Consider the following 142,736-nt stretch of genomic DNA (forward strand, 5'->3'; position numbering starts at 1 on the left):
CGGGGATACGCCAAGCACCTGCTCACTTTTCTTCTCCGACTGGCGCGGCAAAAAAGTCGACTGGGACCAACCAACCGGGGATGCACGCTCGGCAGAGACCAGGAAACATCCGGAGAAAAGTAAGGTAGGGCGCACAAGTCAAACCACGATATCGGGACCATACCCTATACACCTGCAGAAATAGTACTCTGCAGCCTTCCCGACACAAATAGTGTTGTAGGCACCGACATTTCTTTCTATAGTATTGTGAGCGCCATTAACTCCCATACGGTAAGGCACCCCCCACATGTCTCTAGGCATCGACAGTGTTGTGAGCGCCGGGATTTACCGTACCGAATTAACATAGTGAACTCCCTCACATGCCTCTGGGCGTCAACAGTCTGTGCAGGTACCGACATCTGCCATACCTGAAGAAGGCGACGCAACCTCCCACATGCATCTGACATTCTACAGTGACATCAACAGTATTGTGGGCGCCTACAATCATCTTGTACCCGCCGGCGTGGGCAACAAGGTTTAGAAACAAACGTACTCTCTCCCACTCACTTATAAAGCCATCCCCTTCATCTATAAAAGGGGATGCGCTCCCTCCAACATGAGATAGTTGATTCAAGTTCATTACAGTCCCTTTAGATTCATTAGATCGACCAAGTTCACTAGTCCACAACCATAGAACTGCCAGGTTCAAACCTCAAGCACAAGCTTGAACACTTAGCTCGTAGCGGAGCTCCTGTCACTCTCGGCCCTTCTGACCGGACCTCTTGTACACCCCATCTGTCTCCCTCTTGTTTGTTACCCCACTGCAGACTTCGAGCACCTAGGCTCAGGAATAAAGTCACCGACTGACTCAAACTGGATATAGGGCATGTTGCCTGAACTAGTATAAACCCTGTGTCATTGAGTGCTAGGCCACCTCCAATCACAACGTACGACAAAACTACAAATATTTACGTGTTGGTCACTTTCTGCACCGACAGTTGGCGTCGTTCGTGGGGAAGACGTTGTACGTTCAACACTTTTTGGTACTCGGATGGCCCACTTTTCCGCCACCTTCGCCATGGCGGGCTCTGGCGACACAATTCGCTTTGGCTAACTAGAGTTTCCCACGCTCCCACCTGTTGGGACGTGGGTTCCACCCATCTTCGAGCCATCCTAGGCATTCCTCTTCGGAAGCCTGGACTTCGTCGCCGATCGGCTCAGCGTACTACACCTCCACGAGGAGGCTCATGTCCCGACACTTGTCGGAGGGGTGCCCTCCATCAACTTCGGGATGCACGACTTCGACGACGCGGCATCTGCGCTCCATTTTAAGCAAACTCTCTACTCAAACCCTGTTGGAGTAATGTACATGTTGTTATTTACTTACTATTCTCTATCTTTCGCCGATTATCCAGAGGAACCCCGCTGTCACCGACACGACCGCCATATGACCGGTTCCCCTATGGCCTCATGTCTTCCACAGACGCATACGCCCGGGGGCTCCGAAGGATGCTAGCGCCGCCCCCTCTTGTATCCGAATTCATGGGAATGGCGAGCTATGCTCCCACCTATTTCCTCGACCTCATGGATGACGATGGCGAGAGTGACGGCTCCAGCATCGATGACATGGCGTCTAGCCACCGTCCGTCCTAGGAGTGCGCTATGGCGGACGCTCTGGGACACCTACCGGCGGAAGCAGAGTCCTCACAGACTCACACCTCACTAGACTCTTGTGCGGAGACCCCCAATCTCACACGAGAGCACGGCGAGGCACTACGACAATAGTGGCTGCATCAGCCACCGACTGCGCCAACGCGCTCGGTGCACCACACTGCGCCCCGCGCGCATAGACTAGCGAGCGACGCTCGGGGTCATGCCCATTAGGTCCAGCGCAACACCATGGATAGGGGGAGCGATCCCCCACAGTTCGCTCAGGCCAGTCAGAACATCGCTGCCACAGCAATGCTTCTGCGTGGCCTATCTGAGCCGAACGACCCTCATGAACAGGCAATCCACCGGAACCTCCGGGCACTAGTGGAGACAGCCACCGTGCAACAAGCAGAGAGCTCCGTATCGTGACTCCAACTCACGACCTCACTCCCCACCAGGGGAATGGGGACGCAATAGATGGGTCGCACCACCCGATCACCACGACAACCGCCGAGCTCGACACAGGTGGCCGCATTGGCACCTCATCTTGACTTGACAACCACTCTGTACCGACCGCCTATCTACACGCGGCTCAGGCCGAACCGAGACACACGCAGCAATAACCGGAGTCCCAGCCCTGATGGCCTAGGACCATGGACCTTTGCCCAAAACCTCCAGCAAGCGCCGCTCCCGCCGCGCTCCAACGGAGGCTGAGGCAAAGGTAAGGCCAAGCGCTAGGATTAGGATGAGGGCCCCTCCATGCAGAGGGGAAAAAGAACAGAAAGGATCGTCGCCGATCGGCCAACTCCGCGTTGGTCGCCACGGCTGATCACACGGGCACGCAGCCCTAGCAGGACCCTCTGGGCCACTTCCACAAGCTCATGGAGAGCCCATGCACCAACCACAACTACCCCGTCAAACACCTCTACAAGGATTGCCAGCTCCTCAAGCGCCTTCTGCGGTAGGCTGGCAGGCCAAAGGAAGAAAAAGGCGAAGAAGCAGCAACCGAGAAAGGGGGCGTAGCGGGCAAGGATCTAGACGACTGAAAGTTGAAGTGATCTGACCGGACGCCTACCGACTGAAGGACAACAATGACGATATTCTCTCCAAATGCTTGGAACAGCTATGTCATTTTTCTTCCCCTAAGTTTCAGTCTTACCATTATTTACTTAGCGTATGCTCCTATAAAAGCACCCGACCCAAACACTTTTTTCCCCGGGGCGCTCGGGGGCTCCACTAGGGTACACTACTACCTCTCTATTTTGTTTACTATCATATGGTGAAATTCCTTCCATCCCGACCATAAGGGTAGTTCGTTCCTTTAATTTGCCTTGAGTAGCTTTGCTTTAAAACATTCCGACCGATCGCACCCCGCCTTTTCCTACGGTTACGAGCAGCTAAGCCTCACGGGCCATGCCTCGGGCTCCCAAGGTTGCAGCCTACGGGAGAAATGGGCAGGTAGGAGAAAGAAAGAATAAAAAATAAAATTATGCTAAGGGAAAACTAAGGAACAAAAGGGGAACAAGCTTCCTCGAACGGAGTGACTCTGTCATAGAAAACAAAACCGATTGTAGTCATTAAGCACATAGGAACATTTACACATAGGCTCCCCCATGAACTTAAACTTTTTATGTTCACTAAACTACTTATATTTTACAAGCTATTGGACCGGCTCGGCGGCATCTGCTGTTGGTGCGACCGACGAAGGCACGGGCTGCTCACTTCCCGGATGCACGACATTCGGCTCGGTCGAAGCCGGGGCGACGTCCACCTCTGACCCAGGCTTCGTGCCATCCGTAGGCTAGGCAACGTCCTCCCCATGCATGCTTCTGGCCATGTCTTCATGACGGACGTCCATCACCCATTGAGTAGAGATTTGCTCTGCCACCGACCTGGCGTGCGGCAGCAAGCTCTCCTCGATCGGTTGGATGTCCTCCGTGCTCAAGCCTTCAGCATACCCACTGTAGATAGTAGCAAAGTCTAGGTTCGGGTGGGGCATCGCCACCAAAGTCAACACCCCCGACTCTCCATAGAACAAGCCACTTGTGATAAGGTCCCGGACCGCATCCAAAACCTCCACGAGCTGGACAGCAGGCGCGCTGGTACTTGGCACCAACCCAAAGACCTCTGAGACGACAAGCTGGGCAACGCTGCGGATCTGGTCAAGTTCCCCCTCAAGAGCACGTTGCTCTTCACGGGACTTGGCCAGCTCCTCTGCATTCTGGCTGAAAGTCGCCTTGACTGCCTCTAGGTCCTGCTCCAGCGACTTCACCTTTCTGCCCAGCTCTGAAAGAAGGGCGACAAGCTCAGAAATAGGCTGAAGGAAGAAACCAACATGACGAGAAACAGAAAGGGTATGTACCAACGCAGAAGTTCTCAAAGATAGAGAGTTCCCCTGCCTGTCGAGCCGCCTACGCGCACAGCCAGGCGTTCGCCTCCTCCGTCCCCATCACCAGGCCTCGAAGCGCGAGCACTTCCCGGTCTGCTTTCGACCGGGCCTTCCGCTCCAACTCTAGGGCCTTCCGCTCTGACTCCAGGGCTTTCCACGCCAACTCCAGGGCATTTCGCTCCGATGCCAAGGCGCCTCGCTCCAACTCAAGGGTCTCTAGGGACTTCTGGAGCGCCACCTCGATGTCTGCCAGGGATGTCCACAACTCCGCCTTGGTCTCCGCCTGGTAGGCCTTCACCGCTTCAAGCCCCCGCTCAGCAGTGGTAAGCGAACTCTAGCTGACGCTCAAGCTCAGCCATCTGGGCGTGCTCCATTCGGAGGAAGCGGGACTTGCGGGATGACATCCCCTTCAGACTCTATGAAAAACAAGCATGCTAAGGCAACCAACAAAAGATTCAGATGTCAAAGACAAGTACGCGAAACTCACCTCCATGGTAAGCTGCAGGTCAACCTCGACTAACTACTGAGTGGACTTAACCCACTCCTGCGCATCTCCGAGCTTCGCGGATAGGTTGGTGAGCTCGGACACCATGGCATGTCCTTGCTCCCCAAGGATGTCCTAGAGCTAACACTCCTGGGAATCCCGAAGGACGAACCGCACCTTCGCTGGGTCCTTAGGGCAGGGCCACTATAGGTCACCCTCTAGTAGCCCACCGGAGGGCCTAGCCTCTGACTGGACCACCGCCAGCTCCCGTGATGACACCGACAGCTCCACCTCATCATCGGACAGGATGTCCACCACCTCGGTTGTGTGGACCGCCACCGGGCGTTCTGACTCCGTCCCGGCCGTGTTTTCCCCCGGTGCCTTTGGCTCCGACCATGAGGGTGAGCTGTGCAGCCCTCCACCCGGCGAGGCAGGGAGCTCGGTCTCCCTCTCCTCTTTCGCCGTAGTCGGTGGTGGAGGGGCCACGAGGGTTACTTCCGACGCAACCCCCGCTGTCAGCACTAGGATCACCGCCAATACCGATGCTGCTGCCACCACCGTATCAGCAATCAACCCGGGGGGCTCCACCCCCGGAAGGGAAGGGCTCGCCGCCACCACCCTGTTCCCCCCACCACTTGCCACAACGCACTGCAGGGTGGGCCTCCAAGTCTCCTGCATGGGAGTTGGGGCGATGCTCAACCTGTCATCGCTTGGCCACTGACAGAAAGTGCAGGTAAGTCCCATTCCAAAAAGACTCAACAACAAAAGATCGAAAAGAAACAAAGAAAAACGTACCGGGAAGTGAGCGGCATGACTCTGAAGGGGAGACCCGACATTGACAGGCCTACAGGGCAAGGACCGCTCCCAGGCTGCAACCCGCGCCCCCTCACTTCAGCCAGGGGCGGAGTCATCCCAACCGGCTCCTGCCCAGCCTGTGGGTCGCCATGACCCTCGGCTCGGGACTCCCCGACCAGAGCAGCGGGCGGGGCATCCTCCGGCTACGAGTCGCGTGATGCGCGGGTGCCAGTCTGCTCCTCGGACCGCCCGGCTTGCTCGACCGTGTCCATGGCAGGCGGGGCTTCCCCGGCTATGAGTCACGCGTTGGCACTGGTCTCGGCGACGCACAAGTACCAGTCCACTCCTCGGACCACCCAGCTTGCTCGGTCGCGTCCACCACAGGCGACGATAGGACCGGCGATGCCGCCAGAGGGCGCGGTGACCGTGTTCGCTTTGGCTCCCATTTGCCGACGGTGTCTGCACTCGCCGCACGCTTCCTCAGTGCGGGAACCACCGTGCACCGCACGGTCTCCTGCTCATCACCAGCGGACGTCGTCGTAGGGTCGTGACGCACCGCCGAGGTCACAATGACCTCCCGGCTTTCCTCCTCCTCAGAGAAAACTATGTCATCCACCTCCGTGGGATCCTCCGACTCAATGTCGCTCTTTCTTTTCTCGGCCTTCACGCGTCGGGCGACCTCCTTCTCCTTCTTGTACTTCTGCTGAGCCGCCTTGGCTTTCTTATTCTTCCTGGCATCCACCGCCTCCTTCTGGGTGGCCTACCAAGCCACGCCCTCCATCCCCTTCGGAAGGTGCGGCCGAGACTTGTTAGAATCAAGCCCCTGTGCACAGGTGACTCAAAATAAAAAAGTAGGAAAGCGAAGGGGAAAGGAACACAGAGTAAAAAGGGAAGCGCACCATTCTGGACACCATCGAGGCATTAAGAGGTATGGGCTTTCCCTCGACCTTCTCTCTGGGCTTCAGCTGCAGCACCCGGCCGAGGTGACTCTAGACCTCGTCGTCCAGCAGCTCTTTCGGTAACGCACGGTCCGGGTCCGACGGACCATTGTATTTCCACATTAGCTGCATCCTCTCCGCCAACGGTGCAACCCGGCGGCGGTAGAGAGTGTGGAACACCCGCACCCCATCAAGGCCACGCCACACGAGCTTCTGAAGCTCCTCCTCGATGACCCCCACCTTATGCTTCTCCTTATGGGCACAACCCCATGACCAATTGTCCTGCTTCTCTGGCCTCCTGTCGGTGAACGACGGGAATAGCGCCTCTAATGGATTCTTGATGTAAAACCACTCCCCATGTCACCCCTGGTTGGAGTCGCAGGGGATGTACGCGGGATACGAGCCTCCCGCGCTCGGTTTCCTCTACAGGGCAAAACCCCCTACCGGTGCGACCTCGGACAAATTCATTGCCGCTAGAGCTCTCCCAGAGAATAGCCATCGACAGAAGTCCACATGCGGCTCCGTCCCAAGGAAATCCTCACAGACGGTGACGAAGCTGGCGATGTGCAGCACCCCCGTCGGATTAAGGTGCTATAGCTCCAGACCCCACTCATTGAGGAGCCCACGCAGGAACTAGTGCGCGGGGTATCCTAACCCGCGCTCGTGGAAGGTGAGAAAGGAAACCACCTCGTCGGGCCGAGGTTGCGAGAACTCCTCCCTCCCGGGAGCCCTCCAGTGCGCCAGCTCCTTCGGCGGCAGAAACCCCTTCGTGATGAAGCCCTTCAACACTGACTCCCTCATGGTGGATGACCTCCAGTCCGACATTTCACTCCGGGGTCGCAAAAGGATTTATGAGTTTTTCTCTTCTCCCTCACTCTCTCCCTTTTTCTTTCCTAGTAACCACCGCGGCTCTCAAGAACGCTCTCGGCAAGGAGGAAAAGGGAAGGAGGTGGCAGATGAGGAATAGGCAAAAGAACGGGGCGAAAACCTTCTCCTACTTAAGGAAAATGGAACAACAGTTAGGGAAGGGCGCGCCGATCGGGGAAGGTGAAATGGCAGAGCAAAAAACTCTCTCTCTTTCCCATTTAATGCAGATGAGACATACCCTGACCGATGAGACGCTACCCAACAGATGAGACATGCCCTGCCCGACAGAACGACTTCTGATCAGATGAGACGTGGCCTGGGCATGGCCCACCACTACTGCACGACCAACAACTACCGCACGCCAGGCACAAGAACCAAAGCGCCACCGCACGTGGGTGGCTCTCCTCTTCCCCAGGCCAGACCTGGAAAAACCCAAAAATGGGATCTCCGCCGGGAGAGACCATCGGGCCCCCTGAGTCGATCGAATTGCTCAGGATAAACACCGAGAGACAGGTAAGGAGCAAAGGGACGCCCCAAATAGGCCATGCTGACTCTATCACAAACGACGAGCATGGGTCCCGGTCGGATATTTCCGACTGGAGCTCTCCAAACCCCGTCACTCAAGTCATCAAGGTAACACTGTCAACCCCCTCTGTTTCTTTATAAATCATTTCATACATCCATATGCGCATTCATTCCATATGCCCGTGCCTCCTAGATGATTTGGGCCCTGAACCACCCGAGGGCTCGGGAACTAAACATCGCACATGTAGCGAAATGCATCACAACGCTCTACGTTGCGTCACGAAGCGGCAGTTGCCTCATTCAATATGAGCAACAACAGAGCTAGGGGAGAAAAACGTTGATGAGCCCTGTGCGGCCCTCGCCAGTCTGGCAGACAGGGTCATCTCAACCTTCTCGTTTGATCCTGAACCTCTTGCTAAGCCCATAGAATCTCCATCGAGGGGAGGCCGTTAGGCCACCCAGGTCGGTCTCCGGAACGACCCAGGCATCTACTGGGTTGCAGGTAAAGGAGTAGTGGAATGTCACAAGAGGGCTATGCCGACCCCGTCATGAACGATGGACCCGGATTCCACTCGATCATACCCGTTAGCGAACTCACCGAGCGCGTCACTCGAGCCCGAGCGATTGGGACAAGCGACAAAACTCAGCCCCTCCGGTTGCAAGGAACAGAGGACGGGGTAACAGACACAACTCACACCGACCCCTACTAAGGCCCAATAGGGCTCGAGGGCTCAAGACACAAAAACACCATCAGGATCTACGAGCTCTGGCTCGCCTGATCCCAAACTAACTAACTGCCTCAGTTGCGCAGGCCGCACCGAGGCCAGGGTCCATGACTCTGACTCGCCCGATCCCACGGCGCGCACCGATGTTAGGGTCCACAAGCACTGTCTCGTCCGATCCCTAAAAACTAACTGCCTCACCCTATCCCACGGCGCGCACCGATGCCAGGATCTGCGAGCTTCGTCTCATCCGATCCCAAACAACTAAACCGCCTCGGCTGCACAATGACGCCTTGGTTGACAAACTCTGTCTCAACTGAAAAACACGCACAAACACGCCCGCTAGCAAACACCCCCTAGCCAGTTCTGCTCGAACCGCCCGGGGGCTCGAGGGCTACACCCGCGAGTGCGCTCACGCGCACCCACCGACAAAACAAAAACCTCCCACGCTGGCGATACAAAAAAACCCATACGGTTTTGCCCGAACCACCCAGGGGCTCGAGGGCTACACCTGCGGGTACGCTCGCGCGCACCCGCCGTCAAGACAAAAATCCCACAAACAATTTCACCCGAATCACCCGGGGGCTCGGAGGCTCCTGTCGGGTTCATAAACCCAGGGTCCCTCGCGGACCTGCTTCCTCGCGAAGGCTTGGCCCAAGCAGATAGCACGCAACTTATGGGACGGCCCAAATACCTGAGCGACAGGCCGGGGGAGTGATCCAATCTCTGACCAGAAGGCCCGGCCAAGGAGGAACAATGCTCGTTTTCGACTCTGGCCCGCCTCTCCGACCGGAGCGCTCGCTTCGGTCTCTCCGACCGGAAGGCCTGGCCGAAAGCACTGCTTCCAACTCCGACCCCGCGCTCTCCGATCGGGGATATGCTAAGCACCTGCTCACTGCTCTTCTACAACTGGCATGACCAAAAAAGCTGACTGGGACCAACCAACCGGGGACGCCCGCTCGGCAGAAACCAGGAAACATCCGGAGAAAAGTAAGGCAGGGCGCACAAGTCAAACCACGATACCGGGACCATACCCTTTACACCTGCAGAAACAGTACTCTGCAGCCTCCCCGACATTTCTTCCTATAGTATTGTGGGCGCCATTAACTCCCATACGGTAAGGCACCCCCACATGCCTCTGGGCATCGACAGTGTTGTGGGCGCCGGGATTTACCGTACCGAGTGAACATGGTGAAATCCCTCACATGCCTCTAGGCGTCAACAGACTGTGCAGGTACCGACATCTGCCATACCTAAAGAAGGCGACGCAATCTCCCACATGCATCTGACATTCTACAGTGACATCAACATTATTGTGGGCATCTACAATCATCTTGTACCCGCCGGTGTGGGCAACAAGGCTTAGAAACAAACGTACTCTCTCCCTCTCACTTGTAAAGCCACCCCCTTCATCTATAAAAGGGGATGCGCTCCCTCCAACATGAGATAGTTGATTCAAGTTCATTCCAGTCCCTTTAGATTAATTAGATCGACCAAGTTCACTAGTCCACAACCATAGAACCGCCAGGTTCGAACCTCAAACACACGTTTGAACACTTAGCTCGTAGCGGAGCTCCTGTCGCTCTCGGCCCTTCCGACCGGAGTCCGACCGGACCTCTCGTACACCCCATCTTTCTCCCTCTCATTTGTAACCCCACTGCAGACTTCGAGCACCTGGGCTCAGGAACAAAGTCACCGACCAACTCAAACTGGACGTAGGGCACGTTGCCTGAACCAGTATAAACCATGTGTCATTGAATGCTAGGCCACCTCCGATCACAACGTACGGCAAAACTACAAATATTTACGTGTTGGTCACTCCAAGAGTACCCAAAACCGATATTTGGCAAGATTGAAAAAAAGTCATCTCCAACAACTCTTAAAACCCACCACCTAATCTTTTGGCACTTGAAAAAAAAACCACCCCACGCGCAGAAAATACGCGGAGTCAGACTTGCACAAGCGTGTATCCTCCTCGCGGTAGGGTTCCCCGCGCTGCCTCCTCCGCCACGCACAGAATCCACGCCTTCTTCTCCTTCTCCTTCACCGTGTGACCACCCATGGGGCTCAGACACCACTTCGAGAAGGCCATCGACATGGGCACCTTCGCGCAGATGCTTGACATCACCGTCAAGGACTGGCCCGTGGAGGAGGCGCTCGGCTATGCCCAGCTCGCGCTCAAGTGCGCAGAGATGCGGCAGAGGGACCGGTCGGACCTTGCCACCGCCATACTGCTGGAGCTCAACCGGTTAAGGAACCTCGGCCACGCAAGAGTTTTTTTAAGATACTCTTGGAGATGCTCTAATAGGATTTGGTACATGCTTGAGTAGGACTCTAAATCTATTTGGAGTACAATTGTGATCCTAAACCAATGTATCTTTAGGACTTCATCTTTGTTCATAATTTTTACATATATACACTTCTATAACAGTCCTTCTCAGTCGCGAGGAAGAGAAGCAGACGATTGTTTTTGAGGTGTTGTGCTTCCACCATCTTCTTCACTTTTCCATCATTAACTGCGTCTCTAATGAATAGTCTGTCACCTAGAGTGGTGTCTCCGTCCTCTTTTGGTGCCGTCCCTTTGTGAGAAGTATAGATATGTACGATTAGGAATAGATTTACGTAAAGATATAATAAGTTTAGAAATAATATTGTACTCCAAGTAGATTTAGAATCCTACTTAACTATATACCAAGTTTTATTTTTTAATACATATAACAAGTTCTATTAGGACATATATCAGTCGAACTATATATATTATAATAGACACGTAGCGGTATAGAACAACATCCTGTAATCTTGGCTTGCTATGATACAACGACGCATACTGTAATCTGTCACTTCACTAATCAATGTGGTCTCGGACGCATAGAGCTCCATGGATATTTCTCCAGGTTACTCAGCCACCGCCTTCCTGCTTTTTTACTCCACCTGACATCCAAACCTACTCTCTACGACCCTAAATATTTGTTGTTGCTACGATTTACATGCTAATAAATTTGACTAGATTTATAAAAAATATTAGCAACATTTATATCTTTAAATAAAATTATTATGAAAATAGATTCAATAATCTATCTAATGATAATAATTATGTATCATAAATAATAACATTTTTATATATATTTAGTCAAAATTATTTCTTTGAAAGTGAAAACGACCGTTAAAAACATTTTTATATATATTTAGTCAAAATTATTTCTTTGCCGAGTGTTATTGTTTGACACTCGGCAAACCTGGTCTTTGCCGAGTGTTATTCTTTGCCGAGTGTTCGGCATTCGGCAAACCACATTTTTGTCGAGTGCCATTTGTTTGCCGAGTGCTTTCTCTCTGGCACTCGACAAACAGCCTCTTTACCGAGTGCCTGATAAAAAACACTCGGTAAAGTCTAGGACACTCGACAAAGAAGCCGTCTCCAGTAATGATTACGCAGGTGATTATACTCAATCTACAGACAATACGTATACAAGCAATTCTATAATTCATTCTAACATAATCCTTCCACTCAACAGCGCAAGACGGCGAGGTCACTTCCCGTCCACGAGGTATGCCATCTACACAATCCCTTTCAATGTTCATCTCATTGCACAGGATAGAACCACACAGCCGCTACACGCTCACAGTCAACACTAGCCTGTTATTTTTTTTTCCGAAGGGAAGGGGGCTTATACTTGACACAGTACATCCCTAAATTACACATGAAAAAATCTGAAATAAAAATACATAATGTTCTATCCAGATTCTTCCATCGTCTTCTTCCCCAATGGCTTCGCTCGAACGTCGGAGCCAAAGTGCAGTTCTTATGCTGAATCCAACGATCAACCACAAAACATTGGACATGTTGTAAGATCCAATGCTTCGGAACCAGTCCAAAACGCATCTAAATCGCTGAAAGAATATCGGCAGTTGCATCGTCGAGTACGATATAGGTTGTAGAATCATCACCTGGAGACCTTGAATTCCTCTCTGCGACCACCGACGATGAGATCGATGACACGGAGTCGCTGTGTCCTCGTAGGAAGCTCCTAGAAGCACCCCTCCCCTTACAAATAAAGGCCACAAATTGGCCACCTGCCGATGAAATCGGCGCCTGCAACGGCGATCTCGTCATGGCAATCACCGAAGTCATCGCAGGAAACATGATGCCGACCGAAAATTATCAAATTTCGCCAGAAGATTTATTAGACCAAACTCTAATCAACTAGATAGAAAAACTGTAAGAAAAAAGATGGGTCCCTCCCCTTCTTGTCTTCGGCAGACGCACCCGAGAGAAAGACGGAGAGGGGCCCGAGCTGTAACGGTGGTGGACTGAGGAAAGGTGGTGGCAGCGGCGGCTCTGTAGGAGGCGACGGCAGCTCTGTAGTACTAGATTTTTATGTTAGGCTATTGGATATGAGTTAACACTAGCATGTTATTTATGCCCATTTCCTTTATTTTTTTCCTTTAAAAAAATATTCTACAGCTGCACACTCCAGTAGTTCACATACACAGTGCTTACAGCATACAAATGAAAACAACAAGTTGATTCTTTCTGCTTTCCTTACATCTAATGATTCCTTGCATGGTCACCCTAATCATGCACCAAAACAAAGGTCAGACTCCAAAACCCCGCAAACCAAAAACATTATTTTTCTCAACTCATTAACCTAACATGATTCCATTTTCTCCCCAGGTTTCTTCATCTGCTGCACATGACCTCCTCCCATGCGATTACAGCCATCGAGAATGCACAACCACAACCACCTATCCTACCTGCTAGAGCACCGCTAGCTCTAGCATCTGTGTAATATATGAAAATTGTACATATCTTACCTGCTCAAACACCACCAGCTCTAGCATCTGCCCACACTTATGTAATATATGCACGTACCTACCTTAGCTATGTAAATGACCAGCAACCTATCCCCGTATGTATGTACTTTGCACGTATTGTAAATATCCATGCATCAATGTATCTAATCTATGTAAATGCCAACCACCTATACCATGTGAGCCATTCATGAATAAACCAAGCTATGATCCTTTGCCCTCGCGCGCAAGGGCGCGCGCCCTTTACTAGTTAACATTGAAATATGACCACTAGTTCATGCAAGACAAAATGCAGAGATCAGAGTGTCCGAGGAATATTTTTACTTTTACACCCGGCTGGCTATCGGCGCGGCAATACAGTGAACCCTTGAAAGAGACAACCAGACAAAGCACACATCACAAAACAAGCGGTACCATCCAGTGCAAAGCTTCCTAGGAATAGTAAGGAATCAAGGTTACACCAATACGGTGCATATAGTACACAAAAACACACAAGAGAAAATTCATAGCGCACAGCCACAAAGTCGCCTTTTTCATTACTTGCACTCTTTTTTTTTCTGGAAGAAACTTTTTTCGCACTGGCCATGGTAAAAAGATTCACACTAGTCAGTTTTTTTTTTATATTTGTTTGGATCTTGTTATTTGTTACCTCTGTTGCTAAGGCTAATAGTGGATAGTTCAGTGCGTGGGGTATGCAGCGGCTGTGAAGTGAATTCTCTCCATCATATATAAAATCGGGTGCATTTTTTCTATGTATGTAACGGTGGATTTATTACTAATTAGAATAATTAGCAAACATGTCCGTGCGTTGCAACAGGAGAAAAAAAAGATATCACAAAAATGTTACATATCCATTTATATTTTATTCTTTCCATAAAATTTAAAGTTTATAATTCATTATTAACTCTCTTGGTGCCTATTGTTTGTCCAGTCTGGACCTTCTTCTTCATTAATACAGTCGACAACTCTCCTGCCCGATTTATTTCAAAACAATGTAGAGTCAAGCCCAATTATTAGATTATAGAAAGAGACAAAGATTAGGAGACGTGGATGAATTAGCATGGCGCGCACTATATGGTGGTTTGGACCTGCCGTGTACAAGAGGTTATCACAAGTGGAGACATCTTCTTCATTAATACATACAATTGACGGCTCTCCTGCCCAGTTTATTTCAAAACAATGTAGAGTCAAGCCTAATTATTAGATTATAGAAAGAGTCAGTGCAGAGAGATTAGGAGACGTGGGTGAATTAGCATGGCGCGCACTGTATGGTGGTTTGGACCTGCCGTGTACAAGAGGTTATCACTAGTGGAGACACTGTTTGTTTTTCCAAAATAAATTAAAAATTCGGGTATTTAGGGCATAATCAGTTGCAAAAAGGTCACCTGAAGCTCTGGAAGTGTTCCAACCATGGCGGTGAACTCAAGGTGTAAAACCACCAAGGAGAACAATTTTCCAAGAGATTCCGAATCATTAATTGTAGCTGAGGTCGAGATGTCGGAGCTTGCTTCGGTGGTGTTTGGATCCAGTGACTAAAATTTAGGAGGTGTGTCGAGAGAATGTTGCATGGGGTGTTCGGATACTAATAAAAAAACAAATTACATAATCCATCAGTACTCCACGAGACGAATTTTTTAAGCCTAATTAATCCGTCATTAGCACACGTTTACTGTAGCACCACATTGTCAAATCATGGACTAATTAGACTTAAACGATTCGTCTCGCAAATTAGTCGCAAACTATGTAATTAATTTCGTAATTAGTCTATATTTAACACTCCATGCATGTATCCAAACATTTGATGGGACAACGACTAAAATTTAGGAGTTGCAACCAAACACCACCTTAATCCTGCTAGACCTGGAACATCTCACGTAAGAGAAAACCAAAGCACGCATATATATATGTTCCATTTGTCACGTAAAAGAAAAACAAAGCACTCATGTAGAAGTATATGCGCGTTCGTACCATCCCAGCTCTGGAAAGTGGCGTAGTTCATCGAGAAATCGAGGAACTGAAGCTCAGGGAACGCCGAGAATGAAGGCCGTCGAGTTGAAGCCCGCCCGGCACAGTGTCCGTTTTGAGGCGGGCCACCGCCGAGGGAGGAGGAGAGTTGGAGCTGGGACACGACGCGTCGCGTGCGTGTCGTTGCTGCACTCGACGCCCTCCCCAGGAGCAACAGTCGTGGTCTCTCTCTAGCCACCACGACAGGGACATATATCCCAGCGATGGCGTCTGTCGTGCCAAGCAGCGAGGCGCTGATTTCCAGCAGCGCAGTCCTCTCCTCCGTGGAGCAGCCATTGGACACGCGAGACACGAGCAGGAGCACGCACATCCATAGCCACAGGTCACTAGAGATGGATGGATCCCACCTGAAAACGGCAGCGGCAGCATCTCAATTCTCAGAGCTTGCTTTGTTTTCCTACTAATCAGCAAATTAATCCCATGGAAAGCGGCCGTACGATGAACAAGAAGTGATCGACGTGCGTGGTGAATGGTGAAAGTTTGGCATTTATTTATTTATTTATTTATATAGTCGACTCTGGACTGTTTGAAGTCATGTTGACATATTTTTCTTAGACTAGATGAGTACCCGTGCGTTGCAACGGGTGCAACATAAATTGAATGAGATATCTGTTAGCCAAGTCAAAATAAAAAATATATCAATTCAATTTTTCGCGTGTGTTATACCATGAAAATGTCTAGAAACACATTCATTATCGTAATGAATCTGAAATAAAAGCTAGGCTTGGAGCTTTTTGTCTGAAAGTTACAACAAACATCAGTTGCCTCAAAGGCTGAAAATTTATTGCTAAGCATCGAATTGAATTTATCCGTGCTCTGCCTTACCCAAAACATGTATTCTCGGACTTACAATATCCTAGCCTGCATGAGGCATGGAAACAATTCATTTTTTGGGAAAAAATTATTTGTTGTCAACACGCAACGCGAAGGACGACGAACGAGATTTTGGATCACGATCATGATCATTGCGTGGTGATATTCTAATAAATTTCTTTCTCTTCCCATAATTCTCTTTCTGTTTTATTCCATTTTATTTATTTGCCTTCCAGTGTCTCCATGCGGTGATTATTTGCCTTCCGTGTGTGGGTGATTGACGTTGATTTTTTCCCTGTGTGTGTGATTGACGGGGATTTTTTTATGCCGGATAGTCATGGATCGCACGAGTGTTTTGGTCCTGCCGGGTAGATGTTGACAATCCGTATATTTTAGTTGTAGAGAAAACATGTATTCTAAAAGATTATCATACAAAGGAAATTTTATTTGCTTATGCAATAAATAATTATACCTCTTTTCAGTCTTCTTTGCAGTAAATAAAACCTAATAAAATCGAATACCTTATATTCATTCTAAAATTCAGAAGCTTTGATGGCCTTTCTATTTGATTCTATTCAATAAGTTTGATGAATAGAAAAAATGGGGTACTCGCCTTCTATTCTTTGTCGAAGGAAAGCATAACCTAAGTTCTTTGACTAACCCATCTTCGTTTGTGATCTGTGATAGCTGACCGGAGGCGTGGTTGTGGATAGGGATGCACATAGATGGCATTAGGATTTGATTATTGTTTTTTCCCCTGTGATTTGTCCGATTTTCCTTGAAAGGAAAAAATACCGTAGATCTTGGAGCGTTGGGGTGCACGCAATCGACAACAACGTCCTGCCGGTGGATGTTAACATTTCCCTTATTATTGATTTTTTTCGTGATCTGTGCTTTCTGGATTTGCCGAAAACATAAGAATACCGCGGTTGCATGTTGGAGCGGGGTGCACGTGCATGCATCCATGCATGGAAAGACCCGAAGGAACATGTGAGGGAGGAGTGCGGGATAGAGCCGGGCAGAGCAGCCATGCAGGGGTTGGGGGAATTTTCTTTTCTACGTCGGGTAGTCATGGATCGGAAGGAGATTTTTTTTATGCCGGATAGTCATGGATCACATGAGTGTTTTGGTCCTGCCGGATAGATGTTGACAATCCGTATGTTTTATTTGTAGAGATAGAGATAGAGATATACAAGTCTAATTTAGGATAAAACTATAATATTCTTTACTCCCTCCATCTCATAAATAATTTAATTTACTGCATGCGGTCATCAAAACTACAAGTAGAGTAATTTATTTAATATACATAATTTTTGGCAATAAAAAATTGAACATCAGAAAGTATTTCTAATCAATCACAAATCCAACCTAACCACTTTTGTACTCAAAATATTATGGAAAATAATTGAAACGGCTTGACATGTCCTTAGGTTGTTGTTATGTTCATTATATAGTCCGATTGATATATGTCCTAAGAGCATCTCCAAGAGTACCCAAAACCGATATTTGGCAAGATTGAAAAAAAATCATCTCCAACAACTCTCATAACCCAACACCTAATCTTTTGGCACTTGAAAAAAACCACCCCACGCGCAGAAAAATACGCAGAGTCAGACTTGCACAAGCGTGTATCCTCCTCGCGCAAGGTTCCCCGCGCCGCCTCCTCCGCCACGCACAGAATCCGCGCCTTCTTCTCCTTCTCCTTCTCCTTCTCCTTCACCGCGTGACCACCTATGGGGCTCAGACACCACTTCGAGAAGGCCATCGACGTGGGCACCTTCACGCAGATGCTTGACATCACCGTCAAGGACTGGCCTGATGAGGAGGCGCTCGGCTATGCCCAGCTCGCGCTCAAGTGCACAGAGATGCGGCGGAGGGACCGGTCGGACCTTGCCACCGTCATACTGCTGGAGCTCAACCAGTTAAGGAACCTCGGCCGCGCAAGAGTTTTTTTAGATACTCTTGGAGATGCTCTAATAGGATTTGGTACATACTTGAGTAGGACTCTAAATCTATTTGGAGTACAATTGTGATCCTAAACCAATGTATCTTTAGGACTTTATCTTTGTTCATAATTTTTACATATATATACTTCTATAACAGTCCCTCTCAGTCGCGAGGAAGAGAAGCAGACGATTGTTTTTGAGGTGTTGTGCTTCCACCATCTTCTTCGCTTTTCCATCATTAACTGCGTCTCTAATGAATAGTCTGTCACCTAGAGTGGTGTCTCCGTCCTCTTTTGGTGCCGTCCCTTTGTGAGAAGTATAGATATGTACGATTAGGAATATATTTACGAAAAGATATAATAAGTTTAGAAATAATATTGTACTCCAAGTAGATTTAGAATCCTACTTAACTATATACCAAGTTTTATTTTTTAATACATACAACAAGTTCTATTAGGACATATATCAGTCGAACTATATATATTATAATAGACACGTAGCGGTATAGAACAACATCCTGTAATCTTGGCTTGCTATGATACAACGACGCATACTGTAATCTGTCACTTCACTAATCAATGTGGTCTCGGACGCATAGAGCTCCATGGATATTTCTCCAGGTTACTCAGCCACCGCCTTCCTGCTTTTTTACTCCACCTGACATCCAAACCTACTCTCTACGACCCTAAATATTTGTTGTTGCTACGATTTACATGCTAATAAATTTGACTAGATTTATAAAAAATATTAGCAACATTTGTATCTTTAAATAAAATTATTATGAAAATAGATTCAACAATCTATCTAAAGATAATAATTATGTATTATAAATAATAACATTTTTATATATATTTAGTCAAAATTATTTCTTTGAAAGTGAAAACGACCGTTAAAAAGAGAGGGAGGGAGTACATAGTTTGATGATACAACCAGCCAACATCGAAGCGTTGGGCCTGCCTGTAACGACCTTCGCGCCGTGGAGGCTACGCTTGTGCAGTTGTGCTCAATGGAATCGCACTCAATTGCTTTTGTAGCAGTTAAGGAATGATCCTGTCAAGGGACCTGGTCAGGGCCGTCAGGCACCTCTACTTTTCACGTCTCAATTAAGTCCACGTCATTATAGAGGACGCGTCTACTTGGACTTGACCTACCTTGAAAAACCTTATGGCTTACGCCGCTCTTCTAGCACGGTGGATATCTTTAGCTCTCCTTGTGGCTTCTATTTTTTCCTTGTTCCTTTTTCTTGTGGTTATTATCGTGCTCCGTCCTTGTAGATATTTTATAATGTAGCTGCTTTATTACATTACTACAGAAAAACTCTATAGAGACAGCTGGAATTACCTCTACAGAGACGGCTAGCCCATCTCAATTCTCAAAGCGCATGCATGCAAGCTTTTGTTTTCCTAAGAGCATCTCCAGCAGTACTACCTAAAACACACTACCTATTTCTCTATTTGGGTAGCCACCCATTTTCATACTACCTATATATTTTGCTCCCAACTCCAACAGTACTACCTAAAACAGGCTACCTAAACTAATCCTAGCACATAATGACATGTGGGTCCCACGTGTTATCCTCTTCGTTGCTCTTCTCGCCACAGCAGGACACGCGTCGGGGAGGAGGCCGCGCGCCGGAGATGGGAGCGCCAGTCACCTGGGGAGGCCACGCCGCCGGGGATGGTCCGGCGATGGGGAGAGCCGTGCGCCGGGGAGATTTGCCGAGGAGAGCCGCGCACGGAGGATATCGAGCTCGCACCGCCAGTGGAGAGCAGAGCCGTCTAGGGGGCGGCGCCGGTCAGGAACAGGGTCATTAAAAGGCCATAAATGGCTAGAGGGTGGTGAATGGCCTCTAAAAATTCTCTACAAAATACTAGAGCAAAAGGTTAGATAACTAAATGGTGTAAATGTTTTTTTCTCTAGCTCTACTAAGTGTTGCAAGCTACCTATACACGTTCCAAATATAGATAAATATTCAGTATCAATGTTAGCTTTTTTATTTTCCAGTACCGCCTCTTTTTCACGTAACAGTTGACAAATTGCAGTCCATGCCTTCATTGACATCACTATCAGTACCGTACCGCACCTTCCTGTATACACAGACGATTAAATTTATTTGTCGGCTAACTAGCGACTTACACTAATCCGTCGTTGCCGATGAAAAAAATGCAGGACATTTACAACCACAGCTACCTACCAACTCAACAAAATGGCCAACTACCGTTACCCAAACCTGACAATAATCAACGAATCAGATCTCCACAGCATGAGTCCCAATGTGTTTGACAATGCAATAGTTGCAGAAGTTCCATTTGCAGCCACAGATGCAGTCAGCCATCAAAACCTAAGAGATGCAATCCAACAACAGTTCCAGAAGGACATCCCCATACAAAATATATCGCAATATGGTGCAGACTACTTTATACAAGTACACTCATCAGCTGCAACTATCCATATGCTTACAAAAGGTTTTGTCCATGTTTCTACCTACACACTTACACTCATGTCATGGACCCCTGGCTATGGCTCCATAACAGTGCCTCTACACACCCAGCTCAATTCCGATCCTATCAACCACGACGTACTTAGCCGTTCACGCGTGCTGCCACACAACCAACGCCTCACCATTGAAATCGCTGGGATGCCACCACACTTATGTTGTGACTTAGCAATACGCCGTCTATTCTGCAGAATTTGCACCATCCGTGACATAACCTTTACGCCTGCAACGCTTACATATTGGGTCTCCGGCTACGGACCAGAATTGCTTGTGCCCAGCATCGCCTATGTAGGTGTCAAGAAGGCTACCCAGAACGGTGATTTCCTCAACATTTGGCCGCTATGGTACGAGACAACTACATCAGACATGGTTGGCTTCGAGACCCAACCAGATCATCCAGCAACCACGTCTCAACGCCGAGGTAAAACCTTTCAGAACAACACAACCATTAAAAAGCACAGCAGGCCTGTTTTAAAGAATTTCCGTCCCAACATCAACAGGATGCTCAGAACTTGATACCGCACACCGAGAAGAGGTCCGCCAGCAATATTCACTACCGGAGGCGGCTTCTTTGCCGAGTGGCAAAGGCCAATATACACTCAACAAAGTCTTTGCTGAGTGCTACACTCAGCAAAGGGCGCTCAATAAATAGTTTATCGGCAAAGACCTCTTTACCGAGTGCACTTTATCGGGCACTCGGCAAAGGCTTTGCCGAGTGCCAATCCGACACTCGACAAAGAAAAGTGGCCGTGACGGCGAGTGCCACCGTGATGACGGCTTTGCCGAGTGTCAAGGTCAAGCACTCGACAAAGGTACCCGATTTGTCGAGCACCATTGGCTTAGACACTCGGCAAAGGCGGCCACTTGACCGAGTGTCGCCGACAAGACACTCGGCAAAGTGGAGACCTTTGCCGAGTGCCTGGACCGTGGCACTCGGCAAATCTGTAATGTTTGCCGAGTGCAATGGCCATTGCACTCGGCAAAGTGACTGAAAACAACCTTTTTAATTTGTTTTTTACATCCCATCCAAACAAACAGAAGATATATATAACAAACATCACCAACATCACATATATATCATCAATATCACATATATATCACCAACACCACATATATATATATATATATATATATATATATATATATATATATATATATATATATATATATATATATATATATATATATATATATCACAAACGTCACATATATATCACAAACGTCACATGTCTCACAATATATCACAAATAAGTTCACAAGCAATCCAAGTGCTCCATCATCGTCAACCACAATTGCAAATAGAAGTATCATTAACAACCACAAGTATCATCACTGATTTGGTGAAGGATTCACTGAAGCATGAGGATCGTTCGATGCCGCCGATTGATTCTACACAAAGGAGAAGAGATTGCATATGTGAGACAAGATAAATATATACCATAGATGAATAAAATTTTCATACTCCACTAGGTTTGACCGTAAGCATGAACATACAAACTAAAACATTTATACTCACAGGAGTAGAATAGTGAGGAGGTGGATGTGGAGGTGGAGCGAATAGCGAAGGTGGCGGAGCTACACCCGTAGCGGCGCCAAGACTTTGCATGTACTGAAAAATCTCCGCCATCCTCCGCTGCTCGGCCTCCCGCTCAACCTCCACCCTCTCCATCTTCGCCTGCATCTGCTCCCATATCCTCCTCTCTTGTTCCAGCTGGGCCTATAATATATTCACCCCAATGTTACAATAATGCAAAGGAAAGGTATGAAAAAACCAATGAACGACGAATACACCAGGAATAACCTCGAGTGCCTCCACCCAGTGGTGTGAAGTGTTCTGTCGAGGTCGTATGGCCGGGCTCCTGCTCGTGCTGCTTGCTCGAATCTGGGAGAGACTGGGAGTAGCAGCCGAGTCGATTGCGCCGTCGCCAATCCAGTACCGCCCATGCTTCTTGCCTCCTCCCACCCTCATGATGACTTCTCCATCAAGGTCCTCGGTGCTTGGATCGTACTCTGACCCATGGACCTCCCTTGCCTCGATTTTGCATTTATTTCTACATTTCTTTCAAAGAACCTTTAGACATCTCTCGATTGGATAGCACCAACGGCCCTGCACGGGCCCCCCCCCCATTCATGCCTCATATGGGAGGTGCAAAATCAAATGCTGCATCGGATTGAAGAAGCCAGGTGGAAAGATCTTCTCCAACTTACAGAGCAACACAGGTGCCATTCTTTCCAAGTCAGCAATCATGGTCCGAGATAACTCCTTGGCACAAAGTTGGCGAAAGAAATAGCTCAACTCTGCCAGCACAAGCCAGACATGCTCAGGGACATAGCCTTGAACCATCGCCAGAAGAAGCCGCTCAATCCATATGTGGTAGTCATGACTTTTCATCCCTAAGACTCGTATAGCAGATAAGTTCACTCCCCTCCTCAGATTAGCTACATGTCCATCAGGGAACATTAACGTTTGCATCCATTCTAGTACTTTCCTCCTTTGGAGCTTGCTCAAGACAAAATCAGCCATAGGCCTTCTCCATGTCTTGTCGCGACTAGGAGGCTTCATATGTTGGTTTGGTCTATCGCATAACATTGCCAGATCCACTCTAGCCTTAACGTTGTCCTTTGACTTGTCAAGAATGTCCATGATTGTTGCCCAAAGTGCCTCGATGACATTCTTTTCAGTGTGCATTACATCAATGTTGTGTGGAAGGAGAAGGTCATCAAAATAGGGGAGCCGAGTCAAGCCTGACTTATGAGTCCACATATGTTGCTCTCCATATCCCACAAAACCACCTTCTGGATTGACCACGAGACCATCTATCTATTCACGACCCATGGCACTAGTTATTATCAGTGGTGCAGGGTCTATCACTATGACACCTTTCATAAAGTTCTTGATGTCTCATCTGAATGCATGGTCAAGAGGGAGGAATTGCCGATGTTTGTCGAATGATGAATACTTACCACCCTTCCGCAACCAAATGAACCTTAGACCTTCCTTGCATACTGGACATGGTTCCTATGAACACACCAGGCGCAGAATATCCCATACGCTAGGAAGCCATGCAGGGAGTAGTGGTACCAAACATGCATTTTGAAGTTTTTCTTTGTAGATCGATTGTATGTCCATACCCCTTCCTCCCAAGCACGGACCAATTCATCAATCATAGGCTCCATGAACACACCCATATTATTTCCTGGGTGTCCAGGAATTATCAATGACAAGAATACATTCTATCATTGAAAGCATACGCCGGGGGGGGAGATTGAGGGGGATAACGAACATGGGCCAACATGTGTATGGGGCAGCCGTCATTCCATAAGGATTGAACCCATCTATTGCTAGTGCAACACATACATTACGAGCCTCTTTAGCTTTCTCATGATGAATGCCATCAAAGTGGGTCCAAGCTTCACCATCGGATGCATGTATCATCCTGTCAGGATTGTATCGTTTGCCATTTTTGTGCCATATCATCTATTTCACAGATTCCTCGGTCATGTATAGCCGTTGGATTCTCAGTATGAATGCAAGGTGCCATAGGATTGTCACGAGAATGTCAAGCTGCCTCTTCTGGCCATCACCGGAATCTACCTCCAGGAACCTAGAGGATTTACACTTTGGATAGTACTTTGCTTCCACGTATTCTTTCCTAAATAGGACGCACCCCTTCGGGCAAGCATGTATCTGCTCATACGGCATCTTAAGTGCATGAAGGAGTTTCTGTGACTCGCGCATGCTCTTTGGTAGAAGGTGACCCTCCAGAAGCAGGCTGCCAATAATTGTCAACATACCATCGAAGGCAGCTCGACTCAGGCTATACTAGGACTTTAACGCCATTATGCGTCCAATGGCATCTAGTTGAGAAACCTTTGTCTGGCCATGAAGGAGTTTCTGTGTCACAGTAAACATGTCGTAGAATGCCTTTGTGGTTGCCTCTGGCTCCTCCGTACTTCCTTTAGCAAATTGTGCCTCGTGATAGTCATTTAACATGTCTGCTACCCCGACATCAGCATCATAATCCTCGACGCGTGGTCTCACCACCTCCTCTCTCATACGATCGGCTTCACCATGGTAGACCCACCGGGTATAGTCTGCCGTAAATCCATTCTTCTAAAGATGTTCCCCCATGACCTTCTTCGTTTGTCTTTTCCTGTTTGCACATTTGCTGCAGGGATAGCAAATTTTACTCGCTCCTTTAGCAGCCACGCCAAATGCCCGTTCCAAGAAAGCATCGGTCTTGTCGATCCATTCATTGGTGACCTGACCCTAACTTGCACGGCTCGTGTACATCCACTCATGGTCCTCCATCCTCTAACATATATAGCGACGAGTAATACAAACATCAATTGCATCTACACGACGTTCCTACTATCTAATAGGTGAGGATAGGTCCTAATCCCACGCGAGGATGCGTATGTGGGGTTAGTTTCCATGCTCTACTCCTATCCGAGATAGAATTTCGGCAGCATCTCCTCGTTGTTCTCCAAATACACGTCCTGCCAGGGAGATGATGCCGAAACTCTGTCTCGGATCGGAGCAGACCATGGAAACTAACCCCACCAACGCATCCGCGGGCTGTCCAAAAAACGTGGACAATTCGAAATAGATATGGTTTTAGATATGGAAATATCTGCATATTTTCAACCATATCTCTTTCGAACGGGAGACGCCTAACTGGGTTACGTGATCTACGACCATGATACGGAAAGAGGGGTTATACCTAGGGTGGCGGTGGAGTTAGGCTAGTGGGGCCATGGTGGGTCAGTGCAGTGGCGAGGAGACGCGGTGCAGGCAGACCTGCAGCGGCGAGGAAGGCAATCGGGGTCGCCGAGGTACTCTGGCTCTGCTCCGACGGGCTCTTCTCTACAAAAAAAGAAATATAAAACTGTCAATACAAAATTTCAGCAGCACCTCCCCTGCACGGTGAGGTTTTCAAAACCTACAAGAAAACCAATGGCACGATGGCTAACATGCACATATATATGAACGGCACGATGGCTGACATGCACAAGATTATATCCAACCACATATATATAACAATGTCACAACCACTCCTATGACTACCACCACTTCTACTCTACCACTACTACTACCTCAACTACTAGTAATACTACGACGACGACGATGGTAGGGCATACCTAGTGGGCGTCGTAGGGCGGCGGTGGTGAAGGGGCCAAGGCGCCGGTGGACATGGCGATGGCTGAGGAAGCGCTGGGGACGGCGCAGGAACGGGCGGGGGCGGCGGCGGCACGGGCATGGCCGACGCTGGCACGGGCGGGGGCAGCGGCGGGGCTAGCGCCTCCTTCTTCTTCCTCCTTCCTCCTTCCTCCTCCTCTCCTCCTCCTCTCTTTCTCCTCCGCCTCCGACGGCGCGGCGTGGGGGGTGGTGCGGGCAGGGGTGGCGGCGGTGGAGCTAGCGTGGAGGCACGGGTCGGGGCTGGGGCAGCGGCGCCGGCGGCGCTGGCGCATGCATGCGGTGTGTGGGCCAGCTAGGCCAGGAGGTTAAATCCCTCTTTGTCGAGTGCCCCCGATCTGGCACTCAACAAAGTTTTTTTATTTTTTTTAATTCTTTGCCGAGTGCCGCCTGGCTAGGCACTCGGCAAAGAGGGGTTTTTAATTTTTTTTTAAAAATCTTTGTCGAGTGCCATAGGTCCTGACACTCGGCAAAGAGACTCCTTTGCCGAGTGTCTTCTCCTGACACTCGGCAAAGAGGCTCCTTTACTGAGTGTCATTTTTTGACACTCGGTAAACCATATTTTTTCACTTTTGACCTCCAAACTTTTTCTACAGTCCTCAAACAATACCTGGTACTCCATGTTCCAATGTGGCACATTTCTCAGACTTTTTCTATATTTATTTAATTTATTTCATTTAATTGAATTTTCTTGGATAATTCAAATTATAACTGCTAGTCATTCGAATAATGAAAAAAATGAATGGAAAAATGATATTCATGTTATTTAGTATAATGTGAGGCCATATCTAGGAACATACCACCAATTTCGAACATCTTGTTCACGAAACATGACCACGAATTTACGGTCGAGTTGTTTTTAAATTCTATAAAAAGCAAACGAAGTCCAAAAATCATAAAACTTGTCAAGATGTCAAGATATCATATGTGGAGGGTGTGATAAAAAATTGAGGAGGTTTCACGCAAGTTGTCACATACGATGCTTTCAAACCGAAGTCGTCCTTAATGTCTATTTTCTCGGACCTATGGGTGATCATGATCCATCCGATTTTATTCGTCAAGAAACCAACCAGATCCCTTTTAAATAGTCTGTAGTGGATTCATCCTCCTGGAATAGAACTCCCTTCAGAAACTGGCCCAAAGCGCCTAAGGGATGGAGAAATTGGTTTCATAGGATATCCGAGAAAAGGGGTGGAGATTGGGAGCTTTATGATCTGAATCAATGCTTGACACTCTCGTTGTCTGACATCGAGAGGAATGATTCACTCTTGATCTCTGCTTCTTATTTCTGGTCCAACACTCTGAATACTTTTATTTTTTGTCACGGTCCAATGACCATCACCCTGGCCGATGTTTACATGTTGACCAGCCTTAGAGTCACCGGATCCGTGTAGCCTTATGAGTACTTAAGTGCTGGCTCCAAGAGATTAGTTAAAATAGCAGACTGTGCAGGATGGGTCAGTTATATTTTGAACCACGTTGGAGATGGATCAATTATCAGCGAAAGGGAATATGTGGCTTTCCTGAATATGTGGCTGAAGAGATTTGTTTTTTGTGGGTCATCTTGTGGTCCAACCTATAATCACAAACTCATGGCGGAGCACCTAGCATTAGTCAAGGATATTCCTCTTGGAAAATATCTGCTAGGAGCTGCTTATCATCTGATGTACCAGGTGGCTGCCCAATTACTAAGAATGAACCAATTCAGACTATCAGCGGTCCTTGGTGGCTGATACAACTGTGGCTCAATTTGTATATGCATAAGATTGTAAGGCCTGATCTCAGAGACTTGAGCTTCCCTTCCTCTAACTTTAATGAGGAATATAGAGGCGAAGAAGGAAGAACTCATCAGTGTACGAGCTATGGAGAGGCTGCATCGGCCATAATAATTGACTTCGATGTTGGCCATCTCTTCAAAAAGTTCTATAGGAGGTTTGATGCAATTGTCCTGACTTGGCTACCTTATAATGAGGATGATGAACTAACTTTCCCATTCAAATTCCTATTTGAATCTAGATGTTCGGACGAGATAGCGGCTGTGATCTTCAATTCCTTTATCAAGCCCTATGTTCTTCCAGCCGAATTTCGTCACAGTCGTGGCAAAATGGTTAAAGGCTCCTCCATCCCAGGCAACCCTCCAACCTATGAATTTTACAACCCTTCGTTTGTGGCCCGTCAGTTTGGTCTCGGTCAACTCCCCCCTCGCCTGTTTTTCAAGAACATACTAAAGCCGAGAGAAGATATCAGTGAGGTGTTCAAAGCTTCTAGAATCTTTCAATTGGGATCAGACCTTCCTTCCCTTTACTTGCATGACTGGGTCAGGGCTAGCTTTTCTTCCAATCTCTTTGACTCTTGGTGGCAAGAATGGAGCTCTCATCTCTTCTGTGGGTCGGTCCACCCTCTGTGCATAGCTCTGGACGGGGAGTTTGCTTCTGATAGTGAGGTAATCTTTCATTCCCTTTTCAAAGAGATTACTCGGTGACTTCTCTTGCCAACTATTCTAACCGACCCTTTTAGGACATTGAAATCAATCCTCTGAGCCTGGATAGGAGAGGGCGTCCTATAGATTACCAGCCACCATGCCTAGTTTCAAGGATGGGATCAACCGCACCCTCATTGAAGAAGTTGATGAGGACTCATGCTACTCTCACGATTATGACATGTGAATCCCCAAAGCGCAAGGCGGTCCAAGGAGCAACTCAGAAGGCCACTACTAGAAAAAGACTCCATAGGGCAAGACCATCAGCTACTCAGGTGAACGATCCATATTTTCCTCGAACTGATGTTCAACTTCCTGACCCCATTCATTCATAGTTATCGAGCATCACATCTCAACCTGCCCCAGGTGCGGAATTGTTGTCTCAGGCGTTTGACTCAGCACCAATCGAACCTCCTTCGGCCAATCCTCAAAAGGAGCCGATTTCAATGGAAGTAACCGATGCTTCCACAACGGTAGAAAATGCGAATTTTTTCTTTGATGCTTGTCGAAGTATTTCCTTTAACTTCTTGATTTGCTTAGTCTTTTACCCTTCACCTAATCTTTTACTATGCCAAATACTTCCTGACGAAACACCTGTGCAAGATCGGGAGCTTGACAGTCTGCTCAATGATCCTATTGGCATTGAAGGTGATCTTGTTACCATCAACACTCAGACTATTGATTCTCTAGTCTGGCAAACAACTGATGGTGAGGGATTCATTCGCTCAATTTGTCTCTCTATGGTAGGCATGAACTAAAAACCTTCCGATGTTTGCAGATGTCGATGTTGAAACTTCTAGGCCGATTCAACCAGATATCGCTGGTGTATCATTAGTTGTTCCTTCCCTTCAGGTAGAAGTTACCACAGAAAAGGTATTGTATCTCATCTTACTCATCCATTCTATTATAAGCTAATCCAATCCTTCTAATCAAGATTTCCCTTATACATAGGTACTCGATCCTCTAGCCTGGAGCTACTCTCTTAATCTTGAGGAATATTTTGATGAAGATGAGATCGGATCATTAGCTATTTCCTCTAGCGAAGCTCTATCGGAAGAGACCAGAAATCGGCAAAGACACATATTGCCAATGCTCGAGAAGAACGTAGCCGATTTGGTCCAAGATACTGATTCAATGCATAGAGTCTTCTTGGCTATAAAGGGCGATCCATCTCTAGCCCTCTCTAGAGTCTTGTCATATTGGTCTGCCTTTGAAGATCAAGCCCTGAAGGTGAAAAAGACTCAGAGGAACCTGTCCAATCGTGAAGCTCTGATGGCCAAGGATAACTCTAGTAGGCAAGAGGCTAAAGAGTTGATGTGGCTGATTGATGATTTGAAAAATTCTTCCCTCAGGACCGACCCAGAGCTTTCCCAACTGGAAATCAGATGTGCTGAACTTGAGAAGGAACTGGAAAACATGAAGGCTGCTATTGATCATCGCAAGTCTACTCTGGCCCAAATACCTGATGCCATCAAACAGAAGAAACAGGAACTTTTGGATAAAGTAAAAGGAAGCAGAGCCATCCATAGTAGTCTTGAGAACATTCCTGGAACAGCCGAAGAATACGAGCAAAAGATTACAGAAGCTGATGTTGTCCAGCTAGAAATATTGAAAATTATCCAAGATGTTTTGAACTAGTAATCCGTAGGTTAACATATGTATCTTGTGTAAAACTGATGATAACCATACTTTCCTACTATCTCGTTGTATTTCTTTTTTCGGCTAAAGAGCCGATTTAAAACAGCCAATCCTAGACTTCTGATCTCAATCCAATTGAGTCTAAAAACACAGCTTTCATTAAGGGAACCTGATGAGTACAGGCCCGATCTTCTAAGAGGTAGCCTACCAATTGATGAGTACAGGCCCGATCTTCCGAGAGGTAGCCGATAAGTTCGATTTGTGGAGATCTCGACGTTGGCGATCCGGCTTCAAATCAGACACGATTCGAACCCTGCAACCGTTACACCACTGCTCCGTTGGTTATCAACCAAGCACAACTTGATTGACCTCGCCAAGAAGGCTTTTCCTGCAAGCGAATCGAAGAGCACAAGCAAGAAGGTAAAACACGCAATCTGAAATTGCAAATATGAATGACGCGAATATCAATAGAGGGTTCAAGAACTCGGTTCCAAAGGACTAATCGACACAGTGGAGGAGATCAAGAATGGGGGCCCTAGATCACTGTAAAAGGATTTATCACCACAGTTACAATGAACGATTCAGTTTCTCGATGGAAAACTAAACTCTAAACAAAACCCAATTGTGTAGCGGCGGCGGCGGCTATGTTTATAGTCTAAGACTCGACCTAGGGTTGGGGACGGCCAGGGGTTGGGCGCCCACAACTTGGGCTTAAGGCCCGACACGATACGTGGCCAAGTTGGCCCAAATAGGTGACGCAGCACCTTGCCGTGGTCACACAGAATGATCCATGGACCTTCTGGATCTGGGACTAGATCCAAAACAACGGCATCGTCGTCCCCTTTCCAACGCATCCAAGAACGGCCCGTTTTGATGTCGTATGAGGAAGTTATGACCGAAACAGTGATGACGTGTCTGCTGAATCCGAGGACGACGTGGCAGCTGAGTTGGAAACGAATTGCAACTTGGGGAAGACCATGGCGTCGATGTGTCCAGCGTGGCGATGTCCTCATCATCCTCCCCTTCTCGAATTGGAGTTGTCCTCGACTCCATCTTGGCGATGTCCTCATCATCCTCTCCTTGTAGAATTGGAGTCGTCCTCGACTCCATCCCATCATCAGCGAACTCCTGCAAAAGGTTAATGACAGCAGGCAATGCACCAAACATAAAAGGTTGACAAAACATAGTATAACATGGTGCATCAGGATTATCACATAACTCAGCAGTAGCAGGAGTTGTAGCAAGAAAAGCACCTCCTTTTAACTTAATCCCATTATTTTTAGCAATGTCTGTTGGAGGTTTATTTTTGATCTCATTAGCATGTTTAATAATATCCGTAGGAGACAAAGGCAGCAATGTAATTTTCTTGTCCTTATGTATGATAGTGTATGTATTAGTTCTACCATGGTGTAAAGCATCATTATCAAATTCCCATGGGCGACCTAACAAAATGGAACAAGCTTGCATAGGGACAACATCAAAATCAGCAGTATCATGATAAGAGCCTGTGAAAAAGCTAATGCGTGCTGATTTAGTTACCTTAGTCTTACCACTATTATTGAACCATTGAAGTTTATATGGATACAAATGTTGTCGTGTGGGCAAGCCAAGCTTGTCAACCAAATCTGAACTCACCAAGTTGTTGCAACTCCCGCTATCAATGATAGTGAGAACACGACAACCCTGCACAATGAGATACATGTGGAACAAATTGTGGCGTTGGATCTTCATCGCTTCTTCATGACCCACACATGTACTCAACACATGCTGCACAAGAAGGCTAGGGTAGTCCGTGGCAGCAGCCACAGAGTCAATGGTGATGGCCTCCTTGTCATGATCATCCTTGGTGGGATTTGCATCAATGTTAGCAGCAAGGGCTAAATCATCTTCAACATCACTAGCACTTACATATCCATCCTCGGTAGCAATGAAAGCGCGACGACTGGGGCATTCCTTCATGACATGTCCCATGCCTTTGCATTGGTGGCAAATGATTTTAGAGCTGGACGAGGAGGAGCTAGTAGAAGCACCCGGAGTGCCACCTTTCTTCAGCTGTGGAAACTGCACATTAGACAATTTACTTACCCTGGAAGAAAATGGAGGTGTAGAAGGCTGTGGTGCAACAGGAAGCTTGGGCGTCTTCGGCTCGGAACGCTGCTGAAAATTCCTCCCATTGTTAGACCTAAAAGGTTGGTGTTGTTTGCGTCCCTGTACTTCTCGTTCGGCCTTAATAGCAAGATGATACAATTGGGAAAAATTGTGCCATTCTTTGTAATCAAGTATGTTCTGTATATCATGGTTTAAACCACCAAAAAATCTAGCACTAGCATCATCATCATCTTCATTTATACCACAACGTGCTAAACCAATAAGCAATTCTTGATAGTATGCTTCTACTCCTTTATCACCTTGTTTTAAAGTTTGTAGTTTCAAACGTAAATCACGTTGGTAATAAGGAGGAACAAAATGAGATTTCATACGTTGCTTTAAAACATTCCAAGTTTGAGGCACAGCAGCAGCATTATTGGCATTGCAAAGATCACTCCACCAGAACAAAGCAAAATTAGTAAACTCACTAGTAGCAAGTCTAACTCTATGCTCAGCAGGAACATTATGAGAATCAAATTTTTGTTGAACAGCAAGCTCCCAATCTAAATATGCCTCTGGATCAACATTACCAGCAAAAGGAGGTAGACTAAATTTAATTTTAGCAAAAGGATCATTATTACCATGATTATTACCTGCCATACCGCGACGATTGAAGTTGAGGCGGCGACGGGCACCACCGTCAGCATACGCATCTTCATCACCAAAAGCATCCGCATCTTCATCACCAGCACGATAAGGTGGAGGGCGTTGCTCAAGCTGTTCAATGCGGGTGACCAGATTGTTCACGTTGCGCGTCAGCTCGGTCATAAGATTGCGTTGTTCAGTCATGAACGTTGCAAGCTCGCCCTTGGACACGCACTCATTGAAGTCCGTCGGAGTTCCTGCCATGGTTAGAAGATAGAAAAAGACAACACCAAAGTATTATCCCTATCAACTAAAAAGAAACAAGTGGTGGTGATGGTGGTGAAAGTGGAATGCAAAATCACAAGCGGCTTACCACCGTCTTGCCTGTATTCTTACCAACGCCAAACAGGAGCAAAACCAAAGTGGCGAAGCAATCTGTTGTTGAGCGTGGGTAACAGTTGCAAGATGAACCTATGCTGACAGAAGAATATGTGGAGCTATGGGTAGGCACACAATATGACAGCAAGGATTAGCAATTAACGAGTGTAGAGTAGCGATTGTTCAATCTGGATCCAAAGTACAAATCACAGGTGCTGGCTAAGACGTGTCGAGACGTAGCGCAACAAGGTGAAAACAAAGGACGATCGAAAGAACTCACAGAACAAGCAAATAGCCCAGATATCTCATTTTTCCTGAATTTTTCCCGGATTTTTCCAAAAGGCACCAGTAGGAAACAAACTTTTTTTACTATTTTTTTTATACTTTTCTCTGAACAAGGATCACAAAAGATGCAACCACAAAAATTGGCACCAAACTGAGGTGGGATGTGGTCTACAGAAATTCAGCACGTTCTCTGAAAAGCGTGCAAAAACTTTGACAATTTTTTTTCTATATTTTCCCGAATTTTTTTGGCAATTCTGATGAAACCAAACAGGGCAAAGCCGAGTTTGGGTCGGGTCCAAATGGTGTCAAGAAGCTGCATAAAAAATTTCAGATTGTTCTGATAAACGAGCGAAAAGTTATGTCTGTTTTACCGAAGGTATCTCAAGGTATGTTTTCCGGGAGGCACAACACGGCGGCGGCAGTTAGGGCAAAGCGTCCCTAAACTCTAACACCGATCACAGCAGTAGGTATTCGCCTAATGATGTAAGGAGGGCTGTGATGCAGGCAAAATAAGAGCGGCTAGCAACCTATCTAGGGTTTGCGCGGCGGCGAGAAGTTACACAAGGCGGCTAGCGGGGCAAGTCGAGTAATGTGGTGGCTTCGACTTGTTGTTTGGGAACGGTGGATGGGATAGCGGCGGAAAACAAAATCACAGCAACGGGCGATTGAACTACGACCATGAACATAATCCTAAACCAGCAACAAGACTCGACCACGGACACAAACTCAACAACATGAATCTGAAACGAAATTGCAAAGGCACAAAGGGCGATAGGACAGCGGAAATTGAAATATTTTTGGGCTTTTTGTGGACTCTAGGTAATGAACAAATATGAATCTACGGCAAACGAGATTATACCTCACGGTAAACCTGAAATATCTGATACCAATTGATGAGTACAGGCCCGATCTTCCGAGAGGTAGCCTACCAATTGATGAGTACAGGCCCGATCTTCCGAGAGGTAGCCGGTAAGTTCGATTTGTGGAGATCTCGACGTTGGCGATCCGGCTTCAAATCAGACACGATTCGAACCCTACAACCATTACACCACTGCTCCATTGGTTATCAACCAAGCACAACTTGATTGACCTCGCCAAGAAGGCTTTTCCTGCAAGCGAATCGAAGAGCACAAGCAAGAAGGTAAAACACGCAATCTGAAATTGCAAATATGAATGACGCGAATATCAATAGAGGGTTCAAGAACTCGGTTCCAAAGGACTAATCGACACAGTGGAGGAGATCAAGAACGGGGCCCTGGATCACTGTAAAAGGATTTGTCACCACAGTTACAATGAACGATTTAGTTTCTCGATGGAAAACTAAACTCTAAACAAAACCCAATTGTGTAGCAGCGGTGGCGGCTGTGTTTATAGTCTAAGACTCGACCTAGGGTTGGGGACGGCCAGGGGTTGGGCGCCCACAACTTGGGCTTAAGGCCCGACACGATACATGGCCAAGTTGGCCCAAATAGGTGACGCAGCACCTTGCCGTGGTCACACAGAATGATCCACGGACCTTCTGGATCTGGGACCAGATCCAAAACGACGGCATCATCGTCCCCTTTCCAACGCATCCAAGAACGGCCCGTTTCGATGTCGTATGAGGAAGTTATGACCGAAACAGTGACGACGTGTCTGCTGAATCCGAGGACGACGTGGCAGCTGAGTTGGAAACGAATTGCAACTTGGGGAAGACCATGGCGTCGATGTGTCCAGCGTGGCGATGTCCTCATCAGAACCCTTTGATTTTCTACCTTCATTCGCCCAATGCCGTATTCTCTTCGGTATTAGTGAGGTGACGATTCGCCTTCTATTAATTGTGGTTGTCTACTACACTTCCTAAGACGTTCACCTCTTCGCTTCGTGGCTTCAAATACCAGCCGATGGTTTCGGCCTCGAACACATCTCCACTTGCAACTATTCCTTTGCACTTCTCCGTCTTCCAAAACCCTATAGCGGTTCCCTTCCCTTCTCATAGATCTAGTCAAATCCATGGCCGGCGAGGATAACCGTGGCAAGCAAGCGACGGAGGAGATCTCGGAGGGGAATATGCCGATGAACCAGCATCTCCAACGCATGAGGTGAGGTTGACATTTCCCATTTATGATGATGAACTGTTCTGACTCGCCTACAGGTTCACTGTGAATGACAGTCTTCGTCCTCTTCCTAGGTCTAGCGGGCCCTTTGATGTTGTATCTTCTACGCCGGCCTTGTCGTTGAACTCCTTTGACTCGTGCAATGGCGATGATGCCCGATGCTTTCTCCGAGAGTGGAGGGCGGCCTAGAACCGCTATTCTAAAGCAACTCAAGAAAATGGCCAGCTTAAGATCCATCTTGGTGTCTCTCAGGCGGTCCTTCATGCCGCCGAAGAGGAGGCCAATGCCGTTTGGGCATGGCTAGCCGAATCCAACGCCACAGTGGCGGGTAAGATGAACTCCATGAACACTTCTTACTCTGACTTCCATTGTCTTCATCTTGATAGTCTTTTTGTTCCATGATTGTTAGCCCTAACAGCACAGTTAGAATCTCTCCAACTGGCGGCGAACGCGACCGTAGATGCCGTCAATGCCCGGGGTTCCCCTATCGATGTTCGTGTCTAAGACGTCCCGATCTACGTTCAGGAGATCGCCCTCCACGGCGTTCATCATTGTGTGGTGGTGGCGCTGACCGTGGCACAAGTCCAAACTAGGCAGGAGCTCCATGCCATGTAGACTAGTTTCCCAATGGGCGACGGCCCTGAGGAGCATGAGGACCTGCTCGAAGAATTCATCATGGCAGTGGAGGCCATAGTAGACATCACATCCGCTCAGGATGTGGTGAACAAGGTCTTTGCTTAGTCCGTACTTAGGGTAATCTGATGAACAAAGACTCATGTTCTTTCATGTATACACCTCAGTGCAATGCCCTTGTGTATGACTATTTTTTGCTTTTTGTTTTTGCTCTATAGGTGATACATATCGTATCGGCTTTCATTGTCTTTGAAGATTCTCATTTTTTGAACTAGAGGCGATACCCTCCTGGTACCGGCTATTAGAGCCGAGAACGAATCGGCTATCAAGTGTTGATCAAATGTTAGGATAACACCTCATAGAACTTTTCATATCAAAGGTCAAACAATTAATCAACCCAGGTCAAGCGTCCTATTAAGTGAAATAGAACTTCTTTAAGAAATCCATTAACTCTGAATTGCGCTTATATTTTGACTCAGCATTCACATACGTCGGCCTAAATCCATCTCTAAGACTCAATGCTTATTTTTCCTCTAATCCAACGACCGACATGAAGTCGTGACTTTTCTACTAAAATAAACTCTCAGAACCGATCGCTTGCATCGGCTGTTGGCTTTCATTGCTGATCTTAATGAAGCCTCCTTCCCATGACTTGCCAAAAAAACATTCGAAGTCTCCTAGTTCCCAAAAGACTGGATCGGCTGTTGCGATGCTCACGGACTCATAAGCACGAACTAGTTTGACATCATCTCCATGTCATTGAATCAAACACTAATGCATGGTCGATGGTATACAGCAGTTCGCATGAATCCAATCATGACCGAGGAGCAAACTATACGACCCTTTTCCATCGATGACGAAGAATGTTGTGAGCAGATTCTTGCTTCCGATTGTTAGTTCGATGTTTATTGCCCCTCGTGTCTTAGACGTATTACCTCCGAAGTCTTTAAGCATCATGTCAGTCTCCATCAGATCTTCTAGTCCTTTGCCAAGTTTACGAAAAGTAGTGTAAGGCATAAGATTGACAGAAGCACCTCCGTCCACCAATATTTTATTCATCGGCTTCCCATCAACAAGACCTTTCATATATAACGCTTTTAAGTGCTGATGTTTGACTGGTTTGTCAAATATTGCTTGTTGTACAACCATTAACTTGGCAACTATCTCCTCATACTCTGATTCATCGAAATTCGAATAAACTTCTTGATCTGTTGGAGCTTTGAATTCTGATGGCAACAGAAAAGCCATTTGGCTATTAGTCAATGGTTTCTTTCTATCGGCTGTCTGCTTGGTATGCCATACTTGAGGTTTACCGGATGCCTGAGCCTGTTCCATCACTTTATTCCTTAGGTGTTGCACCCTTCTCTTCTGGCTTCTTGTTAAACCTCCTGGACACCATTGGCCCTCCTGCCAAACATATTTTCTTTCGTTGCCTTTCTCTTCATGATCAGCCCAATCCTGGTCAACAACTCTTTTTCCAAGCTGATCATGAACACTTTTATTTTTTAAGCGCTGATCCATGTTATTATGATGATATGCATCTTGAGCATGTATAGACCGACGGCTGGCTTGAGACTGCCTATACTCCCGATATTGATTGCTATATTCTGGACAGTCATGTCTGGTAGGCAACTTCAAATCTTCATTCTAGCAATGTCTGAAGAAAGGACAATTCTAATGTAATTCAGCTTGTTTCCTTTTATACCTCTCTTCTTTCAGCTGATGCTGGTACGCTTGATCCTTAACCAATGCTAATAATCCTTTTCTTTCTACCGCTGCAACTTATTCAACAGAATCTGAGATGTAACCCGTGGTTTTGTCATCTCTGCTTTTGATGTCTCTCCCTGCTCATATCGGCTCTTTTGTTCGGCACGACGTCTCCTAATCTCTCTGTACTCGTCAGCCGATATTTGCATCTTGGGATCGACTGTTCCAGCTTCTTTTGATTTGGTTGATGTTAGGACCTTAGTTTTTCCTTTGAATAGCCCAGCATCAACCATGTTTTGATCTCCCGGGAAAGGATTATCATCAACTTTCATTTTTCAAGGCGTATCAAATTTGAGCCTCCCTTGCTGAATAGCCCTCTGTATATGCTGCCAGAAAATTCTGCATTCGTTGGTGGAATGAGAAGTAGCATTATGGAATTTGCAGAACTTCTTATTCTTTAATTGATCCAGGGCAACATGACATGACCATCGGGCAACTTGATCTGCCCTTTCTCAAGTAAGAAATCGAAGAGCTTGTCTAATTTGGTGACATCAAAGTCATAGCTCTCCTCAACTCCTCTTCCCTAAAGATTTGGCATCATCACTGTCTTTTTGCCCCAATTCCATTCAGCCGCAACAACCTCTTCTTCGTCTTCATAGCCATCATCGACTAAGTATGGATCATAAGCTTTGGCTATTGTGGTACTCTTCTAGAACCAGGTATCTCTACGCATACTCTGGAATTGGCTATTGAGTGCTGCTACTCGTTGAGCCAATTGACCCAAGTTGTCAAATTCTTATCCCAACAGCTTTTCTTTCCACATCGGTAGCATTCCTTGAACAGCTAAAGTAGCTAGTTGATCATCGGCCAAGTTTAAGGAGAAGCACAAGTTCCTAGTTTCTTGGAACCTCTAAAGAAATTCAGTGCTCAATTCATTAGTCTTCTGTCTTATAGTTGTCAGATCAGTAATCTTCTTTTCTCCAATGCTAGTGTAAAAATATGTATGAAATTTCTTCTCCAGGTCAGCCCAATTGGCAATGGAATTTACTGGCAATGATGAAAACCAAGTGAAGGCTGGCCCCGATAAGGACAAGGAGAAGAAATGAACTCGATGGGCATCCTCAACTGATGCTTCGCCCAATTGTGTAAGATACCGACTGACATGTACTATCGTGCTTGTACTGTCTTGGCCAGTAAACTTAGCAAACTCTGGGAGCTAGTAATTTGTGGGAAGAGCGACCAAATCATATCATTCTGGACATAGACGTTTGTACGAAAAGGTCAGCCCTTTTGGGTTTAGACCGAACTAATTCTTCATCATCTCGGTCACCCTCAGCAGTAATTCATCAGCTTGCGGATTTGGATTTTCTTTGCACCTACTGACCCATCTGTAGATTGAAATCCCGTGTGCCTTGGTATCCTGGATTTAGCATCATGTGAAGGGTGTTATAACTTGTGCCATAGTGATACCCTTATGGAATCTCAATCTGCTGGGCCCTTTGCTGGCTTGCTGCTTGAAGTCTCTAATTGTAGATATAAGGATCTATATCTCTACGGATCCTTTGAATTGATGATGCTATTTTTTGAGCCGGCGATGGTATGTGACCTGATGTACAAAATTGATCACCTGGTTCTGACTTTGCCCCGCTGACTGTTGCACATGATGTACTGACGGTTCAAGATTGTATTGTATGTAATTCGTAGTAGTTCCTTGAGCATATTCAGATGAACCCTGAACTATCTGGACATCACCATTACCAGCTGGTGCTGCTTCTTGATGGCTGGTACTGACTTGATTAGTCCCTTGGGTCGACGGATCTGGAATATTGTAATAAGCTGGTTTGCCTTGACCAACTGGAAATCCATGAATCGCCACTCATGGCGTTGTGGAATATGTCCATGAGAGCTTCGTTATGGCTTGATATGGCATCACAAATAGAATAGTCTACAACTTCCTTAAAGAAACGCATGTCTTCATCTTCAGTTGTATCTGTTTGCCCGTGTAGTAGAACTCTTGGTAGTGGAAATTTCTGAACAATTGTGTTGTCACGTGTTTTAGTGTAGGACAATAAACATTTGTTCTGAAACTCTTCTGTAGCTTTGCTGATGATACCCTTATCCCCATCAGGTAGATCTTCATAATGCAGCATAAGAATGTCGTTGTTGTTGTGAATCACCATGATGATTGTGGGGTCCCACCGGGCGTGCTAGAAACGTGTGTCGACACATAATTTTTGTCCCATGTCGAGGACACACGTAGCAAGCCAGAAGGGTCTGCTCGATGGAGCTGTAGATCCACCTAGCTTCAGTGTAGGGATGATCGATCCTACGCACTCCTCCCGAGATGTACCAGTCAATTTAACCCTGTAATTGACAAGGAGAGAAAGCTTATCAATAATTAATGGCAGAACTTTCCAGTGTTGCCAGACAGTCCCGAATGTGCGGCTCTAAGAGCCGATATGAAAGGAGATCGACTAAACAGTCGATTCCAGCATATTCATGAGAATAAATCGGTTAAAGCTCATTGGGTTGTATAAGAAGAATCGGTTATCATTCAAGATAAATGTCGTTATTTGAGCAGATATTAATCAATGGCAATAAGATATCAACAATGATTGGTTTATACTGAGCCAATGATTACAAGCAACTGAATCCCTTTTATATAAAGAAATAATTCAACACAATTTAACCATTTAATAAAGATAAATCTAATAAACATGTTAGATCTCATCTATCGCTATGGCCAGTGGGGCATGAGGCAGAATCATACAGGCCGTAGAAATAACAATAGACTCAACGACCCTAACTCATTACTAATATCAGTGGAGCATGAGGCAGAATCAAGCAGACCGTAATACAATAATAAGATCATGGGGCTAACACATCTTTCAACCTATCTTTACTTCAACGGTCTCGTGATGCGAACTGCTAGTGAAAGCACTCGATATCGGCTAAAACAACCAATTCAGGCATAGCGCATAGTTAAAGTCATGCCCTATCAGGAATAGATCTACCGAATAACGATCCCCACTTCACGGTGCTAACAGTGGGGTGTGAGGCAGAATCACACAGGCCGTGATAACGGGCCATGGAACGATTTTCGCTAGCCAATAAATCTACTCAAGACGCAACATGCTTTAACCGCACGCTATGCACGATCAAGATTGATGTAAAACAACCGATAAAACGTAACTCATCATTTAATGTACAGATTAGATCGGTTTTAGATTAACAAACGATGGGCTAAACAGGATATAAGGCCGATCTAGATCAATCCCAATCGGGTAGAGTGATATTGTTGTAATTTAGATGAATAATGAAAGCAATAAGCAATATCGGTAACTTAATGAATCTACCAAAGATTGTCATTCTAAGGTAGAGCCTATAACTTGATCTTGATCTAGTTCATACAGTGGAGGTCAACCAGATCGATACAGCCATACTTGAACTAGGAAAGAATCGATAACTAACTTATACCAGTGTCGCAGTGGAGGTCGACTGGATCGATGCAGCCGTACGAACAGAGGTGTAAGCCATGACGGTACTTACAACAAGCAATGGAGGTCGACCGGATCGATGTAGCCGTACTTGCTGAAGAACTCGCCGAAATCTACTCTACTTCTACTCCTAAGGGGTGGCCGGAGCTGAAAAAGTAAATGACTTGTATATTTGATTGATTGTTGTCTTTTACAATAGCCGGGGTTTGGTATTTATACCTAGAGTCTAAATATGAATCCTACTCGAGCACGATTCGTTACAATTTTCTGGCACAAAAGAAAATATTCGTAATTTAAGATAACTTAGACCCTAACCCTTCCCTCTTTTGTAGAGTCCGATATGTAGTTTCCTATCGCCAACCGTAGCTCATCATCGCTATCTGCTGACGTCATCTCAAAAGATCCGATTCCAGATTCGTATCTAAATCGGCTGATGTGATCCTTCCACAATCGATTCCTTGATTGACACAATTTCGGAAGCCAGAGAGTTGCCACGGTCTTCTCTTAAATTTTGGTGTAAACACTTAGTAGTACAAAAACTTTCCATGATTTAATATTCAGAGGCGAACTGAGTTGGAAAAAAAAAAGTCTTCTTGATTTCTATTTTATCATTTTCTATTTGTTTATTAGTATTTGTATTCAACTTACTCATTATCGGAGAGATTTATTGGGATTAGAATTCCTAACTATCTAGGTTACCTAGCATATCTCTGGGGAGTTTTTTTTTGTTGGTCTTTTTTCTTTTCTTTTTTTCTTGACCCGCGGCTTATCTTTATTTAGACAAATACGTCACTGCTGGCTGGCGTGGGATTTGGGGTTCCAGGATTTTTTTTTTCTGGTGCACGCTCTATCCGTTTTTCTTTATTAGCGTAGAGAAGTTTTCTGTTTGATTTTCTTTAGTTGCTTTACAGTATCTGATTAGGTTTCGTTTTTTTTCCACATACTATTGGTTCCGTCACTTTCGATTGGTTTTCAATCTGTCACTTTTTTCCTATTTTCCAATTTCCAATATAAATATTAAAAAAACATATGAATCTAGACTTTTAGTTTTTGACTCAATACGTTTTAGAATCGAACTCCGTATCGCACTAGACAAGAGCTATATTCTAACTTGTTTGAGCACAGGATATATATATATATATATATATATATATATATATATATATATATATATATATATATATATATATATGGAGAGTATATTCAGTAGCCAGCTCCACCTCCATTTACGATAATTTTATATACTAATTTATGATAATATCAATACATATTTACAATAATTGGGTTACTATAACACATGGAGATATTTACCATAACGTTATAGTAAACCACTTAGTATGGAGTTACTATAATCTCGTAAATTAACATAGTAATTATCGTAACTCAAAGTGGCTACAGAATAAGTTATTTTATAGCCAGCTACAGAGTATATATATATATATATATATATATATATATATATATATATATATATATATATATATATATATATATATATATATATATATATATATATATATATATAAGTCAGGACGAAAGAAACTCTTTATTGTTGGATAGTTAGAGGGAGGTGGACAAAAAAATGGATGGATGAAAATAAATAGGCTGAAATTTTGCTTCTTTATTAGTAGGTATAGATAAAGAAAAGAGAAATGACACGGCTTGCCAGAGAGAAATGAGACAGGGTGCTAAAAGAGGGTTGACAGCACAATATGGACAAAACAAATTGTTCCTAGTGGTTTCCTAAACCACCTAAGTTGCTGTTGCTTTTGGGACTTTGTCAAAATACACAATGGACTCCAACATTGCATTCGTCTTGTTAAGATGATAAAAAAAAATATGGATCGTTTAGTTTGGAGTTTGGATGAAGAAAACGTGATTTTGGGGTGCAACACAGCTGGACGCCTGCTGCCTTCACACACTGCACAGCTATGCACAGCACAGGAACAGGGGCAGCATGGTCGGCTCCCGGCTAGCCTTGGCCTGACGCCTGGCGGCCTGGGTGCCTAGTCGACTGGGCGTGGTCGTGCCAGGGGCCACGGAAGCAGGCGTCGCCGCGCCACCCGACGGGCAGGAGGCATGGAGGGGACAAGGGGCTGCGTCTAGGCAGAGGCGGGCAAGCAGCGCCGCAATGGCTTGCCTGCCGGTGAGGAGAAGGAGAAGGCCAGGACTAGGGAGGCCATTAGGAGGGCGGGAGCCAGGAGGCGGAGGAAGGGACAACTCATCGTGAACTCACGAGCACCAAGTGACATCAAGAGGGGCACGCGTGGATCTGTTCGGTGGCTAGGATTAGGATGGGCTGCGAGATAGGGCTAGAGAGATGTTGTTGGGCTGAGTATGGAGATCTACTCCCTGATTTATTTGGCCTGGTGCAAACCTCTCCCTCCCCCCATCCCTCGCCCTACCCACCTACATCCGCCCCTGCTTGTCCAATGGCCAACACTACTACAGATTGATATATCGCTGTGTCGCCACTTTCACTGCCGTAGTGATAGAAGCAACGATGTTATACTTCCACCGCCGGTTGGACCGATAGCGAGGCCTCCTAAGGAAGGAAACCGGCAGTTGAAACTTCGGCCACCCATGGGTTAACAATAGATGCAGCAGTGGTATTTTCTCTGTCATATGAAAAGCCGAGCAGACTGGGATAGGCGTTATGGCCGCTGGCCCTACACGACCGTTTGGTCTACCGGCGGTAAATTCATCATGAGTGTTGAATGTCCCAACTTCCAACACCGTCTCACCACTTCCGCCGGGAACCGTCGTATGCCTCATCTTCGCTGATGCGTATGCCTAGATCATGCATCTTAACTGCTCCTCTCCGCTTCTCCATCTTCAAGGGTGGCCTATTTAAGCTAGGGCTGGATACGCTTCTTGGCAATCCACACACTCTTTCCTCCTTTGATACAGATAGATACAGACAAAGCTCTTGATCCAACCTTCTATATTTTCTTCATTGCCATGGCACTCCTTCTCCAACTCATCTGGCGGCAGCAACGACATTGGGAGAAGGCCTTCAAGATTGGGTACTACCAGCATCTAGGCGCAGCGGGGGCTGCTCAGTCTAGGTGTTAGTGGATGTTTTGCGATTAAGGGGGTTCGCTTATTTGGGCAAGCCAAGGGGTACTGAATTCACTTTGGTATCCCTAGTTTGGTATCTGATATGCGCAGGGCTGCTAGGAAGGAGATATGTCTATATGTACAGTTGCCACCTTTCTGCCCTGCGTATTTCTTGTACTGCCGCCGATTCATCAGTCCCGGTGCCCTGGCGATCCTCTTCTTCCTCTGGAGCAGTAATGATGATGGTGGCACTTCTCTTCCACTCCTTCTCTTCTTGCTCTTTCTCTCCTGACCGTGAGAGGTGAAGCAGCGAAGGTAAAGCACCTCACTGAGGTGCTAGTGGAAGTTTTACGAGGTGCTGCCTCGTCCTTAGCCTGCACTACCTATCTCCAAACTCGACTATGGGATATACCTATACTCGACAGTCCTTGTTATTGTACAACTATGGAATATAATTGAAGTTATCAATGAAATTGTTGTGATGCTTGTTACTGTGTCGTTATATACAGTTTTTGCCTTAAAAACAATTAATAACTGAATGGTTGTGATGCTTGTTACTCCATTTTTTAAGTGTTGTAGTATTTGCCTTGGCTACACAGACGTGAGATAAAAGCACCTCACTGAGATGGTGCTGGGGTGGAAGTATTTGCCTTGGTTTATTTGTAAATTGGTTTGTTGTGTTTGCAAATTGTCATTATTGCAGCTCTCGTCGCCATTTCATACCGTGATTCAGTGTTAGTGTTAGATCGCAAAGTGCCAGGGAATCAAATGGTCCATGTCGTCTTCCCTGCTCCGTCGCCCATGACTCGCATGGGTGGCTATGTATATCACGGACCTTAACTCTTGCCTTCCCCGCTCGTGTCATATCATACGATGTACATGTCATTAGGTCTAGTTTTAGATGAGGATGAAGTGTGACAGGGAATCAAATGTGCTAGGGAATCTGAATTGCATCGTGTTCACCGCTCCATTGCCCGTGACTCGCGTGGGTGGTCGCGGATGTCATGGACCTTGACTGTTACCTTTCCCATGCGCATCTTGAGGGGGGCTATTTAATCCAAGGTAAGGGGAGCCTCTCTAGCAAACTCCAATCCTTCTTTCTCCCTTTAGCATAAAAAAACTAGAGAAAACACCTTGAGTTGCACGTAGTCTCCCATCGCCATGGCCTCGCTCCTAGACACCGCCCTCTTATCCTCATGTGAAGTTTGCACCAATGTGAGACGCATTGTGCTAATGCCAACTTCTTGTGAGAATAAGAGGATGACCACGAGAGTTTCTCATGGAGCTATTGTGAGCCAGGCGAGGCTTTTCGGCCTCCTATGCTCATGATGAAATTTTCCTCATGTGGCTGTGATGCTAGTTACTGTGTCGTTTATATATAGTTTTTGCCAGGCAAAGGTATTGAGGTTGCATTTTCTCCGTCACATGAAAAGCAGAGCCAACTGGAATAGGCATTATGGACCAATGTGTCTCTCTATTGCATTTTCTCAAAGTCATTAGGAGAGCAGTAAATTAAGTTGCATTTGATGTATCTCTATGTGACGACATGTTAAAATGGACTAATGTTGTTAGATTGTCTATGGACATGTTAATTTCCTCTAGGATGAATGTTGTCATTATTAGCTAAACTAGTGTGCCATCTTTGTTGTGTTTGAAAATTGGATTATTTCTCTAGCGTGAAGAGTACGGTGGTGTGACAGCTCCTGTCACTGTTTCATACGGTGATTCAGCGTTAGTTTTACAAAGCCTAGAGGCCCACGTCCTCAGATAGGAGGTACAGGTTAAGAAGGATCGTGAGACAATGAAGAAGGAAGAAGCACTGTAGTAGAACACTTATATTGAATTATGGAGTAGTTTCCTATTCACTCTCGCAACAGAAAATCAAAAGCTAACTAATTCACTCTCGCATGTAAAGAGTGAATTAGTTTCCTATTCCAATTGCCTTTTCGAATAAAATAATTTTGCGGCGAAGCCTACAGCTCTCGCTGCAAAACAGAGTCCTTTCTTCCTATCCTTTTGGAACATCGTAATCACTGCCTGCGCATGTAAGATCGCCGCATACCTGTGCCGATGGTGAAGGCGGCCACTTGTTGCACCACCATGTCATTTCGTGGATCACGTTCATGGCCGTCTCATGACACAGCTGACACCCCTTGTTACTTAGCTGCCTACTCATTGGTCTACCACCGCCGCCCACCGTTGCCGCCTGCGATTCTTCCTCACCCTCGATCCATCTTATGTATCGCCTCATAGTGTTGTGGTTGCCGGCATCGCCATTGTGCCTATAGAGGAATATGGCGACCAGATAGGTCGCCATATTATGCCTGCCATCGGCGGTGCAGGTGCGATAGTCGAGGCATGGGCAGGGCCTATGATTTTTCATGAATATGGTTTGTATCCTGGTGAGCAAGCAAGCCTCTAGGTTGTTGACTAGGGTCAGCCTAGCAAGGAGGGCGAAGTAATTGACACGATCGTTCGATGACCTCACCCCACGTCTGCACTGATCCACTGCCATGCGTCGACCGACAGCGGGATCATTGTAGATATGATGCAGGGATGAGCACGTTGCCCATGGGCAGCGAGGTGGTTGGCGATCTCAATTTGCACCTTGGCAGGGAGCGCCATCAGCGACGTGGGGTGCTGCCTCGCCACCATGATTGTCGGCATGGATGGAGGTATGACGTGTGGACGGCGGCGAGCCGGAGGGCTAGAGAGACGCAGCGGCGCGATGTATGTTGATTGAGGAGGAGTTTTTTTGTGGAATTTGATTGAGGAGGAGTTATTGTGACGAACTTGTTTCTCGGTTATTTATAGAGTATCGTCCAGCCACGCAGTGCACTGTGCCACTTGATCTTGGACGTTGGATGCGATTTCGACGGCGTAGCCCACAACATCGCTGTTGGGTACGGTGTGTTCTTATGTGTGAATCGCACTCCTAATTGATGACCATTGTGGCAGTTGCTTTTCCAATGTTTTTGAACACTTTGGGTACGTTGTCAGGCCAAGCGACGTGAAATATGCGCCTTGGGAACTTGATGCTACCTAGCGAATGGTCGCCATTGAATGGACGTGTTGGGTACACAGCGAGGCGAATCGACAGGAAATATGTGCCTAGGGAAGTCGACGTTGCCATGCGAATTGTCGCCATTGCTTTGTATAAGAAGGGGGTGCGGTGTGTTGCTTTCTCCACTCTGAACTTGCAAAATTTGTAGTTGATCTTTCTCTTTCTTTCTTCCACTTTCTCCGCAAGCATGGCATGCCATAGTGACTCCGAGATCAAAAATGCATATTCAGATGAGGCTGAATTCGAAGAGAAGGAGAGCGAGATCCTACTCAGCCTCTCCAATGGAGGCGTCAAGTTTCGTGGTCGTGGTGAGGGCACCTTTGTGTGTCCTTTTTGCTATGGCAAGAAAGTGCCATCATGGAGACTTCGCGAGTTGCTGCTGCACGTGAATGGGAAGTCTCGTAGAGGCGAGGGGATCTCTGGGTCAGAGCATAGTGCTTTGGCTCAGTATATCCTGAGCAACGACGCGATGGCCCGCGACCGCGAGCTTGGTGGAGTTGGGGACTACGGCAGCAATGAGGCGATGAAGGCTCACAAGGACCAGAGCCACGTGACCAATAGGGCCGACAATGAAGCACGCAAGGAGAAGGTACTGAAGAAATAAGTCTGTGTGATGATGTTTTTTTATCAACCTTCTTTCAAATTTTTAAGTTACGTAGTTCCTGTCACCAATTGAAACAAGTTATATTTTAATTAACACAACGGACTGAGCGTCGCATGGGAAAGGGCCCCTACTACAAGCCTGGCAGAAGGCCTGACGGAGGGTCATCCGCATCCCACTGAAGCTAGTCTTGTAGTAGGATTTTTATTTTATGTACTAAATTTTTAGCATAGAACATGTATGTTTATTTACATGACATATGAAATGTTCTTAACTTATGTATTTTTCCGGATCTTCCTTATCTTTGCTGCGATGTTTATTTTGTATGATGGGGAAGCAATCTTCTATGACCGGTAGTGTGATGGTAGCCCCCGAGCACCTTAGATTTCATGATCGTATGACACGTCTGTCGTTAGGTGACATTCATAACACGCAACCACCACCGCTGATAGCCTTCACTGCCGCTTCTAGATGGTTAGGATGGCACCGCTATCGTTAATTTCCAAGCCCGCCCAAGTCTCCCACGCGTATTTACAAAGTTTCGCTCAAATTTGTATTCCTGTGGCTCCTACTTTAGCTTAGAGAGACCGCTTCCCCACCCTGTATACATCCTCCTCAGTGCTACTATTCCCCATCACCACTACTCACCGTCGATAATCTAGTGCTCCGCGCCGCGGCACCGGTACGCCTCACCAGCCCACACAGATCCACCGATGACCAAGGTGGTACTCACCGCCTTGCCCACTCAAGCTCACTGATGCAAGATCTAAACACAAGGGTAATGCTTTCGCACTTTCCTTTATCCATGTTTCTTGAATTTTTATTCCCATCTTCACTCATGTAAGTAGGGAGCAAGCTTCCATCTGATTAGTGTGTGTCTACCACTCTAGCAAATCCTTGTCAAGATGAAGGAGGTCCCCAACAAGATGAATGGAGTGGGCATCCTCACAGACCATGTCTTGGTCCTCATCCTCTGCCACCTCATAGCCCACTCCTTGTGCAGCTACAAGTGTGTCTGCCACTCCTAGAACCACCTCATCTCGAACGTCGAGTACCATAAGGAGCTGCCCCAAATTGTTGCTGGATTCTTCTATTGTACCTGGAAAGGCAAACACCACTTCACCAGCATCATCGGTGAACACCCCTCCTTGTCCTTCTTGCCCTTCCCCATTCATGATGTCGTCGTCTCAAATTGTTGCAGCAGCCTCATCCTCTGCTAGTGTTTTGGGTGTCGCTATGTTGTCTATAATCCAATGACTAACAAATAGTTGCTACTGCCGGATAACCTCCGTTCTTATGGTGAGGCTCGCTTGGGGTTCGATCCAATAGTCTCCTCGCACTTCCATGTGTTTGAATATGGGAAGATGAGGGAGGGTGAGTCCGTAGGTGTGAGCATCTACTCATCTAAGAGTGGAGCTTGGATCTTTAAAGAATTTGAATGGGGTGACGGCATTATAGTATCCACATATGTGAGAAGTGTGTTTCTCAATGGCTTTATGCACTGGCTCAGGTTCTCCCAGATCATTGTTGTTGATATGGATGGAAAAACATGGACGAAAATACAGAAGCCATGTGGTGATGCAATCTCCATCCATGAAGCCTAGGGTTAGTTGTGTTTATGTACTGTTAATATTTATACTATGACTCAGCTTTCAATCTATATCCTTGAAGACTATGGTAGTAATAGATGGATATTGAAGCATACGGTGACCACGCTAGAGATATTTGGACAGCACAATATTGAATTTGGTTACGAGGTTTGTGATGCTGAATACAGAGTGATTGTAGTTCACCTTGAATGAAATTTTATTTTCCTTGTTGGGGAGGACAGAAGACTGCTTGCATATGACATGAACCACAGAAAAGTTCATGTCCTCCCTACATGGGTCATCCACTGTCCTAGACCTACCTAGAGTCTATGTATCAATGGACCTTACTATCTTCCTTATGTTCCCTTGTTCATGGAGTCATTAGTAGAGCAGTAAAGTTACATTTATTGTATTTTGTTTGTTCAGTTAGGTAGTTGTTTTGATTCTATATATAGGCCAATTTGGGCTTGGTAACTAATGAAATGGTGTGTCGAATATTATTAATTCTACTGCTTTGTGCAGGTGGAGTCTGAGTGCTTTTGAACAATTTTCCTTCATTGGCTAGGAAGAAGAGGGGTTCCATGGTGTATTGTCTACCAATTCGAAGGATGCACTAATTATATTCATTTTTTGCCTAGCAAGCAGGAGTGCCACATAGAAGGAGCACAGCTATGTTGTTTTGTTATGTAAATTTGTAGAGATCAGTACATTTAGTTTGCAATCTATGTACCGCTTGTGCTAGAACATCAGTTGAGAAAGATATTATGGTAAGCATCCATTGTTATTGTAAGAACATGGTTTATGGATGCAATGATTATATTTGTATGCTTTGTGCTCAGTAAGCTATTAAGGGCCGTTTGTTGTTTTGTTATCACCACCACTGTTGGTGGTGCAAACATCCAACACCGTCACTATACGTATTATGCGGCAGGGATAAAAGTGTATCACCGTCGAATCGTTTAGTAACCTAGCACTGACTAAATGATCATCAAAGGCGGATCGTGGTGCAAGGCGACGGTGACCATGACCTTTGTACTGATGGTTCATACGCTCAAGCGATGGTGATGTTTACCTCTACAAATGTCTCGGTCGTCGAAGCAACAGGGAAGCTGGACCATAGACAGTCAGGTCAAAGTACAAGGCAACGATGCTGGTGACCACTACACAGGTGGTTGATGTGCCCACATGATAGTGATGATAGCCTCCACATAGGCGGATCGTTTGTCAATGTGGCGAAGTTAGTGTATACCCACAGACGGTTCATGCTCCAATGTGATGGAAGTAAGGACCTTATCAACGATGGATCATAAGCCAATACGGCGGTGTAGTGTACACCGCAGTCAATCTCAGATGCCCACAGTGAGGACTATGACCATCACTGCCAACAGCTTACTGTCGAGGCCAAAATGCGGCTGCGATGGGGTTACGATGTGGCTGTGAAAGGTCTGAGTGTAGTAGTGCAAGGTAGTTCATGAAGAGCAATAAGAATGGATCGTTGTTGCAAAAAAACAATCAGCACAGTTGTTAGGTACTTTGATATTTCAATACACACCTCACATTGTCAACAATCCAAAAAATTGTACATCGGATTAAGAGAATTTGAACCTACTGAGCTCGAATTGTCAACACCAATTTACAACATAGGAAAACAATGAACCACCATCCCAAAAAAACAACAACCTATCGACTCGATCAAGCACCTGAGATGCTCTCCACTCAAGACCAAGGGATTCCATCAACCACCTCACACACATCTGCAAACTAAACAAGAGATACGATCATAACCATAGCAGATCATGTTAGAAGAATGCGGGGAAAGGAGGGTAGCGTACTAACCAACCTACCCCTTGTGTGTGGCAAGCACCTTCGCCACGTGTCCCCTGTGGGGGCCGCTACTAGTGCCATGGTTTTCCCACCTCCATGCATAGCCCCTAATGCCCTCCTCGCCTTCAACTGCTAGAGCATCCCCTTCGTGGCCGATGCCGGTGTTGGAGGTGGTGCCACCACCTGTCTCCTCCCTGCAAGAAGGAGGCAGGAGAGGAAGAGGGAGATAGGGAGAGAGTTGAGGACCTCACCTCAATGATGGCATGCCACCAAGATCTGCCTGTGCGAGCGTGACCGCCATCCATGCCACAATGAGCTAGCCTCGCCACCGCCCGATCTGGCCCCACCAGATTCAATGGCGCCACACCTTCCTCCGACTAGATCGAGATACCCACCGTGGAAAATGCTTCGGTGAGGATGGCAATGGCACTTGGCGGTGAACAGGGGCGACTTTTGGTAGGGGATGGGGGAGAGACGCTCAGCAGGGAACCGCTCTCACAAGACATGAATTTGGAGGGACGATCGAGTGAGGCGTACTCCTTTGTGCTTGGGTGGCAGTCATCTATGCGCTTGGGTATAGGATTGACGAAGGAGATCGAGGGACCACGATGACGACATGTGATTGTGGCAGGCGATAGCGACGACGGATACTCGTCGAGACCCACGAGCAGCACACGCACTAATGTGAGGGTGAGGGTAGAGCGCGATGGCAAGGGACTATCGCGGGGTCAGAACCGCGACAAGCATTATTGTTCAAGTCGGTGTCAGAGTACGTGTCTCTGGTGGCTTAGGTAGACTCAAGAACACAAGAATCACAGAGGGGATGCAACGATTTATCCTGGATCAGGCCGATCGGTGCCCTATGTCCAGCAGCTGATGATCCTTATACTCAAGAGGACCCAAAATTGAGGGTTACAACAGAGTGTAGAGAGATTTGGTAGGGGGTTAGCTCGGTGCTAATCCTAAGGTTGCCTCGCCGCCGGTGGAGTCTTCTCCTCGTTGGAGAGGAGGAGGATGATGGATGCAGCGGAGGAGCTCTCGGTGCCCCTCTCTAGGTTGCCCTTGCCCTCGATGCTGAGCAGGAGCGGATCGAATGAGGAATGGAATATGATCTGTCTGGGATCCCCCTCCCCCTAAGGTTCGACCTTATCCCTTATATGTCGAGATAGGTCGGGTACATGGTGGTTTAGGGAGAAGTGTCTATGGTCTACATACGCCGGAGTCCATGAGGGCCTTGCAGTGGTGCTCTGTGGACCATGGCGGTGTCGTGGAGCCAAAAAAGCCTCGAACGTCGTCCGACTGCTCTGTTCTGACACTCCGCGTGTCACGTTGTGTCGGCTTGGACCGGCCTCCCCCAGGTGGACCTTCTAGGGTCTTCTTGGTGGCGAAGGAGGTCGGCTCCAGGGGCTGATGTGCGGGCCCAGGAGCCTCCCAGCCCCTGGAGGCCGAGGGAACTTGTCTTCTTGTGTCACGCCCCATGCGTGACCCTGTCACAGGAGCGGCTGGCAAGATCACGCCCGGAGTACAGCGTCTGGGAGCCTCCGAGCCTCGATGGCCCGGGGCTTGTCTTCTTGCACCCGACCCTTTTGGCTGGCGTCGTAGGCCGGGCAGGAGCCAAGGGCCGAGCACGGGCGCGTTGTCGATCAGGAGCATGTGGCTCGGGGGCTGAGCGGGGGCTGCGGCGTGCCCAGGCTCGGTCAGGTCACTTCGGTCGGGAACCATTGATCCCAAGGCTTAACATACCCATATGTTAGGATCTCGTCAGGGACCCTGCTATAGTCCTCCCCGAGCCCCAATAGCAATGCGTGCATCGAGTGGGACTGTGAGGGCGATGGCGACAACGGAGGCCGCCTAAGTGTGGTGCGTGAGGAGGGTGACTGGCGAAGGCGTGGGCGGGTGTGAGGGTGGCCGCCATGGGATTTGGAGCGAAGATTAGAGCATCTCTATCAGATATCCTATCCAATCTACTATACCTAAAAAGTAGTGTTTTAATAGATGAATAGCTGCAGCAAATCTTCTGTCACCTCTCCTATACCTATAATTTTTAAGAGATGTCCTAAAATAGGCATCATCTCTCCTAAATAAAGGGGACAACTTCCTCTCCTCTGTCCCTATAGAAATATAGGAGATAAGATTTAGGTAATCTAGTACGGCAGTACTCTCCTATGTCCTAAATTGATTTAAGCTAGGGTATTCTCTGAAAGCAACTTATGAGATGCAATATGAGAGATCTGATGTAGTTGCTCTTCGGGAATGTCGAGGACAGGTGCGCGGGCTAGAGCAACGGCCGATAGGATTTGTGAACGAAATCTGGGGCTTTGTTTCCTCTTCGGCAGAGGGTGCACGCGGAAGCCATCGGGTGGCCCTGGTTTCGAGGCATGGACACCGGGTGGGCAGGTATTGGGGGAGCGAGGGGGGAGTGCCCGATGGAATTTACTCATAAGTGTTTCCTTCTGGCTGATTCGTTCTATATACTATTTTTTCTGTTGGATAAATTTTGAAACTTTTTATGGTACGGAGCGATGTAGTAGTGTGGATGACGCTGCAACTAAACGACAATTACTACTGTTGGTAGACAATTGCTCACCCCGCTCCATATATAGTTCGCTCCATAGTTCACCACCGCACATCAACCAAGCTTTCGGCCATGGCCACGCCGGCAACGAAGAGCCTGGGAGAGCTCGACAGCGGCGCACGCCCGCATGTCATGTTCATCCCGAGCGCCGGCATGGGCCACCTCCTCCCGTTCTTCCGCTTCATCGCGTCTCTCGCGGGGCACGACGACGACGTCGACATCTCCGTGGTGACCGTTCTTCCCACCGTCTCTGCGGCCGAGGCCGACCACTTCAGCAGCCTGTTCGCTGCCCTCCCCCACGTCCGCCGTGTCGACCTCCACCTCCTGCCGTTGAACGCTTCCGAGTTCCCAAGCCATGACCGCGACCCGTTCATTGTCCGATGGGAGGCCCTGCGCCGCTCGGCGCACCTTCTCCGTCCGCTCATCGCTGGCGCCTCCCCGCGCGTCTCGGCCGTCATTACAGACGTGACCCTGACCTCCTACGTCATCCCTATCGCCAAGGAGCTCGGTGTCCCGTGCCACGTCCTCTTCATCTCCTGCGCCACCATGCTCTCGCTCAATGCCTACTTCCCTCTACACCTCGACAAGAAGAAGAAGGCTGAGCAGCACGAGCAGGGGCTAGCTGGCGGCGTCGGCGTCGGCGACGTCGACATTCCCGGCGTGCGTCGCATCCCGCGGTCTTGTCTCCCGCAGCCCCTGCTCGACCTCAGCAAACTCTTCACCAAGCAGTTCATCGACAACGGCCGCGAGAACATCAACGCCGACGGCTTTCTGGTCAACACGTTCGACGCCTTGGAGCCGGCGGCGCTCGCCGCCCTAAGAGACGGCAAGGTCGTCCCCGGGTTCCCACCGGTGTACGCCATCGGCCCGCTCAGGTCGCAGCAGCACAGCAACTCAGCTGCTGCTGAGGTCGAGAAGGAAGAAGACTCCTCCCCCGTCGCATGGCTTGACAAGCAGCCAGCGCGGTCAGTGGTGTACGTCGCGTTCGGCAACCGCAGCGCCGTGAGCCATGCACAGATCAGGGAGATCGCCGCCGGGCTGGAGGCGAGCGGTTGCCGCTTCCTTTGGGTGCTCAAGACCACAAAGGTGGACAGGGACGACAGCGCCGAGCTGACGGACGTGCTCGGCGAGGGGTTCCTGGAGCGACTGCAGCTGGGGCAGCACGGCCTCGTGACCAAGGCGTGGGTGGACCAGGAGGCCCTGCTGAAGCACCCGTCCGTGGGGCTGTACCTAAGCCACAGCGGGTGGAACTCGGTGACGGAGGCGGCTGCCGCCGGCGTGCCGCTGCTGGCGTGGCCCCGCGGCGGCGACCACCGCGTGAACGCTATGGTGGCGGTGAGCGGCGGGGTCGGGGTGTGGATGGAGCACTGGAGCTGGGACGGGGAGGACTGGCTGGTGACCGCGGAGGAGATCGGGAAGAAAGTAAAGGAGGTCATGTCCGACGCGGCGGTCAGGGCAAGGGCGACGAGGACCGGCGAGGAAGCGGCCAAGGCCGTCGCAGAGGGTGGCACCAGCTACCGGAGCATGCAGCAGTTTATTTCCAGCCTCAAAGCAACCGGACACTCCGATCCGATCCAGCCCTTGCATTGATGCAGCTCGTGTGTGATGTCCGTTTATTTCCTTTGTGCGTCCTACCGCTCACGGGGCTCTTCTGAAGTTGTGATGTCGTTCTCCAGTGCCGGGTTGGGCGGCAACCAAAACAGTTTGGTGCTTACTCGTGTGTCGTGCGTTAGGTAGCCTGTGCAATCGCACACCTAGCATCAAGAATATAAGTGCGTGAAGTTGTATGTTTTCAAAAGTGTGTGATGTAGTAATATTGTATCGTTCTATTTTTACCGACCATTTATACTCTGCCTTCGAGCATCTCCAATAGTTCTAAAAAATAATTAATAAATCAATGGATTTTTCAAGTGGCTAAAAAAAATTGGGAGCATATTTGTCGGGTTCCTCCAACCATTTCCAAAATCGCATTCCTAAAATATAAAAGACATTTTACATCGGGAATTCCGGGCTATTTTCATATCACCCTAATCACTTTTATACTTTCTCTATTTCTTACACATTTGTATTCGGAACTCTGCCTTACTCCTCGTATTCTTCCCCACGTCCTTCCATCTCAAGATTGGCTGATCGATATAAGCGTGTATTTCCGTGTGATTGGTCGATTACCCCAAGTGCGCAAAGATTAGGAGTTTAGATAGGAGTTATTGGAGAGCGATTTCTTTCAATCTTGCCAAAGAAATCAAGATTCGGAGTGGGGTTTGAAAACTCTTGGAGATGCCCTTACCATGCCTCTTCCTTTTTCAATAATCACGCATACTCCTCGATGGCATAATTTCAACCGCCACTATGGTACCAACTTCTTAATTAAGAGCAACTCAAGTAATAAGACCTCTAAACAAGCCCCTAAACTAAATTTTGCCTACAAGTTGGAGCTGCCTTCCAGTCTTCTACTACTACCATCCACCCAGTCTTTCATGTATCTCAATTGAAGGCTGTGCGGTGCTAGATAGACCCTTCTCAGGTATTGCCAACCTTGACGATCTCTCCGGCCCACAGCGTTTTCTGGAGCGTCGTTTCATTTCCTGCTGCGTGGAGGCAATTCAGCAAGTGTTGGTTCAGTGGTCCAATTGGCCACCGGAACTAGTGATTTGGGTAGACTTGGATTACATGAAGCGGATTTTCCCGTATGCGCCTGCTTGGGGGGGCAAGCGGCGTTTCAAGGCGCGGGGAATGTGATGGAAACAACTCAGGAGCCTGCTGAGCAGCCGTTGTCAGACGCGCTACAAGAGAAGCCGCGGCTCAGTGAGCGTGCAGGGAAGCCCAATTCCAAATGGATCGGTGGTGAGTGGAGTGGACCAAGTGATCTGCCCAGGTCCAGAAGAGTGGTAGCGTGTGCGTTTTTCTTTCTTGCCAACAGCCTGCCAGCTGTCATCTATATTAGCTGGTAGAATCTGCTGCCAAGGGCATGTATTAACGGAACAAGTACCTATCAATTCTAAATCCTGTCCTCGTGAATTCTTCTTGTCGTCCCCGTCTAGTTCTTCCCCTTTCTGCTTGTTCCTCCTCCTTCCCTGTTGCTGCTCACACTGCTAGTTCATAAGCCGCAGCCGTCGAACACCCCCATTATCCTGAGAACTTCAAATGGAAGATCAGAAATCCGTTCCCTCACTCCCTGGCACTAATTGATTTGATCCAACGGAACTGGTTATAGTTATCCCTCTTTACAGGATTATTCTGACAACTTTATGAATCAGATGCTAGTCCATTCCCTGAATATACTGGTTTTCTCCAATTCAAATTATGAAAGAAATTCTTCAAATGCAACTGAAGACACCTAATACAACAAAATTAGTTAGCAATTACTAGCACCTTTGACAGTTGAGCCTGTCATGCATCCCAACACTGTAAAGAGAGCGATTTCCACATATCAGTAAAGATGAAAAGAACAGCAAAGAACATAATATCTGTGTTGTATAGAACAGCAAAGACCTTAAAACAACAACAATGTTGTATTGAGGCTTGGGCATCCTTGCACGAATTGTATAAAGTACAAAAGGTACAAATGCAACCCATAATATCGGTGTTATTCACCATTTGCAGCATCATATTTAAATGGCTGTAATGTGCTCGTACAATACAACATTCTTTTGAGTTACAACATACAACAGCACATGTAGATCACTGGGCATCCCGAAGGACCTTCAAAATCAGATCAAAATTTAGGGGACTGCAAACACCAACCTAGCCAAAGCCTCAATCAACATGATCATCTACTACAGCCTGATTGTTCGAGAACAATGGTTCCCTTTTCTTGGGGAAACCAGGGGGCTCCATACCTGGCCCCCGGTACTTGATCTCAGGAGTACCCCTAAGACCAGGCTCAGCCGAAGCAGGTCGGTATTGGATTCCAGATGTCCCTGCATATCTAGTAGGGGACACATACCTTCTTGGAGCACTCCTCAACGCCCCACCCCGCAGATCCACAGCCCTAGTAGCATCAGAATAACCTCGGTCGGTAGTTCTTGTAGTGGCATCCACATAGCTTCTATCACTGGCCCTTGATGTTCCATCAACATAGCCCCGATCACTACTTCTTGCTGCGCTGTCTGCAAAGGCTCTGTCACTAGTTGGATGATTCAGAAGGCTCCTTGTTGGTGCTGTTACAGAGGTGTTAAATGTCTCCTCTGGTGTCCATCCCAGAGAATCCTTCTTTTTCACATATACTTGCCAAATGCCGATCAAGAACAGGAGGAAAAGCAGTGCCGGTCCACTCCATACCACAGCATTGCTCTCTGGCTTGTACACCGGGAAGTTGGACCTATAGATGGCAATGTGGCCATCCCCAAGACCCAAGATCACCAGCTTCTCCCGGTCCGCCACAATAACAGGCTTCCCAGCTGGTTTGGTGGGCAGCACACCACCAGAACCCGCAAACACAGATTTGATGTCCTTGATGGTTGTAGCAAACAGCGGCCGAGGCGCACCGACTCTTCCATAATACTGAGACGAGGTGTTGAAGACAAGGATTTTATCATGGCTCGCCACCAAAAGGTAGCCCTTGATCGTCTGTATTGCAATGGGGTTGTCAATCTCAGATTTCTTGACGGCACTGACCCGGCATTTGAGGCTGGAAACGTCACCAAGCAGCAGGACATGCACGAGATCACCAGCTTCGGTGAAGCCGTAGGCCTTGAATCGCTCAGATGGGTCGAAAGAGTAGGCCCTGACGCTGGTGCCATTGAGCGTTTCAGCAAGTCCCTCACAGGGCGTCTCGCGGACGGACATGGAGCGGAGGTCGAGGGAGGCAGCTCCGGCCTCGGTGAGGAAGAGGAGGCGCTGCTTGACAAAGGCGAGAGGCGTGGACGAGGCGATGGCGGTGCCGTAGAGCGTGCCGTTCTCGGTGAAGACGCGGATGCGGCCGCCGGCGTCGCAGGAGAGCACGTAGCGCGCGCGTCCGGCGTGGTGGGCCTCGAGGTGGACGACGGGGGCGGCGTCGAGGCCGCGGACGAGGAGGCGGGAGGAGGTGGTGGCGAGGGTGAGCCAGTCGTCGCCGTGCGGGGACGACTCGATGAGGCGGTGCGCGGCGATGGAGCCGTCGGCGTGGCCCGTGAAGAGGAGGCAGTCGGTGCGGCGCGGCGAGAGGTAGGCGAGGAGCGCGGTGACGCGAGACTGGCCGCCTCCTCCGGCGGCGGCCTCGAGCTCGAGCAGCGCGTCGCCCGCGGCGGAGAAGACGAAGACGCGGCCGCGGGAGTCCCCGACGGCGAAGTACTTGGTGAGCCCGTCGGCGTCCTCGTACGGCAGCGCGGCCGCCGCCGCGGCGTACGCCCCCTCCCCGAGCCGTGCGGCCGCCGCGAAGTGGAAGCGCTCGGACCAGACGGGGCGGCGCTTGGTGACCGCCACGCCCTGCCGGGAGCGCCGGTCCCCGACGGCCGCCGCCGGGGCGGCCGGCGGCGGGGGATCCGGGTCCGCGGATCTGGCGAGCGCGGACTCGAGCGCGTGGACGGACCTCGCGAGCGACTCCGCCAGCTCCTCCAGCCTCGCGAGCTGTGCCGCGTGCCGCTCCAGCAGCACGGCCTCGGCCGCCGCCGCCTCCGGCGCCGCGGCCAGCACCGGCGCTTCCTCCGACGCGGCGGCGAGCGGGAGGAGGAGGAGGAGGGCGGCGACGCGGTGGGGCATGGCTGTCAGTGGCGGTGAGCGGGAGGCCGTGTAGGGTTTAGAGTAGCTAAAGGCTGGAGCTGGATTGAGGGATCTGGACTGGGGGAAAGTGGCATCGAATGGGGGTGCTGCTGGGACCCACTTGTCAGCGAGGTGCTACGCACTGGCGGGCTATGCATCGCGTCGCGCGTGCGGCGTGCTGGAACCGGAAGAAGGGCGTTGACTGTCAGCTGCTGTGGGCCCAGGATGTCAGTGGGGCGAGTGTTTGCGCGTCAAATAGTTCTTCAGTTTTTTTTTTTGTTTTTTTTTTACACAATACAATGCATACGTCCAACATGCACGCACATTCGCCCCTATGAGCATACGTACATAAACTCTACCCTTACGAGCATGTCACTGCTTGAACTTGATATATTGGAAAAATGGCACAAAGGCTTTCTGACATCACATTTGTTAACCTACATTTTTTTTTTGAAACGAGTTTTACATACGTATCTTGCTTTGGAACTTCTTTCAGGCAAGGGTGTTCCGATTTTGCAGTGAATGGCTCTGAAGCCATCACATTTTATTTATGTTTTACTCATTTATAAAATTTAAAAATCTATAATTTATTTCTTTGACGATCAAACATCCCCATATAAGTTAATATTAAGAATAATATGATAGTATCCAATTAAGTTTGTATTAAATTATAAAATATAATTTGGTAGATTTTTTCACCGTGAAGCACAGAAATATTTACTCATAAATTTATTATATAATTAATTTTCAACTATTCATATGTTGATAGAGTTAGATATTGAGTTACGTGATCTTATTTGAGGACACATAAAAATATGTAATTTTAATCTCCGATTACAGTTAGCAAGGAGTTAGTTGTGTCATGCCAAAGATTGATATGTCCATTGATGATTATGATGGAGACCTCTCTCGATTCTCACAGGACAACCTTCATCAAGGATTACACTGGTATATACATACAATTTGAAGATACATTCATTTAGATTAGATTTATAACAAAGTTTAGTTTGTGGTCTGATTAATTAAACCATCGGCTAATCCATGATGTAATAAAAAAATAAGTTTTATTCTTAATCAAAACTATGTGAATAACTTAGTGGTAAGAATATTTCTTTATTAGCGATAAGTGAAGTGTCAAAGGGTAATATTACATTTATTGTTTTTTTTGTTCTTTATAAGAAAAAAGGAGATATACTCTAGAAAAGGAGGGAAAGGCCCGTTGTCCTAAAAAAGGAAAAACAAAAGATCGGTTGAAAAAGAGTAAATTGCACCCACCAACTATCAAGTGGGTGCATATTAGTCCAACATCTTGTGATTTGTCTAATTTAATGCGGCAACTATCTAGATGGGTGCATGTTGGTCCAACATCTTGTAGTATGTTTAATTAGATGTGAGAACTTGGCTCATTGATAACACATGTGTCCGATGTCATTGGGAGCTCCTACATCATAGTGTGCTCAGCTCATCCAACGCTTAGCTAGAAACGCTAGGATAATGACTCATTTCCACGCAAGCTTGATCTCTCATTGGATTTAATTTAGGCTTGGTCCATTTTTCATTCAACCAAATCAAATAAATCTTAGCCCATGTTAAATGTTATAGTGCAATGTAGTTTAGTCTCATATGGGATTTTGACTAAACGTTAACCCAACTTAAATAGGTGAACTATGTGTGTTCCTATTAAAAATTTGAAGGGTGCGCCATACGCGTGCACGTGCCACCGCCGCGATGAGCCATGAGCATGCACGAGCCGGGCCACAACACGACATTTGCTCGGGTGTGCTAAGTTTTTGAGGAGTGCACATTTGAAAGTGCATCTAGGGCCCTAATGGGTTTTGGCACATTCAATTAAGGATGTAATGATATTTGTGAGATGCGAACATACTATAAGCATATATGGGTGCATGACAACACAAGGAGACCACTCAATTCAAATCGCTGCGGCGTATTGACCATCGGAGGTTTACTTGAAATTTCTATTTTCAATTAAAGAGTATACAAAAAGTCATACTATTAAAGGGGGCACAAACCGGTAAGCCTAAGGGAACCAAGTGCTCACTACCTATCCTTTTAAACAAACAAACCTCAAAAACCAGTATTATAGTATGGAAGGGAAAAACCACTATACCAAATTTCATGAAAACCATGAACCAAACCAATCGGTTTCGGTTAACCGAATGCCCACCCCTAAACAGAGTTGTAACTCTACCTCCACGATGGACAACCCACCTATCAGCTTTAACGAGCTGTGGGGGTATGGCCCTCAAGACATGGGGTGCGCCCCTAGGGGTGGCCCGGCCCACAAGGTTAAGGCGTGCACGACGCTGCTCGGCGTGCACCGTAAGACATTGTATAGTATCAAATAGGCTACTTTATTTGTAACCCTACCTCCTCCAGAGTATATAAGGAGAGGTAGGGGTCCCCTAGCGGATAAGGCTACATCAAGCTACAACAAGATCTATCTACATACAGATCAATACAATACACTAAAGACACAGGACGTAGGGTATTACGTCGATCAAACGGCCCGAACATGTCTAAATCGCTGTCTCTGTGCCTTGTGTCACCATCCGGTTCTTGATTACGGGCATCCCCACCGACAAATCTACCATCGTGGGATACCCCTCGGTGGGCTGCCGAGCATATTCTGTCGACAGTTGGCGCGCTAGGTAGGGGTGCGCGCTTGATCCATGGCGGGCCAGATGGACCTCAAATCAACAGAACGTTCTCGTCATCAATCTCGTGGAGATCCATGCTGGTCCACGACGACGATTCATCGCTGCTATACCAGCCCCTGCGACAGCAGATCCGATCTCGAAACCACCTCCGAGGTCGCCTTCATGAACAACTCACCGCCCACTAGGTGTTCGCCGTTAACGCCGACCAAATAATGTCATACGTCACCGACCAGACGCTCCGTCCAAAGCTAAGTCACGCTTTAATATTCTTCTAAATATTCTCCAATCTCCGTATATCGCCATAATATTTCTCTAAACTATTTTCTCCATATTTGCTCTCCAAACGATTTTCCAAACACTGGAACAGTCCCGTTGATTCTCGAACGCCTCCAGAGACGACCCTGTCTCCGGCTCCTCCCTACACGTGCTACGGGCTCCGCGCTCTGCGTTATGGGTGGTCGGCAGCGGCTCCTTGGTCACGCCTGTTCCTCCTACACGTGCACGGGCTCCGTGCTCGACATTATGGACTATGGGCTAACTAGGGCTGGAGACTCAGCTACACACTAACTGTTCGGAAGGTTTATATTAAACATAAATATATTTTCACGCCAACTGATCGTCGAACTGCATACGTCATTTCATCACCATTGCTGATTTTTCTTCGGAGTTTATTTATTTGTACATCATGTACTACCTATTCTACATGTTTGTATTGTAGGATCATCGTCCAGGTGATCGGACCACCTGGTGCTCGGACTTCTCCACAGATCAACTAGTCGAACCGCTTGGTTCATGGACTCCGTCGCTGACCAGTTGATTGGACTATTCGTCGGTCATTTCTACTCAATATTCACTTCGCCGCCGACCAGTCGACCAGACTGTTCGTCGCTCGTGCTTCATCGCCAGCGACGTCGGTTACTCCTCGGCCCTCGGATTCTTCGTGCTCAAGGACTAAGTGGGCACACTTCACCGCACGGACGTCGTCAGCTACGTCGGTGCTCAGACCTCGCCGCCTACGCCGGGCACTCCTCGGTGCTCGGACCTCGCCGCCTATGCCAAGGACTCCTCGGTGCTCAGACATTGCCGTCTACGTCGGGGACTCCTCGGTGCTCGGACATCGCCAGCGATGCCGGGGACTCCTCGTTCCTCGGTGCTCGGTCATCGTCAGCAACACCGGGGACTCCTCGCTCCTTGGTGCTCGGTCATCGCCAGCGACGCCAGGGACTCCTCGCTCCTCGATGCTCGATCATCGCCGCCTACGCCGGGGACTCCTCGCTCCTCGGTGCTTGGTCATCGCCAGTGACGCCGGGGACTCCTCGCTCCTCGGTGCTCGGTCATCGCCGCCTACGCCGAGGACTCCTCGCTCCTCGCTCCTCGGTGCTCGGTCATCGCCGCCTACACCGGGGACTCCTCGCTCCTTGGTTCTCGGTCATCGCTAGCTACGCCGGGAACTCCCTGGTTGGTCGGACATCACCGGCTACGTCGGGGACTCCTCGGTGCTCGGATCTTGTTACGTCTCGTCGGTGTGCTATCAAGCTGCTCCATGCTGTTCGGATCAGGGTGCTGATCTTGGGCAGCACGTCTGGGGTCTTGATACGCACATGTCAGACGACGTCGGCAAGCTTTCAGACTTCTTTTTCTTTGACCCTGCTACAAGATTTATTCCTCATCTTCCAGCAGGCTCGGGGACTAAGTGGGCACACTTCATCTTACGATGAATGTGCTTGTTCTCATCTCGAGGCTACGCCTGAGGACTGGCTGCCTGCTCGACTGGTCTTCTACTTTCTGACCCTGGCACCATATGACTACGTCACCTACTGTCAGACTCGGGGACTAGCTGTGGGGGTATGGCCCCCAAAACATGGGCTGCGCCCCCAGGGGTGGCCCGGCCCACAAGGTTAAGGTGTGCACGGCGCTGCTCGGCGTGCACCGCAAGACATTGTATAGTACCAAATATGCTACTTTACTTGTAACCCTACCTCCTCTAGAGTATATAAGGAGAGGTAGGGGTCCCCTAGCGGATAAGGCTACATCGAGCTACAACAAGATCTATCTACATACAGATCAATACAATACACCAAAGACACAGGACGTAGGGTAGTACGTCGATCAGACGGCCCAAACCTGTCTAAATCGCTGTCTCTGCGCCTTGTGTCACCATCCGGTTCCTGATTACGCGCATCCCCGCCGACAAATCTACCATCGCGGGATACCCCTCGGTGGACTGCCGAGCATATTCTGTCGACACGAGCCATGAATGACCATGGGTAGGGGTGAAAACAGATGAAAAAAATATTATAGTATAGAAAGAAAAATGGTCGGTTTGGTATTTTTATATTTATGAAATTAATGGTAGTTTTTATATTTGGCCAAATTCAGAAATGATATCATAATATAGTAAACGATTCAAGCTAAGTGATGGATGAGATGAGCGTGCTAAGATATAGCTTCCAATGACAATGATTCAGAGTGTACAAGGACACCGTTACAATGCTTGGACTGTATATGCACCAATGAGCCCAAGTTCTCGCATCAAATTAAATAGATCACAAGATGTTGGGCCAACATGCACCCATCTAGATAGTTGTTGTATTAAATTGGACAAACTACAAGATGTTGGACTAACATGCACATACTTATATAGGCCCCGTTCGCTTCGCTGAAAAAACAAGCCGAAATACTGTTCCGGCTGATTTGTTGTGAGAGAAAAACACTGTTCCGGCTGAAAAAATAAGCTGAAAAAGACGGATTGTTATATGGTGAGTGCAATTTAGGCCCCGTTTGGTCGGGCTCCGGCTCCCGCCTATCGGCCCGTGGGCGGCCGACAGGCTGAAAAAACAAGCTGAAACACTGTTCACCGAAGTTGTTTTTCTCTCTCCTCCTTCCCTCTCTCACTGACACGTGGCACTGTTCACCGGAGCCGGAGAAGCTCGATTTTCTGGCTCCGGCTATAGTGTCACTACAGTGCGTGTGGTGGGGGAAGGGGGCACGGCGGATGAGCAGCCACGCCGTGGCTCAGCCACACGCGTAGCCCAGCTCGGTGACCAGTGCCAGGCCCAGGTGGGGCCACGGGGGCAACGGCCGGTGGGGTGGTTTTGATGAAGCAGAATATGAGAGTAAGGATATGGAGTTATCACTGCCCATATTCTGCGACTATTATTTAGAACTGATTCATTTTTCTCACCTAAGCATGTTCTAGTTAACACTAACAATATGATTACTTATTGAAAGGCATTGGATGAAGATGGAATTGTCGCACCTGGTCAAATTATTCGCAATCATGATATCTATGTGAACAAGCAAACTCCCATGAACACTACAAAAGGTATTGGTAGGCCATTGACAGACAGGTAAGGATTCTTTCCCCTTGTGTACTTTTCCTTGTTTATGTGTCCACTCTTCAATTTTAGGGTTATTAAGTTTTGGTCTTGATGAATGCTATATATGTTTCCCTTTCCTGTAATTTTACCATCTTAGGTGCTACAAGGACTCCCCTGCCATTTACAAAGGTGTTGATGGTGAGACTACTGTCGTAGATCGTGCAATGCTGTGCCCAGATACAAATGATAAGTTGTACAATAAGTGTGTTATTCGTCACACTAGAAGGCCAGAGGTATGGTTTGTATGCTCCATGCACCTTTTATTTTTTTCACGGATGGATATAAAACTTTTCTTTCATGTTTGTATTTCAGGTTGGTGACAAATTCAGTAGCAGACATGGGCAGAAAGGTGTTTGTGGTACAATTATTCAGCAAGAAGACTTCCCCTTCTCTGAGAGAGGAATCTGTCTTGATTTAATCATGAATCCACATGGTTTCTCAAGGTTTTATTTTGCTTGTTATTTGTTTTCTTTTTGTTATTTTCCTCACCTATCTCGTTTTATCTGAGGAGGTTTTTTCTCTCATGGTCATTAATATGAATATTGTAATTGTAGTTTTATTTTGTAACTGTATACCATCTGAGGTATTTAGCTTAGATCCAAATTAATATAGAATTTGGGTTCTTTTGTTCATTCTTTGCTGTCACTAACTATGGGGGTGTTAGAAGTTGATGTTTCCAATAGTGGAGATGACATTATATAGAGAACCTCATGAGCCATATGGGCCTATAGTATATGGACCTTGATAGACTTAACACTCCCTTCAAACTCAAGGTGGAAGTGGAGCATCTGAAGCACTGAGTTTGAGCAAGTGAAGCCAATGTTGCTCTCAAGTTTGTGCTTATAATTGAACAAGATTGCCACTTGCAATTTTGAAGGCACATACTAGAGAGATTGCTTTCTGATGAAAATGAGATTGGGTGAAAGTGGCAGGCACTAATGTGCTTTGTAAGTTCATGCTTCATGAGTGTATGGCTCTAGAATTACCACATTAAGAGGTAGGAAATGCCAAAATCAGTTAACAACTAACGAAGCAATACAATCAATGAAGTGGTAGTGCTTGAATGCTTGTTGGACTTCCATACAAGAGGTCAAGAGCCTAGAAAAAATGCAATAATTTGTAACAAAATGATGATCTGTTGAGTAAGCATGAAGGTTAAGCAGACTGACATGAGCATAGAACAAGCACTGATATGATCGTAGCACATGAAACAATGCCCAAAATGGACTTAAGTAGGAGCACTGATAAATGGACTCAACATGTGGACTGCAAAAACAATACCACGACCGGTAACAGTATGATAAACAAGGCTGCCCACACCATGCCGCTATAGAGAGGGATCCTCAAGAAGTATATTTGTCCTAAAGGATCCATTGATTATGGGCATGCAAAATAATCAATGCTACAAGGCTTTATGTAGCTAAATTGGTTTTGCTGGTATTATTATATTTTCTGTGTTTATGCTTATTTCAAGGCTGCCTTACTCTTATTTTGCTCGCTAGTCGTATGACAATAGGTAAAATGATCGAACTTCTTGGTGGAAAGGCTGGTGTTTCTTGTGGTCGATTTCACTATGGCAGTGCATTTGGTGAGCCAAGTGGTAATGCTGACAATGTTGCAGACATAAGGTATACTTTGGTGTTTGGTCATCTTGGCACTGTAGGTGTGTTTATTACTACGAGTTTTAACACCCATTTCTTGCATACCAGCTCTACTCTAATTAAGCACGGCTTCAGCTATAGTGGAAAAGATTTCTTGTACTCAGGTATACTTAATATCAAATTACTTTATACTTGAGCTTGAGTTATCATGTTAAATCTATTGATTAGATTCGACAAAATTTGAAAGCACTTAACTCAATAGTCCTGTAGCGGACTTGTGGATTGAATGAGTCATTGATGCACCAATTTGCAATAAGCTAATGTAAAAATATTACGATTAAATTTGGTGTTTATAGAAATACATAATATACAAAAGCTACATTGGGAAAAGGGGACAATCTTCTGTAGTCTATTACATATAATATACAAAAGCTAATGGCTTCAAGTGTATTACACTATTCTAGTCATGTAAATATCTTGTAAATCCGGAAAGCACGAATTTGATATTCTTGGTTCTTGACATGTGTTCTCGACTCATGTTCCTGCCATAATTTTCCAGTCTTAATGTTTCTCCTCTCAGGAATTCTTGGTCAGCCACTTGAGGCATACATCTTCATGGGGCCAATCTACTATCAGAAACTGAAGCACATGGTAATGATGGTTCCATTCTTTTGTTCCTTTTAACTTGGTTAGGCTTTGTTTTCTATTGCTTCTGTTTCCTTATTTTTATGCTGGGCTCCCTCTATAACATCACATCACAAGGTTTCTAAATGCATTCATTACATATAAATTGGTGTCAGTTGTGTATCATGAACAAGCTTTTCTCTACCAACAATTGGTACACGGCCAAATTATGGAAGAATAGTGTTTTCACTTGAATTAACTATATTCATCGATGCAGCAAAAATTTACCAGTCAAACCTCCAAAGTGTTTTTTTTACATGCTGTGCACATTTTCATTAAGAAGAAATAGTGTTGAATGAGTATAAAGTGTTTAATGAGCAACTTCAGTGTGATAGGAGATGACATGTTATGTAATCTGAATCCACATATAGCAAGATCTCAGTCCAAAACTCTAGGAAAAGGTCTAATCCATGATCTGGAAAACATTGTGAATTTGTGATCAAGGACAGATTCGACAACGCCTCACATTAATGATCTGGTCCACCAACTAATTTGTCAAAATTAGGAGGCTACATAATGGATAGTGTTAATAAAATTACACAGCGTACCAAAAAAAATTGAACGAGTGGCAAGCAGGTAAAAGAAAGGATAAGGTGAGGGGTAGATCAAATTCATTAACATGTGGGGACACTGTTCTTACCTAAATCCTTCTATCATCCAAGCACTCCCTAATGAAGTGGTAGCGCACATCGATGTGTTTGCTATGCCCATGGAACCTAATCCGCCCGACAACGCCAGCCAAGCAGCACGGCAATCTTTGCTACACCAGTTTCAGACTTTGGCAAGATTTGGATGTCTAAAAATGGATTATTTCTTTTTGGTGCCATTCTAATTTTCTTAAAACATGGATTCTCTAGGTTCTTGATAAGATGCATGCTCGAGCTAGTGGACCACGGGTGTTACTGACCAGGCAACCAACTGAAGGGCGAAGCCGTGATGGAGGTTGGCAATATCTTCTTGTGTCATACGGCTATATTTACTAGTACTTGTTGATTATCTTATTCTCATTCTATAATATTGTTTACAGGCTTGCGTCTTGGTGAAATGGAACGTGATTGTTTAATTGCATATGGTGCTAGATAGCATGCTAATATTTGAACCTCTACTGTTATCAAGTGATCCTTATCAAGTCCAGGTGATATCATAAGTAGTTTGTGACTTATATTTTTTAGACGTTGGAATGATGCAGGGTGGCCTAAATGCTAATAGTATTATAGAGTGAAATGTACTGGATCCTTGAGCATTTCCTAGACTGTCACTTTGTGCATAAACTCGAAACGCAAGGATCTAAGTCCTTCAACCTTTGAAGTGGTTCACTCTAAGAGAAATATCACCTCTTGTTAACCCACTTAAAAAGCCAGGAGAAAATTTATGACTAGTGCATGTCACTCTATCATATATATTTTGCCAAACAATAAATTTGCATCTTGACCATTGGACCTCTTGTCTTAAAAGTGGAACTTTTTTCAGGACACATAATGTTCTTTGAGCCCTACTCCCTAGGACATCCCACTAGTTGATTTTGTTTGAGGCACATTGTGGTTTTGTAGTTTGTCCCTAGGACTATCGTATAATACAGTTGAGTTATAAAAAGAACATTTTGACCTTCTCCTTTTGGTCCACCTGTCATACTTCGTTCCATTTACATTACAACAAAAATCTCGTCTACTTGGGCTTGTTTTTGAACTCTTGTTGTATTTTAGGATAAAGTGAAAATAAAAATGGTAACCGAATAAAGTGAACACAGAAATTAAAAAAAAAACTAGAGTGAAGACAATCGATTTTTGTTTTTGTTTACATTCCATAATACTGTTTCTGTATTTGTTTCTGTCAATATCATATTTGATTTTGTTTTTGAGAAAAAATGTGAAACTAAAAAAGTTTAGGCTTTGAGAGACAAACCTGAGTCTGCTGGTAGGTTTTGAGATGATAAGTGCCGGCTTGGGGAGAAAAAGGAAAGAAAAATGAGAAAGGCATAATGGTCTTTCACTACACCACAACCCACCTTTCCCTACAATTATGTGTTGGTAAATCAAGGGTTTTGGCAACACATAATGTGTTGGCAATTCTTTACCTTTTTAGCGTCACTTAAACTGTCGACAATAGTAATGTAAGGCTACAACTTATATGTCGGTGTTTCTCCTTCCAACACATAGAGTGTCAGCGAAAGTTTTTAGACAAAAAAAAAGTGTCGTTGTAGCCTATCTAAACCATTGTCCAAGTGTCGGCGAAGGGGTAGGCGCCGAAGCAAAACAGAGATGCCTAGGCGGGAGACAGCGCGCCGCTAAGCCACTAAAACAGGAGGCCCACTCACGCAGACTTTAGAAAAAAAAAAGAAAAACCTCGCTAGGGCTACGCTGCCGGGCGCCTCCAGGAGCCGGTGCCGGAGGCTAGCACCCGGCGCGGCCGCCGCCCCTGACGCCCGCCCAAATCGCCGCCTCCCAATCCCGCCAGCGCCGAAGTCATCCCTGGCCGGAGCCTCGCAGCCTACAGCCCTAGCCCCCGCCGCCGAATCCAATAGACGCCGCCGCCCCATCCCCCAGTCGCCCTAGCCTGTCGCCGCCCAAGCCTGCCACCCCCAAGCCCGCCGTCGCCCTAGCCCACCGCTGGCCAGCAAGAGCGGTGCCTCCCCATTCCTCTCCGCATCCAGGTGCGTCATCTCCGCATCCTCGTCCTCTCATCCCCATTCCCCTGAGTGCTAGGGTTTCGGCACAACTTAATTTCTTGTATTTTTTTCTTGGTTGCAGAAAGGAGTAGACGAAGGTGAGAAAGGCTAGAAAGATTCAAGGTTTGGGTTACTTCTCCTGCCAAACTTTCATTCAGTCTAGATCCGCCCTCTCTTCCACTCTTTGGAGAAGGCTCGATTTAGATGTGATCTTGTGAAGGTTGTGATCTTGATGCTACTTGCAATGCTAGATATTATGATTGTTTATCTGGTTCCTAATTTCTAGAAGCTCTCTAATTTCCCATATAGCTGAAGAAAAAAAATATTGTTTATCTGGTCTCTGCATCGTGATTGAATCGGGTCTGCTATTAGTACAGGTCTGTTCATGTACTAGGAAACTAAAGTAGGGCATCAACTAATAATAGTCGTAGTGCTTGGAGTAGTGCTAGTTCTACCCCTACTCCAGGAAGCTCTGTATGAGAGGAGAGGAAGCTGTGAGTTACTGAGGAAGAACAGAGCATGCTCCTTGGCATGAGGCCATGACGACATGCATCTTTGCACAGACATGTACAGAATATGGCTAACAATTTAGAAAGATGCATGTGTGTATGTACATAGTGTGTCTACATTATTTTCCTGCATATGAAACAAGCACAGTAGGGCTAGCTCTTGGAGTGGTAGTGGAGATACTGTTGAAGTGTTAATAATCTGATATTTGTGCCTGAAATGATATATGAGATCATTGACTGAACTATGTATTTGACATGCATTCAGTCATTCTTATACCTGAATTTCAGGATGCTGCCTATGCCTGCCAATAGGTTAGGTGCCTACAAAAAGTTCACCGTTAGTGTTACTAAAACTAAAGCTCTTTTGGTTGCTATCTCCCCTGTTTTAGAGAATTCAACGCATACTAGCTAAATAAGTATGCTATGTGTATCTACTGTTGCCCAACCTTGAGAAGTGCTCTGTGGAAAGGTTGTCATAGTTCACCTTTCACCTACATCTCTTGCCTAGTTTAGACTTCCATCCATCTTTTGCCTATATTCTTTGCTATAAAATTCAGCAAGTTGAATGAGTGATAATTTTTTCAGGGGTGATCTAAGAATCTTTGGAGGAAATGTGATGCACCAGCACCAACAATGATTGAATTTGAGGGGTTTATCTAAGGAGCTGTTTGCCAATGATCTGTTTGTCATGCACCATCAGCAACATTGATTGGATTTGAGGAACAACAGAACCCTGAAACAGTAGTAAGTATCCACTTTATATATTGACAGCTTTGGAATTGCAGTTGTGTGTTAGGACATTGACTCGTATATGTCTGTTTAGTAGGCTGCACCCTACATTCTTATTCTGGTGAAAATCAGCAATTATATTTGGTGCAGATATCATCTGTTTATTAAGACTGTTATAAGATATTTAGTAGAATGGACTCAATTTTTTTCATAGTCATATCTGTGTGATAATTGTGTGAATTTGTGGTGAAACTGAAATAGTGAATCAACTAGTCAAGCCCTTAGCTAATCATTGAATGTTTAGTTTTGTCCCTTTTGCTTGATTTGCAAGTGCAGCATGTGTTCTATTCTTGCATGGTAGTGTTACAGAATCTTCTGCAGTAGTGTGCAACTATTCATTTTAATCTTACTATTTTCTAGCTCAACCTACTTAATGCTGACAGATGCTCTTTGCTTATTTTTCCCAAAGCCTTATTCTACTTTATTCTGATAAATATGGTTCTCATGCTCCTGCTCGAATATGAGCTACAATCCTTTGAAAAAAGCATGTTTTAATCTCCTTAATATATCTCATTTGTGTGTTCTTGCTACGTCTCATGTATTAGCTTGCCTTACACTAAAAAATGAGCTAATCGGCTCTAAGCGATTTTCTACATTGCCAAAGACTCTGCCTCGCTGAACTGTATTTTCTTGCACTGCACAAAGCACTCCGCCACCGCACCTTCATTAAAATTTCACTATCACCTCCTCTTGTGCCCATACTCTACTCATCTATGCAATTGTATACTAATTTGTATATCACTTCTTTCTTACTGCAGCACAGTGTCTCCCAAAAAAATTTAACCGATCTCCAAAATGTTTGTTTTCTTCAGCACCTAGCAAAATCTACGGGTGGGTGTTAGATACAAACTGTTGTATCAGGTGTTATCTAATTCATATTCTAGTACTATAATAATGGAGCTAACGAGCTAACTTAGCCCAATGGCCAGTTGCCAATTTCTGTTATTTATGCCATTACTTATTTCAACCAGTATCATGAAGCACTCTTTTTTCCCCCCAATGGGTATTGCTGTGGCCTGAATGTGAATATTTTTCAGGTTTGCAGAAAATGTGGCTTGTTAGGCTACTACAATCATAAACTGAAGACATCATACTGTTCAATGTGCAAAAATGGGAAAAATATGGCCAAGATGAGGTTGTCATATGCTTGCAAACTTTTGTTACAGGTACTGCATAAGAGCATAATGTATTGTTGCTTTAATCATAGAACCTGATTTATTTTGGCGCTGCAATGTAATTGTTTTCCTAAGACTTCTTAACTGCCACAAAATTTGGGAACAGTTTTTTTCCAGGTACAGTACCCATCTGGTATATGTGCTAACGGATCATTTGTGTTTCAATTTTTGTTAAGATTAATTTCTCTTATACGGACTACTCTGTTTAGTTCCCAAAATGTAGGTTGTTTTAGCCTTCTATCTAAATGAAACCATCCTAGAACTTTTTTTTGACCCTTTACTTCGTTGCCACCTTGATATTATGCTACTAGTCACAAATGAAGTGCAGTGATGTCATTTAATCTACCATTTTTAAGCCTTATTCACAAGTCTAAAGTTATATGTTTAGAATTGGACTGATTGCATGCATAGGTTTTTCTTGCAGTTTTTCTAGACAAATACATGTCAGAGCTATTGCATTTTCGTTAATGGAGATGTTGGAGCTCTTTATCACCCCACCTATTTCTCTTTATAAATCTGCCTGCAGAAAATTGCACAATCCACTTAACCCAAATGAACTATCCTGGTATCGGTCCCATTCCCTAAATGATAAATCTCATTTCTTGGTAGGGGGAAGTAAAGTCATACTATGAGGGATTTTGTCAGCATTACCTTAACTCATTCTGCTAGTACATGTAGGGTTCCACATGTAGGGTTCCTGTGTAACATTATAGTTATGCTGTTTGATTGTTCATAAACCAAGTTACAATGCATTTGATTTCATTATGTTCACTTGTTTGATTTTCTATTTCAGGAATTGCATGCAATGAATGTTGTTCCACGCTTGAAGTTAACTGAAGTATGATACACGCTAGATGCTGGAACTGGACCAGAACATTGCTATCCAAAACAAAATACCGGGCAAGTGGCCGATTTGAACTGTGTTTCAGAGCTATATATATATAAGAAAACGTCCCTTGTAAATTATAGTCATCCCAACTAGCAGGCCACAGCCACACGCTGCAAAGTCCATTAGCCCATCAAAGCCCACCACCAGACCACAAATATCTCCGTGGTCGACGACCCTGCCGGCGACTCGTCCAGTCGTCCTTTTCCTCCGCCATCGCCTTCCTCGTCGATCGACAGGTCCACAGATACTCTTCAAATCCTACAAAACATGGCCTAAGTGTAGAAATAGTTCATCCAAGCTTTCATCCCATGGATCACTTTCCAAACTGGTAACTGTATTAGCAAATGGGTTACAAAAATTCATGGAGATTTTCTTTTTTTTTAATGAAAATCATGGAGATTTTATCTGCAACGCACGTAGAGTAGATGCAACAACTTTCAGGTAAGGAGTATTGCTAACTTGCACGCCATAAGCATACTGTACTGTGGCATGTAGTCTCGGTAAATAGGTTAAGCATATAACTGATTTAAAACAGCTAGGATGTTCCAATTCTGCTGCAAATGGCTCCGAAACCTGAACCACAAGATTGGTAAGTAATTCAGTGCGGTACAACACCTGTTGAGCTAGTCTCTCTGAACTTGTCACCAAGCAACAACTGGTAGATAAGAAGCACACAGCACAAGCTGCGCAATTCATGGCCAGGAGCCCAGGATTCAGGAACATGTGCCCAACAAACTTTTCAGGAGATGGTAATCTGACAGAGATATCCAATTTGTTTTCACGAGTTTACAGCCTTAAACGATGATGAGTATCCATGGAGACGGAAAAGTTACATGTATGGCAACAGAAACCATCAGAAATATAACAGTGATAAGATTTATTGACGACGTATAGCATGACTATATATATGCGACTATGGATCATGGTTTTTCTTAATAGCCTAGGAAGTGGATGCGGCGGCCTCCTCCAGCAGCTGCTTCACTTTGGTGATGTAGTCGGTCATTGCTTCATCCTTGGATTTCCCTGTTCAGAAAAAAAATTGCAAGGATGCAGAATGGTCAGTTGGGAGTTTGTTTAGAGGGAGATTGCACATTTGGAACAAGCCTGGACAAACCTTCAACAGCCTTCCAAGCATCCCATTTGGCTCTCTCTTTCAGGCTGAAAATGCCAGGACGCCCTAACAGACAAAACAGGAATGTTCAGTATGGAACTGTTACTAGCCAAAAAGCAAATTCAGCTTGCTTTGGAAAGGTTTGGAATACAGATGTGTGCTTTGATGTTCATAACACTCATAGAAGTAGTACCCTTTTTTCCATTGGAAAAAAAAGGCTAACCCAAATCTGACCACCTGATCTTTTCGAAAAAGGTAATCTGAAGAATCCGGTATATGAGGAAGCTTGTAGGGAAAGAGAGGTGCACAACAGCTTGCAAACTATATATGGAATCGTAAATATATATATGGAATCTCGCTTGTGTATATTTATTTTTTTTGAAAACATATCTCGCTTGTGTATATAATAAGGAAAGGAATCGAAGCATTGCACATTAACAATTAATCAAAAGGTTACTTGGGATGCTAGTTACTCCTGTATTCAAGGAAATCAAAATGTTTTCCTTGCAATTCCAAAGTGACAACTGATTTTCTGCACCATAAGTGGAAATCTGAAATTCTGTTTGGCCTCGCCATCTATACTGACAAGGTGTTCCATAAAAACATGAGGCCCCAGAATCCAAAAGCGCACACGCCCGCCCGCCCCACAAGCATGAAATCCATGGCAAAATCAAGCACATCACAAGGCAAACAAGCGTGCTGTTCTGTCGTTAGAATCAATACTCTTCTGTCTTGATTCGCCACGGAAAACCATGAGCATTGCAGGACAAACTTGAGAGCAGACGAAATTAAAGCTTGTAGCATCCGAGCGGTACGAGATTCATCAACAAGACAAAAACGCAAACGTACCGGTGTTGACATCGCCGACGGTGGCCTGCTTGTACAGCCCGTAGAGGATGAGCTTGTTCTCGTTCGTCGTCGTGTCAGGCAATGTCTTGGCCTTCTCGGCGTGCTCCTCAAACTCCTCCTGCAAACGAAAGAATCACAGAGAAGGTTAACCAACCAAGCAGTCTATTTCATCAGCATGGGCATGGATGGCTTTGCTAGCAGTGTCGGGCTGTCGGCACTATGGTAGCTTGCATAATATGGTTAGTGGAGAGAAACTGATCCGCCGAGCTTCCAGCAATCAATTGCCATAGATAGCTTTGCAAGTGGTAACAAACTAACAGTGCTGTACGTGCTTCGGCAGTCGGCATGGTCGCAGACAGACAGTACAGTGCTACTCTAGTTTGCAGCAACGATTTCAGAACTACGGGGTGTTGCTAACTTGCACGCCATAATAAGCAGACGATAGTCACAACAGTTTATTAGTAGGTAAATAAAAAAAGGTTTGGACCGTACTAGTTAACGAAGGCAGCAAGGCCCTACTGTGCCATTGGCTCTGAAACCTGAACCACAGAATCCGTCAGCGACGACGCCAGCGGTCCACCTAATCCAGACTCTGAACTTGTTGCCACCCACCAAGCAACAACTGAACCGGCCGGTAAGATCACAACCACACAGCAGCTGACAGCACAAGCATCAACTAATTCACCAGCGAAGCCGGCGGTCCCAAATCGACCTCTGGACGCTGCAGGTTTTGCTCCACGACCACAACCCAACACATCTCTTCTTGGAATTGGAATTGGAAGATACAAATAAGTCTAGATAGAGGATCCGTACCTGCAGACCCATGGCGACGAGACGGCGGCGCTGCTCTCGGGATGCCTCGGCTCGTTCTTGGCGGTCGATTGAGTCGAGGGGACGGGGCGGGGAGGTCCAAGCTGGACGCGCCTCTTGTTTATATCTACTGGCGATGGTGATTGGCGAGGTGAAGGCAGCAAGAGGAAGGAAGGTGGTTTTGCTGAACAGGGCCTCCCACTTGGACTTATTTACAACTGGTACCAGGACCGTGTCCGTACGTGGCGCGATCCGGGCCTCGTGTTGGTTCGTGTGTGGCGACGACTCCTCTGCGTAGTTGCGTTGGTGGATTCCATTAAAAATAAATAATATATCTTTACGTTAAAAATAAATAGAGTATTACGTGCAAAATATATAATAGATCTTTCTGGATCCGATTAGGTTCACCCGATTTCTTTTTTATCTTATTATGTTCTTTTTTCATGTAATCGCAGAGTAAGAATAAACAAGATTACGAACTAAAATAAAACAAAGAAGATATGGCGAAAAGATTCACCACCGTGTGTGATTTGAAAATTTCTCCTCTATTCTTTTCGTCTTTCACACCCTCTCACATTATTCATGTCCGGTTTTACTGAGTAATAATACGTGTTGAATTAGAGATTACTTAGAGTCCTATTTGGTTTATTGTCCCATGACCCGAACTGACGACCAAGATGAATTAGAGATTAGAGTTCTAATTGATTTATGTTCGGTTCGTGATCCAAACTCAAAGCACATGCTTATACGAGTTAGAATAACCCACGTCTAAGCATGTTACTTGGTCTAATTTCAAAATATATTAGAATAAGTTTCAAAGACGGTGGATATATATTTCGTTGCAACGCATGGACATGTTTGACTATACAACATTTACATTAGTCGAGAACTTGAATTCACGGGAAGAAGAAATTCCACCGTGAGAGGCCAGGTCCGCTGAGTGGTCCAAGGCTTGGATTTCAGAAGTCGTCCTGAACGAGGAACGATGCCACAAAAGAGCATTAGTTGAAGGGTTCTTTTTGTGGAATGTACGTTAGTCCGCGTTCCTCGCTACCAAGATCAGCATTTTTTTTTGAAGAAGAAGAAGAAGAAATCATAATCAGCAACTAACCTAACAATGTGAAGCTATAGCGTGTTAGACTACAGATGTCTGATTATCCTAATGTCCACTTGGGCAACAAGGTATAGCAAAGGTAGTGAGCGTTGCTGCAAAACTGATCATGCAAAGGTGCTTCTGAGATTATCCATGGCCTCACATTTTTTTGTTCACGACGCCGTGGCTTAACGAGAAGCTTGTTTGATTTGCACTCAGTACATGAGTAGGGTAGGTCTATTTATGTGTATTATATCACTGGACAAGAGCAGCAGGCACAGAGAGAGACTCCCACAGCATAAAATAGGCCATATATAAAAATGAAGTGAAAATAAAACAAAGCTGGGCAGATTCCTTAACAAATGGGTACATTCTCCCTACTCACATGTCACTGTTCAAACATCCAAAGGGCCTATCCAAAACGAACAAGACTGATGAGTGACAACATTATATTTATCCATATAATTCTTGCACCCTGCAGCCTTGGTTCGTCAACCAATGGTTCAGAAGTCGGAACACACAAGCCATGTCTTCCATTGTCACTCACATCCCACAAGGAATACCATTATACCAAGCAAAACGAATTCTGGGCGCCTGGCGCGTTTCTGCCTACTCTACATTTCTACCTCTACCCTAATCCTACTTATCAAAACTTATCCCAACCCCTTCACAGTACTGAGGCCTGAGGGTGTATGCAATGCAGCCTCAACAGACCAATATGCCCATGCAAGCTATCAAGACTGTCATCAGGAAAAGGTTCGTCACCTTTTTCCCTGGTATTTGCGTTGCAGGTCCATCCCCATCTTCGCAGCACCATTCAGCTACACAAGGGGCCTGATACACCTCAATACCTCATTCACCAGCTGTGTTGTCATGCCTCCACAGGACTGCTCCTGGCGACCTCTTGGTCTCCTTGCCTCCCTGTCGATCTGCCTTGCCGAGTGCGAGGCCTAGCTCTACTCTGTCCATTCGCCTGAGCTAAATGCTGCTTCCTTAGGATTCTTCTGCGGAGACTCTCATCTCTTTCTACTGCCCGTACAACGGCTTTTTTGAGCCTCGACTCGACTATTTCCCACGACACAAGCTTCTCTAGAATCGCAGAAACATAATCAGCCCTTCGATCCTGTAAGATGAAATGGAAGCTAAACATGTCAGAGAAAATGTACTATTTAACTGCTGGCAAACTTCAAGCAACATTTTCCATCTAACCTCGTAATCCAGGTAGTACGCATGCTGTTCCCACAGGTGAAGAGAATTGTTAGTAAAGATGTATTTTTAGGAAAAAAAGGAAAGGAAAGGAAAAATACATTTGCGAAAACTGTACCTCCCAAACATCAATCGCAAGGAGTGGCTGCCAAAGAAATAGATTCATGAGACTCCAGTGGATACATGGACTCATGGTGATATAAGGGAGAAAGTTGTAGAGTTGATACTCACAGAGTGGCCCCAGACAAGAGGGTTGATGGCATTTGGAGTCTTTGAGATGACCAGCCTACCATAGTTGTCCGATGGGATTGGGCTTCTTGATTTCACATAAGGCAAACCGCTTCCTTTGTCTACAAGCAGTTACAGAAAAGATTTATGTTCATCTGACCAACATGTGCAAGTTACACATATTAGAACAGTGAAGGTAAGAGGCATGGTGTCAGCATCACTTACAGGAAAGCCAAACCCATCCAGAACCAAATTGAGTTAGTGCAGCATCCATGAATTGTCGGATCATACCCTCATAGGAGCCAAAGTCTCTATCAATAAATTTCAAAAGCCGTTCTGGTGGCTTGCCTCCACCGCCAGGTTTCATGGATTGCCAATAGAAATCATGGTTCCATACCTAAATACATGGTCAAGAATTAGCCACTTGAAGCATACACAAGTAACCACAGATGCACCGCACTCCATGGTCAATGGTACCTGTGCGGCATGGAAGAAGGGGGGATGGGGCTCCTCCCTGCCCTCGTTGAAGGAGGCGAGCATCATCTGTCCCAGCGACATGCCTTCCCACTCGCTACCACCAATCATGCCATTGAGCCGATCCACGTGAATCTGCTGATGAACTCCCCAGTGCTGCTGCACAGTCTCCTTGCTTATGTATGGCTCCAGAGCATCCTACATTACCATCCTGGGTATCTATCATTCCATTCGCTACTAATCTTAGCAAATCAGCGCTGAGTACGTACCAAAGGATAAGGAAGTGGCTGCTGCTTTATCCACTCAACATCCTCAGGCAGCGAAGAATCCAGTTCATCTTCGGTATCAACATCAGCATCAATGGCGTCATCAGCTGCAGCCTCAAGGCCTGCTTCGTCGTCAGTAGCATCACCATCAACACTGTCATCCTCGGTCACCACATCCACCTCATTGGCGCAATTAAATTTTGGGCAATTCCGTCCCCTCGTCCTCTGTCCCTGATCAAAAGCATTCACTCTATCACATCAAACTCAGCCTTGCAACCAAATCGGGGAGGCCTCCTTGACTAAAGAAAAATGGTACAACTGACATGAAGATAGTGCTGCAGGTCTTTATTTTTACAGTGAAAGATGGTAGTAATCTTCTGAGATTTTTTTTTTAAAAAAAAGGAAAAAGATATTGTAGATAACCTACTACTTGGTATTGGAAATGGTTCAACAAGAAGTCAAAACATGACCTGTTATTGCACTAGAAAATAATCACAAAAATAAAGTAAATGTTGTTGCACAGACGAACACAAGAACCCCTTCCCAGTATCAACCGGACCAATCACCGACCACAGGCTACATACAGCTCATAACAGCGCACAGATAACCAAACAAAGACAAGGACACCTCCCAATTCGAGCTACCAACTAATGAACGGCAAGGGGAGGAAGAAGGGGCGGGGGGAAACGCTCACCTCGGCGCCTCTTCTCCGCAGGAGGACGAGGCGGCGGCCAAGCCGACGGGAGTCGCCGCCGGCGCGCAGGGAGCAGGATGCGACGCTGGAGGAGGCGACGAGACCGAGAGAAATGCCGCCGCCCACTGCCACCAGCGCGGTGGACGCCATGGACGCGCTTCGCTTGTGGACGGACGGGGAAGCCTTCCGACTTGGGTTGCGAGCGAGGCAAGACGAGATGAGGCGGAGGGGATAAGCGCGGCCTTGTGGGCTGAAACGGAACCGTGATTTGGGCCTCTAGTTTTTCAGCCCATTCGTGACCCACATTTTATCCAGCCCATGTGAATGCTGTAAGGCGTAGCATGTTTCTACGTGGGCCGCTTGCAAGGCCCAGAAGTGCAGCCGTCGCGTGAAGGCTTAGTTGCCAAACTACGCTTTCTTCCATAAACTAAACGTCTGAACCTGAACGACTCTTGAAGCATGCGTGAAGCCAGCAAAAACCTGCACTGCACTGCGTATATATATATTGTAGATTTGTAAGAAGCATCTCCAGATCCTTCCTTCGAATATTCATATGATATCAAGACCCAATCATGAACCGCGTTTGGTAGAAACGTACTAGAATATCTTTTTTATTTGTCCGGAATAATGCAGGCAGAGGCAGGCACGCGCAGTGGTGACGGACTACCCCTGAACTGGCCCGGCCCTCCTCCTCCTCGCATCGACACCGGTCAGGGACACTGTCAAAGATCTGAAAGCAAGTTGCAGTTTGGCACTCCGGCGAGGCCATGAGTGGGATTAACAAATGCGGGCCTCTGATCTGAGGTCAGACGACGGGTGCGGTCGCAGTCGCCGTCGCCATCGCCGGGGGCCGATGGCGCGTCCGCTTGCGTGCCGGCGGCAGAATCCGTCCTTGCGCCTGTGCCGCCGGCGGCGGCTTGCCGCAATGGACAACAGCTATGCTGCTCCGTCTCTGCAAGATTAGTACAGTTTGGTGTAGAATACTTGCTGTGTGATCGTAGCTGATGCTGACAGACCACCTAATCCGTGGTGTTTATTGTTGTACACAAGCAGTCAGGGATGTATCTGGACGGACAGTCGAGGGAGGGAGATCTTGCATTGGTTGATTGTCCTGGTCAAACCCTCATGGAGTCTTTTGTTTCTGTAAATGGAAGTTGGATGGGAAAGACAAAGGTCAGTGTCAGTGAAAATCATATGCAGATTCATGTGAATTCATCAATAGACCGGCCCCTTCAGTTGATTCAGGAAAGGTAGAAGAGTACAGTTTTTGCTGTGTTACCTAAACCAGTAAATTTGTCTTTTCACTGCTGCAGATAGAGGAGCATGTCAAGGATTTTTTAAAAAAAATACATATATTTTTAAATTAAAATTTGCATTTGGAGATTTTCAGCTCTGTGTTTCAGTTACAGAAGAAACTCAAACAGGAGCCGTTGTCAGAATCAGCAGAAGCTTCCAAAGGAAAGCTTTTTTGCTACAAAAACTATATCAACAATTAAACATGACGAGAGGAGCCAGTTTACCTTACCAGTAATAGAAGAAATGATCTGGTGAGAGGTTCATGTCAAGGAGGCTCCAAACCGGCGCTTTTGAGCCTTGCGTCAGTATGTATTATGTATGATTCAAAGATGTCGCTGTAATGCCGAGTAAACCTATGGGCACTTAGACTGGCCATCCACTTCCTCCAATTGCTGCATTATATTATCTTAATACCCATATCATAGATGCTCTCAATTTCAACACCTAGGAGGTTAGGACCAAGTTGCTACAGATTAATCCGTGAACTAGGAATTCTGAAGCATATAGAACAAAACCGATGCAAACAGTTCAAACATTTGATGTTCCTGTGTAAACATAGAACATAGCAAAGAGAAATCTAGAGCAGCTGTCAGAACATTTGTCCAAGCTTTGTGTTGCATTTTTTTCAGACCATCTAAGAAGATGTCAGCATAAGGAGATGTGTAATTCAAGCAATGTACTGCTTTTCTGTTCATACATATACATAATATGGACCGCGTGTGCGTGTTCGTTCATTGGCGCGAAAGTGGCCAAATTCTTCATAGGCTGATTTTTCCACTGATGAGACAAAATGAGGAGAACGGAATCTTTGCCTCCAATGAAGGGGAAGATACCTGCCATCACTTTGTTTAGTCCCAACTAGTGCCACACTCAACTAGTACATGTCTTCTGTGCTTGAACTCTTCTGCCAAGCACCATTTTATAAGATTAATTGGTGTTTTAGGTGGGATTCTATTTTATATTATCTCATTTGTTTCATTGCTTCTGTTGCTTGAATTTCAAGTGATTTGCCCTTAGTGACCCTACTACTGCAATACTACTAAAGACAGCTTTTCGCGAATCCTGTTATCAATCTGGTCAATTGTTGCACCAGGAGAGGGGAGGTTGAGCTGAGAGGGGTCCATGGAGATGGAGGGGAGGGGCCTATCTGATTTGTTCAGGAACACCAGCGAGGAGATCTTCCTCAAGGCAGTGATGGAGAACTCAATGGGAGTGGCAGCAGCGCCAAGCATGGAGATGCTGGGGTTCAAGAACATGTCGCAAGGTCTCAGAGAAGATAGCGAGGAGTTGTTCAACAGCTGGCTTATGAATGGAGAGGCAAGAATTCTGAATTTTTCTTGTTGTTTATTTTTCTCTCTGAGTATGAAGATGATATAGTTCGTGGTTCAGAAGATATGGTCCCTTTTGCTGGGGATCACTCACTTCTTCTATCATTTCAGAAAGTACATAGCGGATCTTTTGTAAGCTATATGAACATGAATGCTAAAGTGCCACTTACTATGTTGGCTGATCTCTTACTTCGAATCTGTCACCTAAATATATGGCTGTTTATTTGCAGATCCCAGGATTTGGTTCAGTGAACAATCGCCCTCGACAGCCATCTAGGTAAGAAATTGTGTACTTAGGTGGAGCGAACACCTCAAAACAAATATCAGTAATTTAGTTGAAACTAATCTCAAAAAAAGGTTATCTGAACTCATATGCCTCAGATACTAAATAGATCGTATTAAACATTTTTTTTCTAAAGAGAAAAGCTCTGACTGAAAGCATATAAAGGTTCGCATATTACCCAATTAAAGGTTGGAAAAGCATGAAAGGTCTACTCCTATGATTTGGTTAACTGCAACTCCTACCTCACAAGGTGTTGTCCAAAACTATGCAGGTTGTCATCAGAAGCTGCAGCAGGCCTTCCGAATCAACAGCATGACATTGCTCAACAAAATTTTCTCACTGACAACTTGGTTCCACAGAACTTAGCAATTCCTTCAGTCGAATATCCAAATAACCACAACCAGCAATCACTCAAGTACTGTATTTATACGCCAACATCACCTTCCACAGTTTCTTAAAAATAAAATCACATTCTACTTTATGATCTATGTATTATAAGTTTTATTGATCTTGCTTTTTTGCCATAACAGAAATGCAGCAGCAGCAGAGAAGGGAATGCAAGCCAGTGACCTACTTCTAGCAAAAGTTAGTCATCTTCACAATCCAGTTGCTACCATATTCACAAATTTGTATATGAGTAAAAAAAAAAGCAGTAATTTTTCTTATTTTATCCATTTCTAGGCCTGGTTCCACAGCACTCAACCAATGACTAGAAGTCGTTCGTCAGAGTTAAGGCAGGACCTTCTGATTCCATGTGCACTATTACCTTCCCGCATGAAATATATGGTTCTTGACTCAATTTTCTTGGTCATATTTACAGGAGGAGGTATGCTGCAATGCAAACTAATTTGGCACCAATAACTATAGGAAGCATTGAAGCAACTAACCAATTAAAACAAGATTTTACAAACACAACAAACAGCACACCAATGAGCAACACACCTGTTCATACACCAAAGTTTGTATCTCCTTCAAGTTCATCAACATCCCCTCTGGATAATCCACATATGGCAGCACAAGATACTGTTACCTCAGTGGTGAGCATGCTCAAGGACACGCTTGAGCGCAAGAAGCTTGGTAGCCATGCTAACAAAGACACCTCAGTAGGCAATTCTTTTGGATTCTATACTCAGCAGTTTCAACAGAACATTCTTGGAGGAACAGATTTCTTTCCCATAGTGACAACTGCCCAAGTTGAGGATTCCCTGATGCTTCCCAAGGTTGAGAGGCCCATGGAACCAAACAATGGTAACTTCGTTGCTCCTGCAAACCAGGTTTGGTTCAGTGCAGCGTCTCGAGAGCCTTCGCACAGTGGATCCTCTACTGCTATGACCACTCATTCAGCTGGATTTGAAATGTGTGATGAGCTACCTCCCACAGGGCAAGCGATGTCTGTTTGTGAGAGCACTAGAAAAAATGCTGCAAATGGAACAACCGACTGCAAATCAAAAGGCAAAGGTATACTTCTATCAATACAGATATCCTTGAGTTTAGCAAAACTTTACTTGGCCTGACACAAATACTTATGAGTCACAACATGGATGTGAGAATGCTTGATCTTTTCTCCTATAACGATGTCATTGTTATCATGCCATGGGAGAATAAAATTGTGTTTATATTTGTTCAAAATGTACAGAATACAGAGAGAGGGTACAAAAGGATACTTTGAAAGATGAGAGAAAGGTAAGTTCAACTCATACTTCTGAGCATCAAAAGTTTGTTCTGTTGAATTATTTTAATATGGATCATTTTTCTCATTTGCAGAAAGCAGCCCTAACTCGAATGGGATCCATTTCATCGGAACAAGCAGGTATATCCAACAGATAACTTATTTTTAGGTACCAAATAATTGGTATATGGTCATTTCTCGAAATAATCACTCACCCTAAACACATGTTCATAAGATATTTGGGGGAACTTGAATATATGAAATTGTCATGTAAGTATGTACTTGTGTCAAATGAGCATAGTCGCTTAAATATCATATACTACCGTGCAGTTTCTTCTTAATCACCAAACAATCTAATTAGTTAACTCTGCAGCTGATGATGGAGATCCTACAAAGAAGCGCAGGGTTGAGCGCTCACGCAAGTATGTGATGGTTTTCTCTTCTTTCAACAAAATGGTCTTGACCAATGAGTTATAATTATCATACAGTATGTGATGTTCCATTACATTCTTATGGTTTAGAATGGCAGAAGCAAAGGAAAGAAGTTCCACACCAGTAATACCATCTGACATGCAAGCCGTACTTAAACGCTGCGAAACCCTAGAGAAGGAGGTCCGATCACTAAAACTTAACCTGTCTTTCATGAACAGGTGGGTACACTGCTGCAAGGACAAGTTTCCAAGGAAAATTCTTGTCAAGTAATCACAGGCCACCTTTGTAAACCTATTTAATTAAATTAAATGTTTATAAACACGATTTCAGGAAAGATTCAGAGCAGACCAAGCAGATCGAGGAGCTACAGAAGCAAAACGAGGACTTAACCGAAGAGAAGGAGCGGCTGCTGGAAGAGATCGAAAGAATTGTCTCCGACCCCAACACATGAGCACCCAATCATTTTTTACCCTTTTCTATATACTAATAGAATTAGACTTGAAATGGTCCTAGATACAAATACATACACAATCCAGCAGGGCAGCAAGAATTAAGTGCTGGCCTAAATGTACTATTCTTTCCTTGTTATCACAAGTTTAACGTATACGAATACCAACAAGCAAAGGGGTCAGAGATTACAGTTTACTTCCTATGACTTAATTGATTACAGCATGAAATGGAGCCCAAAAAAAGGTGGCAGCATCTTGGCCTCTTGGGTATCAGAACAGGAACTACATTATTTCAAGGTTGGTTCAGATTTGAGTATACAAAGACAGCACCACATATAACAAAGAGCAGGAAGAACTTTCATTTCAGGGATATTTCAGAGACAAAACCACCACATTTCATCATGATCCCAGTATTGTATGGTATGTATGTGCCTAAATGCAATAGTATTGTATGGTCCGTGGCGTGCGTGGGTCTGGGTAATCGCAAGATTACCGTGTAATGCTTAAACCATCTTCCTCCTCTTAATGAAAAACGTGCTATGGCACGGCGCGGGAAAAAAATGCCATAGTTGTCACTGTAGCAAACTAGCACTTACATGCGAGCATCTGAACATATGATCTGTAGTTTCGTTTCAAGCTTCGACAGATTAAAAGATGCTAAGCTTTGACAGAACAAAAGATGCTAAATGATTTCCAATTTACCAAGCATGAGAGTTTCAGTTAAATAGTTAATGATTCAAACATGAGAAATAAGACAAACATGTTCATATTCAAATGATTAATACAGAAACAACCATCAATTCGATTCCATTTTGGATATAACCATCATCTCGATTCCATTTCATCATCATTCCAATCCAGCACGATTCCATTTCATCACCATTCCAATCCAGCAGTTGCGACACAACCACACATCACATTTCCAAGAATAGCACCCCACGATCGCCAACGAACAGATAAAAAAACTAGAGCAGCACATACAACGACCTCCGCTCAGTGCTTGTTCCTCGGCGAGGAACTCCTTGCCCCAGCCGCCGATGATGGCGCCGCGGCCTTTGCAGCAGCCTTCCTCTTTGGCGACGCCCACGCCGGCGCCCCAGCAGCGGGTGCAGAAGCCTTCCTCCTCGGCGACGTCCTCGCCGGCGTGGCGGCACCAGCCTTCTGCTTCTTCTCCACCATCTGCTGCTGCGGCTGCTGCTCCGCGGCGATGCGATCGAACTCGTCGCTGAGCTTCCTCGCGCGCGTCTTCTTGGCTGCGGTGACGATGGCCGCGAGTGGCTCGTCCTCCTCTTCCTCCTGCGACTCGTCGGACCCATCGGAGTCCTCGTCGTCGTCGACGAGCTCCCGCTTCATGGCCCGCTCCCGCGCCGCCACCTCCTCCTCGTCCTCGGAGGCGTCGTCGTCGGATCCGAGCGCGGCGAGCGAGGCGGGCATGTGGCCGGCGGAGCGGGTGGCCTTGGCCTTGGCCCTGGCGTCGCGGCGCGCGCTGCGGCGGAGCTTGTCGATGGAGCCCTCGATGCGGCCCTGCAGGCGGAGGCGCTTCACGCTGAAGCCACCCATGGACCAGTGCGCCTCGCGCGCCCACTCAAGGAGCGGGTCCGTGACGGATGCCGGCGGGTCGACGCGGTCGCCCGGGAAGAAGCGCGGCCTCGGCAGGCCGCTGCCGTAGAACCGGCCGGGTCCGAGCGCCACCACCATGCTGATCTATCGCTCTCGGTTGTGGATCTGTCGCTCTCGGGTAGATCTGCCCCTCTCTGGATCTCGGTAACAGCAAGCGGCGGAGTGTGGGGGAGGAGAGAGGAATCGGGGGGAGTTTATAGGAGGAGGGGGCGCGTGGCGGGGAGGATAGGCGAGTTTGGCGCCAAGAAAGTGGCGGTAAAAGGCTCGGTGGATCGAAATGGGGATCGGGCGGCCGGGCGCGGGAAAGTCGCCGCCGCGTCGTGTGAATCGGAGGGAAATATGGCGGGAGCCCGCTGCTTCCCTCGCGGCGCTGACACCGGGGCCCCACCGGCCCGCTGCACTTCAGTTCACACGAACACACGGCCCAGTTGAAGATTGGAGACTAAGAGTTGACGTAGCTGTTTTACTGGACCGGCCTAGTGGACTCGCTCGTCGTGCTGATCGTCGACCTGTGGGCTGGCTGACTAAGATATGGCCCATCTGTGGCCTCCTCAAGTGCTGAGAGAGGCTAGGCCAACCTTAATATTTTGTTTGATTCTTTTTGAAAAAAGTCCATGTTACCCCCCTTAACTTTTGTGAAAGTCTATTTTTCCTCTCTAAACTCTAAAACCAGGTAAACCATCTCTCTAAACTTTTAAAACAATTCGTTTTACCTCCCTGACCGGTTATAAGCAGTTTTCAAATACGGTTTTGTCTTTTTCTTTTTTATTTATTTCGGCTGGATTTTTGAAAAATTATAGTAAATCATAGAAAATTAATAAAATAGAAAATCCAATTTTGTTGGACTCTACATGAGTAGATCTACACATTGAACATATAATATGGTATGCTTTAGTATAAATTTTTTGTTGTAGCTTTAGATATATGAGTTTCTGTAATTAATTCATAACTGCAGTTTTTACGGTTCAATTGTGGTGAAATTTGTATGGTGAGCTAATTATTGTATGCTTGAACTGTAGTAAAATTTTCATACTCATTAGATCATGTATAACTTAGTTATAGATTTATTTAGGTGTATGCTTGTTAAAAAGTATTTATAACCAGCATATATTATCATAGTATTGTAAATATTAACTTATATTATGAACGCCATGGTCATCATAAAATAAATTAGTTTTTAAATTTTATAAAAAATTATAAAACATAACTAAACAAATATATAACATTTTTATCATTGTTTGTCACATGTTTAATAGTTTTTTCTCCCGTTGTAACACACGGGCATATTTGCTAGTACGAGAAAAAAAATGCAAAAAAGGTGACACATTGCTGACTGTAAAGCATATAAAAGGTAATCATGGCACCTAAACAAATCATTCGTATCGACACCGACATTAATAATGTTGCAATCCACAGCCCATCGCCTCGCATTCATCGACTACCGGGCTATAATGAAATTATTAAAAAGCTAATAGAGGCTGACCACCACCAAAGGCGGTGTAATTAGAAGTTTCTAATCTAAATTATAAACTACTACATATTCAGCCCCTTTGAAGTTAGATTATTGACCGATGAACTCATTAACCAATAACCACCATGTGAATGTGATTAAACTGTTGAGCCTCATACAATGATTTTATGCTAAAGGAGTACTGACATAAGTAGTTTCTTCGTCTCTTAGAGAAGATTATATTTCTTTGCCATAAAGAGAAATACAATTTTCTATACCTTTTAGACCCCATGATTTTAATATAATTAGTGAAAGCATATATAATTCTTTGAATCGGTGTGATATTGCCCTATGAGAAAAGGGGGGAAAAAGTAAAGTCGCAATCTTTCTTTCAACATGAAACATGCCATCTCATAAAAAATGAAATCCTTTTGATACAACAATACAATACACTATATCCATTTATATTTCATAGTAAATTTTTCTATACTTAGTGAAATCACAGAAGAATAGCAAAATTGCTGGTCATTTTCCTAAAATAGTATGAAAAAGAAAGGTACCAACATACATTCATACCCCTTCGTTACAAAAACAATTCTTACTTTATTTGGTAAATTTTATTAAGAAGTATTAATATGTATGATACCGAGTAAGAACCTTCAAATCTATCAAAAAACATATGTTTACATTAAACATATTTAAAACCGTAAATATTGATATAGTTAACAAAACAAAATTAGTAAAACTTTAAAAAATGTAGTTAAGTTTGTAAAACCTTTTTGAACGGGGGAGTACTACCTCCGTTCCTAAATAAATCCATTCTTAGAATTGTTGTAATCAAACTTTTAAGAGTTTGACCGTATTTATAGAAAATAGCACTAAAATTTGTGACGTCAAATTAGTATCATCAGATACTTCCTCCGTTCCAAATTATAAGTCACTTTGACTTTTTGGTACATCTATTTTGATATGCATCTAGATATAATAATATGTCTAGATACATAGCAAAATAGATCTCCCACAACTAAGGGCCTGTTTGGTAGGGCTCTGGCTCCTCTGAAAATGGCTACGACTCTAGCTCCTTTGAAGGAGCAACTCCTTTGGAGGAGCTAAAGCCGTTCTGAAAAATGTTTGGCAAAACGGCTCATTCGCACTAGACGATGTGAACCCACAGCAAGGAGCCGCGCGAAGCTCGTTTTTAGGCTTCTCCTACGCAGGCAAAAAATGGCTCCGCCTCTTGACCGGCTCTCCATGCGGAGCCCTTTCTAAAATAGGCGTTTGGCACAGCTCCTGCAAGAGCCGGAGCTGAAGCCTCTGCAGGAACCCTGCCAAAGAGGCTCTAAAAAGAACAAAACGTGAATACTTTTTGGTGCGATATTTTAACGTGGGCCTATAGTCCTGCCTCCTGCAATCCCACACCCCACGCTCCTTCCGCCCGTGCCTAGCAAAAAAGACAAGAAGAAACCTGGCTTCCCCCGGCGCCCGCGCATGATCTCATTCCGCTCGCTTTTCCCACCGTGCGTAAAACTCCTCCTCCAATCACGCAATCTCCCCCTCCAATCACGGATTCTCTATGGCATGCGATCTGTGGCTCTAGCATCCGCCCTCGCTGTCTAGCGCCGCCACCGTGAGACCTCACCCTCTCCCTCACGCCGCCGTCGCCAGGAGCCCAGGACCACCGCCTCTTGCTCATACCTCCTTGTCCTCGTGCCACCGCCGTCGCACGCCAAGAGTTCCTGTCTTCATCGGTCACTTCCCTAGATCTTCATGAGGCCCTTCACCTATGATGAGAACCCAACTTGTATGCCCACCCTTTGTGGACCCGAGCATTTGGTATTCAAGTCTTATCTGATTAATTGCAAGTGTATGCAAGTATTATGCCTACGAACCTAATGTCCTTTACTGGATCCATGCCTACGATTCTGTGTGCTTTGATCTTCTTTCCTCTAAATGTTCCTAGCCCTTGTGCTTGCAGTCATGTAATTGTAGTCCTGTTTGGTCATATGTATCTTTCTATGCTTGATGTTGTAGGCGGGCTGAACAAACAAGGCATTGTATAACCAAAATAATATTAATGCTTGTCATTTGGCAAATGCAGCAGCGGGTAATTTATAGTTCAGATTTACTAGCATCACTGTTCTCTGCTTATTTGCCAGCCAAACCGATGGATATCATGATTCAGGTGTTGTCTTGCATTCTCTTTTTTTCCATGCCATTGCACCTGCTTTTTATCCGTTTGGCATACGTAGTCATAATGGGATGGTGCGTCGCAAGGTCCTGTGCTCTGGTGCATGGTCATGTGCTCAAGAGTTCTTCATCCAAAGATGCAGCAATCCTTGGAATATTTTAGGTGTCCATTAGTGATGGTTTTACTACAGTCGATTAGCATGACTCTGGCACCCCTCCCTTTTTGTCCCTTTGTTTTCTACTGAACCTGTGATTTAAGTCCTCTTATATGGTCGCTGGTGGATGAAATTATCCTCTATCCAGTTCATGTCCACATGGACTGAAAGTTACACTTATGAGTCTGCAAATGCCTTCCACTATGAAATAGCAGTGGAAATATAAATGACCAAACTCTCTGTGGACTAAGTATAGAGAATAATTGGACACAAGGATCGCTTACTTAGTTGCAGGACATAACAAAAATAAATGCTAATTTAGTTTCAGATACTAGCACAAGCATTCAGTTTGGTGAGACAGAGTGACAAGCAGAGTTTCTTCTTTATGCTCACCGGGTAGTTTATAGTTCTAGATTACTCAAGTTAATATGTATTTTTTTTATCTCATTGACGTGTATGGTTATGTGCAGGAATCAGCACAGGCTGCCTATAGGTAAATAGGAGCATCATACTGCTTAAGTGGATCCCGAAGTCTTGTGCTTTTGACGGGTTCCACAATAGACTTGGCGGCGGATCTCTTGATTTTGATATTGCTGATTAGTTCTTAGTACTATAACAGTCGCCTGCATTTATTATCAATAATATCCATTTTTTCTACCAGTCCACATTTTTAGTACTAATGCATTTGACACATGGTTCTCTGTGTGATACACATGCATTTGATGCTTAGCCTTATTTATATCTCAGTAAAATCATGAATTTTGTTAACTAGGCCGCAAAATCATGTCTTTATCAACTATCATGTTCAAACCTTATGTGCTTCACTACATTTGCTATCTTGTTGTTGCTCTTTTTCTCATGGTTCAATTTATGGTCTTATGGTTCAGTCTATGGCGCTTTACTTAAAAAAAGGTTACATGAGAAAGATAAGATTGTAATACTTCTTTGATATGTGTATGTGTACACAAATTATCATTCTATTGCTATTTGTTAACTAGCCCATGCTCTCCTATTTTGCGGTGTGAGCATTGTGTTGTTGAGCTTCAATGGATATGGTGGTTGTTTTTTTTTTGGCTGCTTCTTATATAAAGATAATATAATAATACCGATTTGGTATCATGGACACCAAGTCGATTTTGTTCATCCATTGCTCTCTGATGCATTGCAGCTGATATCAAGGCAGGGCATTTTTTCGATTTTTGTTGTAGTGCGGTTGTGCATGTCAGTCTATCTATTTTCATTGTTTTTTCTTTTTTTTAGGGGGTTGTTGCAGACTAAGCGTCTGATGAGAAATTCTAATACAGAAACATAGAATGAGTTGATTCTTCTAATTTCCCTGGCTCCCTACCTGCTGCCTTTGAGATGCCTAAGAATAGGCCTTCTATTAGTGCCTGACACTCGGTGGAAATAGTTCCACACTATCAGGAAATCCGTGTTACAGTGCTCAGATTCTTTTACAGTGCATGTGCTTAAAAAAGTTTAATTAATACATATGACCGAACCAACATGACTCTGGTCTATATTTACGATCGAGCTTAGCATTGGTTAATATGAGTTGTTCATGTTATTCACATATATGCATCTCTTGCTTAAAATTTACTTTGTTTACACGAGAGTTTCGCCATCTCTTGCTGGGTTGGGATTGCGTCACGCCAAGGTGTGTGCTCTATAACTGAGACAACTCTCTGCCTGTGCGATACCTTCCTTATTTTACATATCTCTCCCGCACGTTGTTTCCACTCATGCCTGTAAAATAAGGAAGGTCCCCCAATCTCCGCTGCAAATCAAAATCGTGTGCCGCCCTCACAACCGCCCCCTCTAGCTGGACTCCTCACCCGCCCCTGCCCCTGCCCCTGCCCCTGCCCTCGTCCTCAACCCACCCTCCAGCATCGCCATCGTCGGCCGCCTCGCCTTCGTAGTCATGCGCCGCCCTCACCCTCGCCCTAGAGCCGACGGTGCGTGCGCTGCTGGTGGGGCTCGGCGAGGATGACCTCCGTGAGGGGCTACATCAGACGCCCATAGCCATCGCCCGCCACCATCACCTTCGAATTCACATGCCGTCCTCAACCTTGCCCTAGAGCCGGTGCGCATGGCTCAGGTACATACCGACTTCCTGTTAGATTGAGGAGATGTGAGTTGTCGATGTTCTTATTTTCTTGTGTTTGTTGATCCTTGATTTCATCTGATTTGTTTGGGATGCAGGTGTGAGCAGGAATATGTCCTCGCTATTAGACCAAATCAACTCCACTGAAGAGTCTATGAAGACTTGCTCAGATTCTAGTCGTGTGCAATCTCTCCTTGCATGATGATGCTGTCCTCCCTGTTTCCTAATTTTGAGGTATGATTATGTATGAGTAAAATGCACCCTGGGTACTTAAACTATTGGAGCATTACCATCTAGGTACTCGAACTGAAAAAGCTACCACCTGGGTACTTAAACTATGGAGGCATTACCATCTGGGTACTCGAACTAAAAAAACATTCCACTTGGGTACTTAAACTATTAGGCCATTACCATCTGGGTACCGTCGCCGCCGCTGCAGAGTGACTAGGAGCGCGGGAAAATGAATTTTGATTCTTTTTCTTTTTCTGAAAATGGATGAATAGTACTAGAATTTGTTATTTTTGTAAAAAAATAATTAGAGCTCCAAACATTCTAAAAATTTTTATGTAGCCTCTATGATGTACTCTACCTAGGAAAAATATGAAACTTGGAAAATGAATAGTTTTTGTATGTTTAAAAATTACCTCTTTTAATTAATAAATGAATTTCCATAAATTTTATAATTAAAATAAATAAATATCAAAAAAGGCGGCCTAGCTGTGTGCGAGCGAGCAGGCGAGCACAGGTAGGCCGCCTCTTTTTGGACATTTATTTATTTTAATTATAAAATTTATGGAAGTTCATTTATTAATTAAAAGAGGTAATTTTTAAACATACAAAAACTATTCATTTTCCAAGTTTCATATTTTTCCTAGGTAGAGTACATCATATAGAGGCTACACAAAAAATTTTAGAATATTTAGAGCTCTAATTATTTTTTTACAAAAATAACAAATTCTAGCACTATTCATCCATTTTCAGAAAAAGAAAAAGAATCAAAAATCATTTTCCCGCGCTCCTGGTCACTCAGCAGTGGCGGCGACGGTACCCAGATGGTAATGGCCCAATAGTTTAAGTACCCAAGTGGGAGGTTTTTTAGTTCGAGTACCCAGATGGTAATGCCCCTATAGTTTAAGTACCTAGGTGGTAGCTTTTTCAGTTCGAGTACCTAGATGGTAATGCCCCAATAGTTTAAGTACCCAGGTGCATTTTACTCATTATGTATGAATGTGCAATGCATGTAATTTTCTTTGTATAGTTAAGACCGGTGCAAGTGGTATAGTCTTACCACCTGTGATCGAAAAGGTCCTAGGTTTGAGTCACGGTCTCCTCGCATTGCACAGACGAGGGTAGGGCTTACCACTGACACCATTCCCTAGAACCCGTACAAAGCGGGAGCTCTCTGCACTAGGTACGCCCTTTTTTAGTTAAGGCCTAGGAGCGAAGGATTATGTATAAATGTTCATGTGTGTAGAATTTTTTTACAAACTTTCTCCAAGGTATTAATTATTTGTGTCCAAGACCATTCTGCTTTGGTGGGATGTGGTCATGGATATTTAAAGTGAAAACCTAGAAATTGACCTTATTGTTTTCAAATAAACTGCAGAGCTTGACTTGCAGCTTTTTTTCTTTAAAAAAGTGCTAAAAATGAGGTTCAGCTGCCAATTTTATTTTTTCTCTTATCATCAAAGTAATGTTATGATTGTTCATCGTTTAGGTAATGAAATTTTTATGAAAGAAATGGTTGAGGGGGACAACAACAATTTACTACATGTGTAACCGTTAGTTTCGTGATTTAGTTTTTGAAGAGCTTCAGAAGTGCAGGTTCATCATGAAGGCACAGCTGCTTTAAATTTTCCAGTTATTTAGTTCAAGGCACAGTTGCTTTAAGTGTAGGTTCATCTCTGAATAATGAAAATAGCAGTCTCATTTGGTGTCGAAATAGAATTAGTGGAACTTTTCAGTCTCCTTTTATTTCATATTAAATTGGTGTGTTTATGGTAACATAGACTGCCTGGTTTGAACATTGTACAACTCGTGGAAGAGGTAATACTGCTAGGGATATGTATGTTTACTAGGTCTTTCTCAAAAAGTTTGTTTGTGTGCCCCGCTGCAGGTCTTAGGGCTGCTCGGTTGCTATACTGGCCTAGGGAATGCATGATGCAACAATTACCATGCGTAGACTGGAGTGGTGCCAAGTGCTATTGTAGCTTCCCATCTTCAGGTGCTTGATGGTCATACTGACAATGCTACCGTGATATACACAAGGAACAATTTGCTCAACCATGTCTTTGTGCGATGTCATGGAGCCTATCCACTGACAAGGAGTTCCAGAGCCAAGGCATGATTCTGCATTCAGTGTTTTGCAATTACTACCGTACTACAAGCTATCATGAATGTTCATGTCTCCTTTTTATGTTTATTAGGGCAAACTTCTGGCACAACCGCTATATTTGTGATAATTAATGGATGAGCTATCACTATTACCTCTCTCAGCGATTCTCTTTGTATTTTCGATGCTCAGGGTGGGGATGTTTCTTTGCTTACTATGGATCACAAACTAGAAGAAAATGTTGAGGAGTGAGTATTAATTACTTTCTGATTTGTGTTGTTTTACTACTTCGCAAAACAGGCTCTAGAATACCATTTATGATGTAAGCGGCAGGAGCTCTGCCTTTCAATTAAGATTGAAAAGAACAAGATCCATAATACCATACAATGCAAGCTTATTGAAGGAAATGTATCTGAACACTGAATAGGTCCTCACTGATTTTTTTTCCAAAATTATATCTACTACAGATTTGCATATGTTGTGGTTTCACTACATGGAGGTGAGCCTCACTCTATTTGTCCCTGTATTGTGGTGATTAGTTTCCTCTCAAGTTAACTGAAATGGGATTTATAGTTTTTGATAACAAAGTGTTCAAACCATAAAATTTGTCCATCATCCTCAGGCAGAACATAGTCACATACAGGGGAACCAATGCACCCGAAAGAGACTTTTTTAAAGGAGCGATGCCTATTGTTGTCCCTAGAACAAAATTTCTTTGTTAGTTCTCTTTCTTTGTTTCAGCTGCGCTCGGATTTTTGTACGATCGCTGATCCTTGTACATTATCATTTGCTTCCTTCTTAAAGAATGTGCAGAATACCTGCCATAATTTGGTCAAAAAAGGTAATGGGATTTATATCTGGTGTTGGTTGAGACGATATCACTTTATGAAGCTTCAAGGTTTCTCCTTGGACTCTTGGAGATGGACGGTGCAGAGAGCAACATGAGAAGTTAGTACATGTATTTCTTATTTTTTTTATAGTTGCATGCTTCTAGCAAATATTTTCCTATACAAGTACAACTTATACTAATTCTGCTACAAACTTTGTAGCCAAAGTTTGACTATATGGCATTACCGGTGTGCTATCTTCGTTGTCTCAGAGCAATGTCAATATTGTTGCCGTAACTCCACCTAGGAAGGCAATACCCAATGACTGGGCATTTGATACTGATCTTACAAACATTGACAATAAGTGGGGCAAGTTGGACTCAATAATAGAGAACAAAACCAAGCTCCTGTAGTGCGTTGGCAACATAAGTGAAAGACAATATCGACAGACATCGCTCTTTAACCATTTTTTATTAAAATTTTTGATCTGATATATTATGCCCTTGCAGCCCCACCTTGCAGATTGATTTATCTTTTCTGCAGGTAATATGTTTGATGAAATTTCCCTAAATCTTTTTTGTTATCATTGTCTACAGGTAATACTGACTACTAAGCTCAACGGGTGAAGCAAAATCTGAGGTTCTGTGGTAGTATCTATTTAGTGATTTGATTTATTTGAGGTATAGTGATAGAATATTGATTGGTCTTACGATGTTAGCCAATGACTATTTGGGTCGTCATAAATCTTTTTATGCCTTTGCTCGATGGTCGCTGGTACAGTATGCACCGCTATTACCATGTGGAATATTCCACTGGTACGTGGCAAAAATTTTCTAACATAATTTGGTCGCCGTCGAGATTCCTTCTTTTATGGCGTAATATGAATCACGAAACAATATTGAATATCAATACGATAGCATTTAAGAGTACGATAAAATCGTTGTATAGCTTTACTTTGCACCGAAATATGGAGTTCCCGTTGCAATGTACGGAAAGTAGAGTCGGTGAGTGTCCGACGCTACACTCTCCATGACTATTAATATCATAAATTTTATTTTTTGGATTAAATGTCATGTTAACGTTAATATTTAATTTCACAGTATTATTATCTTATTGTGCGATCCGTGTATTTTTAGTATAAAAGTTGACACGCTACCTAGTGAAACAAAAAAGTCAAATCGACTTATAATTTGGAATGGATGGATTACATCGTAAATTATATTTTTATAATATTAAAATTTTGATTTTATAGTAGTTTAAAAAATTATTTATTCAAGAACAGAGATATAATATCTTTTACTCGCAAGTACGAGCGTTGAGCACGAGGTGGTTCGTGGTCGGCGTGAAACCGCGGGGAGCCTGGTTCTGCGACACCAGAGTCGTACAGGGACCTGGGCGCAAAACACGCGCCACATTGGACCGCGGACGGACAGGGGGCAGATAAATTAAGGCGAGGACGCGAGGGCGGCAGAAAAATCCTCGAAGCAAAGCAACCCACCTCTCCAATCCGTCTCCTCCCCCCACCTCCTCCTCGTCGTCGTCCTCCACACCGCGCGCGCGGCGGTGTTGACCCACCCACCCGTTCCTCCCCCACCCCATCAGCGCTGGAGGCGGCGGTGCGAAAGTCCCCCGGACCCTTCGGCGGCGGCGCGCGGTTATGCCGAGAGGCTCCCAGGTGCGTCGTTCGTCCCGGCCCGAGCTCTTCTGATTTTGTGGATGAGATCCGGGTAGGGGACGAGCGGGCGTGTTTCGCGTGGTCGGATCCCGTCTGTTTTCATTCAAACTGGGGGTGGTGATTGGTCCGCGGTGGATAATTCGTGTGCCTGGGGTTCGCGTGGGTGCTTGATTTGTGAAATTAGGCCGGGGGTAGCTGTGTGTCTGCGCCGCCTTGGTTTGATTAGGGTTGCGCCATGGGTCCGGACTTCCGTGGCGTTATCGTGCTGGTTTGTGCTCAATTACGCAGCGGTGAATTATCATACATGGTCTATGCTCAAATTGTTTATGCTGCCGCTGTGAACTCCAGATGCCTATTTGGTTTGTTTTTCGGGTTGCATGGTTTGTAAATTGTAATATATGTGTCTGTGCTGTACTCGTGGATAGTGGTGTGGGTGTAATTCTGTAAATCCAGCTCTTGTGCTTTTGCTGTATCCAAACTTTGTGTTAATTTGGGAGAGATAGGAAAACACCAATTAATTCGAATTGTTGGGACCTTTGAGCTTAGATCCAATTGATATATACAATATTGTTCACTGTAGAAGAATCCATTATAGGAAAACACCAATTAATTCGAATTGTTGGGAACTTTGAGCTTAGATCCAATTGATGTATACAATATTGTTCACTCATCGATGCATCCATTGGGATTTTCAACACATCGATGCATGCTTGTGCTATTTTATTTGATTCTGATTCTGATGCACCTATGCGTTGTGCGTGATCTACTTAGCTCGGCTCCAACTAATTAGGAACCTAGTTAGGTAGATCATGCATTCAGATTCCGCGTGACCTACCGTGTTACTTCATTTTCGCACATTCATAGACTGCCAATTTGTTGCCTAATTACCACTTTCTGTACTTTTGCAGGTTTCATCGCCGTGCTCTGCTGGAGTTATAGCATTTTCAGCAAGGACATGGAGTACACCCCCTACGCAGCAAGTTCCTCTGTATCCCACATCTCGCTGCTCGAGGAAGTTCTTGGCTGGAGGTTTTGTCTTTACGGAGACTTCCTGGTCATCTCTTTTGTCAACTGCACCTGAGGATCACCCCGCGCTTAGCAACTGCCTTGCCTGGTCCCATGCTGTCAGACATTAGAGTTGCCTAGTGATTACAGTGCAGCTGTAGCACACTTATTTGAGCATGGTGGATCTGTTTCTCTGGCAACATTTCGGTAATCTTTGTCTTGGTGCTAATCGGCCAGCAAAAGTTACCATCAAGACATCTCTGGACACTTGAATCTAACGCTTCGAGCTTTGCCGTCGCATATAAGCTCTAGGTATCCTTTCACCAATATCTAAGCTACTAGCATTACATATTCTGTATCCTGCCTATTCCAGTTCTCATGCATATTTCCCCCCGACAGGTTCTGGTTTTTGTTCTCTGCTAGCTTTCTTCTACCCTATCGCTGTAAGTTTTCAGTCTGGTCAGTCCAAAGTTCGGTGTGTATTGGTTACGCTATCTTTCACCAGCCTTCACTTTGGATGGCGTGACATTAGGTACTAGTGCACTCTCTAATGTAGACATGGTCCATTTATGATTCATCATTATGTAGCATTAGAAAATGTAGTTTTACTTAACTAATACCGGATCTATTATGTGCTAATTTCAGAGCAGAGGTGTTCAAGATTTTCTTGCGCAAAGCATGGGAATAGCATACATAGCTTTGAGAGGAGTCTCCAGTGACTTCGGTGTTGTAACATCCAAAGACGCTCCTGTGATACATATATGAATCTTGTTTGTTACTATACAACTGTTCTGAAATAAGGGCAGTTCTGTGCACCACCAGCTAATAAAATGGAGAGGTGAAGATCCTCTATAACCAGATGATTATAAGAATTAGAATCCTCTCTAAGCTGTTTTGGATGTCTGCTTACCTCGTTTTGGCATTGTGTTCCAGGTATACGATCATAAAGGAAGTTGGTGATGGAACATTTGGGAGTGTTTGGCGTGCAACCAATAAGGAAAGTGGTGAAGTGGTATGTCATTAGGCTTGCCCATTTGTTTCTTCTGTTACACCTTAACTTTTTTTCAGCAGCTGCACAGTTTAGTTGCCCATTGTTAGCCTTTTCACCTCATTAAGATACCCGGGCTGATAGGTTGCAATCAAGAAGATGAAGAAAAAATATTATTCTTGGGAAGAGTGCATAAACCTCCGCGAAGTGAAGGTGATTGTTGCTTTGCAACCTGTCTAATCTTTATAATGTTATGTGGCATTCTTTTGAGTTTACTTATTTTTTTAATCAGTCCCTGCGAAGGATGAACCATCCAAACATTGTGAAGCTCAAAGAAGTCATAAGAGAGAATGATATGTTGTTCTTTGTTTTTGAGTACATGGTATGTCCATATCATAGCCCTTATTCATGTGTCATTTCTGCGCTTGTACTCTGTAAGGTTACTAAAGTTTATGTTCTTTTTTGTTATTTTAGGAATGTAGTCTTTATCAGCTGATGAAGAGCAGAGGGAAGCCTTTCTCAGAGACTGAAATCCGAAACTGGTGCTTTCAAATATTTCAAGCTCTGAGTCACATGCATCAGCGTGGATATTTTCACCGTGACCTTAAGCCTGGTATGTGAGTTTGCATTTGGTTTTTATATTTAATGTTGCGATGGTTGGTCTATGGTTCCTGTTTGTTGCGAAACAAGTTACTAGCTCCACTCATTTTCACATGACATTTCGGACAACAAAATAGTTCTACACGCAGTTCAATCTTGATGTCTAAAACACCATGTATATTTTGACTGGTGGGACTATCACTTATAAGCTCAGGAACAGCTGCCGTGCAATTTTTCTATATGAACTGCATCTTCTGAGGCTACGTAAAGTTCAAGAAACCTTTTGTTAGTTATAAATTGCTGTAGGTGAACAAGTATTCATGATGTGGTTGCCCTCTGGTTATTTTCAAATTTGTTGAGTAGTTTATCTATCATTATACACTGATGAAACTTGCAACATTAGTAAATGTTGTCTGTTCATTCCCTGTGTGTGATGTAGTTGCAGAGTGATTCACTTTCAGAACCAGGAAATGTATACATGGTAGTGGGTAATGGATTCTGGTTCTTTTCATAGTAGCTGTGGGCATAAGATCATATAAGAGGAAAAAAGAGAGTAGAAGTAATGAAATCTTGCAGTACCGTTCTTTATTTAACTTATTATTACATGTACCGTGTTCCATCTGGGAATGTGTTCAGTGTTGTTAGCAAATGGCAACAATCATAATTGATCTTGGTATAACTTATGCAATTTCAGAAAATTTGCTTGTTACAAAGGAGCTCATCAAGATAGCGGATTTTGGACTTGCTCGTGAAATTTCTTCTGAGCCACCATATACAGAATATGTGTCCACTCGTTGGTAGGTTATGTTTGAAGTCTTATATTTGCTTAAAGTGTACAAAATAATAGAATATTCTAATGCTTACTATTGGCTAGGTATCGTGCCCCTGAAGTTCTTCTACAGGCTACTGTTTACAATGCAGCAGTTGGTAAGTGAAAAATATTTGTGGCTTTACCTGAAAGCCGGAGGGTAAATTGGTGCCATTTTATTAATATGTTTATTTCATATCATATTTTCAGACATGTGGGCAATGGGTGCCATTATTGCTGAGCTTTTTTCGCTGCGACCACTTTTTCCTGGCTCAAGGTACGCATGGTTGGCGTGTGTCAATCATTTGAACATATATAGTTTCACCCCCTATTTGAACTGAGGTTGCTTATACTAAGAAAAGCATGCTACATAGGTGAAAGAATTTAGTGTCGACCATTTTAATAAAATATCAAGTATTTCCTTTTTAATACTAATTTTTATATAATGGAAAATTGACAATAGTCAGCTTAGCTTCTATCATAAATAACAATCAAGTTACTTTACGGAAAGGCGATTTTGAATAAGTGATCCTAGGAAGCAACTGCCTTTCTTAGAAGTTATTTTGTATAGAAAAGGCTATCTGTAACTCCATGTTTTATCTTCCTCAGTGAACCAGATGAACTCTACAAAATCTGTAGCATTCTTGGCACTCCGAATCAGCGCACTTGGCCTGAAGGACTGAAGCTAGCAGCATCTATAGGTTTTCAGTTCCCTCAGGTATAGAGATTTATCTCTTGTAAGATATTTTCATATTAGTGACTGTTAGTGGTATAACTGTGCTATGTCATATTTCAGTGTGAAAGCGTACATCTTTCGGAAGTGGTTCCCTTAGCAAGCGAAGATGCAATCAGCCTTATTTCGGCAAGTGTCAACGTTCAACGCTCCTTTTTTTTTCCTGCTTAAAGTGTTCCTTCCCCCCTTCTGTTTGTAAACGCGTCCCATTAACTGATGGATAACAAATTACTATCTGCCACAGTGGCTTTGCTCATGGGACCCACGAAGAAGGCCAACAGCAGTGGAGGTTTTGCAGCATCCCTTCTTTCAGGTCATTCTTCTGACAGGTTTACATAGTGGTTGATGAGTTAACCTGCTTCATGACCTTACCATCATTGTGTTTTGCAGCCATGCTTCTATGTCCCTCCTTCACTCCGCTTCAAACCCACTGGATATGCATCAACCCCACCATCAGGTACCTCAATATCCTTGAGATATGCATACTCATATTCTTTTTCATTAGCACATCACTACATCCTTGTTGAACAAGTTCACATTCACATAATGGATCTCTACTTCTGTAGCTGGGGCTAAAGGAGCTGTGGATCAGAAGAACATTAGGAGATACTCCATGGGGACTGTACCCAATGCGAGGCCAACAGTTAATTACTCGTACTTGAGCAATAACACTCCAGCAAGAGCAGGTATGTGTTTGGGCTGGCATGGCCTACTCAGTTCTTATTAAAGGATTTGTGGTTTTTGCCTCTGGAGGTTCTTACTTTTCTGCCTTGCCAACGTTGCAGCTGTTGTGCAAAGGAAATTGGAGTTGGATCATCAGGTGAATATAATCTCTTAGCTGTTCATATAGCTGGTTGCTTCACATTTTCAGCAATTCAATATTTGTCATTATCTTTTGCAGCTCCCAGAGACTAACCATAAGGTGACAAAGGCGAACGTGATGAATCAGTCTTGGTACAGACCAGCAGCAGCAAGGAACAATGGTGAGTACTGTTCCTGAACATTCTGTGGATCAGAAAAGTAAGAACTTTGGTCTAGTTACTTTGAACTAACATTGCAAACTTTGGTCTCTGAGCAGGGAATTACCTTGCCAAGGATCAGAACCCCCGTGCACCTGACCTTACTGAGAAGCTGTCTCAGCTGTCAATGGGCCCCAACAGAGTTTCGGGTTTGGGTTCCGAGAGGTTCGCTACAGACCTGAAGTATCGAACCCATGGGAACACTGTCAAGCGCCCCTTGCCTGTGGGATCCAGGGCGTGGCACAGTCCAGCCGACCCCTTTCGGCGCCCATACGAGATGCCAGGTGATAGGGCTCTCCTTCCAAGGAAGCTTGTAAGCTGAAGCTGAAGCTTCAAGAAACAGATTCAACGCTTGCCCTCTCAAGTGTCACCGCCACTCTTCTTCCCCGGCTACTTACCTCAGAATAAACCACCAATCTCCTTTGCAGCAGTGGATGTTGCCCAGCATTGTCTATTACCGTGCTTGTGCGTGACGAGAATAAGAGGCATCCCCGTCCGTGCACCCGATCTCGCCCTGGTCCCTGGGTCCACGGGCTCCTGTGTTCATTGCGAGCATGGCCGAATGTGTCTCCATGTGACATTGTGTTTTATGCTTTGCGATGTGTGACTGGTTTCAGTTGTTACTTCATGGCTTTTTGCTTGTTCAGTGGGTTTGTGTGGAGTGTGACATGCTCGGCTAAACACAATTCTAAATATAAATCTTGCTTGTTCAACAATTGATGGATCGGTTGCTTTTATTGTTGTGCCAGCCTTGCAAGCATATTTGCTCATTAAGGAACGAATCAGCGAAACATTAATTTTGGACAAGACGATTCAGTGTAGAGATCTAGGGCACGTTTGGTTCCCAGCCAGCCATGAGCCGTTTTGGCTGGCTCGCGCGCAATCTCGCTCCGGCAGGCGGGCTGTTTCGGCTCTCCCACACGAACTTCTCGCAGGGAACCCACAGAGTAAACGTAATTTGCATCTCATGATATTGAAAAATTTATGGAGAATTCCAAAACCTTGAACAGTGGGAGCACGAACAGATATGCTTTTTGTGTACATAATACCACAAACTAATCTGAAACCTTTCACAAACTAGAAAAAGCACGTTTCCACCAGGCTGCCCTGTAATTGTACGTTTATTTGATGCCTATCCCTAACTCCTGTGGACTTCGGGCAGCTTTTGTGTACATTCTGTGGGGGCTATAACTTGCTATCTTTGGATGGCAAACTAATAGGCACAGCTAAATACAGGACAAATGAAACCTGTGGATAACTATGTATGGAAAACAAACGTTGCTGACTAAATATTGACACGAAGGGCCGCCAAGAAAGCTAGCGTGTAAGGAGAAGTGGACTTGCCGAAGGGCGTGCACCACCGTGGCAGCTTTTCGAGAACCCTTGCGACCTGTGGTGTGACTCTATTCACATCTGTTCTTAGTTTTATCAGGATAGGAGCATCCGCCGCTTGTTTAGCGTCTCTTTGAGATGCTTCGGTAGCCTTGTTCGACCAGTATAGGGTTAGCTGGAATTTTGTCGGCGAGTTTTTGCCCCCTGCAAACTGGATTGTATGCCACCCATCTATCTCGCTCTTGTCGCCGAGTAGGACTATTTTCTCCGAATCCACTGAACAGAATACATGAAAAAAATGTCAAATGATGTAGAAAGGGAAATCAGTTACAGTCATACTTTCAAGCATGCTCAAAGCCTTACTGGTACTCATTTGTACTGATATTTATCAGTGTCAGTACTAGCTGAGAAGCTAAAGCAATGATCTCGTCAGAAAGTTTCCTGTTTTTTGGAGTTATAGATCTATTTAATTTAATGGTTCAACTCACCTTGAACTGTGAAGTCATCGATTTCCTCTTTGTTGATTCCAAGTGTCCAACGTGTCGATGACTTGGTATCAACTGATACTACTGTCTGTCGAGCACCACCTGTAACTGAATCACTTTCTACAAGGAGCACAGGAACTTCAGACTTGCTCCATCCAGTATTGCTCTCTTTGTAACTCGAGCAACCATACTTCATTCTAAATGTTACAAAGTCAGTAGTCATATTTCTTCCGCAAGAAAATTCTTCATCTCCAAGGTCCGCTAATTCATTTGTCAACTTTCCAGGTGTATTGGAAAACAAAGAAATATATGATACTGGTTCTCTATTTCCGTCATCTATTCCTATGGTATCGACGACATGTACAACCTGAGAAGAGACAGATCATCAAGTTACTATATTCTGTTGATTCGCAGAAAGGAGCTACTACCATCGATTAGGTATCAATACTAAAATGATCTCGATTAATGCCAAATAGTGGGATATTGTGATAAATCCAGGCAAGCAGGATTCCATAGGAGATATGAACAAGATTTAGGAACTCAAGTATGCAACAAACCATCACGTTGTAGTGACTATCCCCAACAAAATGAATCATGGGGCCACATATGGTTACTTTCAACTCGTCCCTCAAAAGGATTCATCATGTTCCTTACACAAATAAAAACAACGAGATGGCATTCAAACCATTGATAACTAGTTTTGAGATGCAGCGAGGATATGGTGCAAGTAGCATTGTTCCCAAATACCAAAACGTAACTGATGAGTACTCCTTGTTTTGGTTTGGGTACCAAGGTAGAAATTTGTTATCGAAATTTCACAGGTATGCATAAACAAATATTGTGATAAACCCAGCTAGAGGGTAGAGGCACTGTAGTATAACAGTAGCATAAGAAGTGCTTACATTTACAGATCGAGCGACATCCTCCGTAAATGCTGGCACAATGCCACTTGACGCCAAAGCAAGTGAAAGACCAAAGGATATGAATAATAGTAAACCCAGAATTCTTTTATCACCTAAGAAAAGCACAACATTATACAAAAGTTTCTTTTGGGAAGGTAACTGAAAAGGCAAAACCATAAATAAAGCTACAAAATGTGAATTAGTTTAAGAATTTCAAGCATGGTCAGATGGTAGTAAGTGAACATTAAATAGAAAAGCAGGAACCCTTTTCTGACAGGTGAAGAAATACCAGAAAATACAACACTTGGTTATTTAACAGACATTAGTTACATAACCGCACTATACATCAACAGGTTGGTGTCCTGAGAACACAGAAGTGTCTGTTGGCAGTGCAAATACTTATTACATTACTAAATTACTGATTATGCAGTGAAGAACAAAACTGAAAATGCTGTACAGTGCAAGACTAGCATATAAACCACACCCTTTCATTCTAAATGGAAGACAGGAAGAGGAAAGCAAAAAAATGAAATGCAAACAAGAATACAAATATTAATGAGAACATAACTTTAGCATTAAAGGAAATGTAACTATATCTAGCATGTCATGATTTACCTGAGATATGAATGTATGAAAGAAGATACACAAACGTGGAACAGACGACAACAGCAATGGCAACCGAAACTATTACATTTCCAAGCCAGTCTGGTAGTCCACCAGGATTCCTGCGTATCAATGCAAAATGAGGTTAAGAAAAAAGCTTAGTTGCTTTAGATAGCAGATTTTATGTTTCAAAGAACATCAAACATTAACAAAAAAGATGATAAACTGCGAGGTGTCTACATATTACCTGTCAATACGTACAATACTTCCAACAATTACATCAGCCATGCGAATAGCCAAACCAGCAGAGGACACAACTGGGGCAGCCAAACCCAGAACCAATGTGACAACCTTAAGCTGTTTAGGTAGCCGAACAGGGGAGAGAGTAGCTTCCAAAAAACCATCTAGATATAAACAGCCATAAATACTCAAGGTGATATCAAGCTATTAACATAGGGGTATCAACAACTTACATGCAAAAGCAGGTGAAACAAGCCAGACAAGTGCTATATATGATGATCCAACCTTGAAATAAGTTCCTAGTATCAGAGCTATTAGCCATTGGACAAAACCAGATTTAAAAATCCACCTCTCAGCTTCCAGGTCAATAACATTTTCCATCATGCTAAGAGTTATGCCTGTTTTTGTTCTGGAATACACACGTCGAAGATGCCTCTTCAGGAGAATAAATCCAATATGCTGACCAATAAATGCTCCAAGCAGTGCAGGTGAACCAAATAAGCCAATAATTAACCATGGGTTTGCAACATATGGAACAGGAAATGGACATATATAGGGCAGAGCAAATGCTACCACAACTGGTAAGCAGATAGAAAATATCAACAATAGAATGATGCTCAAGCATGATATTGCAAAGGACACCAGCGCAGGGTGTCCACCCATAATCAATGATGTTCCCCATATTAGAAGTGACTGCAATATGATTGAGTTGTGAAACATGGTAGCAAGTCGCTGTGGATAGACCACCATGTACTTTCCCTGCAAGATTGAACACAGGCAGGAAAGGGGGAAAATAAGTTGACTGCCATATGAACTTCACAAAATCTGAAATTAAATAGTTTAACAATGCCCTGTTTCAGCTAATATTGGTGAAATTTTCCAGTAACCAACAAGACCAAGGACAGAGATTTCATGACACACAATCAAGATCATTGGCAGCACATAACGGGGCAAGAATTTACTGCAATACCAGGATATCGAAGTAAACAGCTTTATCCTGCTCTGTATTTCCTTGCTTCCGTTGTTGTGCATCTTTCAAAAATTTTGGAGATGCTGCAGAATGGAGTAGGAAAGCAAGCATGTTATCTCCAATATGCTGAAGAGACCCCGGTTTCAGAAGCGTCATCTTGTCATTCTACAAAGTAGATAATAGAAACAATCACAAACCAGAAGATAACATGTTTAGGATTCAACAAAGTGGATTATCAAACATTCTTTTGACCCTCTAATATTTTTACGATATTAATCAAGGCCATGTTTACATGACTTTTGTGCTACAGCATCACATAAAATTCTAATCTCACAGCATTCAAATAATTAGATATCACTAAGAACCACATGGTTGCATATTGTTATTAGCCACCTTGTGAGGCTGCAGCAACAACATAAGTAGGCATTTACATCTGCTGGTAGCATGTTGGCTAATATTATCGACGATTAGGACCTTTCCCTCTCCATCTCTTAGTATAACACATCACATAATAGATGCAAACACAAGTATACACAAGATTGGAGAGGCTCTCTTTCTTTATTGTTCACATAATGATCTGTACAATGAAATCTCTCTCCTCTCTTCCCATATATTGAGTCCTGGTGCGAAGGAGTGCTACTAGGAGTCCATGTTTTTGGTAAAAGTTCAATCCAAAATCCCATTGGTAAAACAGTTCTTGGAGAAAGAGTACAAAGCATACGCAAGTTGCATAGCCCAGCATTCCTTTGACGTGTAGTTTTTTAGTCAATTATGTATTAGATATAAGATGTCCTTACTTGATCTGGTTTGATCTAGTTAGCTGCTCCTTCAAAAGAGAACAAACCTACTAGCATTGTTAGGTGTAAGCCCTCCATTCCCTCCCTCCCTCCAACAAGGTCTCAGAGCCATTGTGGCAACTGCTAGAGTAATCCTTTTGTTAATCTTTTGCTTAACTAGTAGTTTTTTTTTTCTCAAACACGCAGGAGAACTGTGCATCATTGCATTAAGATAGAAAAACAATCCAATTACAAGCCAATTCCATGGCAAGGGTTAGTTTTTTAACACATTCGTGCCCTTAAAAGATAGAGCAGCCATATCCATCTTCCTAACCCAAAATCTCCACGAGGGCCTTAGCACTGGACAAAACACACAACAATGCCTGCTCACTAATCTCCTGTAGCACCGCTCGAACGTCAGGGACACAGCCATTACAGTGTGTGTGTGTGGGTGGGTGGGGGGGGGGGGGCACCCTGCTGTATTCCCGGTTCAAAAAAAAGGACGCAGCCATCGAAATCACAGTGGTTCCGACGCTTCCAATATGTATGCCTATATGCAATGCAAGAGTAGCTTAGCAGCTCAGAAGCTCGTAAGGCTGGCTGATCAAGAGTAAGTGTCTTACCCTTGAACCTCAACATTGCCACATCATTTATCTTCTAGAATTAAACAGCTCAGTTAATACCTGTGAAGCAACTTGATCTGCAATCTATTTCTCCTTTTGGTTAAAACTGTTACTTTTGATTTGGAACCAAAATTTCAGTTTACATTCTTAATTAATGTTCATCAAGCAACATTGCTAACAAAGCTTAGTCATTGAGTGAGGCTTCGTAAAAAAAATACTTTCCAATTTTTAAAAGCAGAAATACACAAAGAATTATCAATGGGCAATATATCAGAACTTTTATCCACAACCTTATACCTGTATAAAGTCATACACATGTGGGAAAGAGAAGAAACTTAGATAAGTTTGGCATTAATAATAATAAGCCAAGAGAACCAACCTTCGTATGATACACAGATGTTTTATCAGTATATGCAAAATCAAGTCCAGGAAGACGTCCAACTTCCTCATATATTTGAAAATCGGTAGCAGATTTTATTGCTCCTGAACGAAAAACATCCTGCAATTACAAAACATCAATCCCCTGGGAAAATGACCAATATTAATCTATTGTGCAGCACCAAACTGACAGATCTGGAACTATCTTCTTTTACCCAAGCAACAAAAAACTCCCTTTTTCTTCAAGCTCATTTTTAGCACCAAATACATTGGTTTGAGGCTGGGAAACAATCGTGTATACCTAATTTATTAATAGATTGTTTCTATAATCAAATAGGACAAATGAAAACTAACAAATGCTCTGGGCTGTTAGATTTCAGTTAACTCAAGCATGACCATGCGCATTGAATCGTCGCCCTCTGGATCAGGATTCAAGATGTGCAGCTCATGCCTGATATGCAGGACTCCATAGTTTGGAGATGGACAGCCGATGGAAAATACTCCACACGTTCAGCATATTGAATACAATTCCGTGGCTCACACTGCAAGTTCCAGGCTGATCTCATTTGGAAGGCAAAGGCAGAAAATAAATGCAAGGTACATGCCTGGATACTAATGCACGACAAAATTCTTACGGCGGATAATCTCTGCAAAAAAGAGGGTGGCCGCATCATGAGCACTGCGTTTTGTGCAATGGACCGTTGGAGACAGGGCTGCACCTTTCTTTGCTATGCCCCTTCGCCAAAGCCGTCTGGAGTAAGGTGTTATCCTGGGAAAATTTTGATGTGCAGCTGCCCCAACAAGAGCCCCAGCGCCTTGCAGACTGGTGGGAGGAGGTGGCGAGTATGATACCGAAGCAAGAACGTCGAACGTTTAATGGAGTGCTTATTTACATTATGTGGAACACATGGAAGGAAAGGAATAGGAGGATTTTCGAAAATGAGCACCAAACGGTAGAGCAAGTCGCCTATCTAGCCAAGGAGGATATTGTTCAAAGACGTAGGGCCATGTGTATTGCAGGGTAAAACAACAAGCGCGTGAGCGGTGGCTATTGTGTCTTCATCCTATGACCGGTGTTCTTGGGCACCGTGGGTGCCGTTGTACATAAAACTCTATTTCCTTCTTAATTGAGCGGCAGAGCTCCTGCCTTTACTTTCAAAAACCATGCGCATTGAACAAAAAAAACAGGAACCAAAATTGAGCAAAATCTGACCAGAGGGGAAAAAAGAAGTCTGCACATGAAAGCTGGAGGGAGGGAGGGAGATGCTACCTGTGAAGCTATCTGAGCAGATGGGTATTTGGCTACAGCTGCAAAGCTTTCCAACGCCCAATGGTCGGTACCCTGTCATACATTAAAAACTTTAGGCTAAGTATGTAATTCTCATTTTGATTGTAAGTTGATCAAAAGTGAATTGTAATCCACGGCACTCAAAACAACAAATAGTTATAAACCAAAGTAGCCACATACACCTTCATGCTTATATTTTTCTTATTTTCTTCCATGTGCAAATCTAGCTAAACCTCCCATTTGCCCAATTTTCCAGGAAAACCTTTTATTAGGATCAGGCAGCCAGCAACAAAGAAACTTTAAAACACCAGGAGTCTAAACCTTTGGTACAGATGCAAGTACAAATATAATCTCAACATCCAAATGGGGAATATTACAGAATTAAAACAGACCTGGAAGAGTGTGGATTTCCCACTGATACCCATAGCTTCCAGATCAACCGCAAAACTTACTGAATTTCTCCAGTGGTGCTGCATAAAAGTTAACATTAGGATTCAGGAAATTACCCATAGCATGCATGGTGATAGCATGAATGCGACACATGGCTTTCAATGACTTGTTTAAAATAACAGAATTACAATTGGCCAATTTTATTACACTTTAAGAAGTGTCATGAGGGGACTGTTTAGGACACTAATAAAAGGTAGAGGGACTCCTTTAGTGAACAAGTTGGGGAGCAGAAAGAGAAATGGATTAGGATATGCAGATCTCGAGGCAAGGTAACATCTTGAGTAGTATATACTTCTTCAATCCCATATGCTCCCACTCCTGCAAGTGCTGAATTATGGGAAACACTAGCATTATAACCCTTAACAAGGCAGCTACCAAAGTAGACCCCTGCCAAAATTCCCGCACCCCCAAAAACAAGGCATTGAAGAATACCAATGCATACTGAAATGTATTCATTGACACAGTGGGACAATTTAGGAGTGAGGAGTTTGCCAGACACGCAACAGTTCAGTAGTTGACAAAACTCAACAGTTTTCGCCCATGCATAGAGCAACTCAACGAGGTCCTCTATTGCAACAATTGTTACAAGAGAGTGGCAGGTGCTATTATAGTTTAGCAACAGTACTTAACGGCTTAATATTATATACAGTAATACTATATACATCCTGGGTAGCAGCGCAAGCCGCAAACAGGCAGGACGATTGTACTACTCGAGTAGCCGACTAGCCACTGACTAATCACGATTAGTCGGCAGATCGGGTGCCCATACAACTAGGTGATTTGAAAACATTGACCTGGATTGAACAGGTGGTAGCTAAGGCAATCTTACAGCACATATGTGTAATATGTGTATGAAGTTTAAAGATACTAACCTGAGTTATAAAACTATGGGCGCCATCAAGACCCTCTTCTTCTCCAGTATTGAATAAAAACAAGATACCACTCTTAAACCCATGTGCCCACTGAGCCACTCCCCGTGCAAGCTCTAACATGACTCCCACACATGAACTGCAATCTCCAGCACCTTCCCTGAAAATTCAAAAACACATTTAATATCTCAAAAAAATGGACAAAACATGTGGATGTCACTACAATTAGACCAATTAATGTACAAAGAAAAATAAGCAATGATGTTTTACTGTTACCACAATGCCTACATGGGTAGCTATCTAAATTATTAGTGAAATCTGCTCAATGGAACAACCAGGTAAAAAATATGGCACTGTCAATCATACACCATTTATTCGTATGGTTCCTTCAAAACATATTGTAAATGTCTTCTCATTAGATACTCTTGAACTCACACCCAATAGTCAATGTCAGGTTTTTTGTTGTTAATTCTTTCCTACATATTAATGAAGAGGGTATCGAGCCTTACGTTGTCGAAACAGTGTCAATATGCGAAGAAACCAGAATCAAGTTTTCCTCAGCTTCTGGTAAATATTTGGGAGTAACTCTCAATAGCACATGCTTTAAGTCTGAATACAAGAGAGTTTTTCCCTTGAAAAGACCACCAGATAGACGATTTGCGCCTATATCTGTGTGAAACAACTCCAATTGAACATCAACCTCCCAATGAGCTGTCTTCTTTATTTTTTCTGCTACTGCATATACATACTATTGCATGGGCATGTCAAAATAGGATACAAAGTTCCACAAAAAATGTTCAGCTTCAATAATGTTACTGATCATGTTATTATAAGGTGCATAGACGACACTACTGTGGGTAAGAAAGAAAATGGCAAATCATGAACATGTAAAAAAGAGACAGGGAGAATTAAATGGATGAATCCTAACTTCAATTTGCATTATCTTGTTACCAGTTCACAGCAGCTTAGCAGCCATTAGTTACCAACTAGGCGTACAAGGCACTGGCAATCAGAATTGTATGGCTGATGAATTCAAAACATGGGTCAAATTTAGTAGATCTTTAACAATTATGCTGCAGCATTTATGTTATGGCTATAACAAATAGCTTAGCAGCCATTAGTTACTCTAATTTTGACCAAGCTTATAGAAAAATATATTAACATCTACAAAACCAAACAAAGGTACAATTAAGACACATATTTCATTGTGGATTTAGTGAAACTAATTCTATGTTCTAGAAACTAGAAGACCCAAGTGTTGATTGAAACTGTGAAAATAGGCTACATGAATGAACAACCTGAATAGCACGATCGAGGGAATCTGAACCAACTGGGTGAGGACCCAAGCCTGTCAAATACTTGACATGCTTAAGCGCAGAAACTTCGGAGAACCCCCTCTTGCCAGCCTGCTCCGCATCAAGGGGCAAAGGAAGGCTTCCAAACTGGATCTGATAAACAGACCATGATCCATGAAGGAATATTATCAACAATCCCAGTAACAAGTAAGCACCCCTCCTATGCTTGTGCCTGTCATCATTTGAATCAATTGCCTGATCAACTTTGGGCTTCTCACGGGTTGACACAGAAGAGCCTTGCCCTCGAGGCATTCTGATAATCTGAATTCAAATAATGCAAACAAAAAAAAGATAAGGGTTGTCTTTACAAGTACCATCATCAATAGAAAACTAATCAACAACTAGCTCAGTTTTTTTTTTTCAGAAGTATATATTTTTTAAAAGTACAAAAAAAATGTTTATCTTTTTTTGTTGACAAGTGACAACAGGATAAGCCCATCCTACCTAAATAAGTTTATCCGTGAATCCAGGCAAAATACAACATGAATGAAGGCACAAAATGTAAATTGGTGCGACTTTCCTCACTTCACTCCATAAAGTGACTGCGATTTTACTCAGCACAGCTGTACTGACCACCCATGGGTTCACAATCATAACACCAAGTCATGACAGGATCACCAAACCGACCAGGACAAGAAATCAATCAATCAACAAAGGTCCCAATGCTGCTGCAGCTTTAAAGAAGCTGGCCTGGACCAGGACGAGAGAGAGATGACTCTCTCCATGACTCCATATCATACAAGAAAAAACAGACAGCAGAAAAGGCATGTGGCAGGCCACCGCAGGGATTTTACAACCCCATCATCATTTTTCACTTTCACTTCCAAGCGGAAATAAATCTGGAGAGGAGAAAGGACGCGGCGTGGCCCCTACCTACCTCGGCCCAGTTAACTCCCAACTTGGTCAGTCGTCGTCATGGGTTAATTGACATAGTAACTGACGAAACTAAGGATGGCTTATCTAGTGCTCCATGCGCGAGACTTTTAGCACGCAATCTCCTCCATCCCCGTGATCTGATCCTCGGCATTGAGGAGCGGGAACAGCGTGTGATTCCTGGAAATTAGATCTACAAAGCCCAGCCCAGACCCAGCGCCAGCAGCGAGGAGGAGAATTGGTGCTCAATTGAACCCGAAAAAATCCCACCCCAAAGGGAACAAATTGGTCAGATGGCAGTCGGATTTGGATTTGGGTGTGGTAGCTGAGACCTCAGAGCAAGCAAAGTATAATAACGGAAGCACACTCGGTCGTAGAAAAATCCATCCGGGAATTGAATTCCTTACCAGCAGACGAAGAACACGAAGGAATCAATTGAAGGCAGGTCCACCCGACGCGACGCGACGCCGGTGCATTGAGGCGGACGAAGACGAAGGAATCAGTTGAAGGCAGGTCGGTGCACTGAGGAGAGAGCGACGGCGACGCTCGTGCACTGAGGAGGAGAGGAAGACGACTTGGCGGATGAGATGAGAATTTCCCGTGGTGGAGACCTGGCAGGGATGGGATGGAGTCTCGGAGACCGTTCCGTGATGCAGTTGGGCTGCACGCGCGTGCTAGTCGTCGTCGAATCGCTCGCCCCTCCCAAGTCTTCCCATTATAAGGAAGGACGCTCCTCAGGTATCATCTGAGATGAAAAATTCCTTCATTACTATCGGTGCAGAAAATGATCAACTAATAAATATTTATAGTTATACTATACGTTGTGATCAGAGGTAGTCTGGCACTCAATGATATAGGATTTATACTGGTTCAGGCAACGTGCCCTACGTCCAGTCTGGGTCGGTCAACGACTTTATTCCTGAGCCAAGTGCTCGAAGTTTGCAGTAGGGTTACAAACAAGAAGGAGAAAAATGAGATGTACAAGAGGTCTAGTCGGCTCCGGTTGGAAAGGCCGAAAACGACAGGAACTATGCTATGAGCTAAATGTTTAAGCGCGTGCTTGAGGTCCGAACCTGACGATTCTGTGGTCGTAGACCAGTGAACTTGGTTGAACTAATAAGACTAAGAAAGGTTCTTCAAAAAAGCCTTAGAGAGAAAAAAGCATATCCTCCTTGGAGGGAACGCACCTCCTTTTATAGATAAAGATGATGGTTTTACAAGTGAGGGTACGTATGCTACAGAGCTTTGTTGCCCATGCTGACGGGTACAAGATAATGGTAGACGTCCACAATACTGTTGATGTCACTGTAGAATGTCGGATGTATGTGGGAGGTTGCGCTACCTTGTTTAGGAATGGCGGACGTCGGTACCTGCAAATACTGTTTGATGCCTACAGGCACTGAGGAGTGTCACCATGTTCACCCTATACTGTAAATCCCGACGCCCACAACACTATTGATGCCCAGAGGCACATGGAGGGCCTTACCGTATGGGAGTTTTAACGGCGCCTACAATACTATAGAGGAAAATATCGGCGGCTACAATACTGTTGGTGTTAGGGCGGTTGCAGAGTACTATTCCCGTAGGTGTACAGGGTATGGTCCCTAGTATCGTGGTTTGACTTATGCGCCCTGGCTTGCTTTCTCCGTTCGCCCCTGCCTCCTTCTGAGCGGGCGTTCCCTATCGGATGGCCCCAGTCGTCTCTGGTCACGCCAGTCGGAGAAGAGCGGTGAGCAGGGTTTCTGCGCACTCCGGTCGGAGACGCAGGGTCAGAGTCGGAAGTAGTGTTTTGGGCCAGGTCTTCCGATCGGAGAGGCCATTCGAAGGCGGCTGGAGTCCGAAGCTAGCGCTCCGGTCGGAGAGGTGGGCCGAAGTAGTTGACGAGCGGGCGTCGTTCCTCTTCGCCTAGACCTTCCAGCCGGTGACTGGACCGTTCTTCTGGCCTGTTGTTTTTAGACTCTCGGGCTGACCCACGAGTTGTGTGCTGCCTTCTTGGGCCGAGCCTAGGCGTTGAAGCCGGTCCCCGAGGGACCCTGGGTTTATGAACCCGACAGGAGCCCCTGGGCGATTCAGGTAGAATCGTCTGGGAGATTTTTGCCTTGTCGGCGGGTGCGCGCGAGTGCACTCGTGGGTGTAGCCCCCGAGCCCCCGGGTGGTTCGGGTAGAACCGTCTAAGGGGTTTTCCTGTGCTGTTAGTGGGGGAGGTTTTCTGTTTCGACGGCCACGGGTGTAGCCCCCGAGCCCCCGGTCGGTTCGGAAAGAACTGTCTGGGGGGATGTTCTTTTAGCGGGCGTGTGTGCGTGTTCTTAGTTTTGAGACAGTTTTTGTCAACCTAGGCGTCGTTGTGCAGCCCAGGTGATTTTGTTTGCTCGAGAGATTGGGTGAGAGGGAGCTCACGGATCCTGTCGTCGGTACACGCCGCGGGATCGGGTGAGGTAGTTAGTTTTAGTCGAGACAGATCTCACTGATCCCGGCGTCGGTGCGCGCCATGGGATCGGGTGAGTTGGAGTCATGGGGTGAGATCGGGGTCGCGGACCTAGGTGCTTGGAGCATAGTGGGAAGCATAGCCAGATGGGGTGAGATCGAGGTCGCAGACCCAGGTGTTTGGAGCGCAATCGGAAGCGTAGCCGGATGGGGCGAGATCGGGGTCGCAGAACCGGGCATTTTGTGTCTTGAGCCCCCGAGCCTCATTGGGCCTTAGTAGGGGTCGGTGTGAGTTATGTGCGTTACCCCATCCTCAGTTCCTCACAACCGGAGGGGCTGAGTTTTGTCGCTTGTCCCGATCGCTCAGGCTCGAGTGACGCGCTCGGTGAGTTCGCTAACAAGTGTGATCGAGCGGAATCTGGGTCCGTCATTCATGACAGGGTTGGCATAGTCCTCTTGTGACATTCCACTACTCCTTTACCTGCAACCCGGCAGATGCCTAGGTCGTTCCGAAGACCGACCCGAGTGGCCTAATGGCCTCCCCTCGATGGAGATTCTGTGGGCTTAGCGAGAGGTTCAGGATCGAACGAGAAGGTTGAGATTACCCAGTCTGCCAGACTAGGTGAGGGCCGCATGGGGCTCATCTACATTTTTCTCCCTTGGCTCTTGTTGGTTGCTCATGTCAAATGAGGCAACCGCTGCTTCGTGACGCAACATGGAGCATTGTGATGCATTTCGCTGCACGTGCGATGCTTAGTTCCCGAGCCCCCGGCGGTTTAGGGCCCGAATCGTACGAGAGGCATGGGCGTATGGAATGAATGCACGTATGGATGTATGAAATGCTTATAAGGAAATAGAGGGGGTTGGTAGCATTCACCTTGATGATTTGAGTGACGGGGTTCGGAGAGCTTCAGTCGAAAATGTCCGACCGGGACCCGTGCTCGTCGTTCACGATGAAGTCAGCATGCTACATGGGGCACCCCTTCGCTTCCTTACCTGTCTCTTGGTGTCTATCCTGAGTGATTCGATCGACTCAGGGAACCCGATGATCTCCCCGATGGAGATTTCGTTTGGGTTCCTCTAGGCCTGGCCTAGGGAAGCGAGGCGTCGTCCGCGTGCGGTGGTGCTTCGGTTTTCATGCCCGTTGTGCGGTAGTGGTTGGTCGTGCGGTAGTGGTGGGCTCTGCCCAGGCCACGTCCCATCAGATCATGAGCCATTCCATCGGGCAGGGCACGTCCATCGGTCAGAGTGCGTCTTATCTGCATTAAATGGGAGAGGGAGTGAGTTTCTCGCTCTACCGTTTTGCCTTCCCCGACCGGCGCGCCCTTTCCTAACTGTTGTTCCTTTTTCCTTAAGTAGGAGAGGAGAGAGGGTTTGCGCCTCATTCTTTAGCCAGTTCTTCATCTATCGTCGCCTTTCTTCTCCCTTCTTGCCGTGAGCGTTCCTGAGAGCCACGGTGGTTTCTAGGAGAGAAAGGGGAGAGATCGAGAAGAGAAGAACTCACCAATCCTCGGAGCGCAATGTCGGACTAGAGGTCATCCACCATGAGGAAGTCGGTGCTGGAGGCCTTTGTCAAGAAGGGGTTTCTGCCGCCATAGGAGGTGGCGCACTGGAGGGTTTCTAGGAGGGAGGAGTTTCTGCAGCCTCGGCCTGATGAGGTGGTGTCCTTTCTCACCTTCCATGAGCGCAGGTTGGGATACCCCGTGCACTGGTTCCTGCGTGGGCTCCTCAACGAGTGAGGTCTGGAGTTGCAGCACCTTAACCCAACGGGGATGCTGCACATCGTTGGTTTCATCACCATCTGTGAGGCTTTCCTCGGGATGGAGCCACACACGGATTTCTTCCGGCAGCTCTTCTCCCCGAGAGCCTTAACGGTGGGGGACCCGGTCGAGGTCGCGCTGGTGGGGGGTTTCACCCTGTAGAGAAAACCAAGCGTGGGAGACTCGTATCCCGTGTACCTCCCCTGCGACTCCAACCGGGGGTGGCATGGGGAGTGGTTCTACATCAGGAATCTAGCAGTGGCGTCATTCCCGATGTTCACCGGTGGGAGGCCGGAGAAGCAGGATAGTTGGTCATGGGGTTGTGCCAAAAAGGAGAAGCCTAAGGTGGGGGTCATCGAGGAGGAGCTCCAGAAGCTCATAAAGCACGGCCTTAATGGGGTGCGGGTGTTCCACACCCTATACCATCATCGGGTCACGCCATTGGCGGAGAGGACACGGCCGATGTGGCTGTACAGCGGCCCATCGGACCCAGATCGTGTGTCACCAGAGGATTTGCCAAACAACGAGGTCTGGAGTCACCTTGGCGGGGTGCTGCAGCTGAAGCCCAGAGAGAGGGTCGAAGGGAGGCCCATGCCTTTCAACTCCTTGATCGTGTCCACCCTGGTATGCTCCCTTCTCCTTAGCCCGCATGTCTTCCTCTGCTTTTCCCATATGTGTATTTTTCTTTTTTGATCGGGAGTCACACGTTCCGCAGGGGCTTGGAAATGATAAGTCCTGACCACACCTTCCCAAGGGTCCAGAGGGTGTGGCCAAGTAGGCCGCCCAGAAGGAGGCGGCAGACTCCAGGATGAAGAAGAAGGCCGAGGTGGCCCACCGAAAGTATGAGAAGGAGAAGGAGGTTGCCCATCGGGTGAAGGCCGGGGAAGACAGGGCCAATGTCGAGCTGGAGCTCCAGTCGGAGGATTCCACAGAGGTGGACGACATGTCTTCGACCGAGGGGGAGGAGAGTCAGGAGGTCGTTGTGACCTTGGAGGGGCATCATGACCCTATGGCGACGTCCGCTGGTGGTGGGCAGGAGGCCGCGCGGCGTGCGGTGGCTCCCATGCCGAAGAAGCGCGCGGTGAGCGCGGACGCCATTGGCGAATGGGCGGCAAAGCAGACGTGGTCACCACGCCCTTTGGTGGCATCGTCGGTCCCGTCGCTGCCTGCGGGGGATGTGGCTGAGCGAGTGGGGTGGTCCGAGGAGCAAACTGGTGCTCGTGCATTACCGGGACCGGTGGCAACGTGTGGCTCACAGCCGGGGGAGGCCCCACCCGCCGCAGATGTGGTTGAGCAAGTCAGGCAGTCTGAGGGGCAGACTGGTGCCTGGGCGTTGCGCGACTCACAGCCAGAGGATGCCCCGCCCCCTGCTTCGGTCAGGGAGTCCCGGGCCGATGGTTGCGGCAACCCACCGCTTGAGCAGGAGCTAGTTGGGTCGACTCCATCCCCAACCGAAGTGAGGGGGCATGGGTCACAGCTCGGGAGTGGCCCGTGCCCTACAGGCTCATCGACGTTGGGTCATGCCTTCAGAGTCGTGCCACTGTCCTAGTATGTTTTTCTTTGTTTCTTTTCGATCTTTTGCTGTTGAGTCCTTTCAGAGTGCGACTTACCTACATCTTTTTGTTAGTGGCCGGGCGATGGCGGGGCTGAGCATTGCCCCAACTCCCATGTAGGAGACTTGGAGGCCCACCCTGTAGCATACCGCGGTGAGCGATAGGGGGAACAGGGTAACAGCAGCGAAGCCTTCCCTTCTAGGGGTGGTGCCCCCTGGGTCGGTTGTTGGTACGGTGGCAGCGGCAGCGTTGATTTTGGCGGCGATCTCGGTGCTGATGGCAGAGGTTGCATCGGACGTGACTCTCGCGGCCCCTCCTCCACCGACCGCGGTGGTAGAGGAGAGGAAGACTGAGCTCCCTACCTCGCCAGGCGGAGGGCTACATGGCTCACTCGCGCGGTCAGAGCCGAAGGCGTCAGGGGAGAGTGCGGCCAGGATGGAGTCGGGACGTCTGGCGGTGGAGGCAGCGGTCCATGTAAACGAGGTGGTGGACATCCCATCCGACGATGAGGTGGATGATATGGCAAGGCCACCGGTGTCATTGTGGGAGCTGGCGGTGGTCCAATCGAAGGCTGGGCCCTCCAACGGGCTACCGGAGGGTGACCTAGAGTGGCCCTGCCCTGAGGACCCGGTGAAGGTGCGGTTCATCCTCCGGGATTCCTAGGAGTGTCAGCTCTAGGACATCCTTGGGGAGCAAGGGCATGCCACGGTGTCTGAACTCGCCACCCTATCCACGAAACTCGAAGATGTGCAGGAGCAGGTTAAGTCTGCTCTACAGTTGGTCGAGGTCGACCTGCAGCTCGCCGCAGAGGTGAGTTTTGCATACTTGTCCTTGACCTCTGAACCTTTTGTTGGCTACTTTAGCATGCTTGTTTTTTGTAGAGACTGAAGGGGATGTCATCCGGTAAGTCCTGCTTTCTCCGAATGGAGCATGCCCGGATGGCTGAGCTCGAGCATCCGCCCATCGTGAGTCCTAGGACCGGGCGACCGAGGCGACCGCGACGCGGGCGGAGGGGTAGCGTGCAACTGAGCGGGCGGCTACCATCGAGCAAGGGCTCGAGGCAACGAAGGCCCACTTGGTGGAGACCGAGGTGGGGTTGCGGACGTCCCTGGCGAACACTGAGGTGGCATTGTGAGAGTCCTTGGTGGCCCTTGAGCTAGAGCGGCCACTTTGGTGTTAGTGCGGAACGCCCTAGAGTCGGCGCGGAAGGCCCTAGAGGCGGATCAGAAGGCCCGGTCGGAGGCAGAGCAGGAGGTGCTCGTGCTCTAGGGCCGAGTGATGGGGACGGAGGACGCGAGTGCTCGGTTGCGTGAGCAGGCGGCCCGGTAGGCAGAGGATCTCTCCACCCTTGAGAACTTCCACGTTGGTACATACCTTTTCTATTTTTTGTTGTTGGTTTTTTCCTTCAGCCTGTTTCTGAGCTTGTCACTCCTCTCTCAGAGCTGGGTGGAAAGGTGAAGACGCTAGAGCAGGACCTGGAGACGATCAAGGCGACCTTCAGCCAGAATACAGAGGAATTGGCCAAGTCCCATGAAGAGCGACGTGCTCTCGAGGGGGATCTTGACCAGATCCGCAACGTTGCCTAGCTTATCATTTTGGACATCTTTAGGTCGGTGCCCGGCACTAGCACGCCCACGGTCCAGCTGGCGGAGGTCCTAGATGCGGTTCAGGACCTTATCAGGAGTGGGCTATTCTATGGGGCGTCAGGGGTGCTGACTTCGGTGGTGACGCACCACCCAAACCTAGACTTCGCTGCCATCTGCAGCGGGTATGCTGAAGGCTTGAGCATGGAGGACATATAGTCGATCGGGGAGGGCCTACTACCACACGCAAGGTCGGTGGCAGATAAGGTCTCTACCTAGTGGGTGATGGACGTTCACCGTGAAGATATGGCCAGAAGCATGCGCGGGGAAGACGCTGCCCAGCCTACGGACAGCGCGGAGCCTAGGTCGGAGGTGAACATCGCCCCAGTTTCAACCAAGCCGAATGTCATGCCACCAGGGAGTGAGCAGCCTGCGCCCTCATCGGTTGCACCGACAGCAGATGCCATCGGGCCAGTCCAATAGCTTGTGAAATATAAGTAGTTTAGTGAGTGTTAGAAAGTTTTAAAATCATGGGGGAGCCCTTGTGCAAACGTTCCTATGTGTTTTAATGACTACGGTCTGTTTCATTTTCTATGATGGAGCCACTCTGTTCGGGAGAGCTTGTTCCCCTTTGTTCCTTAGTTTTCCCTTAGCATAATGTTGTTTTTTATGCTTTCTTTCTCGTATCTGCCCGTTTGTCCCGTAGGCTGAGGGGGAAATTAAAAGACAAATTATGATGGACAGTGCGGATCTACTTTTGTTTGATTAAGAACATAACTCCCACCCAATTCCCACCCCTCCCCTAGGGAATTGATTAGAGAGTTGCCCCTCTAAACCCCCTTCCTCTTCCCACCAAAACTCTCATTTTCACAAAACAAACAAGAGATTTGTAAACTCCTATCTCTAAATCTCCATTCTCTACTTCTCATTACCCCCAACCAAACAACACGTTGGGGATTGATTAGTGGGAGTTGGTTCTCTAAACTCCCCTTCCCCTTCCCACCAGAACTCCCATTGTCACAAAATAAACAACAGATTTATAAACTCCTATATCTAAACTCCTATTCCCTAGAGAGCTCAACAATTACTTAGCTACACAAACTAAGCAATGTAACTAGCAAGGCTACACAAGCCAACTAGTTACTCATGGGAGCTACAACTATGCTACACAAGCAAGATAGCTACATAAGAGCAATGACACAAGTACAATATATGAAAGAGTAAATACAAGCTTGTGTTGGGAGTAAGCAAACCAACGGAGCACAACACCCCTCACAAAGCGGTCACTTCTGAAGCACCGCTCAATCTCTGGGCATGCTACAATAGAGCACACAAGCCTCCAAGCCATCTAGGAGGTGGCAACCTCCAAGAGTAACAAACACCACCGGCTTGCAACTCGACCACCTAGTGCCACACCTTGCATCTCATATGCAACGCACTAGAATAACTCACTTGCAATTGGATGCAATCACTACAAGTACAAGTGAGTTAGAGGCTCTCTAGCACTCCCCAAGCATGGACACTAACTCCCAAGGGTGCTTGTCCTCAGCCAAGGCCGACATTCCCTTCTATTTATAGCCCCAAAGGCCAAACTACCAGTTGAGCTAAAACTACACATGTTACATGTACACTGGCTATATAGGTGTGCACCAGCCACCTGCACTGGACATGTTTGGTGCATATATAATGGCTATATCCAATGTTCGAAAAACTAGCCGTTATGCATTGTCAGAGAGCCGGTGCACCGGTCATATATATACCGGATATGTCAGGTGTATATATGACTTCATGTGCTGAAAAATAACCTCTCTGAGTTCCCTATCCGGTGTGGTAGCTAGTGCCACACCAGCCATGTCAGGTGCATATATGATTTCTATATATACCCTATTCGGTGCCACATAGCCTATGCAGGAAAAATACACAAAATGTTACAAAACAAGTGCAAGGAAGTCAAGTGAATGTGGCAGGAAGGCTTGGGCCCACTTGGTGGGGTCGACCGACCCCACATGGTGTCGCCCAATGCCCCACCTAGCCCTGCCACATCACTGATCCACCCCAAGTGCGAGAAACACACTCCCAAGTTCTCTCCACCGTTGATCCCAAGTCGGTGCAAGATCAAAGGCTCAAATGAAGCATCACATGGATTGTTGGGTCCACTACGCATATGTTGGTGCTCAATTTTACTTGGGGGCTGCATACCCATGCTTCCATGCACCATGGGGCCACCCCACTGAAGGAGGAGGGCCCACTCCGCAGTGGGCCATCACCCGACGCCAAGGGGTGTCACCCGACACCCCACTTCCACTCCACCGCCTCTCCTTCAGACACATACAAGAAATCACAAAATGGAGCAATCCTATGCGTCAATTTGAGGTGGTTTCATTGGTGATTTCATCCAAGGGTGTGGAGATGCTCTTCCATGGATCGATGACGTGGTGATGGAGTAGCCCCTACTCCACCTCTCCACTATAAATAGAACCTCAACCCTCACTTGTAACCCCCCAACACAAGAGAAATTCTCTCTACTCTCAAGATGTAGTCTTAGTGTTAGCCTTAGTGGGAGTTAGAGTGAAGAGGAACTCTGCCTAGAGTCTGGAGCGGTCTTCAGGAGTCTAGTATAGCTTTGTATCTCTCTTGTAATACTTTATTCATTTCAATATATTACTTTCTACCCAAGTACTATTCAAGTCTTGCTACTTTGAGTACTAGTCTTGTTCTCTAGCTATGCTCTAGTGATACCTTAACTACCTTGTTTAGTGTGGTTACATCATGTGTGGGAACACCATTTGGTTAAGATGCTCTAATCTTATTTTATCGAGATCCAGATCAGAGTAGTAAGTCTATATATTAAACATGGTGCTTAGGCTATAGCTTGCCTGCGTTTACGGCTAGGCCTCCGGATAGATTGTGTTAGGTGGCAGGTGGTGATAGCCCTGTCCATCCTCTATATTCCACCACGTTGAGTCTAGTTATTAAAACATAGGGCTCATGGCATTGTTGTGCCTAATCAACCCTCTAGGTGAGTTTAGGGCACGTGTGCCCCAAAGTGCATGCGAATCCCTCAATTTCTTGGTTTATCTGTATCACCATAGTTCATGGCTAGAGTTGTGCTTGTTTAGAAGTAACTCAAGATTCTTGTGTTCTCTCTCACTTGTTGCTCTCCCTCTTAGCTACACTATCACTTTACTTTTCCATGAGTATAGCTTCTTGAGTGTCACCCTATCTTATCGTATATCACTTACCCCCACTTTAGTCTAGTCGGTATACTAGTTAGTAGATACGTGATGGTTAACTATCAACTTCTTTAGCCATTGCTTCCCTATGGATAAATATGATACCCTAGAATACTCCTGGGTGAAATGCTACAGTGGTATTCTGTGCGCTTGTGGAATATTCTACATGAGCATAAGAAAATTCAACAGTGTGCACCTGACACGACCGGTGCATGCTGAGCAGCTGCACCGAGAGCACTTCTCCGCCTCCTTTTCAAATGTGCCAACACCACCAAGTGTTCCACCAACTTGTGTACATGTGTTAGCGTTTAACAAATATTTTCCAAAGGATTTTCACTTGCTCTTTCCACGCCACTCGATCCTAGCACGGATGCAAAGTTGGATCGCCCAAGTGGCACTAGATGACAGATATGCAAACAAGTTTGCCCCTCTTGATAGTACGGCCATCTATCTTAAACCCGGTCATATACTTCTGTACACACCTATGACCGGTGAAATGAAATGCCCTAAAAGTTATACCTTTGCCTTTCGCATTCCATTTCATCTCCTCCAATGTTGATGCTACATAAGCACCAACCACCATCAAGCCTCTTGATCATCATCATGAATCAACACTTGGCTTGATCTTCCTTGAATGATATGATCCACTTCATATCATCATGTGATCTTTGGTTCATCGATCGCAACCTTGCTAGCTCTTCACCATTGTCCTTGTCCATCGGCGCCAAGTCCTTGCTCAAGCTTCTCCGCCACGTGAGGTACGTCGCTCCAAAGCCTCCGACTTGCCCTTCACACTTGCAACCAGTCCATTGATGGATCTTCTCCACCTAGCCACATGACTCCATGTCATGCATCATATGAAAATTAGCTTATTCATTGACACATAGGTGAGCATTGCAACACATTCAAGCCATCTTCACCTCTATGGCTCAAGTTGCTCACACTAGTGTACCTGTGGACTAATCACCTGTGTATCTCACAGGTGATTAGTCCACCTAGGTTGTCACTCAATTACCAAAACCAAATAGGAACCTTTCACTAACCTAACACCTTAGTTGCTCAATTAGGATCTCTTTATAAGGTGCTTGAGAATATAGATAGATGGGTGTAGGCTTGGCTAGACTGATTAGTTTATTTTGCTTTTATTTCGGTTAGTGAAAGCCCAAGTTCGGTTTTGGCTAATTGATGAAACCTAGTATACTAACATATTGTTCTAAGTGTGATTATGAGATAGGTTGGTACACCCCAAATGGTGGAGCTACAAGGCACTCAAGGTGATGGAGGTGGCCTAGTCGATGTTGACCAAGTGCTCCAACTTGGGAAAAGAAGAAAGAGAAAAACAAAATTGATCAAGGCAAAGGTATAAGACCTAAGGATCATTTTGTTTTAAGTGATCAAGACACTATAGAGAGTGTGGTCACATTTAGGATAGATAGCCGTACTATGAAGAGGGGAAAATCATGGTTAAAGCGGTAATCAAGTGCCATTAGGTGACATTGTTCATGCATATGCATTAGGACCTAGTGTGCTAACTCTTAACCCTTGAAAAATGCTAACACACGTGCACAAGTGGTGGAACACTTTTGTGTTAGCACATGGAAGCAATGGTGAAAGCTTGGAGTTGATTGGAGGTGAAAAGGAGCTCTAGACCCTAGGGTATTGGGTGGTCCAGACCATCGGCGATGGGTCCAAAAACAAACCCTAGGGATACTGTGCTTCGGCACAGGTCCAAACTTTGGTCACGTGGGGCGCTCGGACCATGGGGCCTTGGTCAGCCACATGGCGCGTAGCGAGACAATGAGAAAGGTCCAGACTTAGAGTCTTGGTCCGAACGGCCTAGCCAGACGGAGTTCGGAGCCATTTTGGCTCTCTGGACCCTTACTGGAGTCGTTCGGACTCCATTGTTGGATGGTTCGGACGAGCATAGTGCTCAGTTCAGAGGATAGGGTCCGGACATGCGGGAATGGAGTCTTTGCACCAATGGTCGGATTTGTTTGAAGAGGGACACATGGCGAGCTATCGTTGGTTGCTAAGTTGAACTGGACCCTGTGTCTTTGGTCCGGACTAGCTAAGCAGTAGCGTTCGAAGCTCAGTCTAGACGCATGGGAGCTTGGCGTCGCGCGCGGCAGTGGTCGATTTCGACCTCAGGGATGTGTGGCGCACAATGGCAGAACACGGCGAGGACCCAGACCAGTAGCTAATGGTCTGGACCACCCATGGGGCTAGGTCCGGAGCAGGGTCCGATTCCCCTTCGAGAGTGTAATGGCTCTATGAGCTTTGGGGCTCTATAAATAGAAGATGGCCGGTTCTATCTCACTCTCTTGCACATTTTGATCGTTAATACATCCTTGTGAGCTAAAGCATACCTCTCACACTCATCTCCTTGTTTGATTGTGCATTCAAAGTGAGATTGAGTGATCCAAGTGCATTTTCCTTTTGAGATTGCATCTAGTGGCACTTGGTGTTCGTCATCGCTGTGGTTTTCTTGTTACTCTTGGTGGTTGCTGCCACCTAGATGGCTTGGAGCAGCGGAGGTGTGTTGGCAAGAGTTGGTGATTGTTCTTGGCCACCACCTATTGTGATTATGCAGGGTTCTTGCACCTATTTCCCATGGGTGCTCATGAAAGGTGACTCTAGTGGATTGCTTGTGACATTGAGCATCCTCATCTTGTGTTGGTTGTGCGGCACCCAAGTGTGGGTTAGGCGTGTGATGCCTATTAGCGTGTGAACCTCCAAGTTGAGTGATCGTCACAATATGGACTAGCTTGTCGGCAAGCAAGTGAACCTCGTGAGAAATTTGTGTCAATTGGCTCCCTTGGTATTCTTGATTGATTGATCTCTTACTGGCTCAATATATCACTCACCCTCTCTCTTGTATTTATCTTGTTTACTTGTGTAGTTGAGTAGTGATAGCTAGCTTATCTTGTGTAGCTAGTTTAGTTCTGTGGGGGGTATGACCCTGGATACCCACGGTAGACCACATGGGCTGCGCCCTCAGGGGTGGCCTAGCCCACAAGACAAAGCCTTGCGGGGCATAACTCTGCTCGGCATCTCCTGCAAGACATCTAGAAGATATCCTGAAGATACTACGAGATCTATTATGATATGTATGATCTTAAGATTCTTGTAATCAGTTATTACTTTCTGGTTATCTCTCAGATCTAACTGACTTGTAACCCTGCTCCCCAGACTATATAAGTTGGGTAGGGACCCTCTCCAAACTCACATAATATCATACGATAGCTAATACAAACCAACAGACCACATGAGCAGGGTATTATGTCATACTGATGGCCTAAACCTGTCTAACTCATGTGTCTCTATTGCCTTCTTGTTCTTGATCTCACGCTCCTCTACCGATCAATCTACCTTCGTGGGATACCCCTTGGAGGACTGTCGACGATATTCTATCGACAGTTGGCACGCCAGGTAGGGGCTTGCATGTTGTTTCCCTATTGAACAAGATGGCTTTTTTTGTAGGCTCTTCATCCATCCCGCAGCCCGGCTAGATCTTCACGGTCGGATCGATCTCCTGGATCATCAACGCTGATGGAGTTGGAGAGCACCTCGAGCCAGCACAGATCGATTCTGTGCCGATCATCCCCGCACCTACGACTGTAGATCCGATCTCGAAACCACCTCTAAGGTCGCCTTCATCAGCAACTCGTCGCCCACTTCCTCGCTACCAGAGGAGGCAGATCAACAACGACGATCTGATCGAATCCATTGATCGGATCGGTCTGAAGCTCACTGATTGCCTCTCCATCACTGAATTAGCTCTAGACACTTTGGTTCAGCGTCGACCACCCTCCAATCCAAATCTATCAAAGGCTGCTCGGAAAACTCTAGGAGTTGCGGCTCTGCCCTTAGGGCTCGCCAACGTCGCCGCTACCTACCAAGACGCCTGAGGGGCAAATTTGCCGACCAGGTGAGAGACACCCATCCACTCGCTGACCAGATTGCCATCCAGCCTTCGCCAGCTATCAACATGCTACACATCGGCTGGTGCCCCGGAACATCCCTCCAGACCATCTTAGAGGAAAATCCAAGCTTTGAGTCTTAGGGCTCTACGGAGACCCTCGCTGAAACCTTCACCAAGCAACTCCTTCTCCCTTCTTTCTGGGGTGGCGCGATCTTCAACGTCAGTGTCGATAGCCCCCCTCAGAACGGCGAGACCGAGGAGGAACACGCCGCTTGTGAGAACCAGAATGTCAACCATGTACAACACCGAGCAAACGAGAATGCCCTTGCGATGGCCAAGCAGCAGCTCGACTCGCAAGGAAGGTCACTCCAGCACAACCTCGATGAAGAGTTTCTCTGCGTTGATGGCCATGACATCTTCAAGACTCCAAGTGCCAATCTGGCAGTGGCCGCCAATGAGCTCGCCCACCTCCCATAGATGCCCAAGCTCACCAAGGTCACTGCCATGCTTAAAGTGGCGCACTGCCAGGTCAATGAGATTCGCCAGGATCAGAGACCTTCAAACTCCACCACTTTGATTCACTGATCAGTCGCCACAAGAACCGATCACCGCCAAAGTCGCTTCACCGACCAACACCGCGACGATAGGCAACCCCTCTAGGGTGGAGCTAGGGGCAACCGTGCTGAACATCACTGCCAACACAACTAGGAGGTCGACCAGGACGTCTGGGTGCACCTCAACAATATCCGAGATGCACGATGACGTATCAATGAACGCCACTTCGGTCACCATAAAGATGAAGTACGCCGCCACTAGGAATACGAGCAAGAGTGCGGCAACCCAAACTCAACCCTCGAGCCAATCGCCGGTGGCAACGCTGTAGATGATAGCGCCAATAACCCCGAGGGCCCCTCGACATTCACAAGGTGCTCCAAACACTTAAGTGGCCCTGTGGTTTCAAAATCACTAGAGTCGAGGCCTACGAGGGGAGGATGAATCCAACACAGTGGTTACAGGCTTATGCCACTTATGTTCGCGCCACCGGAGGAGACACCAGTGTCATGGTGAACTATCTTCCCATCATGCTCGCACCAACCTGTCATGAACTGGTTTACTAGCCTTGCCCTGGACTCTATTGGATCCTAGGAAGAGCTAAAAAAAGTCTTCAACAATTATATGGCTATGTGTACGCGACCAGGAACCAAGCATGATCTCAACCGCATCAACCAGAAGCCATCTGAGCTCCTCCGCAGCTACATCCGATGCTTTTTCGAGATGAGGAATTCTATTCCAAACATCACGAAAGCTGAGATCATCATCGCCTTCATCCGAGGACTCCATCACCGCAAGCTTTGCTCTAAGTTCAATCGCAAGCCACCCATGGGGATCGGCGAGATGATCACAACTGCCAACTAGTACGCCGATGCCGAGGAAGCCGAGGTGCGCTTCAATGAGGATGCGGGCACTCATCACCCAACACGCCGCTACGACGACCACCCTGACGACGACCACCACAATGACCGCCACCATGACGACTACAGTTATCATCGTGACCGCGGCCGTGATCGGCCAGAAGGACCCAAGACTGGTCAAAATCACCACCGCCGGCTAGACCACATCGTCACTACTGTCAATGAACCTTGCGCCAAGCGTAACTATGACAAATAGTATAAGAAGATCATCGATGGCCCATGCCCTCTCCATAAGAATGCCAAGCACAAGATGAAGAACTGCATCGGTTTGGCTAAGGAGTTCTAGGACAAAAAGCTAGACGACGACACCAACGGAGGAGCCAAAGGTCGCCGACCACCTGGGGGCAATGATAATGCCTTCTAGGACCACAACAAGGTGGTCACCACCATCTTTGGGGTCCTCGCCTCCACCGAGAGCAGAAGAGAATGGAAGCTCACCGCATGACGGGTGCTCGCTGTCACCACGGAGAACGCCATAACCAACCCTAGCTATCGCCCATGGTCCGAGGTCCCCATCACCTTCAGCAGGGCCGACCAATGGGTGGACATTCTCTATACAGGGCATTTCCCCTCATCCTTGATGCAACCATCTAGAAGGTGCTCTTTAGAAAAGTGCTCGTCGACGGTGGGAGCGCTTTGAATCTCCTCTTCGCTAGAGCCCTAAAGGAGCTGGGCCTTGGATTAACAGATCTCACACCCTATGACTCCTCCTTTTGGAGTGTGGTGCCTGGTAGGGCCTCCAAAGTGCTTGGAGAGATCACCCTACCAGTACAGTTTGGCACGGAAAACAAATACCGTGTCGAGCACATCAACTTCTATGTTGTCGATTTCAATTCCGCCTACCACGCCATACTTGGTCGGCTAGCTTTGGCCAAGTTCATGGCTGTACCACACTACATGCATCTGGTGCTAAAGATGCCTTCGCCTATAGGAGTTCTGGCCCTGTGGGCCAACCTCTCCATCACCTACGCCTGCAAGACAGAGTCTCGCCCTTGCCGAAGCCACCGACCTCTCCATCCAGATGGCCAGCGTGGTCACCAAAGCCAAGACATTACTTTCGATGAAATGGAGATCTTAGAGCTGGAGCCTCCCCGTGACTCCGCCAAGTCTAAGGAAATAAAGGAGGTCAGCCTTGGCCTCGACGACCCCTCCAAGACTATGAAGATTGGGGCTCACCTTGACCCCAAATAGGAAAGCACGCTTGTCTCCTTCCTACGTGCCAACGCCGACGTGTTTGCTTGGAAACCTACAGACATGCTAGGGGTACCATGGGAGAAGATCGAGCACTCCTTGAATGTCTCGCCGACCGCCAAACCGATCAAGCAGAAACTCCACCGATTCACGCTAGACAAGAAGGGGACTATTAGGGTAGAAATAAAATGGCTCTTAGCTGTTGAATTTATAAAAGAAGTGTATCATCCTGAGTGGTTAGCAAACCCTGTTCTCGTTCAAAAAAAGAATAAAGAATGGAAAATATGCGTTGATTACACTGATCTTAACAAACACTACCCTAAAGACCCCTTCGGTTTACCTCGAATAGACGAGGTTGTAGACTCCACTGCCGGCTGCGAACTGCTCTCCTTCCTTGACTATTACTCCAGCTATCACCAGATCTCCCTCAAGGAAGAAGATCAGATCAAGACGTCGTTCATCACGCCCTTTGGTGCGTATTGCTACACCACCATGTCCTTCAGACTCAAGAACGCCAGGGCAACTTATCAAAAGGCTATCCAGATGTACCTCGATTAATAGATTGGCCGCAACGTCGAAGCTTACATCGATGATGTGGTCATCAAGTCCAAGACCACCGATGATCTTATCGCCGATCTTGAAGAAATGTTCGCCAACTTAAAAAGGTACCGATGGAAGCTGAACCCTTCAAAGTGCATCTCTAGAGTTCCATCCGGTATACTCCTAGGCTACATTGTCAGCACACGAGGCATCGAGCTCAATCCTAACAAGGTCTCTGCCATCACTAACATGAAATGGCCAACATGCGTCAAGGATATATAGAAGCTTACAGGCTGCATGGCTGCCTTAAGCCGCTTCATATCGCGCCTCAGTGAAAAAGGGCTATGTGGGGGATATACCCCCGGGTACCACAAGATGGTACATGGGCTGCACCATCCGAGGTGGCCTGACCCGTAAGATCAAGGCATGCACAGCAAGATTACAAGTTGTACTAGATATTGTAATAGTACCAAATATGATACTTTACTTGTAACCCTCCTCCTCCAAACTATATAAGGAGAGGCAGGGGTCCCCCTTAGGGAGGACAATCCATCTACAATGGATCACCTCAATCAATACAGAATAATGAGACACAGGACGTAGGTATTACACCAACACGGCGGCCAAACTTGTATAAATCTTATGTCTTATGCCTCTGTAACTATCTGGTTCCTGATTACACGCACCATCTACCGATAATCTACCATCATGGGCATACCCCTAGATGGACTACTGACCATATTTTGTCAACAGTGGCACGCCCGGTAGGGGGTGTGCACGCTGATCCATGGTGAACTAGATGGAATTTTCTTCACCAACGACGTTAGCTGCAACCCAGGTTCTCACGACGATGTTCTTCGGCGGACTACGATGATCAAGACCCGGTGCCAAGCGCAACTCGCAACAGCGCTTTGAGCGTGCGGCGGCGGCCACGTACTTTCTGTGTGTGCTGGATGGCCGACGGATCTTGACTGGGATAGCAAGGTTGAAACATATCTGCACAGGAAGTTGCATCTAGTTGATCCAATCCTTTCGTATCATGGTCAAGGGCTTGCATCGATCCGAGTACCTGGATGTTATACATGAAAAGCTAAGTGATTTTTTACTTTCAATTAACACATCCTACGATACATGTACATCTCCGGATATATCTCTACATATGTCTGCGTGAATACTGCTGGCAGGAATCCGGCTACATCTTTCGACATTGTCATCTCGCACCATCGACAAGCATCACCGGCTCATCGCCATCCATGGCAGCCTTCGTCGTCAACTCCTCCACAATCCACAGTTGACTTCTGCAGTTCAGCATGGAGGCCCCATCCACGGACTTTGATTGGACATGATGCGGTCATGCACCAAGTAGCCCAGATCCACTTGGTTCAATCATATGCAAGGCAAACCAAAAAGGCGTCATCATCACGTGTTGCCTTACGGCTTACCATGAAGCTCACGATGAATTATTGGAACTACAGGATCATGCAAGCTAATTAAATATTGAGGCTTGTATACATGTATACATGCACGGTGCATCTATCAAGCATGCTAGCTAATCTTCAACGATCAAGAAAACGATTGCATGTATTCATGCATATACATCTACAGAGCCATGACGCACACATGTACAACATACGTGTGCATCATGCCCAGTCTCCGCATCCGAGCCGAATACTACAGCAAGTATTGGAGCCGCGTACGTGATGACAAAGCTCTCCGACGTCGACATGATCGCTGTGATGATCTTCTAAGGCACGGATGTGGTGTCGGTCCTCCATTGAACGAACTGCTAAGCGTGCCGTCCGAGCCATCAAGCGAACCGCCCAAGTCATAAGTGAGCTGTCCGTGCGACATCCAACCATTCGGACATCGCGACAGGCTAACTACTCCGCTCGGTCTTCTATCAAAGCACCATACGGCATCGCTTCTCCGATCAGTCAACGATCTCTCCGACCGCCTCGACCACCAGAACATGTCGACCACATCCCGAGTAGCTCCGCCAAGCTCCGACCACCTCAACCACCAGAACACGTCGACCACGTCCCAAGCGGCTCCGCCGAGCTCCGACCACCTCGACCACTAGACCACGTTGACCATGTCCCGAGTGGCCCCACCGAGCTCCGACCATCTCGACCACCAGACCACGTCGCAATGATGATCGCCATGAAGAATGGCGCTATGACAACCGCGACCACCGTCACAATAGGCCGAAAAGTACAAGGATCGGACAACTTTATCGCCATCGACCAGATTTCTATCCAAAGATAAGTACACTTCTAATATTTATATTTAATATAATTTTCATTACGACATTTCTCCACAACGTCCTTGTCATGATTATTCTTCAAATAATGTTTGTCCATGTATACAATCTTAAATATAACATACAGCTATACTTAATGCAAATCCTCGACCAGTCATGTTGACGCTCGATGTCTCTAGAAAAGGCCCTGTCTCTGGCTCCTCCCTACACGTGCATGAGCGTCTACCCTCTGCGTTATGGGTGGTCAGCAGCGGCTCCTTAGTGACGCTTTGTTCTTCCTACACGTGCACGGGCTCTGCGCCCTGCGTTATGGTTAACGAGCTAGCTAGGGCTAGAGACTCAGCTACATACTAACTGGTCGGGCATTTTATATTAAGTATAAACACAAACTTCACATTAACACTGATGTTTACAAAGCACCAACTGCTTTATCACATCATGCTCATTTACAAGTGACTGGTGAGCATTATTTCTTCACCGCTGATTTTTTTCTCCATAATTTATTATTTTGTACATCATGTACTACCATTCTACATATTTATACTATAGGAATTTCGAGCTATGCTCGGGGTCTTCGTCGCTCGCTTCTCGACCTACACTTGGGGACTGTCTCGATCACTCTCCGACCACAGCTCAGGGACTTTGTTGCTCGCTTCTCGACCTACGCTCAGGGACTACCTTGACCACTCTCCGACCACGGCTTGGGGACTTTGCGTCTCAACTACATGCGACTGGCGACTCGCATACAGTTGGGATATTTTTTCTCACTTAGACCTTGCTACAAGGCTCATACCTCGCCTTCCAGCAAGCTCAGGGACTACATCGGTATGATACACCTACCGGTGCATCTCGTATCGCCTGTACGACGATTGGATTCTCAACTTAACTAGGAATTCTTTTTAGACCCTGGCACCACGTGCCTACGTCACCTACTACTAGGCTCGGGGACTAAGTGGGCACACTTCACCTTGCGGTGAATGTGTTTGTTTTTTGACCCCTACGCCTTTGACGATCAGAGATGCTACGCTTTAAGACACCCTTACGTTTCTTCACAGAAACCCAAGTGGGCACACTTCCCAGGACAAAAATCTTTTTTCTTTCTTCTTAAGAGCACCATACATTCTTCGGACAACCTACTTCTCCGGCAACAACGGTGGTCGGAGATGTCAAGAACTCAAGCCTCACTGTTCGGAGAAGGTTAAAATGGCGTGTCGCATCAGAATACATGGCGCTCGGGGACTAGCTGTGGGGGATATACCCCCGGGTACCACAAGATGGTACATGGGCTGCACCATCCGAGGTGGCCTGGCCCGTAAGATTAAGGAGTGCACAACAAGATTACAAGTTGTACTAGATATTGTAATAGTACCAAATATGATACTTTACTTGTAACCCTCCTCCTCCAGACTATATAAGGAGAGACAGGGGTCCCCCTTAGGGAGGACAATCCATCTACAATGGATCACCTCAATCAATACAGAATAATGAGACACAGGACGTAGGTATTACGCCAACACGGCGGCTGAACCTGTATAAATCTTGTGTCTTATGCCTCTGTAACCATCTGGTTCCTAATTACACGCACCGTCTACCGACAATCTACCATCATGGGCACACCCCTAGATGGATTGCCGACCATATTTCGTCGATAGGCTACCTTTCTTCAAACTCCTCAAGTCCTCCAAGCGCTTTTCCTGGTTAGAAGAGGTAGACATAGCTTTCGAGCAGCTTAAGTTGTTCCTAACAAAGCCTCCGATCATGACAGCGCCATGGCCTAATGAAACTCTCCTGATCTATATCGCCGCTACTTCTCGCGTCGTCAGCACAACAATTGTGGTCGACCGTGAGGAGGCTAGGCACGCCTATAAGGTGTAATGTCCGGTATATTTCATCAGTGAGGTTCTTAATGAGCCCAAGACTCGTTATCCTCAGGTCTAGAAGCTGCTATATGCTATTCTGATTATGTCGTGCAAGCTTCGCCACTACTTCGAGTATTACAAGATCATTGTGGTCACCGAGTTCCCTCTGGGGGACATCCTCCGCAACAAAGAGGCCAACGGCCGTATCATCAAGTGGGTTGTCGAACTCGGCACTTACTCCTTTGAATTCAGAAGTAGGCCTACGATCAAGTCTCAGGCGCTTGCTAATTTCGTCGCTGAGTGAATCGAGATCCAAGAGCCCATCGCCGCCACCTGCCCTGAGCACTGGGTGATGTACTTCAACGGTGCCCTTAACATTAATGGTGCTGGTGCGGGCATTCTGTTCATTACGTCGACCAATGATAAGCTCCGATATATTCTTTGGATACACTTTCTGGCCTCCAACAATGCCGCCGAATATGAAGCATGTCTCCATGGACTCCGTTTAGCCGTTGTGCTCGGCATCAAATGCCTCATGGTATATGAGGACTCCGCACTGGTCATAAACTAGCTTAAGAAAGACTGGTCTTGCTCCAGCGAGAAGATGGACGCATATTGCACCGAAATCAGGAAGTTTGAAGGGAAATTCTACGGTATCGAGTACCACCACGTGGTACGCGATCAAAATCAGCTTGCTGATCACTTGTCCAAGTTGGGCTCCTCTCACGCCGTGATTCCGCTAGGGGTCTTCGTTCAAGATCTTCTAGTGCCATCCATTAAGGAAGAAAAGGAAATTTAGGAAGTTCCCCCCGTCGAGCAGCTGGTACTTACGGTACCTTTGCTGGCCGTTGATTGGTGGGAACAGTTCATCAAGTACCTCTCCAACACCAAAGTACCCACCGATAAGACTAAAACTGAACTTCTAATCCATCGAAGCAAACATTACGTGCTGGTGGATGGCAACTTGATGAGGAAAAGTGCTAAGGAAGGGATTCTGCAAAATGCATCACCCAAGAAGACGGAGTGAAGTTACTTCTCGAAATTCACTCTGGTTCCTGCGGCAACCATGCGACCTCGAGAACACTGGTCGACAAAGCTTTCTGAGCTAGTTTTTACTAGCCCACGACCATCTCCAATGCAGAAGACCTCGTCCGACCTTGTGAAGGATGCCAATTTTTTACCAAGCAAATACATGTGCCAGCACAAGAGCTGTAGACCATTCCAGCTTCCTAGCCCTTTGCATGCTGGGGACTGGACATGATTGGCCCTTTTAAGCCAGCGCTAGGTGGCTTCCAGTACATATACGTCGCCATTGATAAGTTCTCCAAGTGGATCGAGTATAAACCGCCCGTCTCGGCTACTACAAAGAAAGTAGTCGAGCTCTTTGAAGACATCATCCATAGATTTGGTCTCCCGAACAGCATCATCACTGACCTCGGAACTACATTTACTGGCCATCACTTTTGGGACTTCTGCGAAGACCGATGCATCTCCGTCAAGTATGTCTCCATTGCCCATCCTCGAGCCAACGGCTAGGTCAAACGGGCGAACGACATGATCCTTTATGCCCTAAAAAAGAGGCTATATCAGAAAGATAAAAAGCATCCGGGCAGATGGATCAAGGAGCTACCAGCTGTAGTCTGGGGGCTACGCACTCAAGCTAGTCACAGCACTGGTGTGTCTCCATATTTCTTGGTCTATAGCTCAGAAGCCATACCACTAGCAGATATTGCCTTCCAAGCACCTAGGGTGCAAAATTATGATGAAGAGCGAGCCGCAGCTGTTCGGACAGAGGACGTCAATAGGGACGAGGAAGAACACCTAATCACTTGTGTCTGCATAGCCAAATATCTAGAAGGCTTGCAGAGGTACTACAACCACAACATCAAAGGTCGTTCATTTGCTGTCGGCGACCTCGTTCTTCATAGAAAACAAAAACTAAAGGGATGCACAAGCTCTCCTCCCCCTGGGAAGGGCCTTACGTCGTTACCTGACTAGGTTCTTATCACCTATGTGACTTAGATGAAATTGATGTCTCCAACTCATGGCACATCGAACACCTCCTACGTTTCTATCCTTGAAACGCCCCAAATATGTACTCTCCACTTTATGATGAATAAAGTTTTGGTCTCCACAATTTGTCTCCATTATTTCTCCATTATGATTTAATCTCCACTTACAGTCGCCGAGCTTTCAGCTACTCCATAACCAACTCCAATATGAAATTGCCATAACTGCGCCGACCACATTTCTCCAAATCTCCAACATTTTTGCCGAACGAGTTTCTCCAAATCACCGAGCATGTTTTCTCCGAATCACCAAACATGATTTCTCCAAATTGCCAAACATGACTTTTCCAAATCGCCGAACATGTTTTCTTGGAATTGCCAACATATTTTGCTAAACATGTTTCTCCAAATCGCCAAACAATTTGCTCCAAATCTCCAAGATATTCCACTGATCAACAAGCAACATACGTTCTTTTCTATTCTCTTCAGAGAAGACCCAGTCTCTGATCTCTCCCTACACGTGCTATGGGCTCCGCACTCTACGTTATGGGTGGTCGGTTGTGGTTCCTTGGTCATGCATGTTCCTCCTACACATGCATGGGCTCCACGCTCGACGTTATGGACTATGGGATAGCCAAGGCTAAGAGCTCAGTAAAAAACTAACTGCTCAGACACCACTTATACTACGCCTATTTTCAAGTTATTTCGCCAGCCGCCGAGCAGCACACGTTCTGCTCTACGCTCTATGGAGAAGACCCAGTCTCTGATCTCTCCCTACACGTGCTACGGGCTCCGCGCTCTACATTATGGGTGGTTGGCTGTGGTTTCTTGGTCACGCCTATTCCTCCTACACGTCCACGAGCTTCGTGCTCGACATTATGGACTATGGGCTAGCCAAGGCCATATGGCTTAGTAATGAACTAACTGCTTGAATGCTACTTATACTATGTATAATTGCATTAGGGCTATTACTACAACGATTTTTCAACACAAATACAGTCAAGCTGCATCACATGCACTTTATAACATTTATACACATACATAAATGTTTATTGTGCTCTCACGTGTCCTAACTACCCTCTAAAGATGTTATAGACAGTACCCTCCGCGTAGATCATTGTGCTCCGCCATCACCGTCTGTCTCACCAAAGAAGTCTGTATCGCCGGCCAACTTCTTCGCTGCATCCTCCACCTCATCCTCTAGCTACTGGGTTTCTACCTCGCTCAGCCCTTCGATGAACCCGCCCCTATTGCCTGAAGGTCGATGGCTGGGTAGTGGGACCGAACCACCGCAAGGGCATGAGTAGCGACGGTCATAATGGCATCACGATTGAAGATCTTGAAGTTCTCCCACACTGCTTTACACCTCTAGATGATGGTGTTCGAACGTTGCTACCTACTGACAGGCTGAGGAGCCGGTTCCAGGTCGACACAATCGAGTACCGGTTTAATTGTGGTGACTACAGCATCGAAGTCATCCCTTTGGGTCCTGGCCTCCTGTACTAGCACATCAAACTGTGCCTTGGCTTAATGATGGGTGCCTACAAGCGTTAAAATGTTCCATCATACAAGAAAATTACTTCAACAGTAACTCTGACTAGGAGGTATTCACCTTTCAGCTCCTCGGCCAGTTTATCCGCTCGGTCTGACTCCTTCGCCTTCTCCTATCGGAGTTGTTCGACAGCCTAACGTAGCTGGCCGAGCTCCATGTCTTGTTCTATAAGCACAATAGTTATCACAAAAAATATGGTTGTTCAGCAATACAAACTACATTCATAGATATACCATACCTGCTTTCTTCTCGGATACACTTCTGAGCTATTCGGATTTCTGTTCCAACTGTTCGGAGGCATCCCTTAGTTGTTTGGAGATAGTGGCCAGCTGTTCGGACTTGCTCCATAGCTGCTCGGACATAGCCACCAGCTGCTCAGACAGGACCCCCCTCTGATATTCTAGGTCCCACGTGTTGGACTCTATAATGTCTCGCTCGCACTGGGCCCTCTAGATGTTTCTCTCCGAGAGGTTCATCGCCTCCCTGAGTTTCTCGTTCTCCTCGGTGAGGGGTTCCATCCTCTTTATCAGCTGGTGCCGCTGCTCGATAGTCCGAGTTATCCCCTACAAATGTACAATGCTAATGACAAACTCCGATCTCCAACATTCCAAAAGCAGTACTGACCTCGATTTGTTTCATTACTGCAGCGATGGTGGATTTCAGTCTTTTCATCTCCCTATTGGTGTCTTCCTCCTCGATAACCACCACCTTGTCATAGCTCTTGCAGAGGATTCAGATGGATTAGAGTTGAGGTTCAACATGCTCGATCTCTTCCACCTTGTCCTCTTCCACCGTAGCTCGAGGCACCATTGGGGGCTCTGTGGCCGGACAGCGGGTCCGACCATCCCCGGTGATGCCTCATGGGCGCTGTTTGTTCCTCGGCCGCCACCGGCTTCATCACCGCAGACTCCAGCGCATCACCGGCAACTCCAGCTTCTTCTACCGAAGACCTAATGGTTCCCGCCATTACCTTGGGTATCGTCGCTGACTCGTCTGCTGCTGGCACCAATTGTTCGCCACCGCCAAGTTCGCCAGCTGCGGTGGTTGACTCCTCCACCAGCGTTGCTTCCACCCTGGGTTCAGCCCTCAGCTATTCGACAGTCCAGACTAGCAGGGTCAAATCCTCCGTACGCTTTGCACTGCATTAGATCGGCTTGTTAGTCGCCAGAAAAATTAAGAAACTATAGCAAAGTAACTCTAAGACAAGGGTGCTTATGGTTTGGTCTACCAATTCAACTTCTTGAACCGGCGATGCCTACCCGAGCCCCCAGGCACAGCCGTGGGGTTGACTCCAGTGCTCTAGGGGGGAGGTCCTACCTCCTCCATAGTCGATCTATGTTCTACCTACCACTCTGGGACCCTCTCTGCCTACCGCTCTAGGTTTACCTCTGCCTGTTGCTCGAGGACTCCTGTCGCTTGCCCCGTAGGGACTCCCGTTGTCTGCTATGCGGGGGCTTCCCTCGTTTGCTACTTGGGGACTTCTTTGCCTCCCCTTAATTGATCCTCCGTGCGCATGCTGTGCAGAGGCTCCTTCATGCTTGGTGGAGGAGCCATCGGAACTTCGTCGTCATCAGACCAATCGAACACCGCGGTCCTTCACGTTCAAGTGGTCTAATCATTGCCAAGCAAGATGCCGCCTGGTTTGAGGGGAGCAGCAGCCACCATCTTCCTCTTCTTCTAGGTAGGCTTGTCTGCTGCTGCCCTCTTCCCTCGAGCTTTCTTAGACACCGGGGGAGGACTTTCCATCCGACCAGCATCCATACCTCTGGACTCTGAAGAAATGCCGATAGAACTTTCTTTAGGTTGAGCCAGTGGTCGTGCATCCACCGCTAGCGGCCAATCACCCCTTGGCACACTGGAAAAGTACACTGCCCTATCCTGCGAGTGGATCTTCCATTAAGTGAATCAGTCCACTGCTCAGCAATGACAAAGGATAAAAGCATCAGGAATACACAACTGAGATATTTACCTAAGGAGGTAGATTTTTGCAGTTAAAGGGTTTCATATACCCTGACATGTTGAATGAGGCAAACGGAGCAAATAGCTCTATAGCCCGCTCTTCAATGATGTCCCTCGACAGCATCTTCAGCCTCTCCCAGGTACCGTCGGTCTCCCCCTTGAACTCGAAGGCTGGGTGCGCCCTCTCCTTACAGGGCTGCAAGCGGTGTACTATAAAGCTTGCTACTACCAATCCGCCATTGGTCCTCATGCCCTTTATTAAGGCAAGGAGCCCCCTCACTTGCTCCATGTCAGCATTGCTCGGTGTCTCCGACTAGTTCCTCTAACTCTCTGGGATGTGGTCGGTGTCGCAGCGGACGGCTGGGTCTCTCTGTTTCATGTAAAACCACCTAGCGTTCCACCTCTTCACTGATGTGTTCAGCGGCACAGTAAGGTACTCGCCCACCATCCCATCGTGCAGCTAAAGGTACACCCCGCCGACCACCTTGGAACCACCGCCGCCTCTCTTCTTCAGCCAGAATAGGTGACATAAGAGGTTGAAGTGGGAGAGGATTCCGAGATATGCCTCATAGAAATGGATGAAGATTGAGATGTGCAGAATGGTATTAGGATGGAGGTTGCACAGACTAACCACCCAGAGCTCCAATAGATTCCTCAGGAATGGATGAACAGGAACTCCCAACCCACGCCAGAAATAATCATTGAATACCACCACTTCATCGGTATGAGGCGTTGGGAAG

The 142,736-nt window shown here is 46.2% G+C and overlaps 9 protein-coding genes across 11 annotated transcripts; 4 read left to right on the forward strand and 5 right to left on the reverse strand.

Annotated features, from left to right (window-relative positions):
- Positions 1–53,813: 53,813 nt before the first annotated feature.
- LOC136520471 (UDP-glycosyltransferase CGT-like) lies at positions 53,814–55,637 on the forward strand. The gene has a single exon (XM_066514015.1). The coding sequence runs from the start codon at positions 53,868–53,870 to the stop codon at positions 55,383–55,385; it is 1,518 nt and encodes a 505-aa protein (XP_066370112.1). The 5' UTR covers positions 53,814–53,867; the 3' UTR covers positions 55,386–55,637.
- Positions 55,638–57,359: 1,722 nt separating this feature from the next.
- On the reverse strand, positions 57,360–59,582 carry LOC136520946 (uncharacterized membrane protein At1g75140-like). Its single transcript, XM_066514638.1, has one exon. The coding sequence runs from the start codon at positions 59,472–59,474 to the stop codon at positions 57,552–57,554; it is 1,923 nt and encodes a 640-aa protein (XP_066370735.1). The 5' UTR covers positions 59,475–59,582; the 3' UTR covers positions 57,360–57,551.
- A 7,400-nt stretch (positions 59,583–66,982) lies between these two features.
- Positions 66,983–68,900, forward strand: LOC136523284 (DNA-directed RNA polymerase III subunit 2-like). Its single transcript, XM_066517016.1, has 5 exons — positions 66,983–67,160; positions 67,242–67,297; positions 67,714–67,784; positions 68,675–68,759; positions 68,845–68,900. The coding sequence occupies exons 1-5, from the start codon at positions 67,039–67,041 to the stop codon at positions 68,898–68,900; spliced, it is 390 nt and encodes a 129-aa protein (XP_066373113.1). The 5' UTR covers positions 66,983–67,038.
- A 5,656-nt stretch (positions 68,901–74,556) lies between these two features.
- Positions 74,557–76,786, reverse strand: LOC136520771 (acyl-CoA-binding domain-containing protein 1-like). The gene is made up of 4 exons (XM_066514425.1): positions 76,618–76,786; positions 75,805–75,922; positions 74,959–75,021; positions 74,557–74,867 (listed from the first exon to the last, which is right to left on the reverse strand). Exons 1-4 carry the CDS (start codon positions 76,627–76,629, stop codon positions 74,785–74,787), a joined length of 276 nt encoding a protein of 91 aa, XP_066370522.1. The 5' UTR covers positions 76,630–76,786; the 3' UTR covers positions 74,557–74,784.
- A 1,281-nt stretch (positions 76,787–78,067) lies between these two features.
- On the reverse strand, positions 78,068–80,773 carry LOC136522053 (superoxide dismutase [Fe] 1, chloroplastic-like). Of its 2 annotated transcripts, none has more exons than XM_066515842.1 (8): positions 80,576–80,773; positions 79,885–80,106; positions 79,619–79,813; positions 79,367–79,538; positions 79,145–79,263; positions 79,032–79,058; positions 78,917–78,940; positions 78,068–78,830 (listed from the first exon to the last, which is right to left on the reverse strand). In XM_066515842.1, the coding sequence occupies exons 1-8, from the start codon at positions 80,723–80,725 to the stop codon at positions 78,579–78,581; spliced, it is 1,161 nt and encodes a 386-aa protein (XP_066371939.1). In that variant the 5' UTR covers positions 80,726–80,773; the 3' UTR covers positions 78,068–78,578. The 2 variants fall into 2 exon arrangements, with proteins under 2 accessions (XP_066371939.1, XP_066371937.1); XM_066515840.1 differs by having other exon boundaries at positions 79,885–80,112.
- A 2,220-nt stretch (positions 80,774–82,993) lies between these two features.
- LOC136523020 (protein CYCLOPS-like) lies at positions 82,994–86,424 on the forward strand. The gene is made up of 11 exons (XM_066516803.1): positions 82,994–83,188; positions 83,430–83,476; positions 83,754–83,902; positions 84,024–84,067; positions 84,164–84,216; positions 84,303–84,940; positions 85,119–85,165; positions 85,247–85,292; positions 85,525–85,573; positions 85,673–85,801; positions 85,914–86,424. Exons 1-11 carry the CDS (start codon positions 82,994–82,996, stop codon positions 86,032–86,034), a joined length of 1,518 nt encoding a protein of 505 aa, XP_066372900.1. The 3' UTR covers positions 86,035–86,424.
- A 393-nt stretch (positions 86,425–86,817) lies between these two features.
- LOC136522823 (uncharacterized) lies at positions 86,818–87,817 on the reverse strand. Its single transcript, XM_066516625.1, has one exon. The coding sequence runs from the start codon at positions 87,728–87,730 to the stop codon at positions 87,026–87,028; it is 705 nt and encodes a 234-aa protein (XP_066372722.1). The 5' UTR covers positions 87,731–87,817; the 3' UTR covers positions 86,818–87,025.
- Positions 87,818–98,398: 10,581 nt separating this feature from the next.
- On the forward strand, positions 98,399–104,251 carry LOC136520237 (cyclin-dependent kinase F-4-like). The gene is made up of 17 exons (XM_066513688.1): positions 98,399–98,650; positions 99,291–99,496; positions 100,321–100,399; positions 100,520–100,588; positions 100,668–100,757; positions 100,850–100,988; positions 101,670–101,772; positions 101,850–101,902; positions 101,994–102,060; positions 102,393–102,501; positions 102,580–102,645; positions 102,761–102,829; positions 102,907–102,973; positions 103,083–103,202; positions 103,302–103,336; positions 103,418–103,499; positions 103,595–104,251. Exons 1-17 carry the CDS (start codon positions 98,618–98,620, stop codon positions 103,855–103,857), a joined length of 1,650 nt encoding a protein of 549 aa, XP_066369785.1. The 5' UTR covers positions 98,399–98,617; the 3' UTR covers positions 103,858–104,251.
- Positions 104,252–104,492: 241 nt separating this feature from the next.
- LOC136519950 (uncharacterized) lies at positions 104,493–115,386 on the reverse strand. 2 transcript variants are annotated; one of them, XM_066513352.1, is made up of 14 exons: positions 115,087–115,386; positions 113,750–114,067; positions 112,961–113,199; positions 112,455–112,611; positions 111,525–111,602; positions 111,115–111,186; positions 109,846–109,965; positions 108,068–108,232; positions 107,331–107,856; positions 107,105–107,246; positions 106,870–106,979; positions 106,255–106,367; positions 105,356–105,719; positions 104,493–105,143 (listed from the first exon to the last, which is right to left on the reverse strand). In XM_066513352.1, the coding sequence occupies exons 2-14, from the start codon at positions 114,056–114,058 to the stop codon at positions 104,821–104,823; spliced, it is 2,718 nt and encodes a 905-aa protein (XP_066369449.1). In that variant the 5' UTR covers positions 114,059–114,067; positions 115,087–115,386; the 3' UTR covers positions 104,493–104,820. The 2 variants fall into 2 exon arrangements, with proteins under 2 accessions (XP_066369449.1, XP_066369448.1); XM_066513351.1 differs by having other exon boundaries at positions 107,105–107,261.
- Between the last annotated feature and the right edge of the window lie 27,350 nt (positions 115,387–142,736).

This window comes from Miscanthus floridulus, chromosome 18 (genome assembly GCF_019320115.1).
Source record: "Miscanthus floridulus cultivar M001 chromosome 18, ASM1932011v1, whole genome shotgun sequence".
NCBI classification, from domain to species: domain Eukaryota; kingdom Viridiplantae; phylum Streptophyta; class Magnoliopsida; order Poales; family Poaceae; genus Miscanthus; species Miscanthus floridulus.

Excerpts from the sequence above, each read along its gene's own strand:
- LOC136522053 (XM_066515840.1), bottom strand. The coding sequence starts at position 80,725 with ATGGCGTCCACCGCGCTGGTGGCAGTGGGCGGCGGCATTTCTCTCGGT. Across the intron at positions 80,113-80,575 it reads TGCGGAGAAGAGGCGCCGAG|GGACAGAGGACGAGGGGACG; the intron begins GTGAGCGTTTCC and ends GCTTTTGATCAG. Across the intron at positions 78,831-78,916 it reads CGTACTACCTGGATTACGAG|GATCGAAGGGCTGATTATGT; the intron begins GTTAGATGGAAA and ends TTCATCTTACAG.
- LOC136522823 (XM_066516625.1), bottom strand. The coding sequence starts at position 87,730 with ATGGTGGTGGCGCTCGGACCCGGCCGGTTCTACGGCAGCGGCCTGCCG.
- LOC136520471 (XM_066514015.1), top strand. The coding sequence starts at position 53,868 with ATGGCCACGCCGGCAACGAAGAGCCTGGGAGAGCTCGACAGCGGCGCA.
- LOC136520946 (XM_066514638.1), bottom strand. The coding sequence starts at position 59,474 with ATGCCCCACCGCGTCGCCGCCCTCCTCCTCCTCCTCCCGCTCGCCGCC.
- LOC136523020 (XM_066516803.1), top strand. The coding sequence starts at position 82,994 with ATGGAGATGGAGGGGAGGGGCCTATCTGATTTGTTCAGGAACACCAGC. Across the intron at positions 83,903-84,023 it reads CCAGCAATCACTCAAGTACT|CAGCAGAGAAGGGAATGCAA; the intron begins GTATTTATACGC and ends GAAATGCAGCAG. Across the intron at positions 85,293-85,524 it reads CATTTCATCGGAACAAGCAG|CTGATGATGGAGATCCTACA; the intron begins GTATATCCAACA and ends TTAACTCTGCAG.
- LOC136520237 (XM_066513688.1), top strand. The coding sequence starts at position 98,618 with ATGGGTCCGGACTTCCGTGGCGTTATCGTGCTG. Across the intron at positions 101,903-101,993 it reads TGTTTACAATGCAGCAGTTG|ACATGTGGGCAATGGGTGCC; the intron begins GTAAGTGAAAAA and ends TCATATTTTCAG. Across the intron at positions 102,502-102,579 it reads TAGGTTTTCAGTTCCCTCAG|TGTGAAAGCGTACATCTTTC; the intron begins GTATAGAGATTT and ends GTCATATTTCAG.
- LOC136520771 (XM_066514425.1), bottom strand. Across the intron at positions 75,022-75,804 it reads CGTCGGCGATGTCAACACCG|GGCGTCCTGGCATTTTCAGC; the intron begins GTACGTTTGCGT and ends TTTGTCTGTTAG. Across the intron at positions 74,868-74,958 it reads TGCTTGGAAGGCTGTTGAAG|GGAAATCCAAGGATGAAGCA; the intron begins GTTTGTCCAGGC and ends TTTTCTGAACAG.
- LOC136519950 (XM_066513351.1), bottom strand. The coding sequence starts at position 114,058 with ATGCCTCGAGGGCAAGGCTCTTCTGTGTCAACCCGTGAGAAGCCCAAA. Across the intron at positions 108,233-109,845 it reads CATCTGTGTATCATACGAAG|AATGACAAGATGACGCTTCT; the intron begins GTTGGTTCTCTT and ends TCTACTTTGTAG. Across the intron at positions 107,262-107,330 it reads TGTTTCACCTGCTTTTGCAT|ATGGTTTTTTGGAAGCTACT; the intron begins GTAAGTTGTTGA and ends GTTTATATCTAG.
- LOC136523284 (XM_066517016.1), top strand. The coding sequence starts at position 67,039 with ATGACAATAGGTAAAATGATCGAACTTCTTGGTGGAAAGGCTGGTGTT. Across the intron at positions 67,298-67,713 it reads AAAAGATTTCTTGTACTCAG|GAATTCTTGGTCAGCCACTT; the intron begins GTATACTTAATA and ends TTCTCCTCTCAG. Across the intron at positions 68,760-68,844 it reads AGGGCGAAGCCGTGATGGAG|GCTTGCGTCTTGGTGAAATG; the intron begins GTTGGCAATATC and ends TATTGTTTACAG.